We start from the raw sequence: 144,179 nt of genomic DNA on the forward strand, positions 1-144,179 counted from the left end.
GGAGACCATTAGCATTTGAACTCCTCGAGGTGATATTTAAAACTTATCTTTTTTTTTCTAAAGAAAAACAACTATGAAGACAGGTAGGGTTAGGTATTTATTCTTAGGGCCCAAGTGCCTGAGCCCTTGAAACACAAGCTTTCCTACTTTTTCTTGGGAACAGCATCTCTACACTGAATGCCAGCCACAAGGTTCATAATAATAGGCTGAAAGAGTTGAAAGTGACCCACAAATTCAGCTTGTCCAGACTCCTCACATTACAGAGGAAGAGATGGAAACCAGAACTACAAACGGTTGTGAGGGCAGGGATAGTCACCCTCTCCTTTTGCTCAGGGGTCCCTATCTTGACACCTCCCCAACCCAGAGTCTTCAGCAACTCGTGACAGAATTGGAGCTAGAATTTGTCTCCTGATTCAAGTTCAGTGCTTTATCCCTCCCCCTTCCCCCACCAAGGAATTCCATGCTTTCTCTGCAGCCTGTAGGCCAGGCCACAACTTAGTGGCAAGTGGAAGAATGAAATGAGTGTAATGATTTTAAAGAGGGCAGGATGACCTTCCACAAATCCTGTTCTGACCAGTCTGTCACTGATGCTTGACCTTCCACCATTAGAGATTCATTCTTTTGTAACTTGGAGGTAGACTTCCAGAGTCTCCTCTTGCAATGTAAATGCCTCTGGAAGGCCACCAACAGCTGATAGCTAATAAACTGCAAGGGCTGTTTCCCCAAGAGTGTTAATAACCAACGGTGTGGTGGTATGATGGAGGGGAAGCTGGGGCAGAGAGAGTTTGGAATTCATTGAAATAGGAGGACAAAGTTGGGGCTGATGTGAGAATGGGTCCACCCTGTTGTAGACATTTCATAAATGCTACTATCTACCCATCCAACTAAATATATAAGAATGACACGCTGGTGAGAAATTTCCTTGACAAGGCATGAACAAATGCTTGGCAGCCCAAAGGAAAAGACAGTGCTGCCCACACCCATCTCCCATCAGAAGATGCTCAGTCTACTGCATTCTGTGTAATGGGTATCCAGGCTTGGTTGGAGCCAGGTCCCTGCCCCTCCCCCAAGGCTTCATTTGCATGAGTCGACCATCATAGGCACTTCTGTTTATGGCTGAAGAATGGGGAAGTTTGTACTACTATCTTGTGTGTGGAATACAGGGGAGGAAGAAACTGAGCAATAGAAAGTATGGTGTGTCATCGGCATTCCACCCTGACACTGGGCTTTGTGCCCTTGCAGAACAATGGAAGAATTTGTACCAGAAGGAGAAGGGGCTGCTTCTCTAAGAGCCTTGAAGGGATTTGGAGTGCAAGGAATGAGCTTGGGGGCTCACCGAGTCTGCTCCTGCTTCTCATGACATCCGGAATTTGCTGAAAGTGCTGGAAGACCAGCCTTGGTACAGCTATCAGCATCCTCATGAGGGATGTTGTCAACTTGGGCAATGGCAAGGCTCCTAAAAGCAACCTCAAAGTCATTGGACATTGGCTATGGGAAGCCAGAGATGAAGAAGGAAGAGGAGGAGGAGGAGGAGGAGGAGGAGGGGGGAGAGACTCAATGTGAGTACATGTGATGTGGTCCTACAGAGTCTCCTAGAAACCCTTGGGAGGATCTTCATAAAGGGAGAGGGTGGTAAGGAGATTCTCTGTCAAAAGAGGGGCCAAGAGGAGCACCTGGGTGGCTCAGTCGGTTAAGTGTCCAACTTCAGCTCAGGCCATTATCTCATCGTCTGTGTGTTCAAGCCCTGCGTTGGGCTCTGTGCTGACAGCTGATCCTGGAGCCTGCTTCGGATTCTGTGTCTCCCTCTCTCTCTGCCCCTCCCATGGCTTGCGCTCATGCCCTCTCTCTCAAAAACAAACATTTAAAAAATTGAAAAGAGAGGTCAAGAATGGGAAGCTTGAGTAACTGTTATTTAGTGTGATGGGCTGGAGTGGCTTGGTTATACTGGAGTTCCTCTTACATCATTTGAATCCTGCCTGAGATGCCAATAGACAAAAATAAACTCTGATCCCACGACCAGGGAAAGGAGCCCTTGGCCCTGGTTAGAGAAAAGTCCAATAGCTCATTGGTCGAATTTCCCTCTTTCTTATCCACCCAAATTTAGGTCATGATTCTATAGGACCAGAAAATTTGTTCCAAACTCAGTCTGGGAAAGAGCAGCAAGAAAAACAATGTCAGGGACTCCGTTACCCAACCAGCAGGAAGAAGGAGGAAGCCCAATCTTGTATTAACTAGAGAAAAAATGAGGCAGAAGGAAGCAGGCATGATTTGTTCAGAGCCTCCCAGAAGGCATAACCTGAACCTTCCAGGGCCTTATGGATCCAGGGTTTATGGACAAAAAGGAAAAAAGAAATTACACACACACACACACACACACACACACACACATATATATATATATATAATTTTTCTTTCAAAAAAAGAAAAGGCCATCTTTGCTGGCTGGAAGAGAGTCAGAGCATATATACAAAGTTGTTTTGATATCATTCTCTTCCTTCTTAATCCACCATCCACCTGCTAAAGTGCCGGATCTTTCCTTCCTTCCTGCGATTAATCCCACATTCACTCAGGATGCAGTAACTAAGTCCTAACATAGTTATGTGGCAGATTTGCCCACTGCCGTGGCTGAGTTTTCCAGAAGTTAAAAAAAAATCAACATCCCCTATACCTGCAAATACGGTATGCCACCCAGAATGACACCACTTAGGGCAGTTACTAAGCAGATGTGACAGTAAGAACTGCAGCAAGAATACAGGTTGATAGCTGCCATTTAGATGGAGTTACCCTGTCTAGAGCCATTGCCAGGTTGACAGATACTCTGGCCTCTGGAGGTGGGGGGTACTTTTTATACTTGTACTTATGGCTGAGAGTAACATAGGAGCAGATGCAGTTTTGCTGAGTTAAGTCGGTCACATCCGGCCACATGCTGTATACCATCATGCCCATATTTTGAGGTCTACGGTCAGCCTGATTCTGGGTCAGTCACTACAACAACCCTGAAGTAGGTTTTACCAGATCCACTTTATTTATTTATTTATTTGCAGATAAGAAGTTTATGGCTGGATTGAAAACCAGGCATGTTCGCCTCTGAGGTCTGTGCTCCTTCCACTGGTGGAGTCAGGAAGACATGGACTCTGAGCATTGTTCAATCCCTTACCAAGGGTGTGACTTGAGTAAGCTCTTTAACTTTTCTGAGATGTCCTTTCCTGATCTATAAAATAGGGGTAACAATGCAACTAACATCTGGGGATGGTGTGAGAACTCAGTAGGGTACTTAGCACAGTGCCTGGCCTGGAGTGGACACTTGGCTTGAAGTCACTATTTTGAGGTCACTGGGCTTCTTCTCCCTTCCATGAGGGCCTAGGAGAAGAACAATATCCACAGGAAATAGCTCTTAGCTTTGCAAACAGTATTTCCGTCCCAGGAAAGGAGAAGCCCTTTCCTCTGGAAAGCCACAGTTGCATTTGAATTAAATGGATAGCTGGATAGTCCAAGAAATTGAAGTCACTCTTCTCTTGCAGTGTGATTTTAAAATGTTACCTAACCTTTATGTAGTTTTTTTCTGTGGAATAACTTGAACAATCCATGACCCAGACTGGTGTGTTAGGTGTGATAATTGATTTTTGTTCTTTCACAAGTGAAGTAGCCACAGAGTGGATTGTTTCTGGCAAGAAGAGGACTGTGACTGGCTTCTCCAGCAACACAACTGGCTGCTTTCTGGACCATCATCTTTGACTATTATTGTGTACTGTGGGACAGCACATTAATTTGAATATGTTTTGAAACCAAGAATCATTAGACAGGTAGAAATTCTATTTGTGTGTATCTGAGTATATAAAATGAGTCGAAAAAAAGCAATTTTTGGATCATCTGCTGATTTGCATTGTTTGGAAATTGATACAGATCACTGAGACTTCAATGAAGTTATGCTGACTACATCCAGGTAGTCTGTGTTGTCAAGAAATTCATTGGTTTCCCCACTGAACTCTGTCCCCTGACAAGTGTTGGAGATATGAAGTGGTGATGACCATTTATAATGACTGTTTGGTTGTAGTCATTGAGGCTGCTAGAATCAAGCAGGACTGTTTTAAAAAAATGAAACCCCTTTTGACCTCTGGAAAGCTCTAATGATAGCCCAGTACTGGAGTGAACATTGTAATGAGCATTACCTACAAGTATCCTTTGTAAATTCTTGGAATTAACAGAAATTAACTTTCTACTCAAGCTCTCTTACAAGTGGGAGGGAGAGGCTGTTCTACTCTTCAGCCTTTGTTTTGGCCACTAGAGTTGCATTTTGGTTTGAGATGTGTGTGACCAGTCTTTGTGGTGATTTTGGTGTGGTTAGAATCATAATTTGTACCATGGATAAAATGATAAAACATAAAGGGGAAGGAAATCCCTTCTTTTAAAGAAGAAGAAATGGGCTTAGAGAGGCAAAGTGGCTTTCTCAAGGCCACCATCCTACTTAATGATGGAGCTGGGACTAGGGCACAGTTCTGCTGACCCTTGCGTGACACTCTCCACATCACACCATATGTCTATCTCATGTAGGTAGACATGGTCTTATATGATGAGATGCTGGGAAAGAAACTGACTTTCATTAGAACACTATTTCCTGAGAACTATGCTAGGTGTTTCATCTGCATTGTCTCATTTTATTGTCACAACTTTTCTGCCAGAGAGAGATCACCATTAAGCCATTTTTACACAGATGGAGAGGTTAACCTACTGGTCTGTAAGACCACAAAGCCCATGCTCTTTCTTCTGGGAAGAGAAGAAAGAGATCAGGGTGGTTAAATGGTCCAGAAATGAAACTGACGGAATCAAGCACAGTTTTGTTTAACCATCTCCACTCACTGTGCATTTTCAGGTAGGGCTATCTATACCTGAGACACCAGAGATCAGACCTGCTCTAGGGCAGGTCATAATATGTTATGCTCTAAGTGATATCAATGTATATAAATAATGTGCCTGGCAGGGAGGCAAGGCTGAACATTTCTTATCCACAAAAGTTTTGGAAACACACAGAAACTTTGGAATATTGGTAGAAAATGTGTCCCCAGCCTTCCTTGAATGGAGGCTACTATGCTTCTTGTCCAGACCCTATAGCCTTGAGGGTCTCCCTGTCCATATCAATAGATTCTTTTATTGCAAGACCTATGTAACTATAAACCATTGATTATAGCCATATCTAACCTATTAGAACCAATCCATATGACCCCTGATAGGACCTGAATCCATAACCAACTCTTCCTGGAAGATGTGTCATTGGGGTAGGGATATGTCATTTAATCTTCTAGTCTAGCATGCCTAGCACAGTGTTTGGATCATAATACTTAATATAAGGGCTAATGGAAGTGAAAGTGTATTCAGGAGTGCCTGGGTGGCTCAGTTGGTTAGGTGTCCAACTTCAGCTCAGGTCATGATCTCTGGTCTGTGGGTTCAAGCCCCGCATTGGGCTCTGCGCTGACAGCTCAGAGCCTGGAGCCTGCTTTGGATTCTGTGTCTCCCTCTCTCTCTGCCCCTCCCCTGCTCATGTTCTGTCTCAAAAATAAATAAAAGTTAAAAAAATTTAAAAAGTGAAGGTGTATTGAGTTATTGCACTGGATAAACTGAATTGATTTCTAGTTAGCTTTGGAGGATTTAGGAGAGATTTTCCAGAAAAAGGTAAGCCTTTATGAAAGATTTGAAAAGGAAGAAAGGAGTGGGGTGTACAAGTTCTGCCAAGAAGAAAAAACTAATTTCTGTTGTGATAGCATTTTAGAAGGAATATTTCAGTACCTTTATGGTTCTACTGCTATCTCCCTCTTTCCCTTTCTCTGAAGAAGTTTGGGGTCCATCATAGGCCATTGAGAAAATCTAGATGTCTTTTAAGTCCTTCTTACCCTGAGACAAAGGCAGATAATGATGGTATTCAGTTTTTTAGAGGCACAAAACACCAAGGATTAAGCTATTAATGAAGAACTACTAAGAAAGTGCCCCTCAGATATTTTTAGAATAATCAAACCAAATGTTTTCATATCCAGCACAAAACAACAATGAACTGACTTACTCAGACATTATCAGAGTGAGAAAGAAATAACATTCTGGTTTTAACAGAAAAAGAAAAAACAAAAGAAACCCAGACTTTGAAGGTACTGGGGACACTCTTGCAAGTCCTTCTTTGAGATGTAGTTTAAGAAATAATTGGGCCTTGGATTAGGGAGAAATAGGACTGCACAGGTTTTTGTACAGGAAAGCTGCCCAGGTGTGGGGCTGCCTGGAGGCTCAGCCAGGTAGCTAGCTGGCTGCTGCAGCCTTGGCTGGGTTCCCATCTGGCCCAGAAGACATTAGGAACACTGCTGGGTTAGCTGCCATGAGGTAGTGATGGATCATGGCTATGGCCCGATTCTTGAGGAGCCAAGGATTCACTGCAGCGTGCCTTGGCCATATGTGAGCCCAGGCCACATGTGAGGTTCTCCTAGAAGGAAGAGGGGGGAAGACACAGGACATGTCTTATACATCTTTTATTGCAGCAACCACATTTGGATGAGCCAGAGTCCAGGCTTTCTCAGACAGAGAAATTGCATCCTGATTGCAGGGACACTGGATTTGGGGAAACAGCCAAGGCAGTGTTGACTACCTCCTGAACTTGAGCTACCATACAGTCTATACCTCCCGGAGGACTCAGAAATGAGAGGAGACCATTCAGGAGTCACAGAATGGAGTGGATGGAACCTCAGAGGCCTTGCTAAACCTTCTAGGGTTTGCAGTTCCACTGCAACAGCTATGCCAAATAATTAGTCTGACTGAACCCTTTCCAGTGGCAGGAAACTCACTTCTCTGTGGCATTTCACAAAGGCAGATGACTTTTCCAATTATACCCTTCCCAAGAATCTTATTCCAACCTTTGCATGCTGGCTAAAACATCAGCACATTTTCACTCTCAAGAACTTTGTGGCTCTCAAGAACTTCTGTGTTAGAGATGGAGCTTTCTATACTGTGGTGGTGGGGCTCCTATAGTTTTGGGGGGCCCTTTCTATAACTTAGAGACCTTCTTTCTCTGTGGATACTTTCATCTTTTCCACACATCCTTATCCAGTTGTCCTTGACCATGACTGCTCAATAGAATCAGCTAGAGAATTAAAAAAATTCTGACGCCCAGGCCTCACTAAATCATACTCTCTGGGGGTCAAAGAAATGCACTGGTATTTTTAAACCTCAGATGACTCCACCTTGCTGCCAAGTTTGAGAACCACTGCCTTGTTCACAGAATCTGGTTAACCTCATGAAGGTCATGCTATGGAATAAATCATACTAGATTTGAATCCTGACTTTACATAACACTTGGACAATTCTGTGTTTTTGTGTTCTCATCTGTTTTTGAGGGATAATAACAGTACTTTCCCAAAAGAGTTGTTGAAAGAACTGCATGAGGACACATTAAGTCTAGATGAGTCTCTGGCATGTAATAAGTGCTCTGTAATGTTTGACTCAGAGCCTAGCAGAGGGCCTAGCAAGCATTAACACAACGTTTGTGGTCTTCCCATGAGCCAGACACTATCCTAAGCACTTCACATGTCCTCTTCAATACATCTTGTTGCACCAAAGATGTAAGTAAAGTAAAATGTGTCTTCAGGACATCTCTACCTGGAAGGGCATTTTGTTCCAGAATATTTAACCTACTTCTTAGTGTATGTCTGGTCGTCCTATGTATCTTCTTGCCTCCCATTAAATCCCTTCAAAAGCTCTTCTATGAAAGTTCTATACACTTTCAAAGCATTCAAGGTAGCTAAATTGAGAGCTCCTCAATGATCAGTCCAATACCTTTTGTTGCCTGTTGTCAAGCCCAGTGCCTATTAATGAGCTAGGCATATAACAGATATCCAGTAAATTCTTTGTGGAATTCTTTTAATATTGTAAGAGCTGTGCTAACATACTTATGCAAAAGAGATGGAGAAAGACTGAACTCCTGTGAATGGTGGGGTAGTGGGGATGTCTACTATGTGCTAGGCACTTTTCACACATCATCAATTCTCACAACCCTAGGACATGAGTGTTCAGGTAATCTTTTGCTGTGTAACAAGGCATCCCAAAACTTAGTCTCTTAAAGTAACAATTCTTTTGCTTGTGAATTTGTAATTAGGTGGGAACACAGCAGGAACAACTCTCTGCTCCAAGGTGACTCAACAGAGGACTGGACTATTCACTTTCAAGACTTTTCACTCTAGCCATTGCGGAGCTACCATGGTGGCCTATGGTTCTCACTCACAGCCTCAGGCTGGGCCTGCATTGGATGGGTTGGAATAGAAAACTCTTGCCAGGAGAATGCAGCTCTCCATATCAGCCTCTCCACTCCTCATTCTAAGGGGAGCTGTGTCTGTGCTTGGGGAGAAGCCAAGCCAAGCAAAAGATTTCAACAGAGAACGGAGGAAACACACCCACTGAGGTTCTCATAGCAACATAATCACGCACAGGCAGCAGCCTATTTCGGTGGGAGCTTGTCTCCGCTCCCCTCCTCCCTGGTTAGTCACAGAATGGATGCACTGCACAGGCAGAAACAGGGTGGGAGAAAAGTGTAAAGCTGAAAGTCAGGAGGCTGGGGAGCTTCTCTCAGATGCTCCCTCAGCTGGCTGAAGGATCATGGACAAATGGCCTCCTTTTTCTGATCTCAGGGTACTTATTTGTAAAATGAGAGAACTGGACCAAAGAGCTGTGAGGATCCTTTCCTTTCTGATTTTCATTGATTGTAATAGTACTGAGACCCTCTTCGTAGAGGATGAGATGTCTCAAATCTGCTGTTTCTGAGAAAGCTGCTTAGAGAAAATGGGGGTCAAGAGGGTAAAAGTCATTCCTTAGATTCATCTCATTCACCCCCCTACAGCTTTCTGCATGTGTGAAAGGGAAGGAGGATGACCAAGTAGGTGTTGCCAAAGATTCTGCTTCCTCACCCCCAACACTAGTCAAGGTCTGTGGTCTGAGTAAGAAAAAGGTTAAGGAGTTAGGCTCATTCTTTCATTTACATTCGCTCTTTCCCAAACACATATAACATGCACACACATGCACACACGCCCAATAACTCAAGCCTGTTGCCCATTATCTTTTCACTCTTTTTTACTCTCCACTCCTCCTCCTCCTCTCCCTCCTCCAATTATTGCAATGCATCTTCTCTTTCCCCTAGGACCAGGTGATGGAGGCATTTTTAGATTCTGGTCCATTTCTTCAATGGACCCTGAGGTTAGCTGAGGACAACCAGGCTCACATTTCCTGGCTGTCAAAGGTGATAAAACAAATAGGGCATGCATGCGGAACTGATCTCCCTATGCAAGTACAGGGATGAAGTGAAGAGAGCCAGGGTGTTCAAGGAGCATGCATATTTTAGGTCCCTGTCCTTGACTTGTGGGTTGAAAGCTTGAAAGTGCAGCTGTCTTTGAAGGAGTCCAGCCTGAGTGGCCTGTTGCAAAGGGAGAGACAGAGTGCCCCCCCCGTTCTATTTCCCACCCGCCTGACAGATGGCCAGTAAGACAGAGAAAAAGAAGCTCTCAAAGTGAAGACAGGAATGCATTGTATAAAAATTCACACCCCCTGCTGCCGCCCAAACTCCCTTAAAAAAGGATCAAGAGAATCCTAATGGGTACGTGACATCCTCCCTCTCTCCCATAAAAGGGACTTCAAAATCTGGTGACCATGGGGGAGGGGTGAGGAGGGAGAAGAGAAATGTGTGGGCAGGGGGCTGCCGGGGAAGACTAGGGTAAGGGGAACAGGACTGTGGGCTCAGCCATTTGACTTTCTCCTATGGTCTCTTCCGAGCCACCTCTGGCTGAACCTTTGGCACAACCTCTCAACCTGAGAGAAGCTTGGAGCCCCAAGTGCCTGGACAGGGACAGTGGGAGAAAAGGAGAGATGATAGCACACTTAGCCTTAGAGTTGAAGGAGTTAAGGACCCTCCCTCATCCAGACACCCACCCCTTCGCTCCTGAAACCATAATTCGCCAAGGAAGGAACCAAGAATTGACAGAGGATCTGGGAAGTTGGGGGTGGGGTGGGATGGGGGCGAGGTAACTATGGCCCAATCTTGCCCAGAGCTTGTCCTCGGTGGGAGGACATACACCCGGGTCTAAGAACCTGCAAGAGCCCAGCTCCGGCGCCTGCTTTCATCGAGTCTCCAGCGTGGCCTTGCAGCGTTCGCGCCGCCCTTTGCCCCCGCGCAAGTTGTCCACGGCCCCTGGGGGTGGAGGCGGCCAAAAGACCCCTGGAGCCTGGAGGAGGCGGCGGGCCCGGGGGCGCTGGGGGCCCTCCGTCTGCGCCCAGCCGCCGCTCGCTCTACCGAACCTCCTACCCCGCCCCCACTCACCCGGCTCAGCCCCTAGGAGAGACGCGCAGGAAGCGTGTTGCTTCGCCCAGCCGATCGGCAGAAGTTGAGAGGAGTTGGTGGCTGCCTCCGGCCGGCCGGACTTTGCGAGCAGCCAGGAGAAGAGACGCCGCCGCTGCCGCGAAGCCTTCGGGGCTGCCTCCCTCCAGCCTAGCCCGCAGCGCGGGTGGAGAGGGGCGGGGAGGGGGTCGGGTGCGCGAGAAGAACTTGAAACTGTGTGAAGGAATCCGAAGCAGATGAGAAGGGAGGAAAATAAAACAAAGTGGAGACTGCAGAAAAGACTCAACCGTAGTTGATTGTATCGGCTGACGCTCCAGCAGAGGGGCTGGGTTGGTTTTTTTTTTTTTTCCTCCCATTCTCTCTCTCTCTCTCTCTCTCTCTCTCTCTCTCTCTTTTAAAGCTACACCAGCTCTCTCTTTCTCTACTATCTCTGTATCATCAAACCCTTGCTGGCTCTTATGGGCATGAAACACTCCTCCCGCTGCCTGCTCCTAAGGAGGAAAATGGCGGAGAACGCTGCCGAGAACACGGAGGTAAGGAGGCGAGAGGGCCGGGGCTCTCGGCGACCCCGGCAGCCCACCCCGGACCACCGCGCCGCCGCCGCTGTTGCTGCCGCCGCCGCCACCGCCGCCGCTGCTCAGCACCTAGTGCCAAACTTTCCCCGGCTCCATCCCGCTTGCTTCTGCCGGCCGTGTGTGTGTGTGTGTGTGTGTGTGTGTGTTGGGGGAAAAGCCAGTGCATGTCTCAGGTCCCCTCCCTTTTGAAAATGCAAAAGAATCGCTCTCACCCCATCTCCCTCTCCTGCCACCCGCTGCTCGCTTCTCTTTCCCCAAGTCCCAAACCCTGGGCAGCAGCGCTCCCCTGCTCTCTCCTCTGGGCTTCATTAGGGGTCCAGAGTCCCAGCTTTCTGCAAAGCTGGGGTGGGTGATCCTGGGACCAGGTCGGCTCCCTGCGGTGCCTTGACCATCTTCAGACGCTGCCTGAGCTTTACCCTTCAGGCTCAAGTCAGTTCCCCCAGCTCTCGGTCCCCGCAGCACCGCGGAGAGCTCCGGGCCGCGGTGGGGCCACACCGAGCGGGTGGTGGGACTTGGGCACCACCAAGAGACCCTCCCGCTCAGATCTGGGCCGGAGAGAGGTCTGCAACCCTGGAATGTTTGAGCCGCCTTGGGGCGCTAAACCCGGGGAGGGAGCTCTGGTCGCGGCCACCTTCAGAACCAGGGACAGCGCCCGCTCCTGCCGCAGCCAAGCCCGCGCCGGGTGGGGGCTGCGCGCCGCGGGCTGCAGGGGAGAAATGGGTCTACAGCCATTCGTCCTGCAGCGGCTTTGGAGGAGGCCACTCTAGCTCTTCAGATTGCGCTCTTGCCCCCCTCGCCTTCGGCAGCCCAATAGCTGCCCTTTCTCTACTCTCGAGTTGGCCCAGAGACGCAAAGAGCCCTGCTGGGTTTTGCGTCCCAAGACTGGAGGCTGTGTTCCCTGGCCTCGCAGTGACCCTGCTGTCGTTACAACTGGACTAGTCCGTAGGCTCTAGGCACCTGTAGTCACGAAGGGGATCAGCGTGGGCAGCCCCCTTACCTTCCTGGAGAAACGGTGCGCCGAGGTGGGGGCGGAGTGGGGTATGTGTGTGAAGATCATCCCTTACTCGGTGGCAGGAAAAAGACAGAGAGCAAACTCCCGGGCTCTATTAATAGCCGGGTGTCTGGTGGGGCTGCCGTACATTTCACATATGGTTACCCATATGCAGCGTGAGGCGGGGATGGAGGTGTGGCACGGGGATTGTCCCTCTGTCTTGCTGGAATGCAAAACGATGCAGAGACCCTTCCAATCTTCAGTAAGGTCTTAACTGCAGCTAACCTTTACCCCATAGCAATAGGCAGCAACGCTTTTAAAATCCCAATTCTCTGAGAGATTAGAAGCAGTATGCATCTGGCAATTGTCGATTTCGAAAAACAAACACGCTCAGGGGCTTGAAAGCAGTAGGGCATTCAGCAGCTAACGCTGTCTCCTTGAGTTAGGGCAAAGCCAGCATGCTTATCCCCTCGACACTTCCTCTTCTCCACCCGCAAAGGCGCCTAGCCTCACAGCAGAGAGCTAGCCTTCCCAATCCCCTCACACTCCTCCCTCTGATCGCCCACCCGCGGAAGAGGTTGCTAAAAATAGCTCCGAGTCAAGGCTGCACTTCTGTAAAGTGTTGGACCAGTGGGCACATAGCAGTCCCTGCAGCCAGGTGGCTGGAGTGCTAGAAGCAAGAAACAGCTTTCTCCTGCTCTTCCCTCCCCCCACTTCTGGGTTTCTAAAAAAAAAAGTTTTCACAGGTCTCTAAGCCCCCGCACCCCAGCTGTTGCACGGGGTCTGGATGCAGACCCCTGTCAGATTCAGCAGTGTGCTGTAGTGGCTGCTGAGCTCCCCACCTTGGCCAGGGTTAAAGGCGTCCAGAGCAGGCAGAGCGGTGCGCGCCAGGCTATTTTTACTTGCTTCCCCCGCGGCTCCACGCTCCCCCCCACCTTCTCAGCAGTTGCACATGCCAGGTCTGCTCAAGGCATCAATGAAAACAGCAGTAGAGGCGGCTGAGCTCCTGCAAAGAAAAAAAAAACACGTCGCATGCCTGGCACAAAGGTGGGAGGGGGTAAGGAAAGACCCAGCTGGGGCTCCTTGGAGGAGAGGGATTCTGGGGTTCAGTTCTTAGCAACTTCCCTTGAGAAGGGGAGGAATTCAGACTTGGTCAAACGTGCCCAGTGGAGGCATCCAGGAGCGTGACAATCACTTGGTTTTCCTCCAGGAACTTGCTGTTTTTGGAACACACCAGGACTAGAGCAGTAGTTCCAAAAGCGGAGGTATTATGGGTTTGCCTGCATTATGGTGGGAGAGAGAGGCAAGGACACCTGTGTGTGTGTGTGTGTGTGTGTGTGTGTGTGTGTGTGTGTTGGTGGTGGCAGTGGTCCTTGTCGTTAATTCAACATGTTTATCAAACACTGACTCTGTACTAGAAGTAATTAGGTACTCCAGATTGAAAGATGAAGGCAACCAGGCCCCTGCCCGTAAGCAACTCACCGTCTGGTGGTCAGTAGTGCCCAACAATCCAGATAATTCTGTAGCACTTTTCCTACTTTCTGTTGGTGTTGTTTGCAAGCACTTTATCTCTTTTCCTCTTATAATAATCCTGTGAAGTAAGCAAAGGTTAGTATTCATTTCATATCCCCATTTTATAACTGAGGACACTGTGGCTGAGAGATCAAGCAGTTTCTGAAAGTCACCTGGTCAGCTAGGACAGTCTTGGAACACAGACTGTCCTCACTTCTTTTTTTTTTTAATTTTTAATGTTTATTATTTTTGAGAGAGAGACAGAGAGACAGAGACAGAGACAGAGTGTGAGTAGCGAATGGGAAGAGAGAAAGGGAGACACAGAAAGCGAAGCAGGCTCCAGGCTCTGAGTTTTCAGCACAGAGCCCAACACAGGGCTTGAACTCACTATCTGGAGATCATGACCTGAGCCAAAGTCGAATGCTTAACCAACTGAGCCATCCAGGCACTCCAGATTGCCCTCACTTCTGATTCACTGCCCTTTGCCCCACACTTGCTACTTCTAAAAAGATGTCATGTGGGAATAGGAGTGGGTTAAAGGAATGGGGAGGATAGAGATACTTTGGAAGGGAGAGATACAATGTTGGGGGTAGGCAAGGATGATGGGAGAAGCTGTTTCTCACAAGGTAAAGACAGGGAAAGACATTTGAATTGTTAGACAGGAAGGAAAAAAGTGAAGAATAAAGCTATTTACGTTGTAAGCAAAGCCTCCCTCAATAAGTGAAGTTCAGAGCTAGGGCAGTGGGAACACTAGGGGCACAGGCTTAGTGGGCAGGGTACGTTCTGGGTGGCACTGAGTGCACTCTTTAACTACTTTGGCCTCAGTCCCCTTTAACTTGAGCCGATTTCCCTTATGGTGCAGGGTAGGCAGAGGATATAAGGAAATACTGTGACAGTCCCTGGAACGTAACATACATGAAGCGATATCCGTATCATTTACACTTTGTCCAGCTACTTGATAGGCTTCTCCTCCTCAACTAAACGCATCATCACCTCTGCTCCCCACCTATCATCAGAAACTTTCTGATATGGCCTTCTGAAATGTCTGCAAAGCCTTTAGTCGGACTGTTCCATCCCACTATCCTTTTCGGTTCTCTCCCAGTGCCTGAGGCAGGTCATCTTCACTTTTGCCCTCACTAAGGCAGTAGCCTCTCAACTGTTGGTCTCCTTCTCCAATCCATCCTCATTATCATTGCTCAGTGGGTTTTCAAAAGCACCAAACTGCTCATGCTCACACATCTCTTTAAAATCTTACCATGTTGCCCTACTGAATACAGGATACAAGATAAAGTCCAGTTCCCCTAGCATAGTACACAAAGTCCTTTAATGCCTGTCCTATGCAATTCTCTGTACAGATCACTTTCTGCCCGAATACTTTTGTGCATACTTGTCCCTCTGCCTGGGCTGCTCTTTTCCCTTCTTCTCTGGAAAAAAAAATCTTCCTTAACCTGCAAGATTCAACTCAAAGGTCATTTCCTCTGGGCAGCCTTCCCAGATCTGCATTGATCCTCCACCCTCTTGGGGAGTGAGTACTCATTCTCCGTCTTCTGTGTTCTTAACACACGTCTCACTTTTCTTATTACAAGATGATTGGCTTTTTATATGTCTGTCTCTTCAGAACTTTTCTTTGGTATACCTTGTTCTTAACACTGTGCCCGACACATAGCAGATAATAAATGTTGATAAATTGTTGAATGTGAGCTGATTCATGTGATTATGTACAAGCAAGCTCATGAGCTTTCTGGGTTTTAGCCACTCAGGATATTCTGAAAATTGGGCTTCCTATCTCTCACCTCTCTGCTAATGTTGCGGACCTTTAAAACTCAAAATGACTAAAGATTCTGGGAATCAAGTTGCCGCAGTAACTCAAAGCATGGGTACATTTTGGCTATTCATGTACCTATTCAATATTCTGTAATTACTGACTCTTACTATGGGGTGTTCATCTGAATAGCAGATAAATGGATTAATCACAATGCCCAATTACGAACCATGGGGGGATAATGGACTTTTCTGAGCTGCTCCTTGCTTTACTGACTCTTAGTGAAAGCCTGATGCATTATTTATGGTGATGACTCCCTGATTGGGGTTTTAGCACCTCAGAGGAGAGCCCGAGGGGTGAGAAAAGAGTTTTAGCAAAGGAGTCATTTTGGAGACTGTTTTGTTTTGTTTTTTTAAATGTTCTATTGACTTACTGACCCAGGGAGTGATAATAATTATGGGTTGGGAAAAATCCTGCAATGGGACAAGGGGGTTAGTGTTATAGAGAGCACAGAGCTGACTTCTGACATGGTGTATGTGGCTAAGGGATCCCTCTCCTCGGGAAGTTCCTTTCAGCTGAAGTGTGTGGTCCCATAGCACAAAAGTCAGGGAACTGAGGAGGAAGAGAAGAAGAGGAGGCAGTATCCAGCCCCACTTCTTTGAGGAAGGTCTGTATTCACATCTCCTTCCAAAGAGTGTGAAAGCTAACTTACCATGCCAGCTCTGGAACCAGACTGCTTGGCTTAAAATCCAGCTCTGAACTTAGTAGATGTGTTATGTTGAGTGTAACCTCTCTGGCCTCATCAAATTGTCGTGATAATTAAGTGAATTAATTTGCGCAAAGGGTTTAGAATGTAGTGAGCTCTGGATAGGTGTTTATGTTTATTAGCCTGCTAGCTTGTAGGAGTCTTGCTGAAAAAGTGCAAACTGGATGAGCTCTCCCACTTGCTTGCTTCTCCAGCTGAAGTGATCCATAAACCATAATCCACATTGATTTTTCCTCCCTCAGCAAACACCAATTTCAATCCTTAAGCAAGCTCAGGAGCATTAAGAAGATACCCATATCCCACCCCCTACCCCCGCCCCGTACTCCCCTCCCCCCAGGGAAATTCGGCTTTTCAGAGAGTCCTAAATTGGCTTTTGGCTGTCAACGAGGGTGAAACACAACACTCTTGTCTCCAATTCAGGAGTGGGTTTCATTTCCTCTTTGCTAACTGAAATGCAAAGTGATTATCACATACCAGTGTGGAACATGCAAACATCTGTAAAAACAGTACTTACACCTTGGAGTCTAGTGTGCCAGCAGGGGAAAAGTCGGCAGCATGACAACATGTGAACTGCCAAGGTAACTGGAAGCCGGATTGTGTTGTGTGAAATGCAGGCGTTATGTGCCATTGTGAACTGACTTGGAAAAAAGCATGGAGAGAACACAAGCAAAAAGTTCTCAAAGGGTCGCTCTGTCCTTGCTTCTGCTGCTGCACACACTTCACCCAGGACACAAAGTTGGCTGCTGGGTCTCTCATTGAAAAGTTTTAGGGGTGCCTGGGTGGTTCAGTCGGTTAAGCACCCGACTTTGGCTCAGGTCATGATCTCATGGTTCATGGGTTCAAGCCCCGTGTCGGGCTCTGTGCTGACAGCTCAGAGCCTGGAGCCTGCTTCAGATTCTGTGTGTGTCTCTCTCTGTCCCTCCCCTGCTCATGCTCTGTCACTCTGTCTCTCTCTCAAAAAAGAAATGAACATTAAAAAAATTTTTTTAGAAAAGTTTTAGAGAAGGTGATTTCTCCAAACTTATGTATCTCAGAAGGAAGTTCTTCCTTAAGTGGGGCTCAATGTCTTCTAGTGTAATCTGAGTCACCTTTGTTCATATTATTCTAAAAGGAGATAAAAGCTGGCTGGTTGTTTTTGCATTTTGGGCTGTATTAGGGCTGTCTCACCCTCTTTACTGGCTTTTGTTCCAAGGTATTCCAACCCAGTCTCTGATATTCTGACATTAGCCTTCTCATATGAATAACCAGGAGAGGATTGTTCAAGAAAACTTGCCTTTCCAGTGTTACCCAGCCCATTGGATATTTCACACATCGAATGGCTTTTCTGCTTCACTTGTTATTAGAATTCCCTCAAGCATCACAGCTTTCCCCAGATTTATAATGGGTGACCCATAAGTAAAGAGTTTTTTTAAAGTGTAATTTTATAAGAGCAAACAGCTTGATGTGTACTTTTTCATAAAGTCATAGAACCTTAGAGCTGGATGGAAACACAAATCATTTAAACTACAAGATGGAAAATCTTGTCCAGTATCACAGAGATCTTGAGTGCTGGTATTGAGACTGGTTTACTCCTAGGTCAAAGCCATTTATATGTTGGCATTTGTACACTGGCATTGGTCCTTTAAACATAGCATCTGATTTATTGTTTTTATATTTTTGTGCTAATTTTGTAGTATGTCCTGATACGTGATATCTGAAACCAGAGTTTCTGTACATAAGATCTAGGAACTGTGAATAATGAGATCTCTTTCCTTTTCACACGACATTTAAAATGCTTTGGCATATATCATCTTGGTCAATGTATACTATTGTGCATTACATACATACACACATGCATTATATAATGTATGTCAGATGTACATACATAACATATATGAGTTACATACTATCCCTATTGTACAGATGAAAAAGCCAAAGCACAGACACACAGACAGTTAGTGTTACTTGCCTAACATCCCACAAATAGTGAGTGGTAGAACTAAGATTCAAACTCTAGTTTTCTAGCCACCAAGACCTGTGCTTTCTCTTCTCCAGCCTACCAGGCTATGAAGGCACCTGAGGGACCAGAGTAGAAACTTAAACTATGAAGAGGAAGAATGGAGATATCAAAAGGAGATGTGAGGAATGGTGGGTTTGGAAGAAATTGAAAACAAGACTTCACCCCCACCTTTCGTTTTCCAGGGTTTCTTTTTCTGCCGCCACTACCACCCTGCAATCCTCACTTTTCACAGTCCTCAATGCGATGCCCTGTGGGTGGCAGGGACCTGATATGACTTGTGGCTGGGACAATCCTCATTCCACACCGCCTACTCCTGTAAGATATCCTTATGCACCAGCCTGGAGTCCTAATTAATGGGCCAGAGGAGAAGCTCTTGTTTAACAAAGTATGCCTCTTTGGAAGCCAGACCCAAGGCCATTGGATTAAACCTGGACTCTCATCCAGCCTCTTCTGGGGGTGAAATGAATAGCAAAGATTCCAGAACAAGAACTTTGTTTTTTAAATGTATCTTGGTAATTTTATCGCTTATGTTTATTTTCTAGGGCTGCTGTGACAAAGAACCACAAACAGGCTGGCTTAAAACAACAGAGGTGTACTCTCTGGCAGTTCTGGAGGCCACAAGTCTGAGATCCAGATGCTAACAGGGTCAGTTCCTTCTGAAGGCTCTTAGGGGGAGCTTGTTTCTTGATCCTTCCCCAGCTCCTAGCTGTTGCCAGCTATGTTCAATATTCCTTGGCTTGTAGACACATTGCTGCAGTCTCTGCCTTCATCTTCACATAGGTTTCTCCCCTGTGTGTGTGTCTGTATTTCTTCTTCTTAAAAGGACACCAGTCATACTGGACCAGAGCCCACCCTAATCTAGTAAGACCTCATTTGAACTTGATTACATCTGCAAAGAGCTTATTTCCAAGTAAGTCATATTCCTAGGCAACAGGGGTTAGGACTTTTTGGGGGAGGGGGACTTGATTCAGCTTGGTTCAACCCACCACGTCATCTGACACAGTGTCCACATACAGTAGGTCTGAGCTGAAATGGCTGACAAATGACTGAATTAATACATAAAGGCCTCAGAGTAGTTGCAAAGTCGATGAAGGTAGTCTCCCTCCTTCAAGTCTCTTTCCTCCCGCTCACTCAGCGGTCCACTTTGCCCATGGACTTCTCAGTGTCTTTATCAGGCTTTCCTTCCTTGTGTAGTAGCAATAATTAAAACAAGAGCCGCCATCTTAATGTCTGTACTGTGCGTTGGACAGTGTTAAGTACTTTGTAAGCATCACCGTATTTAATTTATACAACAAGATTACAATGCAACTCCTTCTATTTCTATTTTGCAGTTGAAGACATGGGAATCTGCGGTGGTCAGTTGTAGAGCCAGAAAGTAGCTGAGTTGGGGTATTCTCAGACTTGGAATGTGCTCTGCTGTTGACTCAGACCTCTCTCCTTTTTTTATCCATATCACCAACCTCAAGCTTATTCTCGTCTTTGCCCTACACCAGCTCCCACCCACTGAAGGTTTTGGGAATCTGGGAAGGAAGTGATACACTTCCATGCAGGAGAAAGGGACTATAGCTAATTGGAGCCTGTCAGTAGCAGGCTCCATGTATTAGATCCCCTCATCCTCCCAGGAGATTTGCTTTGTCGTTGCCAGAGGAATTATTTTGGGGGTAGAGTTGTGAGCCCATTACCAACTTATTTGAGGGGCAATTCTGGAGGGCAGGAGGGATAAGGATTTTCTTGGTGCCTTCCAAACAATTAAATCATGTGGGCCACTGACTTCTCCCCTGAGGCAGTTCTGTGTGACAGGAAGTGTGCAGCCCATGGGACTGGCACGCCTGGGGTCGGATCTCAGCTTATCAGCCTGCTGCGCAAGTTACCATCATCATCTGTGCCTTGGCCCATCATCTATGATATGGTAATAGCACTTTATCCCATTGAGTTATTATGAGGATTAAATGGGTTATTTCACGAAAAACATACGTCTGGCACATGGTAAATGCTCAAGAAAGATTAGCTGTTATTTGTAATCTGGGCTTATCTAGTGCCATCCCAAAGGGGGAGTGGATGAATAAAGGGTCTTTACCACCGATGTCAGGGAACCAGTTTCAGTAGAGCTGGATGGAGCACAGTGGCCAGGGGAGGTCGTCTTTGATTCAGATCATACAATCATTGAATCACCAATTCATTTTCAGGTCAGCCTGCCAGAGCCATGAAGACAACTGAAAACAAGGCTCTTTAGCAGCCCCCTCCCAGGGGCCACTAGTCCTCAAGTGAAGTGCTTCAGTTACAGGAGGGACCCACAGGCTGGCTTACCCCACTCCAAGCTCTAGGAAGCAGGTGTTTGGCAACATCTTAAGAATGAAATGGAAACCTCACTCGGTCCCTAACAATGTGAGAGAAATGGGGGATGGGAGAGTCTCAATCATGCTTGATTGCAGACCTTTTGAGGGAAGGCCCATTATCACAGACTTCTCTGTGCCCTTCACAAGCCTTGCGGCTAAGAAGAGAGAAACTCCTACCTGTTGGCTACTGGGTGGATTGATAACTCCCCCCGCCCCGTTCCCACCGAGAGAAACTGAGGCACAGGCAAAAGGAAGAGGGAGGATGGAGATATTTCCCAGGCTCATGTGGCAAATTGGATGTTTAATTACTGAGTTAAACTCCCTGTCCTCTTAGCCATAAATCTAGCAGAATATATCACTGTGTGTGAGGCCTCACCCGAGGGAGGTACAGCTAAGACCCAACTAGGCTAATGCCACTATAAAGGGAAGGCTATTAGCAAATTCATCAATTAGGCCCCCATTTGTAGCTCAGTTGTGAAAGGTAATCTCTTGTTAGCTGAAGTAAAGAACAGTGGTGGCCTTTCTGGAAAATGGAAGACTGTAATTCCCACAGAAGCCTTCAATTCAAGGACTTCATCTCTCTCTGACAAGCAGCTATGACAGCCCTTCTCTAAGGAGGCTCAATCAGACAGTCCCACAAAAATGATTACAGCCCATCATGAGTGTAAACAGGATCCTAATTAAGGAATGTCTATATTTACGTGCATTTGGTCGACTCTTGCCTCCAGGTACATAGTAGGACAGTGATGAATATTTCTTAAACGAATAAAGGAAGTCAACCTGTATATCATACATATGCCAAAGATTCTGTTAGAATCTTTTCCTACTCTCCCTTCTCCAGAATAAAAGCTATTGTCCCATGGAGGCACAGGAGAACATTTTGGTCTTCATCCCTTTGGGATTCTAAAACCCATTTTACAGGTTAGCCATGAGGATTAAATTTGATCATGGAATAAGACATAAAGAAGAATCTCTACAAACGTTTTATTCTTTTTCCTTCTGTTGTAACTGCTTATTAGGCCAGTGTTTTTTGTTTGTTTGTTTGTTTTTGTTTTTTTTTTAGGGGAAAACCTGTAGTTCAAAGTCACTTCTAATGTTCCATTTGAGTAGACATAAATGACCTAATCCAGACTGTAGGGTGTGTGGGTGTGTTTATGTGCAGGGATGTTTATGTACACCTAAGTTTGTGGGTCCCTGATGCAGAAGTACATCCTTGTACGCTTATGTACTTATCCTACGTGGTTTGCAGTTTGTAGTAGGAGATATATAAGGGACACATTTAATCACTAGCCTGGAGCTTCCGAGCTCAAGCCAGTGTCTGATGAGTCAACACGGAGAAGCGTGTCCTATGGGGGACCCATGTTGGGGTGAGGTTGAGTGTGGGAATCTGAGGGAGAGTCTTGTAGAGACAGACCTGAATTTCAGGGTCATGAAGATTAGGCAGTGCCGACTTTGCAGCTGATGCACGACATTTATTACGCAACTCGGACACTGTGGTTTTCCTCTGGGCTGGGCTCTGAGTCACCTTCTTCTCTACCTACCCATTCTGTCCAGGTCATCTTATCCCCTCTCTTAGCTTTATTACTAGTTTATGTGTTGATGATTCCCAGACTCCAAGCTGTAGCCCAGATCTGTCCTCTGAGCTTGGACACACATAGCTAACTGCCTATGGGACACCCCCACTCAGATGTCTTGCTGGCTCCCTTGCGAGATAGCATTTCTTCCCACCAACCTGCCTTTCCTCTGCTGACCCTCACCCTGCTTAGTAAGAATCTACCAGTCACAAGCCCTGACTCTCCTATCTCCTTTCTTCATGGTGAGTGATGATTCTACATCCTGCAAGTTTGTTTCTTTGTCCTGAACCTGTCCTCCCCTTCCTGACCCCACTTTTGTAATCCTGGTTCATGGCCCACTCTCGTTCCCCATCTCTTGCCTGATCTCCACAGTAACCTTCTGGACACTGTCCACACATCCTCCCTTCCTTGCTTAGATTTGTTCTCATAGAAGCATGAATGCATGTTCTGAAATGGAAATCTGATGATACTTCTCACCTCCTTAATCCCCTTCAGTGACTTTTCCATTTTCATTAGGAGAAAGGTCTCCTGCTTACCATAGCTCATAAGGCTCTGCTCGGTCATGCCCTAAGCACTTTTCCACCTTCCTTTCCTTAATTTCTTAGAAGTCTTTTGCTCCTATGCCAGCTATACTCAACTGCTTTCCTCCCTTTACTTCCTGGCAACCTACTACTCTCCCTTTAGATCTCTGCTTAGATGTCACCTCTTCTGGAAGCCTTCCCTGACACTACCCCCTTATCCAAGTCTGACTTTGTTCTCCCACCCATGTGATTCCATAGTACCTGTGCATCCTCTGTCATGGCACACATCACACTGTACTTGCTGATTTCCTTGTCTATAAGTCCACCATAAGTTTTGTGAGAGTAGGGGCTGTTCACAATTGAACAGCACCTACCACAGTGCTTAGTACCTATTAGAGGTTTAAAATCATTTGCTCAATGATCATTGCTACATGTACCTTTCCTGTACAGAAAATGTTCTACGGATGCTAGTGTTTAAACGGATATCTATCCATTCTCTCCCTTCCTAATGCAACTATGGTCAGTTACTTAGGATTCCACTATAGAAAGAAATCCTCCTGACCTGAAGCCAGGCTGTAGTTAAGCTGACACAGTTAGATGTTCACTGCTGATGGACAAAGCCAGAATTGCAAGGAGAAAGTTTATACTCAAGGAAAACTCGGTAAGGGGAGATTTTTGGATAAACAAGGGTCTAAGTTTAATGCCCTCCTGAACAGGTAAGGCGTAAGCCCCAGAAAGGGTAGGGGTCAGGGTTTTGCCTGAGAAATTGGGAACTACTGCACTTTAGCAGTGACAAGATGCAGCATAGAGACTATGGAGGCTCCCCTGAAAAACCTTGCTTGAGGCAGAGGAGTTCGGGGATTTGGATCAAACAATATATTTGTTCCCAACATCACTGACTGATGTGAGCAGGAGACTGAGTAGGGGATGTCCCAAGACAAGGGATCTGAACTGCCCTGAGGCTCTGGCTCCTAACTGCAGGCACTCCTAACTGACTTGGGCCCCAGCTGCTCTGCAGAGTGGACACAATTCCTGCCTAAAGCTTTGCAGAGGCTCCTTTATTCACCATTATCTTGGTCCATCACTGCTACTCACTCCTCTGTTTAAAGGTTAAAAATAAGATGCTCCATTTTCCAAGATGTGAAAAAAACTAAACCACTGGCTTGGGCTTCCAGTACTGCAGGGTCCTAGGATTTTGTCTACCAGGCCAGATCTGGTGGCTTTTCTTGGAGGCTTCACGGAAGCTCTGCCAAGCCCATGCCCACCTCTTTTTCTTCTTCCAGCTCTGCTTCAGCATCAAATATCCACAGTCTTAGAGCTCTTGAGATCCATGCCCTCACCTCTGGAGTGTACCCTGTATGATCTAGTCAAGACAGTCAGGCTCTGTCCTAAGCACTAAGGAGGAAATGCCTCAACTTTTGCTTATTCATTCCAGTTCCTCAAGCCCTTGGCTGATACTAGGTAGTGTAGAAGGAGTTAAAAGCCAACAGACAGAACCCATGGTTCTGACTCTGTTGCCATCTGCCTTCCATAACTCTCAGCGACCAAATGAAAAATGGATGAGTTGATCCTAATCTACCCTACTTGATAGGGATGCCCCTGAACTAAATGAGACAATGGGCATAAGGCCATTTGGGAAAGGGAGGAGGTATTGTGCAAGTCTTAAACTTTGTTGTGATTCACTTGCTATCTCAAGTGCCTTCCAGTGCAGCATTATGCCAATTTCCCCTTATTGAGTTGTCAGTGGAGTTGGAGACAAGCTCATCGCCATCCTCCACATGGCTTCCCCTTCCAGACATGCCCACGTGTGCTAAATTCGTGCTGTTCAAAATGGGAGATGTTTTCCCCCTCGGTGGCAAATGGCATAGAAAGTGGAGGTTTGGGGAAAAGCAAAAAGATGCTGTCAATCTGGGCTTTGGCTTGGTGAGAAGCAGACCTCTTTTAGGGTCCTGACTTGAACAAAGCATATAAGGGTAGGCTGTTTGCAGGCAGCTGTTTATCTGGGGAAAAGTGAATCTTCCCCCAGAAACCACTGCCTTCATTTTTGCTCTCCACCTGCTGGCTCAGTCTCTTCCATTCTCTCTCACTTCCCAGGCATGGGCTTCTAGGCTTCGAAGAGCAATGGCTCTTTCTTTTTCAGGCAGGAGAGACTGTGAAGGGATTACCATTCAGGTGGTAGGGGTAGACAGCCACAGATTCTTGGTTCTGGACTCTGGGGGCCTGGATGTTGGAGAGAATCCAGTCTTGGGCAGCAGATCCTTTAATATCCACTTGACTAGGCAACTGATGGATAACCTTACTTTGTGCCATGGGTCTAGCCTATTCTGATGTGTACAGGGCTAAAGGAAAAGAAAGAGAAGGGGCACCTGGTGGCTCAGTCAGTTAAGCGTCTGACTCTTGTTTTTGACTCAGGTCATGATCTTACGGTTCATGAGTTCAAGCCCTGTGTCGAGCCCCATGTCAGATTTTATGCGGCTGTTGGTGTGGAGCCTACTTGGGGTTCTCTCTCTCCCTCTTTTTCTGCCCCTCCCTCACTCTCACTTGCTCTCTCTCTCTCTTTCTCTCTCTCAAAATAAATAAATAAACTTAAAAAGGGGAATTATTTGAGCTTCAAATTTCTTAAAGCCATACTTATTTGTCTTCCCCAGTGTGTGGTGCTGGACCATCATTTCTAAAGTGTTGGGATCTGGCTTATGTCCCAGATCAGGCCCAAACTAGGATGCTACACTCCTTTAGGTACTATGGCTGGTGCCAAAAGCTGAGCTTCATACTGGAGGCCTGGGGGAGCAATAATCCTATTTTACCCTTCTCTGACATGATCTTACTACCAACGTTGGAGACCCCTTTGTTATCCAGTATTTTTATGGACTCTCATCACACATGACAAATCAATAACATTGGACACTGTTGGTTATTGTATTTTTCTTGATAGCTTCTCCTTTTTGGTGTCCTAAGCCCTACTTTCTCCTGCCTCTCCCACATCTCTGACTGTTCTATCTCAATCTTTCATGTGGATTCTTCTTCCTATTCACCTCTTAGTGAGGCTGTCCCCAGATTACTGTCCCTGGATGATGTCATCCTCTTCTACATCTTGTGACATCCAGACCTGGCTGGATTTCCCTTTCTCAATATTCTGTAGGCACTTCAAATTCAACATGACCCAAACTGAGCTCCTTATCTTTCCTCTGAATGTGCTCATCTCTGTCTCCGTTTGTATGCCTGTCTCCATGACGGGCATTGCCATTCTCTCCATTGTTCTATCCAGAAATTAGGAATCATACTAGAGTCTTCTCTTATTCTCACCTCCCCTATTCCGATCCCAGGTAATACATAACAAAATCCTTTTAATTTTACTTCCTTAATCCTATTTTGTTAACATCTCCTTTTCCTTAGCCCACTGCCTTAGATCAGACACTAATTATCTCTTGTCTGGGCCCAGCTTCTGCTCTTGCTCCTTTCCAGTCCATTGGCTACACTGAAACACAATGCCCAGACACAGAAGAACTCAATGAATGTTAGTTGAATGAATGAATGAGTGAATGAGTTATAGGTAGAGATTGCCTGCTCAGAGGAACAATGCAAGGTGATTGTTCTGCAGCTGGTAGGCATTGTGAGTTAACATCAGGGATCACCATTCTTTATCTCATTTGGCCTTGGTGGTGATACTTGGATGTTAAATAATATTAGAATGAGGTCCAAGGGATTCAGGAAACCTGGCGATAGTCCAGGCTCTGCAATTTGCTTGCTATGGGACAGGTCTTTTCTGATGCTGTCTTTGACCCTGAGAGTACTGCAAAACAAAGAATCAGGGAGTTTGAGGTTCTCGGTTTCTTTTCATTTACCATGCAAGCATCATCCTTTGGGAGGAAGAAGAACAAATATTATGATAGAGAGTGAACCTGGATAGGTGGTTGAAGCCATATGGAGGTATTCTGGGAGTTCCTTACGTGAAGCATTGTTCAACATCCCCAGAATCACTCAATTCTTTCAGAAAGCTCTAATGTGGGCTTCTATGTCCTCTTTCTTTTTCTTTCTTTTATGACAGGATGGGCTTGATCTTGGGGATTCTGGAAGTCTTTTTTGCAGAGCTCTTACTCTTAAACCAAATCTAGTTTGTGCCTATTTAACAGATAATTCCTATTTAAGTTTCCCTTGTATTTCAGCTTGAGCAGGGATTTTACATTTAGGTTGAGTAGCTGGCTGATGACCCCAGTAAGTCCCTTAGGCTATTTGGGTCTGGTTAATAACACCTTACCTGAATCCAGGGGACAGGGATACATCTCTCATTGAGGTCCCTTTCTGGCTTCCACCTGTTAATTCTACTTTTCCAATTGCAGATTTCAGTGAATATAATTGTGCTCTATACTTGTACATACTATCTTCTCTTACCATGGTAAACTCCCTGTGATATCTTCTATGCTTTGTTGTACCTGGATATTTTTGGAGAGCTGGCTACTTGCCTCTTCCAGGCTACTTTCTTCATCAGTGTCAGGGAAGTGCACAGCGTCAGTGCTGTTCAAGGATTCTGGAGATGAAAACCAGTATATGACTAAATAGAGCACCAAAAGTTACTGGTCTCAGGAAAACATTTAGTAGCAACTATTTTAATTCAGTCATTGCTTCAGCAGATTCCTTCCCTACAGTATATTATTTTGCAGTAGTTCATTCTGTCCGATTTTAGATAATGAGCAATTACAATTATATCAGGTATTGCTCTAGTGGTTTCCTCCAAGGAGCCTAAGGCAACTTAGCACATCTTAGAATTCTTTTCCAGGCCCTACCTCTTGAAGGATAAGGAGGAACAAGGTGGATGAAGAGGGCAGGAGTGAGAGTGACTGTCTTTCAGAGAGGGAGGCTCTCAGGAGAGATGCTTCATCAAGGTCAGAGAGTTGGCTTCAGGGCCAGAGCCAGGGCCTAGGCACTGCTGGTCCTATATATCAGGCCACTGTGCTTATTTTCAAGTTTCTGCTAAATTCATCCTGTTTTTTCTGCTTCCTCCAAGGTGGTCTCTTATCCCTTACAGAAAGCCAAAGAGTTCAGTTTTCTCCAAGCTTGGTGCCTAATGAGCTCACTGACAGAGCCTTGGCTAGGTCTCAAACCAGGATCTTCTGGCTCACCTTGCCAGGAATGCCAGTGACCAGATTGATGTTGATGTGCGACTAGCATTTCAGGATGTGGACCAAATCTATTAGCTCCTTCACTGGGGCTCACCAATATGAGTTGGGTTAGGGGTCACCTTACCTCAAGGTGGGGGTGTAGACAAAAATATCTGTAGGCCCTTTTCAAAGTGTGCTGGTGTCTTACATTTGTTCCTCCAGTTTTCTCTCCATCCTTCTCCATCCTTCTCTGTGCCCTGGAAGACTGAGCTATAATGGACTACATCAATAGGCTCCCTTTCCCAGCCCCTCCAAGCTTCTGGCTGGTTGAGTTCCACCAGTGGGGAGCATCAGCAGACTAAAGTAGGGAGAGAAGTGAAGTCAGAGTAATTATTCCTCCAGTTCCTTCCCTATGGGGTCACAGTTGACTCTTCCCCAGAACTGAAGTTTTCATGTAGTCCTTTCCATATAACCCTCACCATCTCTGGGTTCCAGTAACTTCTCTCCTCTTTCCTCATCATACAGCTCCTGTGTTACGAGTCCTGAGGTACTCCCACTTTAGCTTCCATTGAAATACTTTTACTAACAGAAATATTTGATGGCATTCACTGAGTATTTACTATACTCCAAGCACCTTTCAAAGCTCTTTATATAGACTGTCAAATTTAATTTTTAAACAATCTTTGGAGTAGATACTAATAATGCCCTCAATTTACAAAGGAAGGAACTGAGATACAGACAAATTTAGTGAATTTGCCAGTGTCTAGTAACCGATGGACCCTGATTCCAAACATAAACAGTCATACACCAGAACCCAAATTCCCACTGGTTACCAATGTGATTGCTGGACCAACCAAATCAGCACCATCAGGGAACTTATTAAAAATGCAATTCTCAGCCTTGCCTGAGACATACTGAATCAGAGACTCTAGAGATGGATGTTGCAATCTAGTCTTCAGGTGATTCTGATGCCCACTCAAGTTTGAGAACCATTGCTCTACACTGAACATGGAACATGAATCTAAACACTCACCACTCTCTTTGAGTGAAATTCACTCTCCCTGTACCTTCTGGACTTGTGTGGCTGAATTAGCATGGCTGACTCCATTCTCTAACCTATTCTAGGCTGTCTTAAATTCCATGCATTGCCCTTGGCTTTGGCAGTTTCTATCTTCTGTATTTTGGTTATTCTGATCAGCAGAAGCTCAGGTTCCCCTCATGGTTTGTTTCTCAGGGCTATCTATTTGCCCCAGCCTTTTTCTTTCACTGACCTTCTTCTTTTTGCAGACCTCAGCTCCCCAATTGGGAACACAATGGTGATAAATAATGGGAAGACATGAGACAAACTGCTCACGGTTTTTTTCATTTGGTCTCATAGAGGCCAGCATTTAAAAATAAAAATATTTCTGGGACACCTGGGTGGCTCAGTCAATGAAGTGTCTCTTAATTTCAGCTCAGACCGTGATCTCCTAGTTCATGAGATTGAGCCCTATATTGGGCTCTCTGCTGGCAGCACAGAGCCTGCTTGGGATATTATCTCTCTTCCTTTCTCTCTGCCCTTCTGCCCTCAAAATAAATAAATAAATAAACATCTTTTTAAAAATCAAGATATTTCTGATCAAAAGATGACATTATGGGACACCAGCCACCTCTTATAGAAGGTGCCCATCCTCTACCTGCTATAGCTCTCTGCTTACCCATGGTGGGTGTCATCACCTATATTCATGCACTCCACTGGTTCACATCACCAGTTTGGTCCCTGTGGACATGCTTTTTTGATTCTTGGGCCCCATGGTATTGAATCTAGTCCCTTTTCTTTCTGTAGTTGGGAATCCAAGGCCAGAGAGGGTAGAGGCTAACTCAAGGATGCACAGTGAATTAGTGGCAAGATGAGACTAGAAATAAGATATGTTGGATACAAGTATGACTTTGAATGGAAAATACTTTGGGCAGGGGCTGTCATTACTCATCCTACAGCTCAGGATCTTGACCTGGAGCAACACTGCTTCTCATAACTTTGTTAAAATTTGGGAGGCAGCTTCCTCTAGGCTTGATTCCATGTTCTGCCAATTTCTAACACAATGACCTTGAACTTACTTGTTTTCTCTGGGCCTCATTTTCCTTTCTGTAAAATAAGAATCATATATTCTTTCTTCAAAAGATTGTTGTAAGGTCAAGTGAAATGATAGTGAAAGTGCTCTTACCATAGTGCCTGACTAACAAGTGGTAGCTGTTGTTTGTGGTGGTCAGTGTTGGTCAGGATTGCTACATGCTCACCTGTTTTGGGTGGATTCAGAAAAGTAGGCCTGGTTTGCATGTCACAGTTAGGCCCCAAGGGAGATGAGGCCACATGTGGGCCCCATTCATCAGGAAAGATTCCTGGGGAATGGAAGGGGAAACTGGACCCAGAAATAACTGCCTACAGCCAATTCTGAAAGCATGGAGGCCTTGAGTTCTGTCATTTGTTGGCATCAGGGACCTGGCAGAAGCCGCTTAAACTCTTTGAGCCTCAGTCTTCTCTGCTGGACCATTTGCCCATCCATCCATCCATCCATCCATCCATTTAATTAGTCACTTCTTCAATAAGCATTTGCTGAGAATGTACTATGTGCCAACCCCATGTCATGCATTATGATAAGTCCTGGGGATGCAACCCAGTAAGAAACCATCCTTGTTTTTGAGGAGCTTATGCTTTAGTAGGGGAGTCAGACAGGATACCAGCCATTACAGGGGATTTGTAAAGACTGAAGGAGGGGTGCCAAGGGAACCTCTATAGAAGAGAGACATTGGGTGAAAAGGACAAGACTTGTAATTTAAAATAACACTTCACCATTTGCTAAGAACTGCAATGCAAGAAGAAAGGCAAAGGCATGCCCCCAAAAGGCCGCATGCTTCAGTGCCTTCCATTCCTTAACATTTCTTTTTTTAAATGTTTATTTATTTATTTTAAGGGAGAGAGAAAGAGAGAGAGAGAGAGAGAGAGAGAGAGAGAGAGAGATACAGAGAGAGAACACCAGCATGGGAGGGGCATAGAGGGGGGTGGAGAGAAAATCCCAAGCAGACTCCAAGCTGTTAGCACAGAGCTCAATGCTAGGCATGATCCCATGAACTGTGAGATCATGACCTGAGCTGAAACCAAGAGTTGGACGCTGAACTGACTGAGCCACCCAGGCATCCCCATTCCTTAATATTTCTTAGTACATCAAAACCATAAGCTTTCTTTTATACAGACATGAAGCCTAAGCTTTCCTCTGTCAACTGTCTTGTGGTTGCACAGGAGACAAATTTCATGACACTCACCTGGGGAATAAATCCCATGATTCTTTTTTATTTTTTAAAGTTTGTTTATTTATTTATTTATTTTGAGAGAGAGAGAGTCTGTGAGTGGGGGAGGGGCAAGAGAGAGAGGGAGAGAGAGAATCCCAAGCAGGCTTCATGCTGTCAGCACAGAGCTCCACTAGGGGGCTTGATCTCACCAACACTGAGATCATGACCTGAGCCAATATCAAGAGTTGGTCGCTCAATCAACTGAGCCACCCACGTGCCCCAGCAATCCCATTGTTCTTAATAAGAGATCTTGGGACCCTCCGATTAGTAACTTTGAAAAACTGTCCTTAGAAAGGATTCTTGCAAAGCATTAAGGACGTATCATTCTGTTGAGAATTACCTTTCTCTAACAGTCAGATTGAATGTTCTGTGACTGATTTCTTCTGGAGGGGGTTTAATATGGCAGGGAATAAGGTAGGGAGACTTGCTGTAGGAATGACATCTGAGTCTCCTTGAAGACTAATTGGAGTTGTCCAGATGTGGGTTGGACAAGTATGTGGCAGTTGATAGTGAGGAGCTGGTGATTCTAGAGAGAGGAATAGCAGGTACCAAGGCCAAGGGGCCTGGGCACAATGCATCAGGGGACACAGAGAAGGGCAGTGGGACTGGGGCAGCATTTGAAGATGAACCTGAGGAGTAGATGGGGCTCAGATCATGGCAGAGAGTAGAGTAGTGTAAAGTTTGGTAATAAATTTAGACTTTACCTGTGAGGACTTTGGTAGCTCAGCTTCTGCTTAGGCCTCATGGACAAAGGGTTTGCTAATAGCTAACCCAGTTTTCCTGGGCTCTGGAGTGTTCAGCATCCTTTGAAGTAAAGCAGGGCAGAGCAGGACATTCATAAGGGGGAGAATCTGAGAGCCAGCACAGTGTGGGGCCAGAGTCAAGCACAGACAGGTGGCAAAATGTGCATTGGGGGCTCTGTGAGTTAGAGCTGCCTGGTGTGGGGTGAGAGTGGGCCTCCAGGACTGACTTCCATCTGCTCCATCATGGCTGTTCAGCCCTTTTCTTTTCATAGCTCCCCCAGACACCTTGTCAAGAGAATCATTCATTCATGCCTTCAACAAATATTTGTTGAACACTCAGTGCCAGGCACAGTTCTATAAACTGGGATTACAGTAGTGCCTGATGGTAGCTACTGTAGCTCTTGTTGTGTGGGTAAGACAGACATAAACAAATATATGACCTATTATTAGGTAACAATACAAGTTCTGAAGAAAAATAAAGCAGATAAGGGAATAGAATGTGATGGAAGGGGGTGTTTGCAGAAAGAGTAGCCTGGAGAGACCACTCTCTGCAAAGGTGAGATTTGAATAAAAACCTGAATTAGGTGAAAGAGGGAACAATTCAAATATATGGGGGAAGCAGTTGGCACCAAGTTCCTAGGTGGAGCAAGTTTTGGATGCACAAGCAGTAGAATGAAGTCCAGACTGTCAGAGACTGAATAGCAGGAAGGGCTTTGAGAGGCTGCAGGGCCTTATAGGTATGAAGGAGGGTATGAAGTCTGGGGACAAAGTTTAGAACCTAGAACACTGAGGGGATGGCAGTTCGACTCTGTGCCTTCCTTCTTCTCCTTTAGCACATGGCCTCCTTTTGCTTCTAGATATTACATTTCTCAGGCTCCAGGACCCATAGGTATTCCTTGGGCAAATGGTCTTTGGGTCTTACCTTCTTCTTCTTTCATATCATTATTTCTTTTTCCTGCTTCAACTCTATTAGTAATGAAGGTGATATTTTGTTTTGCTCTCTCAATTTTTTCTTGTTCTTTTTTTCAAGTTGAAGTATAGTTGACACACAATGTCACATTATTTTCAGGTGTACAACATAGTAATTCAACTAGTCTATACATCATACTATGTTCACAAACGTAGTTACCATGGCATCATGCACTATTACAATACTATTGACTATATTCCTTTCTCTGTACCATTCATCCTTATGACTTATTCATTCCATAATTGGAAGCCTCTACTTCCCATGACCCTTCACCCATTTTGTCTATTCCCCCACCCTTCTTCCCTCTGGTAACTATCAGTTTGTTCTCTGTGTTTATGGATATGTTTCTATTTTTTTCCATATTTGTTCATTTATTTTTTATTCCACATATAAGTGAAATCATATAGTATTTATCTTTCTCTGTCTGACTTAATTTATGTAAGATAATGCCCTCTAGGTCCATTCATGTTGTCTCAAATGGCAAGATACCATTCTTTTTTATGGTTGAACAATATTCCATTGTATACCACATCTTCTTTATCCATCCTTGCATCTAGGCATGGACACTTGGGTTGCTTCTATAATTTGGCTATTGTAAATAATGCTGCAATAAACATAGGGGTGCACACAATTTTTCACATAGTGTTTTTGGTTTCTTTGGGTAAATACTCAGTAGTGGAATTGCTAGATCTTTTGGTATTTCTATTTTTAATTTTTTGAGGAGCTTCCATGATGTTTTCCACAGTATTTGGTCCAATTTACATCCCCACTAATAGCACATGAGGGTTATCTTTTCTGCACACTTCTCTTCAACATTTATTTCTTGCCTTTGATATTAGCCATTCTAACAAGTGTAAGGTGGTACCTCATTTGGTTTTAATTTGCATTTCCCTGATGATTAATGAGGCTGAACATCTCTTCATATGTCTATTGACCATCTATACACCTTCTTTGGAAAAATGTCTATTCAGGTTCTCTGCCCATTTTTAAATTGAATTATTTGTTGTTTGTTTTGATGTTGAGTTTTATAAATTCTTTATATATTTTGGATCTTTATATATTTTGGATCTTTATATATTTTGGATATAAGATCCAAAATATACTCATTTGTAAGTATATTCTTCATTCAGTAGATTGCCTTTTTGTTTTGTTGATGCTTTCCTTGACCATGCAAAAGCTTTTTATTTTGATGTAATACCAATAGTTTATTTTTGCTTTTGTTTCCTTTGCCTGAGAAGACGTATCTAGTAAAACATTGCTAAGGCTGATCTCAAAGATATTGTTTATTTTTTCTTCTATGAGTTTTATAATTTCAGGTCTCACATTTAGGTCTTTAATTCATTTTGAGTTTGTTTTCACCTGTGGTGTACGAAAGTGGTCCAGTTTAATTCTTTTGCATGCAGCTGACTAGTGTTCCCAGTACCATTTCTTGAACTGATTGTCTTTTCCTTATTGTATATTCTTGCCTCCTTTGTTGTAGATTAATTGATCATATAAGCACGGGTTTATTTCTGGGCTCTTTATTCTGCTCCATTGATCTACGTGTCTATTTTTTTGTGCCAGTACCACACTGTTTTGATTACTATAACTTTGTCTTCCTTATCATTATTAAAATGTACTTTCTTCCTCCTTTCAGGAACTAAGAGACCTGATGAATGAGTTTACACTAAGGTGTTAATTTGACGATTAAATGCTTATGTGTTGTATTAAACTCAATAGCACATAATATAAAACTTACTATAATAACCATTTTTAAGTGCATAGCTCAGTAGTATTAAGTAAATTCACACTGTTGTGCAAACATCAGTCCTATTCATCTTTAGAACTCTTTTCATCTTGCAAAACTGAAACTATACCCATGAAACAGTAACTCCCCATTTCCTCCTCCTCTCCTATCCCCTGGCAATCACCATCATACTTTCTGTGTCTATGATTTTGACTACTCTTAAGTACATTATATAGGTGGAGTCATACAGTATTTGTCTTTTTGTGACTGGCTCATTTTACTTAGCATAAAGTCCTCAAATTCATCTATGTTACAGTAACTGTCAGAGTTCCCTTTCTTTTTAAGGCTGAACAATATTCCATTTTATGTGTAGGTCACATTTTGCTTATTCATTCATTCGTTCATTGATGGACACTTGGGTTGCTTTTACATTTTCACTTTATGAATAATGTTTCTATGAATATGGATGTACAAATATGTCTTCAAGACCCTGCTCTCAATTCTTTTGAGTGTGTACTTAGAAGTGGAATAGCTGGATCATATGATAATCCTATTTTTAATTTTTTGAGGAAGTGCCATACTCTTTTCTCTTTTCCATAGTGACTACATCATTTTACATTCCCACTAACAGTGCACAAGGGTTCCAATTTCTTCACATCTTTGCCAACACTTTTTATTTTCATCTTCTTTCTTTCTTTTTAAAAACATATTAGCTCTCCTGGGGTGCCTGGGTGGCTCAGTTGGTTAAGCATACAACTCTTGATTTTGGCTCAAGTCATGATCTCACGGTTTATGAGCTTGAACCCTGCATTGGGCTCTGTGCTAGCAGTGTGGAGCTTGCTTGGGATTCTTTCTCTCCCTTCTGCCCCTCCCCCAATTTGTTCTCTCTTTCTCTCAAAATAAATAAATAAACTTTTAAATAAATAAAAAAATATTAGCCCTTCTAATGAATGCAAAGTAGTTTCTCATTGTAGTTTCAATTTCCATTTCATTAATAATTGGTTCTATTGGGTTTTGCTTCATACACTCTGCATATCTTTTATTAGATGAATATGCATTTGAAATTATGTCCTCTTTATGAATTGATCTTAATCATTATGAAAGTATCTTCTTTTTCCTGATATTATTTGCTTTTATTTCTATTTTGTCTTATATTAATATAGCTACTTTAGCTTTCCTTTCATTAGAATTAACATGGTATACCTTTTTTTATCCTTTTACTTTTTTTATGTTTAAAGTAAGTTTTGAATAGGGTGGCATATGGGTGTGCTTAAATCTAATACGACAATCTTTGATTTCTAATTGAGGTGTTTAGACCATTTATATTTAATGTAATTATTGATGCTATTGGGTTCAAACCTACCATCTTGCTATTTGTTTCTATATAGTTTATCTTTTCTTTGTTACCTTCATCCTTGTTTTAACATTTGGGGGAGGTAATACTTGAGTATGATTTCATTTTATACCCTTTGCTTTTTTTTTTTTTTTTGCCTATAACCTTTTGTGCTTTTATACAGTGGCTGCTTTAGAGTTTGTATTATACATATTTAATTTATCACAGTCTATCTTCAGGTAATATTATAGCACCTCACATATATTATAAGAATCTTATAAGAGAGCACTTCCATTCTTCCCCTTCTGGCCTTTGTGCTATTGCTATCATACATTTTATTTCTATGTATGTTATAAATATCACAAGACATTGTTTTTTTTAAACAGTCAATGATCTTTTTAAAAAATTTATTTACTTTATTTTAAAAATTTAAATGTTTATTTATTTTTGAGAGAGAGTGAGTGAGGGTGGGGGGAGGAGAGAGAGGGAGACACAGACCCTGAAGCAGACTCCAGGCTCTGAGCTGTCAGCACAGAGCCTGATGTGGGGCTTGAACCCATGGACTATGAGATCATGACCTCAGCCAAATGTTGGACACTTAGCCAACTGAGCCACCTGGGAGCCCCTTCAGTCAGTGATCTTTTAAGGACATTTAAAGAAAAAGAACAAAGTTCTTTTGTATTTACCCATTTTCAGAGCACTTCATTCTTGGCATGGATCCAAATTTCTATCTGATATCATTTTCCTGCCCAAAGAATATCCCTTTAACATTTCTTATAGTGTGGGCCTGAGGATGATGGAATCTTTCAGCTTTTGAAGTCTCAAAAAGTCTTTATGTTGCCTTTATTTTTAAAGATATTTTCCCTGGGTATAGAATTCTAAGTTGATAATTTTTCTTTTTTCTTTTCGGTACTTTAAAGATGTTGCTGTTCTGTCTTCTAGGCTGTGTTCTACTTATAAGTATTTATAAGTTGGCTGTCATTATTTTTTTTTGTTCTGTGTATAACATCTCTTTCCCTCTCTCTGACAGCTATTTTCTATTTATCAGTAGTTTTAAGCAATTTGATTATTATTACCTTGGTGTAGTTTTTCTGCCTCATATTCACTTTCTTCAGGGTTGGTTGAGGTTTTTGGACCTGAAAATTTATGGTTTTTATTATATGGAGAATTTCAGCCATCATTCCAATATTTCCTTAACTATTTTTCTGTTTCCCCTTTCTTTGGGTACTACAATCACATGTGTACTAGGACATCTGAAGTTGTCCCACAGCTCACTGATGCTCTGTTTAACTTTTTAAAAACTATTATTCAAGTATAATTAACACACAGTGTTATATTAGTTTCATGTGTACTGTATAATGGTACAATGGTTTCATACATTTCTCAGTGTTCACCAAGATAAGTGTACTCTTTGTCCCCCTCACTTACCTCCTCCACCTCCACCCACCTCCCCTCTGATAGCCACCAGTTTGTTCTCCATATGCAAGAATCTGGCTTTTGTTGTACTTTTTTCCCCTTTGTTTGTTCATTTGTTTTGTTTCTTAACTTCCACATATGAGTGAGATCATACGGTACTTGTCTTTCTCTGACTCTCTTATTCCACTCAGGATTATACCCTCTAGCTCCATCCATGTTGTTGCAAATGACAAGATTTCATTCTGTTTAACTTATTTTCAGTATTTTTTCTCTTTGTGTTTTATTTTGGATAGTTTTTATTGTCCTGTGTCAGGTTCACTAATATTTTCTTCTGTAATATCTAATCTGCTATTAATCTAATCCAGTGTATTTTTCATCACATATAATTTTTATGTCTAGAAGTTTAATTTGGGTCATTTTTCTATCTTTCATGTCTCTACTTATCAGGTTTAATTTTTCATCTAGTTTCTTGGACATATGAAATAGTTACAGTAACAATTTTAATGACATTGTCTACCAGTTCTGTCACCTGTGTCCTTTCTGGGCTGGTTTCACGTGATCAGTTTTTCTCCTCATTATAGGTAGTGTTTTCTCACTTCTTTGGCAAGTCTCTTAATTTTTGACTGAATACCAGACAGTATGTAATCCAGACCTTGAGACATTGTTGGGTGCTGAGTATTTTTTGATATATTGTACTTCTAGGCTTTGTTCTGGAATATGGTTAAATTACTTAAAGAGTTTAACCCTTTCAGGTCTTGCTTTTAAGTTTTGTTTGGGGGAATTAAAGCAGTCTTTAGTCTAGGGCTAACATCCACCACTAAGGGAAAAATAACCTCTTCTGCATATTCATGAATTATGAAGTTTTCCACTCTGGCTTGGGTGGACAAGAAGTATTCCTGCCCCTGTGTGAGAAACATAAATCAGTACCTCTGTCTTCTCAGTACTTTTTTCCCCTAGCATCAGGTAGTTTCCTCACATGCATGGTTTAACCCATCTCAGCTTAAGGCTTGAGGGGGATTCTGTCCAAATCACCAAGGCCCCTCCTCCCTTAGTCTTCTACCCTCCAGTATTTTGCCTTGTAAACCTTCACTACCCTGCTGTCTTCAGAGTCCTGACTCTGTCTCTTTCACTAACACAGATTTCTAGCAGGTTTCCTACTGCCTACTCTGTAGCTTGGATACTCACACTAGGTCATCATAGGATTCACTTTTTTTGTTTGCCACCTCAGGGATACAGTTTTTCATTGCCTGATGTTCAAAGGCTTAAAAACTGTTATTTCTTACGTTTTATCTGGCTTTTTAACTGATCATGGGCATTGCCTGGGAATGCTTTTAAAAATCCATATTCCTGGAATCTGTCATTGGCTAATTTCAGCCACCTTTCGAGGAGTGGTCAAATATATACTGGATGGTTCATATTGTTCTGTTTCTAGCTGGAATGCCAGTATTTTCAGTGCAAACTTGCATCAGAATCTCTGATTAAAGGAGTCAGTTATTTATGCTAAGGATCTGGGTGGAAATACATTTATTTGAAGTAAATGGGTTTTCTAGAACTAGATGGAAAGTGTCTGGGGGGGTCCACGGAAACAAGATGAGGATCTAGATGGTGTGTCTGTGGTCTTGACAAACAACTTGTGATTTTCTTTCTGACATGTGTGTCTGTAGCGCACTTTTCTTCAGCCATCAGCTTAATGGCCAGATGATGGGGCCTGAGGCTCTGTGAGGGTCAGCTCTGGGGTTTAGACCAGCTATGCTGTATGGGCTGAATCTGTCAGTCAGCTTCCCTGAGCCACAGTATCATTAGCTGCAATTCTGGCCTTGAACTACTTGGTGTGAAGAGATTGTTGGGAAAATGTCTAACAAATACGCTTGAATCTGTACTTGAATGCACTTATAGTCTGTACAGATGGAATTACGGGTGCTTAGTAAATTCATTCTGTATTTGCAAGATATATTCTTCTAGAAATCTCAGGAGACACTTCTTGACAAAGACATTTGGAGTACCATTGAACCTTCCAAGGAGTGTTGAGTATTATTAAGATCCTGATAATTATTTTTCTCAGTTTTGTCTTTCTTCCTGCCATCTCTCCACCCTTTCAAGGGGAATGAAAGGTCTCTGATTACACAGTGGGAAGAAGCCTCCTTCACTCCACTTTCATAATATATTTATGAAGGGCAACATTGACCCAATTGAAGTGTATAAGGATACTGTAACCAACACATCTTTATTGAGCCCCAGCTCTGTGCCAGGTATTAAAGGAGAAACAATAACACATCAGCTATGGTCACTGGCCCGGGGGAATTTACTTCTTGGTTGTAGAAGCAACACCTACAATTATGAGACCATTTGTCAACAAAATAAGACAAAATGTAACCAGTAGCTTCATCAACAGATGCCATATGAGTTCAGAATAGGAGTAGAAGAGACCAGGTGTCAGGGACTGGAAAAAATGACTGATTTTCCACGACGGCCTTGTTCCTAAAGATAGCAATTGCATAATACTCAGAAAGCTCCAAGGAAGGGGGGTAGAACAGAGCCTAGTGAGTGGACAGTATGGAGGGGGAGGACAAGAGTCAGGCAGGCAGAAGAACAGAATGCTAAGGGTAGCCAAAGCCACTGTGTCTAGTGCCAGAGCAGAGCCCAGAGAACATCCAAAAATAGCACAAGGGCATAGATTCAGATTGCCACAGATGGAAGTGTCACATACTCTTTCACTGCACATTAGAATTTCCTCCGGATATTTATACACTCAGCATCTTTCAATCATTATAGTAGGTTTGTGAAGGAAGCAGGACACATAACTATTGTCATTTGACAGAAAAGGAAACTGAGAGTAGGAAAGATTAAATTGTTTTTGCATAGTGACCCAAATAGGGCAAGAAAGAACCAAGACCAGAATCCACAGATGCACTATCTGTACAACTTCTGCCTGATACTCTTTGCCTCTATAGATGACTCAGCCTAGAGTGCGGACCCACAAACCATCTCATGTCCAACAGGGACAATTTGACCCAAATATGAGACTAAAGCTTAGTCCAACTCTGGGAGAGGTTAGGGTGTGAGGACATTGGCTATGTCTTTCTGCACATTTGCCTGTACAGGAAAGTGGAGAGAGAAGCCAAGTGCTTGGCGATCTCTTTCAAGTCAAAGGAGAGAAAAAGGCTCCTGTTGCCTTGGGGAGGGAAAAGGGAGGAAGTGGAGGGGAAGTCTGCTTTTTAAGCCCATTAAGGAGGAAGAGCCAGGAGCCAAGCATCCAATTAACCTGACATCTCTTGCAGCCAAAATATCTGAGGATATAAGAAGAGAATTTAATATGTGGAGGCTTGGGAGAAAAGTGACTAATAGCTGGAAAACAGCCCCAGTTTATTTAAAAAATAGGTCAGGCCCAACAAATCCAATAGATTCCTTCCCAGCAGTTACTGATCCAGGCGACAGAGGGAGTGCCGTGTGGGTGCAATGCCATTTTGATTTGAAGCAAGCACTGCTATTGTACCACAGACAGCCAGGGGCTGATGGGAAGCATGCAGACAGTGTGCACAGCTGCCGAGGACTGCCCTTTGAGTTGAGCCACATCATGACCCTGGCAATGCCAGCAAGGTAGGGACTGGTCCAAGGTCACCTAGACTGAAGGTGAGAGAGCTCACACCCAATTCCAGCCCTTTTGCTGTGGGAGCTAAGGCAGCCTTTCTTTCAGGTGTCCTTGGCCTGGCTCTGACATTGGGGATCACAGTGGCACAAAGAGTATGCCAGGCTGGCCTCTGGGGGCTGCATTAGGGGTCAGAGAGTAATGGAGAAGGCAAGTAACTGTCCTCAGCTCTGTCTGGACCAGGATTTCATAGGCATCACCGGGGGAACTTGTTAAATGTGCAGCTTGTTGTGTTTTATCCCCACAGGCTCTGAGGTCAGACCCAACAAATCCAATAGATTCCTTCCCAGCAGTTACTGATCCAGGAGACGGAGCAAAGCCATTTTGATGGCATGGGTCTGGGGTCGGGCCTGAGACCCATCCCAAGGTGGTTGATACATATTTTAACAGAGAAACACTGTCCTAAATCAGAGCCACCCAGATGGTTTCCTCAGAACATTAATTTCCAGAGATGTTTATAGATGTCTCAGAAAAAAAAAGATGTCACAAATAAATTTAGGAGCAAAAGACACCCTAACTCCCTCTTGGAGATTCACAATTCATTTTAGCAAATTAATGATTTAAAAGTACTGCAATTAAGAAATCTCTTTCAATTTTTCATATATACATATATTGAATCATTATGGTGTACCTTAAACTTACACATTATATGTCAATTATATCTCAGTAAAGCTGGAGAACAAAAAGAAAAAAAAATCTCTTTAGCTTGTTTGTCCAAACTTATTTGACCATGGAATCCCTTTTCTAGGAGTATCTATTCTGTGGAATACAATGTGGGAAAATGCAACTCTAGACCAGTGGAGCTCAAACTCTGTGATACATCAGAATCACATGGAGGCTTGTTGGAACAGATTGCTAAACCCTACCACAGAGATTATGATTCAGTGGTTTCTGGTAAGGGCTGAGAATTTGCATTTCTTACAAGTTCCCAGGAGATGCTGTTGCTAGTGGTCTGGGGACTAGACATTGAGAACCACTGCCCTAGACCCCTCTGTAAGTCCTGGCTCATTCAAGCGTCCTGCCAGGCCTCCTGGCAACGTTCCTCAGTACAAGGCATCCCCCCAGTGAGAGAATGGGGACTGAGAATAGTGGGTGACAGGACCCGAGGGAAGGCGAATCCAGAGAGAACAGTCTCAGAGGGAACTTGAATCTAAAGGAATAAAGCATGTGAAGATGGGCTCTACCAAGTTATAGTCAGGGACACTTTAAAACAGGAAGGTCCCAGTGGGTGACAGCAGCTGATACTCTGTGACGTGCATCAGTGCCTGACCTTGCCCCAGGGGGGTCTAGAGAAAGTATATGCCTTTAAAGAGAAAACTCTAGTGAGGGACATGAAGGTGACTGTTGACAAATATACAGACCAAGGCACCCTGGAGGGCCAGGAACAAGAAGACAACACTGTCTTGTAGGACCAGCAGCATCTAGATGTTTCTTCCCATCTCCCAGACTCACAAGTTTATGATTCCTAGGATGAGAAACCATGATCTGGGGCTATGTACTCTAGCATAGCACTTCCTTCTGGGGAGGCTCACTTTGACATTGCTTCGCTTCAGCCCAGATGATAGGGAACATGGGTAGATATGAGGGTGGAACCAGGATTGTTTTTGGCCAAAGGCAGACACGAGAGCTATACATTTTTGGTGTGATCTTTGGTATGAATAGGAGAGGTCCACATGCCCACCAGAGCCCTTTCTGGCCTTGCTGCTGCCGGACTTTCTACCATTAGAATGTTCTCCTTTCAGTTAAATCTCTGGTCCCTATCTAAAGGCAGACACAGTGCTAGAAGAGCTCACTCTAGGCGATTACCTCATAGTCTTGTGAGTAAACATCGGGATGGAGAAAGAGTGTGAGGGTCTGAGGGTGACCCTGGGATAGCAGCCAGATGTGAGCATGGGCTAAAAGAAGCTGGGAGGGAGACAAAGGCATCTGGGAAGAAGGATGTAGTGTGACCTGGCCAGGGAGTCACCCCACCTCCCACACCATCTTCTACCTACCCTGCAGTGACCCACCCTTTGCAGTCTGTCCACCACTCCCCCCCCCATCCCGCCCCCATGGGACTTCAGGCCAGGCAGGCTGCTGCTAAGGACAGACGACTCAGGTTAGAAAAAGCTCTCTTGACATTTGGAAACAGAGCAGGATTTGGCTCCTCCAGTGGAGCCTCTTGTTCTCAGGAAAATCGTTTTTACAGCTTGGGCTGGTGCCAGTAAGAGCCATTTATAGCCCAATGGGCTTGGGTTAGCTTCAGCTGCCTGGTGCAGAAAGTGCTGGTTTCTCTCTGCCCCCTGCTGTCTAGCTTCCCCCTCCATATTCCTTCACCTCCATTCTCCTTCCTTAAGACCTCTTTCTCTTACCCCCTCTTTACCCTTTTTCTATTTTCTTGGAGATTCCAGTTCTGGGTTTACCTGTGTGACCCTAGACATATTCCTTTGCTTATGTGGACTTCAGCTTCTCCTTCTCTAAAATAGAACTTACTATTGGCTGCCTTTTGAATTCAGTTACCTTGGAGAGGTACCTACCTATGCCTACCTTCACGGAACATTTTCTTCTTTTTAGTCATTGCCTTGTTGACCTTCTTTCTCTCCCCAGAACTGGGCGTGCTGTTTGGGCCAGCTTTGCCACCCATTTCTGAGGACAGAGCTCCTAGCAGTAGCTCAGTTAAGCTTGGTGTGACTGAACTGAGCTAACCACAGCATCGGTGTCAAAAGCATCAACTCTGGTGTCCAACAGATAATGGTTCATATCTTGGCTCTGTTACACCCCAGCCCTGGGCTCAGGCAATTGACTGAATTTTTTGAGTATCAGTTTCTTTGTAAATTTCAGTTATTCATTCAGTTATTATGAGGATTTTAAGATGTGGTATTTGTAAAGTGCTTAGCACACTGCCTGGTTCACACTGAGCCCTCAATCTATGTTAAGGATCATCATCATTATCATCACCTATCACTCACCCTTACTTTCAGATGGAAGTCGAGTTAGGTTAAGAAAAATAAAGGAAAAATAAAATCTCTCACTGAATCCCTACCCCTGCCTGTGGAAATCTTAGCCACCCTTTGAGGACCAGTTCAAATGCCACTTCTTCAGGAAACTATCCTTCTTTTAAAAAAAATTTTTTTTTAAATGTTTATTTTTGAGAGAGAGAGAGAGAGAGAGAGAGAGCACAAACGGGGCAGGGACAGAGCAAGAGGGGTACAGAAGTTCCAATGCAGGCTCCGCGTGCTGACAGCAGACAGCCTGATGCGGGGCTTGAACCCACAAACAGGGATATCATGACCTGAGCTGAAGTCAGACGCTTAAGTGACTGAGCCACCCAGGTGCACCAACTATCCTCCTTTTGATATACAGCTTTGGTGTTTCCTCCAGCTTTGGTGCTTCCACAACACTTTATCTTTTTTTTTTAAAGTTTATTTATTTTTTTTTGAGAGAGAGAGAGAGAGAGAGAGAAAGCACAAGTCAGGGAGGGGCAGAGAGAGAGGGAGAGAGAGAATCCCAAGCAGGTTCTGCACTGTCAGCACAGAGCCTGATGTGGGGCTCAAACTCATGAACCATGAGATCATGACAGGAGCCAAAGTGGGACATTTATCTGAGCCACCCAGGCACCCCAACCCTACATCTTATCTCAGCATTTAGTGGGGCCTGGACCCATTCATCCCAGTGGAATGGGGTGGACTAGGAAGATCATACTGGGGAGAAAAACTGCTGAAAACGCCCTAGGAAAGACCAGGCCTGGAGGCAGATCACAGTGTCTGAAGAGTCCCAATCAGCAGTTAGCACTAAGAGTACAAGGCAAAGTCACAAATCCTGATGGTGACAGGTGACTCTCAGCAGATTGGGAGAGCAGTTGGCATTAGGAAGCCTTCTGCAAAAGCAGTGCCCTGAGCCTAAGGCCCTTGGGAGGAGGTGGGAGAGCAAGGCAGGGCTTGCTGTATGCATTGCAGCACCAAACATCCCACTGCATCAAGGATAGAGACAGTGGTGCAGGAATGGTTACCAGCACCAGACATCAGGTCGGAGAAGGCAGGGCTGAAGCATAAGCCTCACACTGCAGGGCTAGAGGGGTTAAGATGTCTAGTGGGAAGGAACTTGGGCACAGGGAGAAAAATGGAGCTGTGACAGTCACAGCTGCAGAGAGACTGATATGCTGAGGCTGGGAGTCAGTCTGGCCACTGTCTCCTACTGTGATTCCCAACCCTAGTTTGCCCTCTCAGCCAGTATATACAAGATGATTTGAAGTTTGAAGGCTGCCTTCACCCAGAGCCTCTGGTTGGCCTATGGAGGAGTCAGGGCTTCTGACTTCCCAAATGAGCTCACCATGGTCCCCCAAGGCCCACCCCCTACATTACTCAATTCTTTCCAGGACACTGGAAGGTAGGCAGATGTGCCAAAGGCTGGGTTTTCTGAGCCCTTCCAAAGGACCTTTCTTTGTGGTGTAACCAACTTTAATAGCTTCCACAGACACACCTGGCTTCCTATGCTGGCTCCTATATGCCCATATGGGGACCTAGAGGGTTTGTATGCATCTCTGTTCTTTCACAAGACCTGCACAGTGCCTTGTTACAGCAGATGTTTGGTCAGTATTTATGGGATGTAAAACAACACCCCCATGTAGCTGAATGCCTAGAGATCATGGGCCACTGCTGTTTCCCACTCTTGGGACAGGGCACACCTATCAGATAATGGGATAGTGCAAGTCCCATATGCGAGGGGCTGAGCTAGGCTGACAGCCTTTGGGACTAGGGACTGGTCCGTGGTGACCTCTTTGTCTTCATTGTTTGACCTGTGGTTATCGAGGTAAATGGCCCCCCAAATCCATTCACCACCTTGCTTCATGAATGCAATGCATGGTGCATGGTAGACACTTTTTGTAGGTTGGCAGATGAGAAAAAGGTTTTAGGAATCTTGTAGAAAAGGAAACCTTGGAGTCAGAGCTAGGAGTGCAGAAGGATCTTATCCTGATCATGTATGATGCCTGTACCAGCTAGGATTTTTTCTCTTCTTAATACCTTTACATAAAGATTGGGGTCAGCTTCATGCATGGAGCTTTCTTCAGCTTTAGAAGTGACTGCACAGCTTCCTAGGCATGGTGTCCTTCTGGGTAAGTGAGGCTAGATAGAGGTCATCTTTGCTTTGGTACCATTGACTGGTCACTGGAGTGTAATACTTGGATCGCACATCCTCAGATGAGGGCCAGTCACAGAAGTAACTCCTCCCTAAGCCTCTCTCCCCAGGTCCCCTGGTGCCTCCAAGGTCCTCAGAGAAGGAGGCTTCCAGCTTCTCTCCCCGAACTAACCTCATTCCCCTCTACCACCTTCCCTGGGGGCTTTCTCAAGTGAACCCTTTAGCCTTTCTCTGAGCAGATGGTTTCCACCCAGAGTGTCAGCCTCAGCTTCTTTCCAGAGGTCTGGGATATTTTTTTTTTTTACCAATATTATTACATTTTGCTGTTTTCAAAATAGTACATGTCAATGGCATACATTTTTGAAAGTATAAACAAGTACAAGAAAGGAAAGAATTAACTGTTTGTAATCCAGCGCCCTGTCATAATTGCCGCCAATTCTGGTGCCTTCCTTGAATCTCCCCTCTTAACACACAGGCATGAATAAGTTTTAATTTTAAAAATGTGATCACACTATTCTTCTCCCACTTGTTCTTCTCAGCCCACGGTTTATCGTGATCACATTTCTCTTATTAACCACTCTTCCACAATATTATAAGCAGCTGTATAGCATTCTGTTGTGTGGATGTACCACAGTTTATGTAAGCAGTTTTGTTTTGTGGAACCTCTAGATTGACTCCTATTTTTGTGTTGTCTGCCATGATTCTTTCCTTAGGATGAATTCCAAAAAAAGTAATTACTGGGTTTAAGGATTTGTGGCTTTTAAAGACTTTTAATGCATTTTTATCAAACTGCCTTCCAAAAAAAAATCCTCTCTAGAACTGTATGAAAGTACCTATTTTTCTGCAGCCCTTAAAAATGCAGTGTTTTAATAGTTTCTGGAGGAGTCAAGCTTATTTGGTAATTAAAAGTTTTAACTTTTTGTTTTAATTTGAAGCTGCCTGATTTCTAGAGAGATTGAGGCAGAGAGAGGGAGACAGAATCCCAAGCAGGCTCTGTGCCATCAGCACAGAGTCCGATGCAGGGCTTGAACTCACGAATGTGGGATCATGACCTGAGCTGAAGTCAAAAGTTAGATGCTTAGCCGACGGATACACCCAGGTGCCCCTTCTTTTCTTTTTAAAAATTTTATTTGAGAGAGAGAGAGAGAGAGAGAGAGAATCCCAAGCAGACTTCAAACTCAGTGAAGAGTCTGATGTGGGGCTCGATTCCACAACCCTGGGATCATGACCTGAGCTGAAATCAGCCATTGGACACCCAACTGACTGAGCCACCCACGCACCCCTTGTGTTTATTTTCATTTGAATTGACTGGAAGATCCTTTGTCCAATGCTAAATGGAAGATGTTTGCCTTTCTCTTATAGGTTTATAAGAGCTCTCTGCATATTAAGGATATTCACTTTTGTCCATATATGTTAGACATGTACTTCTCAGCTTATCATTTGCCTTTCTATTTTACTTATATTTATTAACTGGAACTGCACTACTCTCTGCTTGCCTGACATCTTTTCTTAGATGACTCAATGATATTTCAAATTTCACAAATCCAAATGGAAACTCATTATCCCCCCCCATCCCACCTGCTCTTCCTGCTGACTTGCTTATTCCTGTTAATGTCGCCACCATTTTGCTAGTCACCCAGGCTTGAAATGTTGAAGCCATCTTGGGTTCCAACGTTTCTCTTTCCCCCATATCTCATCAGCTACCAACTCCTGTGGATTCTATTTCTGCAATTTCTCTGGCAGGCAGGCCCTCTAATACAACAGTGTTCAGGTTATCATTATTTCTTGACTGGACTTTGAAAATGGCCTCATAATATCATATGCCTCCCCAATCCCCAGATCCTTGATGTGACATTTCTCCTCCTTGCCCCGCCTGTACACTGCCACCACATTAATCTTCCTAAAGTAGAGCTCAAACATAGAACTCTCTGGTTACACACCACCAACAGCTCCCCATTGTCTTGTATTTAATTACAACCTCTTAGTCTGGCCTTAATTTCCTTTCAATGGAATCTCCCACTATTTTGGCCAAGTTGCTCCTCAAACAAGCATGCTGCTTTCCCACCCCTTTACATTTTTTTCAAGCTATCCCCTTCTCTCAGAATTCCCTCCCACCAGCTCCACCTACCAAAATCCATTCAGAAAGCACTCCACCTACCCCACTGCCTATCCCAAGCGCTTCTGATTTTTAAAATGGAAGTGAATTCTCTCTCTTTGAAACCCCTACGACAATTTGCTCAAGCTTCCCTTATAAAGCAAATCCTATTCTATCATCTAGTGGAGCCCTCAAAGGTCTTATATTCCTACCAGAAATCAGAGACCTTTGAGGGCACTCTTCTTATATGTCTGTTCTTCCACAGGACCTGCACAGTGCCTTGCTGCAGTCAATGCTCAGTAGGTATTTATGGAATGAAAAGCAACATCCCCAGGTAGCTGAATGCCTAGGGATTATGGGCCACTGCTGTTTCCCACCCCACTCCCAGCCTCCTGGGACAGGGTACACCTATCAGCTATGGGCAGAGTGCCAAGTCCCCTCTGCCAGAGGCTGAGCTACGCTGACAGTCTTTGGGACCAAGGACTGGGCCACAGTCACCTCTTTGTCCTCATGATCTGTAGTCATTGAGGTGAAAGGCCATCAGATCCACTCATTCCTTTGCTTCATGAATGCAACGCATGGTGCGTGGTAGACTGTAAATTGGCAGCTGGGAAAAGAAATCTCACAGACCTCATGGAAAAGGGAAACTTCAAATCAGAGTTGAATGGCAGCTAAGGGGTGCCGGAGGCTCCTGGGACCCTGACCATGCATGCTGCCTGGACCAGCTAGGACTTTTTCTCTCTTTAATATATTTAAATAGAGTCAAGATTGGGGTCAGCTTCATGCACAGAGCCTTCTTTAGCTTTAGAGGTGACTCTGCAGCCAGCACGGGAGTATGCAATTGACACAGTCTATTTTTAGCCTCCCAGAGACCGTGACCAACATCCCAAGCTGAGGGTGGGCACACCTGCTGCATTCTAATGAAGCAGCCCCGATTGCCTCTGCCAGCCAGCCGGGATCTCGGCGACCTCAAATCTGATGTTGCTAAACTGGGAAGTCTGCTTATTTCCCAGAGGCTGTAGCCTAGATACACCAGGAAAATGGGACCATTACACTCCCCTGAGCTCACTGCCTTCCAGCCCAGGGCACAGGGAAGTCTTGGGGCTGTATGAACAGCATAATGAAGAGATGGAATCCCTTGGGTTTCTTGATCTTGCTCTGTCCTAGGGTCTCCCTATTTCCCTTGATGGGAAGAAGATTAGTAAGTCTGAGCTGATTCAGCTCACAAATGAGAAAATTGAGGCACAAAGCAGGGAAGTGTTTATGTAATCTGAATAATAATTATAATGGTAACAATAATAATAATAACAACAACAATAGAGCTTACTATTGCAAGGCAGTGTTCTAATGCTTCATGTACATGAACTCACTCAAACTTCTTGACCACTCTCTCAGATGGGTTTTGTCATGATCTCTATTTTATGGAGGAGGAGACTGAGGCCCAGTGATGACAAATGACTTCTAAAGGTCATTTGTCACCCACCAAACAGCAGGGCTGTGTTTCAAAGCCAGGCAGTGAGGCCCCAGGATTTACCGTGACACCTGCCTCTCAAAATCTATTTTTAATTTTACTAGAGGCAGGATTGGGATCCAGGAGTCCCAGAAGACCAACTACTGGATAGTACTCCTTCTCTATTTTTAATTTTTATTTATTTTTAAATTAAATAAAGTTATTTTATTTTTGAGAGAGACGGCAGCGGGGGGGAGGGGCAGAGAGAGGGAGACACAGAATCCCAAGAAGCTAACAGCTGCTAACAGCATGGAGCCTGATATGGGGCTCGAACCCAAGACACTGTGAGATCATGACCTGAGCCGAAATCAAGAGTCGGACGTTCAACCGACTGAGCCACCCAGGTACCCCACTATTTTTTAAACTTCTGTCCTGCTTTGAAACCTTTGCTGTGCTGCTCACACACCTGGATTCCTACACTCCAGGGAGAGAAGGTTCTTCTCCTGGGATGACTACCCATCTGCAGTCAAGCTGAAATTTTGGGCCCCAAAGCTCCCTGAACTTCTTCTCTTTCTCCCCTTAGCCTATAGAGGAAGAGGGCCTGGCTGGTGATTGGCAGCTGCAATGGGGTATAGAGCCAGGCTGCATGGTGGGGCTGGGAACCCAGAAAGAACAGTGATTGGTTGTGTGCAGGCAAGAGGCCACCATCAGTGTGGGTATTCAAGCTCAGAGTAAACTTCTGCCAAAGTTCAGAATAAAGTTTACAGAAGCCAGGAGGGAAGACAAGAGGTGTGAGACCCCAGAACCTAAGATACCTGCCTCTGTTGGTGGGGAGGGAGGGCAAGTGCTGCCTGCTGGGGGAGAAGCCCAGAGACTCATCTAAGCATGCAGGTGGGACTCAGTTTAACAAACACCTATTATGTGCTAAGCCTTTTTATAAGCCCTTCACAAATACAACTATTTAATCCTCAGGATGATTCTAGGAGATGGGGATCATTTTATTTCTCTTTGAGAGATGGGGAAACCAAGCCACTGAGAGGTTAATAATTTTGCCTAAGATTGCATAGCTCAGAAGTGGCAGAGCTGGATTCAAGTTTCAGCAGACTGGCTCTGGAATCTACACTGCAGCCACCATGCTATGTGACGCTATACATCTTGCCCTTTAGTGAGTGTTCGCTATTCGCCTATTGTTGTCCTCATTTAGCAGATATGAAAACTAAGATCTGGGTCGGCTCAGGTCGCCTATTAAGAGATGGAATTAGGTTAAATGGACGTCTTTTTTTGGCTCCTCAGTAGCATGGCACCTCTCCATAAATCATGGCCCTCAGTGGGCCTTCCAGAAGGGTCCATTCGTCCCTTAGGAGTGGCTGCTGTGGCAGACTGGAACCCCTGGGCTCAGAGAGGGGAGGGAAGCAGGGGTGACATCTCAGAGGGCAAGAGCTGGTCTCCACTGCTGATGCCAGACCCTTTATTTTCCCCCTCAGGTGAGCAGTGCCCCCCCGCAGCCCCCTCAGCCCGTCGCCCCACCCAAGCCTGTGCAATGCGTCCATCATGTCTCCACGCAACCCAGCTGCCCAGGACGGGGCAAGATGTCCAAGCTGCTGAACCCAGAGGAGATGACCTCGAGAGATTATTACTTCGACTCCTACGCTCACTTTGGGATCCACGAGGTAAACCGTGAGGAGCTGGTGGCAGAACAGGGCAGCTCAGCCCTGCTGTTTCTTCATTGTCCTCTGAGGCAGCCTAATGTGTTCATCTGTCTACTGTCTTAAAGTGGGTTTTCCTAGTGGCTCAAGGCCCCTGGCCCTCCTTCCCTCCTGTGAGCCTCTCTGGGAGAGGGTCAGGGCCAGGCCCAGAGCAGGTGAGTAGCTGAAAGCATGTGTCTGTGTGTTTCTCAGCCAGAGAGCAAGGGGTGCTTAGGGTTTCTTTGTTTTATGGTCCAGCGCCTGTGTCTCTTCTTGACCCTAAGCTCAGGTGATCCAGGCGGACCGATGTCCTTGTTGTAAGTCCTGGCTCTGCAGGAGATGCTCTGCAGCTCGAGTCCTAGAGGCTGAGAGGACCTCCTGGAGACCATGACATCAGTCTTTAGGCAGGCCTGAACATGAACCCTTAGGCCCTAGACCAATGAGCACCCCCAGGGGAAGAAATGCAGGAAGCTTCCTTGAAGACCTGGCCCAGGTCTGTTACCCTGATTGATTCTCAGGAAATTCTTGTGTCTAAATGCTTGCTTATACCACAACAGGGAAGATTTATGTTAGCTGTAGAACAGAGCAGAGCTTCCTAACCAGAAACTTCCTGGCTGGGGTTGGGCCCCTGCCCCCATCACCTCCAGCATTTTCCTAAGCCAGTCAGGTTGCAGAGTGCTTACTCATTAACTGGGTGTTTATTCAGTGCCAGGCATTGTTCTAAGCACATTATACGTATCATTTCATTTAGTCCTCCTAAGAACCCTATGAAGAAAATATTTCTATTATCCCCTTACAGTATGAAGAAATAGTGAAAAAGGAATGAAGCCTTGCTTCCTTTGTAAATGCATTTTCAAATAAGTCTCAAAGTTTCTGTTTCAATCAGATGCTTCTGTAAGCCCTCCCTATATCAAAATGTCATTGCGAGACGAGTGTTTAAAAATAATAGCCAGCACTTTTTTCTTTTTTTTTTTTTTTGAGTGCTTACAACATGCTGGGTGTTGTTCTGAGATTTTACATTATTGGCTCATTTATTCCTCAGGTCAGCCCTATGAAGTTGGTATTATTATTTGCCCCCAAATTATTTGTAATTATTTGTTTTTTAATAAGCAAAATCTTTATTATTTAGTATTTACCCCTTTTGTTTATGTTTTAACATCATATATTCCTTTAAAAAAAAAGCACATTGTTCTATATGCCACCCAGCCATCTACTTATAGAAGTAATACAAGTTCATTATAATGAACTTGAGGAATACAAGAAGATTATTAGTCCCCAGTTTATACATGAGGATGTGAGACCTTAAGAATCCAGATCAACTTACATTCCTGACTTCATTTGCTTACAAGGTCACAAGCTAATAAATGGGAGAGCTAGAAATGAAACCTTCACATTTGGGGCCCAGGGCCTTCATTCAGAACTTCCATGCCATACAGACTTTAAAACAGGTCTTTCGTTCTTCCTGGAAATTTTGATTTTTTTCCTGCTGGTTCCTTTGCAATTCCATGTGGAGATAGAGAGTGAAGGAAGTGTTCCTCAGTGAAACCTAGACTCAGGGACCTGGCCCATTCACCCGAGAGAGACTCAGGGTTTGGTCTCCCAGGAACTGCTGTCCACATAAAAGTGTTAGGCCTGGGGCCTGCAGGGGAGGAAGACTGGGTCCTGTGTGTGTTCTGGGAGTCCTGGCCCAGAAAGGCCTGGGCCAGCTGAGCCTGCCATTCTTGGTGGCTAAGATGTCATCTTTGGGCAGATAAGTGAGCTGCTGTACATTCCCTGATCCTGTTCTCCATGCTGGTGGGGGTTGGGGTGAGGTGGTGCACTGAGCCCTGTCCTAGGCCTGTGAGAAGTTTTGGGAGGCAGAAAGGGGGCATCTTCAAGAGTTCATCCTGTCCCTAATTCATGTGACAAATTCTAACAGGCGTGTGGCTCTGGATACCTATTTCAAGGCAGATTCCTAGGAAGAGATGCTAGTTCCCCAAAATGCCTCCCCTTGGGCTTGCCTGGAACTCCCCCCCACCCCATGAGAAACCAGCTAATTATGACATGTACCTGGTGCCTGTCCTTCCCCATCTTCAGGAGCCATTCCTCCAATGGAGCCTCCTGTGACTGACTTCTGGGACACCTCCATCTGAATGGCTGCATTCTTGCTGGGCCACAACTTTGGCTCCTAGGATGTGCTCTCCTGTGCTATGATTAATCTCTGTAATTCCTTCAGGAATTGCTTCCCCTGCCTCTAACCCAGGGCTTGATGCACTGTCTGATTTTGCTAATCTGATCACTCAGGTGATGTCTGGTTAGCACATCAATGGGCATACCAGAAAGTATGATATCCAGCAGGAGAAGACACCAAGGGTCATCGAATAAATACTATACCAGCTTTCCTTAATTTCATGTATTGATAGAAAAACCTAGTACATGAAACATTGGTAGAAAATTAGTACATGAACATATATAAGCATTGTCCAGATTGAGTTAATAAACATGGAGTAAATGACCTTCAGGTCATATATAACATTTCTTTCCTTAGTAACCTGACCTGGAATAGTTTTAGCAACACTTTGCATCTGGAAGTACTTCTGATGCTTAGCTCAACTGACACTACTAGATTAAATCCCTCCTACTGCTGCCATAGGCCATCTCTAGATCTGGCTTCTGGGGAAATGCAGAGGTCTTCAGTGTCAGGGTGGCTACCTAGGCTTCCTTCAACCTTGAGGCTTCCCTCCACCCTATTTGGTCTCCAAGATCATCTGGTATAAAAAAAAAAGTAGGGGGGGCATGTGGACGGACTCTTAACATTGTTCTTTGCAGAGACAGGGCCTGCTTGTTTCTCATTATCAAGCACCAGGGATCTCCGTTCTGTGCCAGACAGCTCGCGGTGATGCCTTTGCCTCCTCAGTCTGGACAAGACCCATACCTCACCATCCGGAGCCGAGCTGGCCGTTTGGCAGTCTTCTCCCATCATTAACAAGATGCTCACAGGGGCGGGCAGCAGCACCGCCAGCTTGCTGATTAATAGTGATCAGTGAGTGTTCAGGAAACATGGTGTGGGATGGATTGGGTTTGATTAGTCTGTGAATATGAACAAGAGGTGTCAAGTTTGGGAGAGGGCACTGCTTGGGGCTGGAGAGCACAGCAAGAGGTGATTCTGGATATTTCTATACTTCCATTCCATGGCCCCATCCAGCGATGACTCTGTACTCAGCCTCCAGAAGGAAGACTGTGGCATTCTGTCACAGGGTGTCTCTGAGAGGAATGGAATCTTGAACAGGAGAGGAAGTGACAAATGTGTGCCTACTGAGGCTTCTGTTCAGACGGGAGGAGGCCAGGACCATGACCTCCCAAATCTCAGCTCTGAATTCCCAGCATCTTTGGCAGTTGGTCCTGGGCTTGGTTTCTCAGCAGCCAGAAGACTCCCTGCCAGTGGGGCTGTGTTCCCAACCCCCAGCTCTGGATGCCCATCCCACTCCTGGCCAGCTCTCTTCTTTTGACAATCTTGCTGCAGGTTCTTTTGAAATAGATTCTTCAGGGCCTCATTTCCCAGCAATTAGTCAATGTGCTGTCATGTGTTTAATAGGCAGGAAACTGGGAGACAAAGGCATCCACAGCTGGGGGCTGGGAATTGTTTTCAACAAAGAGTGACATGCTCTTGTCTGAAATGTCTGGAGACTTCTTTGGGCTATTCTCTCCTAGGGATGATTAAAGCAGGGGTGGAGAAAAGGGAGAGAGTTTCCCTTTTGATGGGTCAATCAGGGGAAGCCTTGCTAAGTCACAACTCGTCTCCCAGGACTTGTACCTTTGGACCTAACTCCTGTGGTCTGGAGCCTTAGAGGGAAGAAGGGGTCAAAGAAGTGATGGAAGGCATTGAATCAAAGGTGGGATGCTGGGAACCTCTTCTTTAGCAACAACAGAATCTGCCGAAGTACTGGACCAATCTAATTCCAGCAGGGCAAGCACTAAGGACTTCCAGCTATGGCCATGATGACAAACCTCCAAAAACTTTGCCATTATTTTGCTTCCAATCCTCAACTACTGCTCACCCTCAACTGTTTCCTTGCATGGATAAAAATGGTGACAGCTGTCACAAACAGCCAGAACTAACACTTTTGTAACACTTACTACATTTATTTAATCATCACAACAACCCAATGAAGTAGGTACTGTTATCATTCCACCTTCAGCAGGGGAAATTGAGACAGGCTAAATGATGTTCTGGGTTAGGGAGCTCAAAAGCATGGGAGCTATGAGTTGAAGAAATAGATGTGAATCAATTTCTAAGACTGATGAAAACAACAACGAACCAGCAACCCTCGGTATTGATTTTCCCAAGCAATAAAACCACATCTGGAACAGCTACTGCAATTGGAATCTCCAGCTGATGATGTTTATGATAATCTACAGTCACTCTCCAAGATCTGCCTCTGTCTTCTGCACAGGCAAACAGGTCACTTAATTGGGATGTGGGTCTCCTGGAATTGGTGTCCTGAACTAATGGGTCTCATGGAATTAGTGTCAGTTCAGAGCCAGGGTCCAATGATCCTCCAAAATTTGTTTATTTTCCTTTCTCCAATGCAGTCACACTGTACTGTGGTAATGGCTGCAGATCCTCTTGGTGAAGACTTGAAGAAAGATTAACAATATCCATTTTTGGCAATGTAACAAGGGTTTTCTTCATGGAACGTGGCCTTTCCTTCATTCAAGGGGTTCTGGTTCTGTTAACTGGCTCAAGTCTGGGAATCAATTGAGGGGCATGACTCTAGATTTTGGCAATTCAAAACAGACCTCTGTTCACTGGACCTATAATTTTTCTGCTTACACAGATCAAGTAAGAATTCAGTATGCTTCCCATTTATTTATTTTCTAGAGACACTATGATCTCTTTTCTAGAGACCTATGGCCAACACCACATATCTCTGAAATCAGACTGTTATGAATACTGCTTTGGCTCCAACCCCTTTGCTGTAACCACACCCACATAGTATATGAAGTTAAGTGCTGTGGTTTGACCCGAGCCTCCCCAGAATCCCAGGTTGATATTATTCTTGTTGCATTTAGGGATTTAAGTTTGATGGTAGCAGTTCCCATTGTAATTTATGACCTATAGGAAAGAGAAATCACAGAGGTCTTTAAGGTTGCTGGACTCCCTTTACAAACTTATTTTTCATAGCTGTGATGAAAGGTCTGTTCTTTGGCTTTGGTGAGTAGGCCTCACATGACAAATACAGTCTAACATTCCAATCTTCTAAGCCTTTGGATACCTTCCTCTTCAACATATCAACGAAGTTCAGCATTTCAAATTTCATTTAGAGAAGGGTAACCTTAGGTCCGTGTTTCAACTACCCAACTAAATCAACTGTTAGAGACATTCTAAGCCCCTCAAGCTAAAACAGTGAATACACAATTTCTGCTTAATGATCCTGTATCGATAAACTTGGCCCCATCCAACTTTATCCCTCCATGTTGATCCCACAGCCTTCATACACATCCCCATACATATTCCCCAGGATTCAATCTATATAAATGGGAAATATAATGTAGCTCTTTTGGTGTATATCATACCTCCTCATGAGTCACATTTTATACCTCACGCTTTGGGGTTTGCTTAGAGTTGAATCTTGTTATATGGTTAGCAGCAAAGAGGGCAGGGGTAGGTCCTGAGGAGAATCAGTAGTACCTTGTAAGCAACTACCTCAAGGTAGGCCAATATGGTTCTTCAGGGAAAGGAAAACTAAATCCCTCAGACAGGGTTGGAAGATACTTCTATTGGCAAAGAAGATTCTGTAATTTAGGAACTTCAGGCCCCGCTTTCATCATATGTTGTCTATGTGTTCCAATTCCAATTTTCAAGATCCTGTTCCTTCCCAACAGATGCCTCACTTTAACAAAAGAGGCCTTGCAAAGATGGGAATGCAATTTGTGTTGTAATCAGGTACTTGCAGGATTAGACTTTGGATTTAGGTTTTAGAAATCTTGGCTCTGGCAGGGGGCCTGGATGGCTCAGTTGGTTGAGCATCTGACTCTGATTCTCAGTTCAAATCTTGATCTCAGGGTCTTGAGTTTGAGCCCCATGTTGGGCTCCATGCTGGGCATGGAGCCTACTTAAAAAAAAAAAAGAAGAAGAAATCTTGATCCTGAACCTACATGAAATGTTTTTGTTTGTGTGTTTGTTTTTCCCAGAGAGGTCATAGAACCTTTCAGGTGCTATACTCAGACCCTGAGCTGTGAATTTAAACCTCTGAGGTCATTTTCTTTCTCCCAGTTTTTTAGAACAGTTAGTAACAACCAACCAACTAACTCACCCATTATACTTCTCATGTTAACTAAAATGTTCTAAGGAAGCAAATACTTGGTCAACCAGAATCTGGTTTCCATAGGTACTTTATTAGAGATATGTAAGTAAAATTTAAGTAACTCCTTTGCCATTTCATGTTATTGATGACAAGTGCCCTCCTTATCAATGGCAATAGGGTCATTAGTGCCTCTCTAACAGTTTCCAGAAAACTCAAAACCTATTCAGAGCACACATCCTTATATTCAGGAGATATTCTTGGTACCATATTCTGTATCAGTCAGAGTTCAACTATGGAAGTAGATCCAGTAGGAGATTATATATATATATATATATATATATATATATATATATCTGTATACATATATGTACATATACGTATGGCTCATGTAATTGTGTAAGGCTATTGTCTCCATGTCTGATATGATGCTTGAGCTTGAAGTCCATAGGGCAGCTAGTCAGAAAGGAATATGAATGTAAAATAGGGGGAAATCAGGAGTAGCTAGAACCAATATTCACAAGCTTGAACCCTATGAGGACAGACCAAAAGACATGTCCATTCTATTGCCTTTGACTTCTGTGGTGGGCATATCCTACCGAGGCTGGGCATTTTATCATGAAGCTAAACACACACACCTGTCCCAGGAGACAAAGAAACTGAAGAAGGCCCAGCTTCTGCTTCATGCCAACAAAGCGAGTCAACACATCATCATTGACAAGTGTGCACTACAAAATGATTTCTGCCCCCTTCTACCTTCCAAATCTCATAAGAATCTTCTTTGGGACTCACTTTAGCTGGTGACATAGTAGAAAGAGAATTATGGAAATTCAGAGTAGCCTGGCCAAGGTGACACATTACAAAATTGTCATATACGTGTGCACAGAGCATTAAAAGCATCAGGCAAAATCTATAGGACTAGAGGGAGAAAAATACAAATCCCTAACCATGGTTAAAGATTTTTCTAAACACTTCTCTCTTGATAATTGATAGAACAAATAACCACACACAAAATTAGTAAGATGTAGAAATCTGAACAATTCAATCAAATAACTTGACCTACTTGGCTTTTGTAGATCATTGCATTCTCAAGGTAAAGAATACACACTTCTTTTAAATATACATTGAAACATTCACTAAGATAGATCCTATGCCAGGCAATAAACAAATCTTAACACATTACAAAAGATTGAAATCATGTAGAGTATGTTATTTTGATCATAATGAAATTGGAAACCAAAAACAATAAATTATCTAGAAAATCTCTAAATATTTGGAAATTAAGCAGCACTGAAAATAGGACCAGAGAAGAAATAACAAGAGAAATTAAGAAATAATTAAACTGGGGGCTTAGTGGTTTAAGTGTCCAACTTCAGCTCAGGTTATGATCTCATGGTTCGTGAGTTCAAGCCCTGCATCGGGCTCTGTGCTGACAGCTCAGAACCTGGAGCCTGTTTCAGATTCTGTGTCTCCCTTTCCCTCTGCCTCTCCCCCTCTCATGCTCTGTCTCTTTCTCAAAAATAAATAAACCTTATAAAAAATTTAAAAAAGAAAATAATGAAACTGAATGATAATGAAAATACAATGCCATGGACTGAATGTGTCCCTCAGTATTCATATGTTGAAATCTTAATCCCCAAGATATTGGTATTAGGAGGTAGGGCCTTTAGGAGGTAAGTAGGTCATGAAAGCGAAAGTGGAGCCCTCATGAATGGGATTAGTGTCCCTATAAGAGGAGACACGACACAAGAGTCCCAATAAGTTAAAGAAGAAGGCAGAAGAGTAAGGTCAGAGTTAGAGAATGAGATATGATGACAATGGAGGCAGAGGTTACACTGATGCAGTTGCTGGCTCTGAAGGTGCAAGGAACCATGAACCAAGGAATGCAGAGAGCTTCTAGAAGCTATGAAAGGCAAGGGGATGGATTCTTTCCTAGATCTTCCAGAAGGAACACAGCCCTGCCAGTACCTGACAAGTCCATGAGACCTGTATGAAACTTCTGACCTCCAGACTGTGTGATAACAAATCTGTGTTGTTTTAAATCACTAAGTTTTTGGTAATTTGTTACAGCAGCAATAGAAAACTAATACAGTCTCCTAAAAGTTCTGCTAAGGTTATTTTTTTGTTTGTCTGTTTTTTCCTCCATATTTAAATATTTAATCTTTAAGTAATGTTTTAAATCCTGTGAGGTTATGGTCCAGCCTTATTGTCTTACAGATAGTTAGGCACTGCAGCATCATTTGTTAGATGATCTATCCTTCTCTCACCAAAATAAATTTACAAAGTATTCTTTGAAAAATACAAAGATATAGGAGGGCTTGCTTTTTCACTCTGCTCTCCACCATGTGAGGACACAAGGTAAAGATGGTCATCTGCAAACCATGAAGCAGGTCCTCACCAGACAATGGATCTGCTGCCTCCTTGACCTTGGACTTACTAGTCTCCAGAACTGTGAGAAATAAATGTTTGTTTTCTAAGCCACCCAGTCTATGGTATTTTGTTATAGCTAGAAACAGACACATGAAAATTTGTGGAATGTAATTAAAGCAAAACCTAGAGGGAAATTTATAACTTTAAATGCTTTCATTAGACAAAAATAAAGTGCAAAATCAATGGTCAAATCTTCCACTTTATGAAGCAGAGAAAACAAATAAAACCCAAGTAAGTTGAAAAAAAGCAAATAATAAAGATGAAAGCAGAAATCAGTGAGGTAGAAATAAAGCAATACAGGAAATCAACAAAGCTAAAAGTTAGTTTTTGAGAAGACTAATTAAGTCAACAAGCTCTATTTAGACTAATCAAGAAAAAGATGAAATACAAATTATAATATAAATGAAGAAAAGGACATCATTATAGATCATATAGACACTCGACTGGTAATTTGAGAATATTATGACAATGTTATGCCCATAAATTTGATATCTTAGTTGAAATGGATACATTCATTAGAAAAACACTTTGTCAAAACTGATCTAAGAATGCATGGAAAACTAAAACTGTCCTGCATCTATTAAAAAATTGAATCTTCTGGGAAGCCTGGGTGGCTCAGTCAGTTAAGTGTCTGACTCTTGATTTTCGCTCAGGTCATGATCTTGCAGTTCATGTGATTGAGCCCCACATTGGACTACTCTGCACTGAGCTTGGAGCCTACTTGGGATTCTCTCTCTCTCTCTCTCTCTCTCTCTCTGTCTCTCCCCCTTTCTCCCTCTCTCTCTCCCTCTCTCTGTCCCTCCCCCACACATATGCTTGTGCTCTCTCTCTCTCTCTCAAAAATAAATAAACATTAAAAAAAATGGGATCTTCCTACAAAAATGGCTCTAGGCTCAGATGGTTTTACTAGTGAATTATATGTCAAATATTTAAAGAAGAAAAATACCAATCTCACACAAGCTTTTTCAGAAAATACGTGAGGAGAGGACACTTTCTAACTTGTGTCATAAGCTCAGTCAGCATTCCTGATTACCAGAGAAGGTAAGAGAAAATTACAGATTAACATGTCTCATAAATATAATAGAAAAATCTGCAACAGAATATTAGTGAATAAAACCTAGCAATATTTAAAACCGATAATACATTATGACAAGATGTTGGTTCAACATTTGAAGACAATCTATGGAGGTCAATGCATTATCTGAATGAAGGAGAAAGGTCACATATCATTTTAATAAATGTAGAAAAAGCACGTGACAAAATTCAGTGCCAATCATGATAAAAGCTCTTAGCAAATTATAAATAGAACTTCTTCATCTGAAAAAAGACACTCATAGAAAGCTGACAGCTGACATTATACTCAGTGGTGACATTTATATATTATTGGAACAAAGATGCCGGCCTTCTATTTTATTGAATGTTTTACTTCATGGCAGTCTTTGCCAGTGCAGTAAAATAAGTAAAAAAAAAAAAAAAAAAAAAAAAAAGACATATAGATAGGAAAAAAAGTAAAATTGTCTTCATTCAAAAGTGACAAGATTTTTTTACATGGGAAAACAAAGGAATCTATGGAAAATCACACTAGAATTAGTATATGAAGGGAGCAAGTCTGCAAAATGCAAGGTCATATGTAGAGTGACATAAAACAATCAGAAAATAAAATTTTAGAAAATCATATACAGTACCATAAAATAAAAATAGTTGAGAATAAATTTAATGAAAGAAATACAAGACTTCTAAAATCTGTAAAACATTGCAGAGAGAAATTAAAGAAGACCTAAATAAATGGAAGGCTGTATCAGTGTTCTTGGATTGTAAAACTCAATATTGCTAAGATATCAATTCTCTCCAAATTCATCTATAGATTCAATGCAATTCCAATCAACTCCAGGAGGCTGTGCTGTGTGAATTAATAAGCAGATTCTAAAATGTATATGGAAATGCATAAGATCTAAAAAAAAAAAAAAACAGAATAACCTTGTAAAATAACTAGGGCTCACACTACTTTATTTCTTTTTTTTTTAATTAAACATTTTTTTAAGGTTTATTTTTGAGAGAGAGAGACAGAGTGTGAGCGAGGGAGGGGCAGAGAGAGAGGGAGACACAGAATCCGAAGCAGGGTCCAGGTTCTGAGCTGTCAGCACAGAGCCCAACATGGGACTCAAACTCATGAACCATGGGATCATGACCTGAGCTGAAGTAGGACACTTAACCGACTGAGCCACCAGGTGCCCCACTACTTAATTTCAAAGTTAATATTAAGTTACAGAAATTGAGTTAGTTTTGAAATGGCTTATTAATGGAACAGATTAGAGAATGCACCAATATATAGTTAATTAAACTTTGACAAAGTTGGCAAGGTAATTCAATGGTGGAAATGATAGTCTATTCTATAAATGGTGCTTGCACCATCTATGTTGTGTAAAAAATGAACTCACACCCCTAATTTACACCACATAAAAAATTAATTTGACATGAATCATAGACCTAAAGGTAAAAGCCATAACTATAAAACTTCTGGAGGAAAACATAGGAGAATATTTTTGTGACCTTGGGATAGACAAAGATTAGACAAGACACAAATAATTCTAATCATTAAAAATTTAAAAAACACCTAAAACCTTAAAAATGTTTTAAAAAATAAAGAGGAGCACCTGGGTGGGTTTGTGGGTTCGAGCCCCGCGTCAGGCTCTGTGCTGATAGCTCAGAGCCTGGAGCCTGTTTTGGATTTTGTGTCTCCCTCTCTCTCTGCCCCTCCCCTGTTCACGCTCTGTCTCTGTCTCTCTCAAAAATAAATAAACATTAAAAAAATAAAAACAAAGCAACCTAAAAAGTTGGCTGTTGTCAAAACTAAAAACTGCTTTTCAAAGACAACATTAAGAAAACAAAAAACCCATCACAGATTGGAAGAAGATATTAACAACATGTATATCTGAAAAAAGATTTGTTTCCAGAATTATATAAATTCCTACAATTCAATAAGGAAAAGACAAATAGCTCTAGAAAAAAAAGTGGACAAAAGACTCAAATAGACACATCATAGAAGATCTATATGAATAGCCAATAAGCATATGAAAATTTACCTACATCAATAGGTATCAGGGAAATGCAATTAAAACTACAATGAGATACCAGTTCATATCTACAAGAATGAATACAATTTCAAAAAGGGATAATGCTAAGTTATTGGCATATAGAACAGCTCGAGTGCTCATACATTGTTGGTGGGATCATGAACCGGAGCAACTATTTTGGAAAGCTGTTTGGCACTTTCTTATGAAATTAAACACCTACTAGTAAGCCCACTTCTAGGTATTTACTGAAGGAAAATGAATATATATCCTCAAAAATACTTATACAAGAATGTTTGTATCAGCCTTATTTGCAACTGTCCAAATAGTCATCAACAAATGAATGGATGTCCGTATAATGGAATGCTAGTCAATAACAAGAACAAGAAAAAAGAAACAAACCTTGGATATGTGCACTAAAGTCAATGAATATCAAAAACCTTATGTTGAGCAAAGGAAGCCATACATACCATATGATTCAATTTATATGAAGGCAGAAGGAAGCTTTAGTGATAGAAGTTGGATGATTAGTCATCTGGATGGGGGTGGGGATTGACTGTCAAGGGGGATCAAGGACTTCCTAAGGGGAGGAAAATGTTCTATATCTTGATTATGGTAGCTGTCCCACAGGTGTATGTGAGTCAAAACTCTTACACCTAACCACGCATTTAAAATATGTGCTTTTTGGGGTGCCTGGGTGACTCAGTCGGTTAAGTGTCTGACTCTTGGTTTCAGCTCAGGTCATGAAGTCATGGTTAGTGAGTTCAAACCCTGTGTCAAGCTCCATGCTGCCAGTGCAGAGCCCGCTTGGGATTCTCTCTCTCTCCCTCTCTCTCTGCCCTTTCCATGCACTCTCCTCCCCCTCCTCCCAATAAATAAATAAACTTAAAAATAAAATAAAATAAAATAAAATAAAATATGTAGTATATGCAAGTTATACTAAAATTATACTATAATCCCAATATTACTGGTGATGAGTTAGTCAGAAGTGTTTGCTGATAGCTTGAACGGACAAAGATCCCGGCCTCACCACCATACACAGATGAATTATGTTCTCCTTAGGTTGGAGATAGTTGTAAAGGGTAACCTACTTTCTCTTTTACCACAAAATACTAGAATAATGGTAGATTAAGAAACACTTTCTATTCTTAAAAAAAATCAAACAAAGAAGTATGCACCTCCCACACACAAACCACAAAAACACGCAAAACACAAACCTCCTCCAATAACCTGTTCAATGACAATTTTCTCACTGTGGCAGAACATTCTGCTTCAGGTTTAACTTAAATCCCTCAAGTTGCATTGCACTAATTTCTACTTTTGTTCTTTGGTAAATGGAAGCTTTCCCAGGGCTGGCCAGGAATTTCTTCTCTTACAGTACAAAATTATCTTTCTTGGGTAGTGTTTTAAGGCTGGAGACGTTTGTAATTGTGCAGGTAGCCCCTGGCCCAGCTGCCTTACAATACTCTCCTGCGACTCAGCTTAATTATGTCTTTGAGATTTTCATTTTTAAAGATTTTATTTTTAAGTAATCTCTACACCCAAAATGGGGCTCAAACTCACAACCCTGAGACCAAGAGTCGCATGCTCCGTTGACTGAGCCAGGCAGGCACCCCCAGCATTGAGATTCCTGAAAAATTGGCAGGACAGTCTTGGGGTCGATGACCTTGGTGTACTCCCAGGTGCCTTGAATACATTGACATTGCCTTTTCTTTCCTTCCATAACAGGAAATGCTGAAGGATGAGGTGCGGACACTCACCTACCGGAACTCCATGTATCACAACAAGCATGTGTTCAAGGACAAAGTGGTGCTGGACGTTGGGAGTGGTACCGGGATCCTTTCCATGTTTGCTGCCAAAGCAGGGGCCAAGAAGGTGTTTGGGGTGAGCATGCCACACCCTCTCTCCTGTTGGCTTCTGTAGAGATAGCCCTTGCCTCCCACCTTCTCCTGTCCTCCCTACAAGTACAAGCCCAGGTCCACCCCTTGTTGGGGCCACATCCTTGAAGAGGAGTAGAGAAAAATCAAGTGTGACTCTCAGGAGGTGTGGCAAGATCCCACGACTCCCTATCATCCAGGCATTGCTCCTGGCCCCTTGCCCTGACAAATGCTGACATTTACAGAGGATTTTTGACTTTCTGAAAATCATTCTGGTGTTATCATTACCTTAGAGAACTTAGTCCTAGCATCAGCTTGAAAAGCAGTGCAGTGTGATTATACACGTGAGCTTTGCCTTGAATCTCTGCCTTTACAGTCATGAGATGTGTGACCATGGACAATTCACTTCTGTACCTCAGTTTCCCCATCTATTAAATGGTCATAATAACAACACCTTGCTCATGGGGTGATTGTGAAGAAGAAGTTGAGTTTAATACATATGTAAAGTGCTTTAGAACAGGGCTTAGCATATGACCAACACTCAATGTTTGATATTAATATAGTTAGGATAAGGCCCTAGCGGATAACAAGACAATCTCCTTTCTTTGTTCTTTGAAGGGCAAGTTGGTAGGTTTAAATTCTGCTCTGGCCACTGAGGTCTTCCAGATAGAAATGGAGGCTGACCCTCTGGAAGCTTCCCAGCCTTCCTCTGGCTGCCACCACACAGTTGCACACGGACTGATGACAGGGAGGCTGAGGGTCTGGACCTGGGAAGAAACTGTGAAAAAGAAGAGCTCTGCACAGCTGGCTGATGTGTGAAAAATGCAGTGGGTCCAAGGCTGGAATATGAAAATTAATCTTGGTCCAAATTAAAGACACGCTACAGTCAAACTCCCAGCACGTGCACAAGATAGCTGTTTGCAGAGGCCTGTGGGAGCTGAGCAGCTTTTAGTACGGCTTTGTTCTCTGTGTTTTTAGCTGGTTGTCCTGCAGCCTGTGCTGACAACTCCAGGCCCCCAGGTTGACCAGAGCCCTCCAAAACCCCTTGCCACCCACCCCTACTTGGCCTCAGAGGCCGGCCCCTGAGTCCCCCAGCAGGGACAGCATTCCCCCTCGGCACCTGACTTGGACAGTGCCTGGGCTGCAGAGGGTCTTCTAGAAACCTGGGACATCCTCAAGGCATCTCTGCCACAGACCGAACTGGAAAAGCCATGATGTATTCAGCTGAGACACTTGTGATGAGGTGGGCCAATCCGGGTGCCTCAGGTCAAGTGCTGCCCTTCCCTACCTTCCAGCTTTCCTTCACTGGGCTGTCCTCACCAGGAAGGAGGCTTTCCAGAAAGGGACAGACTCCACTTCCTGTGATCACACAGCCTGGGGGTGGGACTTGATTCACCTAGCCATGCTACTGCTTTCCCTGCTAACCCTGTCTCTGAGGCCTCGTCCTGGTCTGGGACACGGGTAGCCGAGGGCTGAGCAGGGAAAGGGTAGGGCTGCCCCTCACTGGCTTCCAAGTGGCCAGAGGCTCCAGCTAAGGAGCTGTCAGGAGACATCCACTCAGCGCTTTCCAGCTGTGGTGACTATCCCAACTGTCCCAGTCCGTCTGCCTCCTGATCTGTTGCTGTCACAGCCTTTATAAACAACTCCCACATGTAGCTGGACCTCTTTCCTGATGGCTCATTTCACAGTCTCTCCTGATCCAGGCTCCCCCTCTGCCCACTGCTCTTCTCCAGAGAGAGGGAGAGAAGGAGAGAGGGAGAAGGAGAGAGAAATAAGAGGGAGAGGGAGAGAGAGAAGGAGAGAAAGATGGAGAGGGGGCAGGAAAAGGGGGAGGGGGAGGGGGGAAGAGAGGGAGAGAGAAATAGGAGGGAGAGGGAAAGAGAGGAGAGAAAGAGGTAGGGGGGAGGAGGGAGAGAGAGAGAGAGAGAAAGAGAGAGAGAGAGAGGAGAGAGAGAGAGAGAGAAAGAGAAGAACAGGGGAAAGGAAAGCAGGGGGCAGAAGACAGGAAAAGAGGAAGGAGGACTGTGAAGCTGCCAAGGTCCTGGGGCCTGGGGCCATCAGTGCTCTCAATTGTTCGCATGCTTTGGCTTATTTAATCCTCATGATGACCACATTAAACAGGGACTGTTTCCTCACTTATGAGGGAACTGAGGCATAGTTAGAGAGTGGCCAAGGCCTGATGTGAATCTAGGCCTCCTGCCTCCAGAACATGTGTTCTTCACCACGAAACCACGCAGTCTCTTGCAGATGGGTGCCAACGTGGCAAGGAGGGGGAAAGAATTGGAGGAGAGAAACACAGTCCCACAGAAAGTGGGATCAAAGGCCACAGGACCTCTTAATCCAGGAAAGGGCCCATCCTCTTGGGCTCTGAGCCTGGCCTAGCTCTATCTTCTCTGACAAAGCAACCCCTATCTGATCCTGCAGGTGCCTTCATCCATCCCCAAGGCTTTTATGGAAGCTGTGGGCCCTCCCCTCAGTCCTCCTATGCAAATACTCTCCCCTCTGGTTCCAGCATCCCCTGGCTGTCTCCTGACACATGCCCCAGGTGTGGACTCGATCTCCCGCTCTTCCCATAAGGTCCTGCTCTCAGCTGATGCTTGGCTAATTTTTCACATACCTTGGCCCTTTACTTAGGAGATTTGGGGAGCCTGGAAATACTTGTAGATTAAAAGGAATTAACCATCTCAAAGGTGAACACTGCAGAAAGGGTAAGAATTGACTTGTGCATGACATGTGTGGCAGGACGGATCTCAAGACTGGTCCTGAGGCCCTGACGTGGCATTTTCCTGATGGTCCCTATCCTGGAATATGCCCAGTTCAGCAGGGAGATTGGGAGGGAGTGGGTAGAGTACAGCAGCTAAGCAACCTCATCCCATTCTCCTCTGGCTAGGAGGAGACCTGCCAGGTCTTACTGAATCTCTCAAGTTGGACACCAGGTCTTCCATTGTGGAGCAGCGGATTGAAGTCAGCCTCCTTACAGCAAAGGCAGCCAAATTCAATGCAAGAGCCACTGGCCTGCAAATTGGGAGGGATGCACTGTAGTTTTCAGTCTGCTGTATGAAAAAATAGCTGTATGACTGTGGGAGGGTCACTGTACCCATCTAGGCTCAGCTTATTTGTCTGTTAAATAGGAGCTAGACAGGCTGTGATCTTTTTTACACCTTTCTCCTTTGTTCTGTGCCCTTTCTAGATTGAATGTTCCAGTATTTCTGACTACTCAGAGAAGATCATTAAGGCCAACCACTTGGACAACAGTAAGATATACCTCTGTGTGTTTTCCCATGGACAGAGGGAGTGAGGGGGTTTAACACTTTCTTGTTTGGGTGGTATAGACTGATGTAAGAGGGAAAAGTACAGAGCACTTGGCCTTGGGAAGGTGGAGCCTGGTGGAGGCTCTATTAGCAGGACTGTACCCACAGGATTCTGAGGTTCCCAATCCCAGCCATGTCAGCCAAGGGCACGTTATTCCCAGCGCAGCTTTCATGGCTTAGCTGCCATGCCTTCTGCTTGGCCCCAGCTGTAGGCATTCTATTGAGTTTTGCAAAATGGCAGCTATTCCTCCTCTTCTTTGCTCTCCACAACCCCATCCCTACCTCTCCCTTTCAGCAAACCAGTGGCATCCTAGCAGACCCAAGCTCTGCCTTTGGAGAAATGTGGTCCCCTACTGCCCATGGGCTGTCTTGCTGATAGTGCTGTCTTGGCAATTAGGCTGCCTTTGGGAGTGGGACCTTCTCCAAGCTGGTGTCTGATTATAAATAGAGGTGCCTTCCCTTCCCTTCCTCCCTTCACTCCTTACCCATGCATTGCAACCTTTCCCAGGCCCCTCCTCCTGGAAAACTATTTTGAACACACTCACACCCACAAGTGTCCCCAATCCAAAGAACTCCTTGCATCTTTTATTAGTCAACTGGATGAGATTTAGCCTCTAGGCCCTGTGCTGAGCTGGGCCATACATAGGGTTTGTAAACTAGGAAAACAAGGTTGACTTTTTTTCCCTAAGGGTGATAGAGGCATTTTGGAGACTATTATGCAAAGAAAAGTATTTCCTATGGGGTATGGATTAGAATGTGTTGTCGGCATCAAGAGTGTAAGCAGAGACACATTAGGAGGCTGTTTCAGTGCTCAGGGGACATGCTATGGCATGGACCAGGGTGGTGGCAGTGGAGGTGGAGAAAAGTGACCACTTTGGGCTAGAGGTAAGGGGGTCTACTGATGAGATGCATGTGGAAATGATAAAAAAGATATGAGCAAGAGCTATTTTGTTGCCTTGAGTAACTGGGTGGATGGTGGAAGACAGAAAGTAGAGAACTTCTGGGGATGACGGGAGGGAGAAAGAAATCAAGAGTTCTCTTTTGCACATGTCAGGTTTGAGATGGACATCCAGTGGACTTGTTAAGCAAGAGTAAATTTATGAGTTTATGTTTCAGGGAGATCCAGCACATGGGATTTGGGAGTCTTCAGCATATGGATGTTATTTGAAGCCACAGGATGATGTCACTTAGGCTTAAAGTATAGCTGGAGGAAGAAATGGACCAAAGATAGGGCTCTGGGGCATTTCAATGTTTGGAAGTCAGTCAGAGGAGAAAGGGCCAGTAAAAGGCAGAGAAGATACACCCAGTGAGGCTGATGGACATTCAAGATAGAGAGATGCACCATGAAGCCAAGGGAAGGAGGAAGGGGCGACTATAGGGAATGCTCAGAGATCAAGTAAGGGAAGAACAGAGAAGTGACTATTGCATTTGGCCACATGGAGGCCATAGGTGTTCTAAACAAGAGCAGACTCAATGCTAGCGTGGGGACTGAAGTTCAGTTAGAGTAGGATAAATTGTGGAGGGAGGGCTATAAATAAGTCTTCTTGCTGTGCGGGGGAACAGGAGAATGGAACTGTAGCTACAGGTGAATGTGGGGCCAAGGCAGGGAGTTGTTTTTAAGGGCAGGAGATATGAAAACATGTGTGTCTGATTCAGTTGTCCAGTAGACAGGCACATACAGGAAAAAGAAAAGTCAGTCATGAGGCCCTTGGGTCCAGAACACAGGTATAGGGGTTGGTCTTTCCCTTGGAGTAGGGACAGTTTAACCACAGAAACAGATGGAGACTGAGGAGTATGGCTCCAGATAGAGGTGGGCTGCTGGTGGAAAGCCCCCAGTTTGTTGCTTCCATTTTCTTTTCAAAGAATGAGACAGTGATTGGCAGAGAAGAGGGGGATGAGAAAAGATGTGGGAAATGATGCAATGGTCTTTCAGAAGGAGGGAGGGAGGCAAATATGCTGGACTGGTGGGGATTGCTGGAGATGAGTCAGCATAGATATGCAATAAGCTCAGTCCTTGTGTGAGTTTCTCCTTACCACGCTCACCAGCTTGGGTGTGAGGAGGGCCACCTGGGTGGGGGCTTTGATAGTGGGTGGGGGCACACAAGTTCGTTTCAATAATGGATCATGGAATTTAAGCTGGGTAAGGCAGGAAGTGAAGAAGGGATGGGGGGTGGTAGGTGAGTGACAATGAAAAAGGTTAGCGGTATTGGGGAGGCCATGAGCAGAGGTCCAGAGGCCTTTTTCCAGCTTGAGTAGAGGACATGTTGCCCTGACCTCTGACTTTGGTGTCCAGTCTCTCCTGGTTCACTTTGGGCAGCCAGCTATCCTGCACACTCCTCAGAACAGTCCCTGACATGGGCAGAAGGGAAAGAGAGGTGAGCTCTCTACTTGCCTACTAAAGATAGGAAAAGAAAACTGGCCAATTCCTTCTCTGCAAGGGTGCAATAGCCTGACATCCGTGTGTTTTCATCTGACATCCCTTTCTCCAACTCTGTGACATAGGGCAAGAGGTTCCCCCCATTTAACAGATGGGGAAACTGAGGTAGGAGAGGTAGGGCAGAAATTTGGTCTTGGTTCTTGCTCCTGTACTCTCTCCTAAAGTGTGTTTACATTGATGTGGAATCCCCAGGAGTGGCTGCCAATCCTGAAAATGAAAATTAAAACCTGTTAGGAGAAGAGGGTGGGGACAAATTGATGTCTGATCAGACACCCTCCCAGTACCACCCCTGGTCTCCAAGGGGCCTTCAAAGGACATTTAGACCATTCCCTGCCTCTGTACATGTTCAGTTGCGCAGTGACGCCTGACCTTGGAGGGACGGTCTGCCTTCCCCGTCCCCCTGACTCTTCATCTGTCTCTTGCTACCAATTCTCTTGGGATCTGGAACTATAGCCCCCGAAGCTTGCAAAGGGCAGCTGCTTGCAGCCATTGGTAGCAGCGTGTAGAGTGGACCTGAGTGAGAGTGGGGGAGAATAGTCCCTGTGAGGAGTGCCTGACTTTGGGAGAAGGGCGGTTTGGGTCTGAAAGTATGCTAGGAAAAAGAAGCCAATAACCCCTCATCATGCCCTCTAATTCACACCTCGAGAGCTTTCCCTCTCTGCCTCTCTTCTGCTTCAGTTTCTTGTAATTTTTTTTAATGTTTGTTTATTTTTGAGAGAGACAGAGACAGAGTGTGAGCGGGGGAGGAGCAGAGAGAGAGGGAGACACAGAATCTGAAGCAGGGTCCAGGCTCTGAGCTGTCAGCACAGAGCTCGACACGGGGCTTGAACCCACGAATGGTGAGATCATGACCTGAGCCAAAGTGGGACACTTAACTGACTAAGCCACCCAGGCACCCTCTGTAATTTGGTTTATTTCCCTTCCTATCTTTATCACTTCTTTCCTTTAACCTTCAAAACATTCCAATATATAGACAAGGTACAACTTTTTTTTTTCCTGAACACTTTGAGAGCAAGTTGTTGACATGATGCCCCATCAGCCCCAAATACATGCATATGCGTGTCATACAAACAGGGACATTTCCCTGCATAGCCACACTGTGACCATCAAAATCAGGAGACTAACGTTCTTCCATGATCATTAGCTAGCGCTCAGATCCCGCTTATGTCTGCCACTTGTTGAAATAACATCCCTTAGAGTAAAAGGAATCACCTTCTTAAAAAATTTTTTTTAATGTTTATTTTTGTGAGAGAGAGAGAGAGAGAGAGAGAGGAAGAGAGAGAGAGAAAGAAAGTGAACAGGGGAGGGACAGAGAGAGGGAGGCACAGAATTTGAAGCAGGCTCCAGGCTCCAAGCTGTCAGCACAGAGTCTGACGCGGGGCTCGAACTCATGAACCGTGAGATCATGTCTTGAGCTGAAGTCAGACACTCAACTAACTGAGCCACCCAGGCGTTCCTAAAAGGACTCAGTTTCAAACCACATGTTGCATTTAGTTGCCACATCTCTGGTTTCCTTCAGGCTGGAGTGGCCAGATGCTCCTCAACTCTTGCCTTGACGCTTGACAACTGCAGACCAGAGTTCTGTAGAATCTCTCTCAGTTGGGGGCATGTGATGCTTCTGCAAGATTGGGTTCAGATCGTGCCTCCTGGCAGGAGTTCGCGGAAATGCTGTGTCCTTTTTCCTGCATGCTCTTGGGGACATGCAGTTTTGATTTGTCCTGTTACCGACAGCATTTGCTTTGATCACTGCTTCTGGTGATGTCTGCCAGGCTTCTCCATGGTCAAGTTGCTCTTTCTCCCTTTGTAATTAGTAAGATTTTCTGGGGGAAGTGGTTTGAAACCATGTAAATATTTCATTCCTCATCATTAATTTCCTATTTTATTCAATAGGTTACATCTATTATTAAAGGTACTTATTTTGATACACGAATTGTTCCTAATTTGGTCATGGGAGCACCTTTAAGCTGGCTTCTGTGTCCTTTTGACATTCCTTCTTCATTTTTTGTGGGCTTTCTTACTTTCTGGCACTAACGTTCCAGGCTCATCTTGTGCTTTCCACGGCTTTGTTTTAGAATCAGCTGTTTCTCCAAGGAGTCATGAGTCCATTTACTGGACAATGGCATTTAGAAACTAGAATCTGGGGCTAAATGTGTTCATTGATTTTAGGGTGTTGAGGCCCTCAGGCTGCTTCAGTAGAAAGAACTAGAGAATGTGTGTGTGTGTGTGTGTGTGTGTTTACATACACATTTACATAACGTGTACTTCTGAATCTATCTATACATACTGTCAAGTGTAAGTCCACGTGCTACCCCACCTCCTGCTCTAACCAGCACTGCAGGGTCCTCTAACTTTCTCTCTTCCCATGTTTACAATTCATTTCTCTGACAGTGAAAAACCTGGCTCCTACTATTCTTCATTTTTTTTAAGGTTTATGTATTTTTGAGATAGAGATAGAGATAGAGAGCAAGCATGCAAGCAGGGGAGGTGCAGAGAGAGAGGAACAGAGGATCCAAAGTGGGCTTGGAGTTGACAGGCTGACAGAAGCCAGCCTGATGCGGGGCTCAAACTCATGAACCACGAGATCATGACCTGAGCCAAAGTCGGCTGCCCAACCTACTGAGCCACCCAGGCTGCCCTGGCTCCCAGTATTCTTATTATGTTTACTTATTGAAACCATCCCCCCTGATGTACACCATCTCCCATTGTCACCACCTCCTGCCCTATGCAGACGTGTCTGTCACCCCGTGTTGGGCTCTGACACTGGCATGGGTACTCTCCTCTCCCTGCTTAGACTCCAGCTTGCAGAGCCAGGCTGCTTCCCATGCAGCAGCCCTCTCGGCCCCTTGGACTTTACTCTCCCATCCCAGGCCACCTCTTCATGCCCTGCTTACCACACTGCCCCCACACTGCTCAAGCTTCAACACCCCATGCTGGACTGTTGTGGCAGGTACACACACCCCCTTTCTGGGCTGCCTAGACATCTAGTTTGCTCAGCCGCATTCTTAGCATGCAATCATCCCAGGCGCTGTACTTTGATGGCTCACACTTGATTCTCTACTAGTGAGCAAAGGCCCAAGAGGGACAAACCCTTATCCCCAAGTAAATAGCCAACCCCATGCCTCATTCTTACCCCTCACATACAGTGTACCGAGGAGGAGGGAACACCAGGCCCAGGGGCCTTTACAAGGCAAAGTTGTTTCCACTTCTTCCTTCCTGGGCTTAGCAACAGGTGGGTGGAGCCGGTGAGACCGCCCAGGGCCCTGTCTGCTGCACCCGCTCGCTCAGCCTTGGCATGTGTACTGGAAAGAGGACAGCTTGACTGTACAAATGCTTCCATGGAAATGCTTTTGAAATGTTGCAACAGCCAATTGTGTGGGGCTTAGGAGCGTAGGTGTACAGACATAAATAACAACACAGGACATAAAATACCTGCTACCCAGAATCAATCAATCTCTCTCCCCCTCCACCTCCATACAGCTCCTGGGGCTGGATTTATTCACGTGTATACACACACCTCCACGAAGCCACCTGCAGTGGTCATGCAGCCTTCACATGGCTTCTTCCACATGCATGGCCCACTCACGTGCTCAGAGACTTCTGTTTGACTTTGACTTCCTCCTTTTCCCTGCTGCGGAGCTGAGTGTGCTACCAAGATGCTTAGAAAGGTAGATTTGTTTGTGAAGATTGACATAGGACCTCAGGGATGGGTAAAATTTTTATAGCTCTAGAAACAAAAAAGTTATAACCCATTTACTTCTCAGGAAGCTCAAGGGAGAAAGTGTATCCCTCCTTTCCTTTCTCTTTTCCTGCCTGTGCACGTCCTAAAGTATTAAGTGTCACAGACGAAGAAGCCTGAGCACACAGCAGAATGGCAATGGACAGAGCATGCTCCACAACGTAACAGTAGAGATGGCTCTGTCCCATCGCTTGGACTTTCTGATCCACCACCTGCTGCCCAGAGAGGGCTATTCGGGGGTGAGAGACAGTGTTCAGAGTGACTAATGCCAGGCTTCGTGTGTGGTAGGTGCTCAAACGTTAAGTGTAGGTCCTTTCAGTCTTCATGTTCTACACGTTGCTCTTTCTTGGCCGCACACGCACCCTGAGACTTTTGGAGATGACGCTTCAATCCTCTGCTGCGGCAGGTTTCCTCCGCGCCCTGGGGCATGCAGCCTTGGGATGGTTCGCCTGATAGGAACCCTGCCACCAGTCACTTGGGATCCGTGGTTGTGAGGAGCACTTGTTTCCGGGGGTGGGGGAATCCTCCTCCCTGCAGCCTTGCCGAGGCTCCCTTCCTTTCCTCCGGGCCATGCAGAGTAGGAGCCTCCTGTCATGTGGCAGCCCTTTGTCCACATCCCCCGATGATGATGACACCCTCCCAGATCCTACACTCTTTGCTTGGTTTGAGCCACTGTCTCCCCCTCACCCTTGGAGTTCTGCTAAGAAATAAGCCCAACCCGGAGACAGGAGGGACCCAGATGCTGTACTCCTGACACCATGGCTCCAACTTCCTTCCATTAGCGATTGTGGAAAATGCAATGTCACCTGGTGCTGAGATGGAATCAGCTACAGCCTGTCGTCTGTCCGTATCCATATCTGTTGACTATCAGAATTACTGCCCAGCTGGAGCTCCTAACCTATGTCTTGAATCCAAACCGAGAATCACACTTCTTATTCATATTAGACTTCCTGTTGGTAGATTTGGTCCTTCCTTACAACTACTCAGGCTTTCGAGAGAGCATGGCTCTTCCAGGGTCATTGTTTTCTGCTTGCTGTTCCCACATTTTTGATGGGTGCCCTGGGGTGAGTGTGGAAGCTCTCGTAGGCTGGTCTGTGTTCAGCTCTTGATCAGTGCCTTTGAATACAGCCAAATAGCCAGTGGCAAATCCATATGATAAGGATGCTGTGGGGGCAAGGACTTGTCAGAGCTCCTGTTGGAGGTCCCCACATGGTACACTGCAGGCAGGGGGGTGAAGAGCACTTACTCTGGAACCGGACTTCCTGGTTCACGCTCAGTGCTGCCCGATTAGCTTGTGATCTTGGATACCTTATTTTGTGTGCCTTAGTTCCCCCATCTGTGAAATGGGAGCAACAACACGTCATAGGGTCATTGTGACGATTCCATGTTACTGCACGTAAAACTGTGGCATGCTGAGACAGGCTCCTACAGGCTCCTGAGGGCCAACTGTCAAATTTTCAGTGTATTTGTAGAACAGATGAAGTCACTTTGGTGGCTTGAAATTGGCCACAGTGGGAATATTTACACCACAGAAACCAGCAAATGCTACAAATCAGGGCTACTTTCCCCGGAGACCCAGTTGTTAAGTATCTACCAGCACACCACTGTTAAAACACAATGGTGTCCCATAGGCAGTAAGCAGCCAAGAAATTTTAGCTACGGTTATTATTATTTCATTTGTTAACTTGACTAATAACTCTGTCAAAAGAAAAAATGAGATTAATCAGATATAATTTTTTTTAATGAACCTGTACTAGTGACTCCTGGCAATTGCTGCTTCCTTTCCTAACTGCTCGTGAAGAAGCCTATTAATAATCTTAGGGCTGGGTTTCACGCCCTTGTTTCTTCAGGCATTGTTGTGCCACACTCCATGCCCTGTACCAGGTGCTGGGAGCCAATGGTGAACCTGACAGACAAGCTTTTTGTTCAGGTGAAGCTCACTTATCTCATGGAGAAGACAGACATAAGCGCAAGTGAACAGACATCATGATAAAATTACAAATGGTGAAAGGTCTTAGAAAGAAACATGATGGAGTCATTGAGAAAAGTGGGGTGCCCACTTCTGACTGGGGGATCGCAATGGCATGATGGAACTGGCTCACAGTTCACACCCCCTTGTGAGAGCTGATCCTGCACTTTTCTTCCCAACTGTGCACGGGTGACATCCCAGCGTGAACAACAGAAATCAGCCATGGTGGAAATGTTTACACCACCGACACCAGCAGGTGCCTTTTTTAGACACTGACCAGCACAGCCAGTTTTAGACACTGACCTGCACAGCATTGGAAGTGCGGAAGCTTCTGGATCGAGGGCACTGAGGCACAGACTTGACTAGTGAAGAAGCCACCTGCTGAGTAGACAGACATGTATCACACAGAGGGACCACTGGTGCCAGCTCCCTGAGATGGAAGACATTTTGTGCCTGTAAACTCTAAGTATTGGGTGACAGTGATACCTGGAATGATTTCAGAGTCCCAGAGCCTAGGGAAGGCTTTGCTGCCTTCTACATTCACAATGATTCAAAAACCCTGTCCAGTACCCCTGCCTTCCTAATCCCTACCCTACTTGGCTAAGCCCCCACAATCCTCTGCCTGTGGCCAATGTGTGGGGTATGTACTCAGGCTGTGCCATGCTAGGGATTCTAAGTGGTGGGTGATAGGTTGGGGTGGGGTGAGTCCCAGGATGGTTTTGATTGCCCAAGTATTAGTCCAGCCAGTGCAGGGTGTCTGGGAAGGGAAGGGCTCGGGCCAAAGCTAGCAGGACTTCAGAGCTCTAGCTAAGCAGAGTAGGCCCTCAGTCCTCAAGGGAGCCAGAGCAGGTCAGGACATGAAGCCAGGCAGATTATGCACTAGGGGCAAGGCAGAAGCTCAAACCCTATGTTCTTGGGTGAATGGGGGGTTATGGAAAAAAGAGAGGTACCATACTGAAGGTTCTACTATACGGAGGCTACATAGCACGCATGGCTCATCTATGCCAGCTCCAGTTATGGGATCTGTTTGCTGCAGGGTATTTTCCAAGTTCCACCAGATATTGGGGGTAAAGTTATTGGTGTCTTCTTTCTCCCACCACCACTGGCCCAAGAATGGGGCTTACACTGACTGACCTTGTAAGAGAGGTTTATCCATGCATCTGGACCTTGGAGAAGATGAGGGCAGAAAGCTGAGGCAAGGCTGATACCAGGGAGGTGTCTCAGTTCCACCTCCACCACCCTGATGGCTCAAGATGGTTCTACCTCTCCTCACCCTACTAACCAACCTGACTGGCCTTCAGGAGAAGGATAGGTTAATCCTTGGCCTTCTCAGGTTTCTTTTCTCCCATCATTCCCAAGCAGCTGCTTGGTGGCCACAACAATCCCATGATTGTTGTGGGTAAGTCAAGTATTATATCCACTGGCAGACAAAGGAGGGGAATCTCAGGGAGACTGGTGACTTGTACCAGGGTTACACAATTGGCCTAGCCTTTGGCTCTGCCTTTTGATTTCTCTAAACTCCAGTTCTCTCATTTAGGCAGATGGAATAATAAAACCAACCACACAGGTTCCTGTGAGGGTTATAGAGATAATGTAAGTGAAATCACTCTGCAAGCTGCTATTCAAACGCCAGCAATTTTTTACTATCATAATTAGGACTAGTTTGAGGATCTTTTGTCTTTGAACCCAAATACCCTTTTTTCAAAATTGCTTATTCATCCATTCATTCATTCAGTAATGATTTTTGAATGTTTGTGAGGGGTCAAGTGCTCTGCTAGGTCCTAGAAATAGGAAACTGAAATAGACAATTAAGAAGAGGAGATCGTAGCCTGGAGGTGAATCAGGCCCCCAGAAGTTGTTTGGCAGCTGGCATGGGTGTCGCCAAAATAGGCCTGTGAACAACATGGAAAAGGAGCTGAGGGGCAGCTGGTGTCCATGCTGTGGTGGGGGTGGCATCAGAGAGGCTCTACCACCTCAGAGCATGCTCCCTGCCTCACATTCATGACCCTCATGCCCACTCCTCTATTACACAAGATCTGCTCTGGGGAACAGAGGAGTGTAAACTGGGGAGACTACTAACTCCAGACCTGTAGGGTCACCTGACTCTGATGGACATGTGGGAGGCCCAAATGAGATCAGGCTGGCCCAATTTGTTTTTTGGTTTTTGGTTTTAGGTTTAATTTTTTAAATTTATTTTTAGTTTTTATTTGAGAGAGAGAGAGAAAGAGAGAGACAGAGAGAGAGAGAGAGAGAGAGAATCTTAAGCAGGCTCCACTCTTAGCATGGAGCCCAACATGGGGCTCGATCTCATGACCCTGGGACCATGACCCGAGCTGAAATCAAGAATTGGACACTCAACTGACTGAGCCACCCAGTCACCCCATTTTTTTTAAGTCAAACCAATGACCATGAGTCAGAATGGCTAGATTTCTATAATGAACAGTGAAGATGAAAAGAAAACAAATCCAAAAAAAGAAAAAAATCTGGATGTCTCATTTGCATACTTGAAATTACAGGGGAAGAATCTCCCAATTTAGAGTTTAGAGTTTATTGCTCCCTGTTGTGCACTTAGTTATGATTAATCATTCCAAAATTCACAAGCCATGGTCCTCTTATTTGAACAAACTTTTGATCATCTTTATGGAATAAAAACATAGCTCCAAAGAGTGACCTTAATGCAACCTTGAGTTAACACAGTGTTAGTGATGTGGGGATCAGATTGAGAGCAGAGTTCTACAGCCCATAGCTGCTCAGAACATGAGGATCAGTGGCTAAGATCCCCTTGAAAAAGCTTGACGTGTAGAAGGGTTGGATGCCTGCACACTTCTTGGAGCCAACCTGCTGCCATGCACTGGCCAATAGTCCCTGGTTAGGTGCCATAAAGCCTACCATAAGAGGTAGCATTTTGAAGACTAGGAAATTGAATCTGGGAGTTTAAGTGGTTGCCAGTGGTGACTATAGAAAACAGGAAGAATATCCCTGATGATTCAGCTGGGCAATTATATTTGGGTCCATGGAAACAATGTGGCCTCTTTCTTTAAAAATTGGTCCTAAGGAATTTGTATAAATTCGAGTCAAGCTGGAGGTTGGAGGTACATCTTCTTTATTGGTGTCAGCTACCAGTAAACTTTGCACAATGCCTTTTACACGCTCATATATACTTGAACAATCAAAGCATTTTGGCACTGCAGAGCATCTTGGGGAATTTTAGGTTCAATCCCCCTCTTTTTTCTTCCTCCAATAAGGAAATCGAGGCCCCAAAGGAGAGGAACTGTTTGATCAAGGTTTGTTTGCTGTCGGCTGGAACAAAAATGAAGTTGTCTGTCTCCAGGGTGCCAACATGAGGTTGTGAAAATTGAGCACTCTACAGAAGCACCTGGGCAAGGGCATGAATGGGGTCTGGAATCCAGTCCACAACTGGCTGAGGGGAAGCCTGCCTTTTTCCTTTCACATAAGGCCCATCTACTCACCAAGCCAAAGTAGGGGCTACATCTGCTCTGAGAAATGTTTGGATGCAGAAGGGTGATGTTAAATGAACAGAGATGCAGACTGTTGATTTTTTAATAGGGTTAATTGATTCCTTCTGCCTTTCTGTGACCCACTCTCATTCTCTCTCCCTCTCCCTCTCTCTCTCTCTCTCCCTCTCCCTCTCTCTCTGTCTCTCTCTCTCATCTGTCTATCTGTCTTCCTACCTATCATCTGCTGTACCCATAGTGATCAAGATATAGCAACTCATGGATAGAGCGCTACTGCAGAGAACAGGGACAGCATTCACTCATGCTGGGGGACACCCAAGGAATATTGGGTACATACCAATGTGTCAGACTGGACTATAAGTTCTTGTCCATCTCTGCTTCTTGCCATCCTACTAGAGTCCTGTTCATGGAATCATTCTCAGTGAACCATATACTAGGCACTGAGAGTGGAGGCTGTGGTGCAACCACAGGCAGGAGAACACATCTTCCTGAGATACAAGGAGGTCACGATCTAATGTAAGAGATGGAGCAGACCTATAGCCCCATAGACACATGCAGGCATTAGGGAAGAGCCTGCAAGAAATGTGCAAAGAGAGAAGAAAGGGAAGCCACCTTGAGGGCATCACAGTAAGTGAAATAAGTCAGATAGAGAAAGATAAATACTGTATGATTTCACTAGTAAGTGGAATTTAAAAAACAAAACAAAACCCAGACTCATAGATACAAAGAACAGATTGGTGGTTGCCAGAGGTACGGTAGGGGGTGGTGGGGGAATGGGTGACGGGGATTAAGAGGTACAAACTTCAGTTATAAAATAAATAAGTCATGGAGATGTAATGTACTGTATGAGGAAAATAGACAATAATCTGTATCAACTTTGTATGGTGACAGATAGTAACTACACTTATGGTGGTGATCAGTTCGCAATGTCAAATCATGGTGCTGTGTGCATGAAATTAATATCATATGATATGTCAGCTATTCTTCAACAAAAACAAATTTGCAAAAGTAAGACAAACCAGGCTTTGCACTCAAATAATGAGGCAGGTGGGTCAGGCATGTATTTGTCAGTTCTTTTTCAGAATGAGAAATAAGTTAGGCACTCCATTTGCATTTTCAAAAATCCCTTACTTTGTCCCTGTGTGAATCCTCTTGGTTCATCCTGCATCCTGCTTTTGCTTGAGCTCCTGCTCTTAAGTTGTGGAGCCCCCAGAGAAACAGAGCTTTGATATCTCCTCTTCCTACGCCTTCTGAACATTTTGGAAGTGACTAGGCTTTCCTTAGGGGTAGGGCTCATGAGTAGCAGCCAAGAAAGCCACACAAGCTGGGGGCCTCACTCTAGAGTGATCAGGGCCAATATGCTTCTGCAAAGTGTCTGACTCCTTACAGAGGAGGCCTTATCTGATTAAGCCTTGATTAAATGCCAGATATCAAAGAGCAAATCATCATTAGAGGCTACTAATGGGCATTCCATCACCTGTGTTTTCAATGTGAAGACATGAAGCAAAACCAGTGACCTGTGTGCCCTTTGTCATGCAGCAACCTCTAATCCAAATTAATTTTAATGAAGCTTAGATTCAGGACAGATATGTTCTCTTTGTGTGTATGTATGTGTTTTTTTCCACTCCTGAGTACAAGCTATTGTTCAATTTTCCCAGCAAAGCTCAGGCATGGTGTGATTTTTCAGAAGATGGTGCAGAAAGAGAATTTCAGAGCATGAATATGTGTATCCTTTCAGAGGAAATGTTCAGATGGAATCAGCCAACAATACATCACCCTGTCAATTTCACAGCAACATCTAAGATAGTATTTGCTATGATCTTTACAGCAACAAATGTAAAAAGAGACTCCAAAATTATGTGTACGACTGTGTCAAATGATCAAAACCCCAAATAAGAAGTTTCCCCTGCCACAGAAGGATAGAAAGGTCTTGGAAGTGACTTATGAGCAGAGGCCACTAAGAGCAGGAGAGTGTTCCCAACCTTATCCCATTCACTTCTCTATCAGCTGGTTAGCAAGGCGGGGGAATGTCAGATGATGTCTACCTTCTGTTGAGCCCCAGCTAAGAACCTGGCACTTCACATTTGCTGTTTCATCACATCAGTTCAACTACCCACTCAGTAGATACTATTCTCCCTGCTTATTCTCTGGGGAATCAGAGTTCAGTTAGGTCAAGTAACCTTTGGAAAGTCCTATAGTTAATAATGAGAAGATCAGGATTTAAACTCCCGACTACAGAGCCCATGCTCTTGTCAAGGCACAAAGTTGCCTTCCTCATGAACCCACTGGGAGATGAGCCCTGGATGTGAACAGATGCAAGAGCAATAGGTATCCTTGCCCTTTGGATTTGAACCGTCATGGCAGCCTAAAATGGGATGGGCACCATGATCAGAGTGTTAGAGTCATAGCATATCAGACCTGGTCTCTACTTCCACAGCCACCATTTAACCTCTCTAAGCTTCAGTTCTGAATGAGAATAATAATAATGCATTTACTTCATAGAGGTGCTGGGAAGACCACATTATAGGGTGTATATCACAAGCTTGGCACAGGGCCAGACGCATAGTGACTGCTCAGTAGATTTTAGGAAGAAAACACACAAGTAGTTTGCAGTTCTTTTTGTATAACTAGCTTGGAGAGGGATGAGGTACGTCACATCTTAAAAGCAGAATCAGAACAGGGATAAAACCTGTAGGTCTGGCCCTGATGTGGGATGCTCATGGTTCCAGGCTAGGGTCCCTGCAAAGTGTGGCCGTGGGGTTCATATTTTCCAGTCATCACCATATTTAAGGGTAAAGTGGAAGAGGTGGAGCTGCCTGTGGAGAAGGTAGACATCATCATCAGCGAGTGGATGGGCTACTGTCTGTTCTATGAGTCAATGCTCAACACGGTGATCTTTGCCAGGGACAAGTGGCTGGTAAGTGTCCTGCATGCTGTCCCCTTGTTGGTCTGCTGGCTGTCCTGCTGCTCTACCCTTGGCCGACAGTCTAGGAAGAACATGAGTACTCCAGAGAGAGGTTGAGCTAAAAGGTCACCTCCTCCAGAACCCTCTCTTTAAACCAGATCTGCTTTAGAGGACAGAATGATGGTACCTGGGTCCAACATATCTATCACATTATTCTGTAGGTCTATCCTTGGCCTCTTTGGTCATAAACAACACCCATTCTCTGTTGTCAAGACAAAAATCTATTCTGATCAACAGGTACTTAGGACTTATTTGGCTGCCAGGGAGCTGAGCATGCTTATGACCTTGGCTTCTCTGGGCTAAAGGTTATAACATCTTTTGCTGTTCCTCATAGACTAACATTTTCCCCAGTTCATTTGTTCTATTAACTCTACCTAAGTCCCTCAAATTCTCCTAATTCCCAAAGAAAAACTGAGCATTGCCATCCTAACCCTAACCCTGGCCAAGGTGACAGTCTGCTGAATGAGAAATGCTGGCAAGGGGGTGCCTGTCTGGTGACTCTATGTGCAGTTCAAAATGTGATGTCTTTGTCAGGTGAATAGATTACGAGACCCATTTCCCCACAATTCATCAACAGAAACCTGGAGGGCTTATGTTTCCAGACCGGGCAGCATTGTACGTGGTAGCAATTGAAGACCGACAGTACAAGGACTTCAAAATCCACTGTAAGTCACCTTTTAAGTTTTCATTGGATATATTTTTTTATACATTTGGGGTTGGAGACACTTCATTGGCCCTGAGATGAGCATCTGATCTCATGAATATAGCTGCTATGCTTATGGAGAAGTTTACCTGTGACTTATTCTGGATTCTTCTCTCTAAATGTTTTCTTCTAGTCCCAAGGGTGGGAGGTCTACAGAGAGAAAATAAGCAATACAGCTCGTATAAGATACATATCCTGGACTGAGAGAATGAATGCAATGTGAATGAAAAATGAATCGAAGCAGCTGAAGCTGATTTTTGCAGAGCACATCAGGCCAGCTGGCTGGGATCCTGTGGAGGTTCAATTATCTCAAAAGTCCACCACAGAGGGTCAGAAATGACAGATTCCTAGCCAGGTTGACCATTCTCAATCCTGTCTCCATGCTACTCAAATTCTTCTTTGAGGTTCTTTTGGGGGAATGGACACCAGTGGGGGTGGGGAGAGATGGAGACTGTGTGTGTGCACATGGGTACATGCATATGTGTGTGTGCATGTTGGGCGTCTCATATCCAAACCTATATTTATACTGCTTTATCACCCGAAAACTTGTTCTCTTAGGGAAAAAAAGCAAGCAAACAAAAAACAAACAACCTCTCCAATGTTTTATCTGGTCCAAAAGGGATGCTTTGTTCTTTTCAATTTAGAGGGTAGCATTTCTTGGTGACACAAGTTAGGTCTTCAAGCTTATTCCAAATGTGTTTTTGTAAGTTAGAAATGGCCATGTCTCCTCAACCAGAGCTAAACATGACAAAGGAGTAAAGAACCCCTCACACAGGCAAGCACGTGCATGATCCAACCCCAAGCATGAGGCAGAAACTCCACACAGAGTGATGGAGTCAGTAGACCTGCGGTTCCTACCCCTGCAGTGGACAAACCCTCCTTGGCAAGATTACCATGGAGGGGTTCACAGACTGAACATATGCTCAACGCCTTCTGCCCTGGGAAACAGAGACTCCAGAGTTTGACAGAGTACTGCTCCATTGATTCACACAATTGCCATCTAAGTATTGCCAGTGCCCGACAATACCTCAGCTGGACTGTGCTATGGAATGTGAATATTTGTGTGTGTATGTTCAAACCCTTCTGGAAATATAACATCAAAGCACAGCTCACATTTGATAATAATATAACATCAGAGCCAGATCCAGGAGAAGACAGTAATGGGACAGTTATTTGAAGCTCTATGGCCTCTGCCTTCAGCCAGTCTGGTGTCATTTCTAACATTTGATGAGCAATGAGAGGGAGGGTGGCCTAGGTTAGATGATCATGATTCAAAGACTGCCAACCCTGGGTTCAAATCCTACCTGGATGACTGGAAACAAATTCTCTAACCCCTTTGACCTCAGAGATTATATTGCCAATCCCATACACTAGCACCATGAGGATTAAGTGAGATGATGTATATCAAAGGATGTGACAGTTCTTTGTGGTATATGGCACCAGACTGGACCTAGGCTCTGAACATGTCACTAAGCCCCTTCTTGTTTGTAGCTCTGGCAAGTGAGACTGACTGCCAAGCTTGTTGGCCTCTGGTGGCTCAGAATGTAGGACAGGTGTGCTCTCACAGTAGATTGCAGAAACAACTCAACAGTGAACATTGATCAAATGCATGTAAAATAGGGCATATTTTGCCCTGGAGCTGCATTGTAATGCAGCTTTTGGAGTTCTTGCTGTGTAACTATACTGAATAGTGTTTTGAGGAGAAACTTCAGGTGCATTCTTCATTCTTATGTGTAAATATTTATTGAGTCCTGACCCAGAGCACAGCTCTTTAAGGAACTTTTTCATGGTTTAAAAGCAAACATACCTTGCCCTCTTCCTTCCCCTGGATTGTGTTTGGGAACCTGTGGCATATGCATGTTGTAATGAGCCAGCTGGAGCTGGAGAGGACCCTGGGCAGACCCTGGGAGGTGCAAGAGGGCAATTGCTGTCACTCAGATGCTAGTCCAGGACTGGAGATCATGTGATTTAATCTCACACTGCTCACTTCAATTTTCAAAGCTTCTGGGAATGGAAAAAAAAATTACATCAGCCTCCTTTTTTCCCATAAAATGTTTGCTCTGGAGTCTTCTATCCAACCTCTGCCCCTCCAAAAAACCTCAACCCCCCCCCCCAAATAAAAATCATACATACATTTAAAATTGAAAACACTGTGAAGTTTTCCATTTAAAAATTTTTTAATGATATGTTTTTGTTTTTAGTAAAGGAAGTGAGCCCGTTTAGAAATCTGTTTCAAATAAACAGAGATTTTGGTTACTCTGAGTTCTAAATCAAAAGTAAAGCATAAAGGTTGCTGGTTGCTAAGGGAACAATTGTAAGCAAATTTCAAGAACCAGCTAAAAAAGAAAAATCTTAAAGTGGGGCAGGAGAATGAGACCAGCCTAGACCCTTTCATAAAGTAAATTGTTACAAAACAGCTTCCTCCTTGCCCCTCCCTTTCCCTTCTCCCCTCTTCCCCTCCTTCCCTCCCCTATCCCCTATTCCCTCCCCTCTCCTTTCTTCTCTCCTTTCCTTTCTCAACCACATGCAACATGGAAACACAAGAATGAGTGAAACACAGAAGTTGCCTTCAATATGCTCATCAACTGCTAGAGAACACACAAAAAGAGAAGTGAATGATTGGCATGTACTAGACTCACAGTACATATTTTGTTGAGTGAATGAATGAACAAATAAAGGAATGAAAATAAATAGTAAAGGAATGTTCAAGATATAGTGTTTAACCCCAAGAGAGGAGCAACCTTTATTTATTTATTTTTACATTTCTGCTATCGAGATTTATAGAATCTTAAAACTGGACGGAAATGTGGTCAGTGTTGTATTTGATTTCTTAACCAATACATGAACCTCACCCAATACGTGAATCTACAACCTACTGAGAGTCAGAGACATGGGGACCAGCTTTCTGGCTCATGAGAAGATGAAAAGGAAGGCCTCCTATGGAGTCAGTGGTGCCTGCTACTGGAGGGTTGAAAGGCAGGACCACTTGGAGGACTCAGTTGCTTTCCATGGGGTTCTTTTCCAACTTCACCCCCAACATCCAGAGTTCTATCCTCTGGCTGTCTCTGATTTTATAGAAGGAGTTGATTCCATTCTTGAGAGACTGAAATGTATGAAAGTTTTCCCTTCTGTCTAGAAGAGAAACTGTAATTAGCACCTCGTGGCACTTGCTCTATTTTTTTTTTTTTTTATCTCTGAGCACATTCTGAGGCAGCCCCATTAGCTCTAGCAGAGAAACTCAAGTCATGGGGCCAGGGTGGGAAAGGAGGATGTAGCTACAGCTCTCTCCAATGAAATGTAAAATGTGTTCTCTAGTGCTTCATATTTCTTTTTCTGCAAATTGCTTTTGAGATTTTCTCTTTATTTTGATACTCATCAGGTTGACTCTGATGTGTCTATGTGAGTTTTCTTTGTATTTATCCCACTTGGGATTCTATAGCATTCTTGGATTGGTGGGCTGATGATTTCATTCATTTAGGAAAATTTTCAGTCATTATCTCTTCAAATATTTTTTTCTGCCTGATTTCTCTTTCTCTTCTTCGGGGAGTCCAATTACACATATATTAGATACTGTTTGATATTGCCCCATGGATCTTGGGTGTTATATACGTTTTTTTTCTTTTATTTTTCTCTTTGTATTTAAGTTTGGGTAATTTTTATTGACCTATTTTGAGGTTTATTCATTATTTCCTCTGATGTATGCATTCTGTTAGTAAGCACATTGAAAGAATTCTTCTCTGATATGTGATTTTCATTTCTAACATTTCCATCAGCTCATTTTTAGTTTCTGTCTCACCAGTGAAACTCTCCATCTGTTCATGCATGTTTTTCCATTAGATCCTTTAACATACTTATTATAGGTACTTTAAAGTCTCCATTGGATAATTCCAATATCTGGGCTGTCTCTAAGTCTGGTTCTGTTGACTGTTATTTTCTTCTGATTATGGGTCATATTTTTTTCCTTTATCATTCACCTTGTAATTTTTTCTTAATGCTGGGCATTGTCAGTAAAGGCACAATAGAGACAGATGCACAGCATTTATGCCCAGAAAAGAGTATGCTTTTTCCTCTGTCAGGCTGTTAAAGTGGAAATTTGAGTCAATCTAGTCTGTAATGATGATAGGTCTGGGCTTTGTTGTTGCCTTAGTTGCATTCATTATACCACAGGGCAGTCCTTTTCAAGAGTTTGGTTTTTAATCCATTAACAAAAGTTCACAGGTCTTTCTGATGTTATTTTTTTCAATTTAACTAAGAAAATTATTAACAATATTTTTGGGTAGACAATAGCCCTCACTCCACATACACTCAGGCAATAGACAAGAAATTGCAGCAAAAAACAAACCTATTTGATTTGTTGTTGTCCCATCCCTGAGCGACATATATTAAAGGAGCTAGTGGGAAATGAACGGTTAGCAGAAAGAAGAGAAAACTAATCTAATGTCCTGGGTGAACTTTCTCCTGAATAATTGAAGACAGGGTAGTTTAGCTGGGGAGAAAAATAGGAATTAACCTCTGAAAAAGTAACTAAAACACTGGGCATTGCAAAGCAATGTAGACATTAAATATTTGGGAATTTAATTTAAAAAGCATTATCTGTGCACTTGTATTGTGCTAGATGCTGGCCTATAGGTGTTGAGAATATAGAAGTAGTCCCATTGTTGGGAGTGGTTAGGAAAGGTTTCACAAAAGCATAAGACATTAAGCTCATCATTTCACAACTGCATGGGCCTTTAAAGATCATCTAACACAAAGTTTTTCACACTCTGGTTGGAATTACCTATATAGATTTGTAAAATCCCAGCTTCCTCGATGCCAAATCTGGAGATTCTGATTCAGTAGGTCTGGTTTGGGCCCAGGAATTTGTATTTTTAAAAAGTGTACCAGATGATTTTGGAGCACAGAAGCACTGAACCAAACTCCTCACTTTTACAAGCAAGCCTAGATAAAAGGATTGTTCTGTCCATGGTCACACAGCTGAGATGGTGGCAAAGCCCAGAGCTCAAGCCACATAATGATAACAACTATTATGTATCAGCAGCTTTCTATGTGCCAGACATTGTCTTATGCACTTTGCATATATTATCACATTTAAACCTCATAACAACCAAATACAATCATTGTAATTATATAATAATCTCTATTTTAAAGAAGAAACCAACTCTTTGAGAGGTAAATTTTCGCTGAGATTACATAGCAAATATATGGCAGAGCCTCAATTTGAACTCTGAAGCCTAGGCCTTTAACCATTATGCACAGAGACTTCTTGGATATTTGCCCAACAGTTGACCTACACCTCAGCTTAAGGCAGGGCTGAGAGAGGAAGGAGCAGGAACATGGCAGCAGGTTCCTTAAGGAAGGATTTTACATGAAGGCAGCGTGTTTAGTGTAAATGTTTTGTCTGGAGAGAAGACAGATAGCTATTTCCAGAATCTAGAAGGGGGTCTTCTCTGAAACATGTCCCATTGCCAACCAAACAATTTCCTTCTCCAAAAGTAAATTTCAACTGGGAATCTGGCACCAACCTTAGGTGATTTAATGGTATATGACTGACATCTTATCCTCAAGCCAGAATTCACAAGGGCTTGTCCTCTGGGAGATGATTATTTTCTCTGCCTCTTCTCCCTGAGGAAGGTCTTTGTGTTCCTTAGAAAAGAGTCAAAGAGGCACAGCTGACCATCCCCACCTCCCTCTTCACACACCTCCTCTCTTAAACATACAGAAACATAGTTCCCTAAGGTAACATTTATTTGATGCACATTTTAAAAGGAAACTTAATCCTGTAAGATTTTGAGAAAAGCATCTTTACTTTGATGCATTTCTAGACTCATCTGAATAAACAGACAAATGAAATTCAGCTGCTCAGTAACTAAAATCTCTGCTTAGGCCACCCTCCGCAGTACAAGGAAAGGAAATTGCATTCCTGGTTGCTGTCACAACTGGGTCATTGCAGCTGAAGAGTCAGGAGAGAAGCTGGGGTGAGCCTTAGCTCCACCATCTCTCTGAGTGTGATCTTGGCCCAGATAAGGTGTGTGAGCTAGATGCCAACTTCTCCCAGCCTGTTTCCTTGACTGTCAGATAGAAGCATCCCCTTGAGGTTGCTGGGTATATTAAATGAAGAGTCTAGGGGTACCTGGGTGATTCAGTCAGTTAAGTGTCTGACTCTTGATTTTGCCTCAGGTCATGATCTCAGGGTTCATGAGATGGAGCCCCACTTCAGGCTCTGCACTGACAATGTGGAGCCTGCTTGGGATTTCTTTCTCTCTCCCCCTCTGCCCTCTTGCATTTTCTCTCTCAAAATAAGTAAATAAACATAAAAAAATGAAGAGTCTAGCCTGAGCTAGGTGGCCAATCAATGGTAGCAATGATTATCACCATTTAAGGATGATCTTAGGCCATTAGATGTGCATTCATTTACTCACCAACCCTGCACCCTACATCTTTCTCCCTCTCAAAGCACCTTATGAGCAGCTACAAGGGGCCAATGAGCACCACTGGGATGGTTGTGCACTACTTGGGACTTATTTCTTATGGGATGGATTCCTAGTGAGTGCATCATGGCATATGAGAAAGGCAAAGACGTTCATGGACCCACTCTCCCCTTTCATTTTTCAGTTGGGAAAACTGAGGTTCAGAGAGGTTAGGGAATTAGCCCAAGGCCCTGGCCAGTAAGTGGTGGTGCTGGGATTCAAACTAGTCTATACCATTTTAGGAGTCCATGTTTCTTCCTGCTTTGTTAAAGGTTCGGTGGGTGAGGTCAGGAGAAGGGACAAAGATGGGTCTTCTAAGTATGCAGAACAGCTTGAACAAAGGCACCAAGATAGAAACGTCAATGGCAGATAAGACTTTGTAGGAGACTCTTTTGGCTCAGAGGGAGGGACAGGAAAGTAGACACAGGAAGAGTCAGGCAATTTGGATTCTGGTCTTGGCCTGTGAAAGACTAGCTTCCTGTGATATTCTAGCTGTGTGGCCGTAGAGAAGTTTCTCAGCCCCTCTGATCTTTAGTTTTCCTAACCATCAAGTGAGATCTGTACATACTGCCAAGCTCTCCACCCAGACAAGCAATTTTTCTATTCTGATGCAAGGAACATGAGCTGTCCCTTGCTCTCTTGGGCATGCTGTGCTCTAGTATTCAGGAGAGCTGGGAATACTTCTGGAGGTCCTGCTGCTGGCCCTCATGTCTCACTCTGTTTTCACAGGGTGGGAGAATGTCTATGGCTTTGATATGACCTGTATCCGGGATGTTGCCATGAAGGAGCCCCTGGTGGACATCGTGGATCCAAAGCAAGTGGTGACCAATGCCTGTTTAATAAAGGTCTGCAGACTCATTCTGCCTGGGCCCAAGCATGCTGGGAATCCAGCTGTGCCACCCTGGAAAGCTGTGGGCCTTAAGTAAAGGCAATACCAGCTCCTGCACACCCCCTGCCTGGTGAGGCAAGGCCACCTTGGCCAGAGCCTCTGGCATCCCAACGTTACTGCCTGTCACAAGAAGGTGCTCACACTGAGCAGAGCCAGAGAGAGAGCCACTGGACTCCACGGTGGCACAGCTGAGGGGAAGGAATCAGTTTATATCCCTTTGTGATGCAAGTGGAAGGGTGTGGGGGAGGGGGCATCAAAGGAGAGGCAGGAGGGTATGCTCAGGTTTGGGGAAGCTACTCCATTCACAGGTGGATGGCCCTCTTAGGAAAGAAATCCAATACCTCAATCTGCTGTATAATCTTCATTATACTCCCACTCCAAGTCTACATGAGACCCAGACAGACAGAGCTACTCAACCTCCTTCCTGAGTGGTCTTGTTTGTACAGGCTCTAATGGCTTTTCTTACAAGGCTTTCTTCAGTGCATATGATGAGCAGCTGGTCAGCATCCTCAGCACACCGATCCTTAGTGCATTCTTATGATTAAATATTCAAACGTATCAAACTTGATAGAGTAAAACCAAAAGCTCCCCTTGACCTCTCCTCCCTTTCAACCCCATGCACTTCTTGGAGGTAATATTGTTTACACATTGTATTGACATTTCCAGCCCCTTTTCTAAGTATTTGCATTTATATATGCTAATATATTATGTTGAACCATATAAATGACTGATATTTGTTTTTTAAAATATAGAAAGACATCACTTTCATATGGTTGAAGTTAACTTTTTAGTGTAAAAATCTGGGTTCGTTCTGTAAGTATTCATTGGCCCATGCAGCCCTCATCTTGCTAAAACATACTTGCCTGCTCTGGTCCTGTACATGTCACTTCCTGTCTGAGAGTACTCAGCTGGAGACCTGCAGAATTTTCAATGGATAAAGGGGAAGAGCATAGGGCCACTGGGGATGAGGAGAGGTTTCTGAAGTTCTGATGTAAACCACTGCTTTGCCAAGGGAGAACTGTCCTTTGTGCCTGGGCACAGTCTTCCTAAGAAGAACCATAACTCTTGGTCCATAGTGTCACTGTGGCATTTAGAAGGGACCTCTGAGGACAAATAAAACTAGATGAACCTCACACAGATGAGACTCATCAGATGTTTCCTCCCTCTTGTAACATCCTGCCTAGGAGGTATGGCTGGGAGCTAAGTCTTGGGCCCTCTGTTGATGGTGTTCTCACTACTTCTTAACTTGGTCCGTTCCAAGTCCAGGCAGGGTTGATTGCAAGCAAACGTGTTCTTGTAGTTATTTCCTACCAGCCCCTCTGTCCCTGAAGCCTCTCCCTCTCCCTGCCCCAATGAAGAAGCAGGAAAGTGCACCCCCAAATAAGCCCACCCATAGCACAAAACATTTTTGTAAGTACTGTAGAATAGATAGAAATCTACTGGTGCAACTGAATTTGCCCAAATGACATGTAGCAGCTATATGTAACCATTAGGCACCTGCATGTAATGGAATCAGCTTGAAGACATAATTCCTTTACTGTGCTTGGGCCCCAGGTTGCTTTCTGCCTTTGGTGGGGTGGAGTGGGTGTGGACACTGTGCTTCTGTAGGTCACAGGCACATGATGGACTGGCCTGCTTCACCCCCAGCCCCCTCCAAGGCCACTCTGCCTTCCCACCACCTTCTCCCCTCTCCTAGCAAGACTCTTTCACCTGGTTATACCTGAGTGCAGCCACAGACAAAGTAAACAAACCCAGTGAGGGCATTATACACACTCCTGTAAACTCCTTGTGGCTATGAGTGTGTGTCAAGCCTGTAGCTCTGTGCTGAAGTCCTGCCCCATCCCCATGCAGTAACCTTCCTTCCTCTCTTTTCTGAGAAGGATAAGAGTTGTCTGTGTTTTCTTCTGCAACCAAGAGAGCCCCTCTGTCAGCTTTCTTGCTAATGTGCTAAGCAACATTTTGTCAAGCCTGTTGGGAAAACACTTGCCCTTCTTCACACACTTAATTGCTGTTTTCATCGCTATTAACGTTTTAGAGTGTAACACTTTATTATAATTAAGACTCTGTTTTGACCAGACCTCTGCTCTGAGACATCCATTTGTAACATTATTTAGTGGTGGGGATAATGGCGGCCAGGGGCTCTTCTCAGTAGTTGGTACCTATGGAGCTTTCATGGGGGTTGCTGGAGGCCAAGTCCTCCTGGGGTGTCAGAGATACTGCTGCAGCAGGAAGACAGAAACCTTCCAGCATGGGGCTCTGGGATCTAGGAAGCCAGAGTAACCGGGTTTGGCTCTGTAGGCTTTGGTTCTGACAGGAGGGTGGGCCGGAGCCCAGAGGGGCCTCTGTGCCTCCAAAGCCCAGAGCAGCTGGCCACCTTTGCAGATGGCCCTGCCCCCATTCCAAAAGACCAACTGCCTCCATTGTCTCCATTTTAATGTATAGCTTCATTACTTCTGTCTTGAAGGCTTTTGTTCCTTCAGAAGCCCCTATTAAGATGCAAACGTCTGTAGGACCTAGTGAACACTGTCAGCTAACACAGGATAGCTGACAGTGGTTGATGCATATCTGAGAGCAGGACCCTGTGGAGGTGGAATTCCTGATCCACGGGTGTGGTGTGTGTGTGTGTGTGTGTGTGTGTGCCCCGAAAGTGGTGAAGAAGTGAGAGAGTTGACAAGAGAAAGGAGCCTGGTCCAAATGTGTCACAGAGCCTACTTCCCAGGTCTTCCCATAAAAAGTCATGGAAGGTTTTGGATTCAGGGAGCAGCAGAGTCTGAATGGATCTGAGAGATTAGTGGGTTGCTTTAGAGGAAAGGCCTGGGGTGGGGTTTGGGGGAGGTAGGCAGGAACATTGTCAAGCAGGGAGACCTGTAAGGAGAAGACTGAGAGGTGTCAGGTGCTAGGTTACATAGCATGGGTACACAGACCAATAATGGGCATCCCCTGCTCTGGCTCCAGTCTCATGGTGGGGGCCAGGCTGCTGAGATGAGCCAGAAGTACGGCGGAAGGCCAGGCTAGGCTGGAGGCAGGGGACCAAGAGAGAAAGATAACAAGAACCTTGGAAAGAGCCTGGAGCCTGGCTGTCTGGCCCTGGCTAAGAAAGAGATGGTAGTCCATGAGTGCAGGTACCATGAGCCTGGTGGACTGTGCTGATGCCAGTAACAAAGATACAGTTAATCACGTTTTGCTCTGAGTTGTTGAGCTGGAAAGAACTGTGGATAATACGTGACCAGAGGGATAATGAATGTCATGACTAACAGGTGCTGGGTTTAAAAAGGAGCAATGACCCAAACTTAACAGGATGACATATGATGGATGACCCTACACTCGGTTCCCAGGACAAAAGGAAAAACGAACATGAGCAGGATGCGGTGGGGGGAGGCGGGTTGGCCAGAGTGAAGTCTGAGCCAGCAGTGTGGTCTTTGAGATCAGAGGCTGCTAGAAGTATGTCCCAAACAAGAAAGGTGACAGAGTCAGAAATCATGACTCATGCAAAGTGAATAAAAAAGTAGACACAGTTTATGCTGGAGAAGAAAATGTTCAGGGGGCCCATGTGAGCTAGAATAGACATTTGACTTATTCCATGGGTGGAATTTACAGAGACTGGTGTGTACTCTCCTTACTCATTTAGAAGAGGGACCTGTGCATTGGAGGTGTCAGGAAATGGAATCAGCTGCCTGGCAGGTAGTGAATACATCATCCATGAAGGTGTCCAAGCAAGCATCAGAGGGCCACTTCCCAGGAATGCTACCAAAGAGGCTCTTGCATTGAATGAAGGGAGACTGGCTTTCTAATCCCATCAAATTCTACATGCTCAACCCAGGGCTTCCCATCCCATTAATTCTTGTTCCCCATCCTTGGTTCCAGAAGCACAGCAAAACTGATGAGGTGACATCACTGAGGAGCTCCCCATCCCCCTAAATTTGCATTCCACTCTCTTCCCAACTAATAGGTCAGAACTTCAGCTTCCCTCAGAGGATGTGATGGCTGCACACCCCAGACCACAATAGGACTCTTATCTGACCTTCTCCCTTGACTGCACCTCTTCCTTTGTCCACCCCCATGGAGGCAGGACTTCTCTTTGAGGGCCTTGGGATGCTTTGCATCTGCCTTTCCTTTATTTATCCTAGAAATATGTAGAGATAAAAACCATTTCTGCTACATCACTCTGTGTCTTCCCTGCTCTTGTTTCCCCACCTTCAGACCCCTCTTCTAATTATCCCCAATGTATTCTATCATCTGGGTCTCAGGAGAGCCCCTTGGAACCAGTCCAGGCACACAGATATCTGTCTGGTTCTTACAAAGTCTTCAGGACAGAGGTCCTTGCTACACACCCCCGACAATGGGAAGCTTCCTTAGACCTCTGAAAGCTGTCTGGATGCCTCTAGGGCCCTTGGAAGGTTGGCCCTGTCTCATCGGAGCCAGCAAATAGCAGGTCAGCATCCTTCACACAGAAAAGAACAGCATATTGCAAACTGTCTTTCATTATACTTGCTCCCCACGCAACATTGATTTTCAGCCACTTCCCAGCTGAAATTGTTAGAATTATTAGTTCTTTGTGCTCTCCATTTCCTGTACAGAACTGAAAAATTCTTACCTCTTATTGTTCCCTTTTCTTTCTTCCTTCTTCTCCCTCCCTCTCTCTCCTTCTCTCTTTCTTTCTTCCTTCCTTTCCTTCCTTCCTACCATCCTTCCTACATTCCTTCCTTCCTTCTTTCCTTCCTTCCTGCCTCCCTCCTTCCCCCTCCCTCTCTCCTTCTCTCTTTCCCTTTCTTTCTCTCTACCTCCCTCCCTCCCTTCCTTCTTGCTTTCCTTCCTTCCTCCCTCCCTCTCCCCTTCCTTCCTTCCTTCCTTCCTTCCTTCCTTCCTTCCAGGTTTCCTTTCAGGTAGATGGTCAGCAGGGCTCCCCTTAGTTTAGTCTGTGACAGTGGGTGGGCTCAGTTCGTCACTTCTAATACTTGGTGTCTCCTGTTGCTGGGAACTTGAATATCAAAAAATTGGGAAATGACTAATCTGGTTCACTGATATCACTGGGAGGGTTTGGTAAAGTACAAATTGCTGTTTTGATCCCATAGGTTTGAGATGCTCTCCCGACCCCACCCATACAGAATTTGCACCCAGGTGATGCTAATGCCCATCATCTGGGACCGCACTTTGAGAACAACTAGATGAGCAGAGCAGTGCTGAGGTGGACTGCTCTGAGGCTGTTCAGATTGGGTTCAGAAATGTTCTGTCTCATTAATCCTCTCCCTTTTCCACCCTCTGCTCCATAAGCCCCCATCCCCAGCAGATTTACCTTCCTAATTCTGTTGCCCTCACATTCTGATTCAAATGTGTTTGCACCATTGCCTGAGCATACCCCACCCTAAGAAAGGATGGATGAGGTCATTGGGAGGTGGTGGGTGGGCCTGGGGATCCATCCCAAGAGTAAATGGTAGCCCCAGAGCAGTGGTCTTCCACGGGAATGTAGCTGCTGACCAGGACCCAGACCTAGTGAAGATGCTAAGTGTCTGGCATTCTCTTTTCTCTGGGCCACAGGAAGTGGACATTTACACGGTGAAGACGGAAGAGCTGTCATTCACATCTGCCTTCTGCCTGCAGATACAGCGAAATGACTACATCCACGCCCTGGTCACCTATTTTAATATTGAATTTACCAAGTGCCACAAGAAAATGGGGTTTTCCACAGGTGAGCCTTTTGTTGGCACTCCAGACCCTCCCCACCCTCCATGCTGAGGCTTTGTGGAAGTGACCAGGGCTGGCCTGACCTGGGGAAAGGACCTGGGGCATAAGCCCTTGCTTAGCATCTCGTAAGCCTTCTCCAGCACTTCCCCACACTTTTGACTGACAAAAGGAGAAGGTAAATGAAAGTGTATATTGTATGATCAGAGCTGAGAGTATGTGTTCGGTGGAGAGAAGCAGGGGGGAAGCCCAATTTCAGGGGCACATTTGTTCATTGAACATTTTCTAGGCATATTCTGTGTGAGAGGTAAGGATACAGAGTGTGATAAGATTTCCCCATCTTCACCACTGTGCCCTACTTCAGGATTCAATGAATCTCTCGGTAGGCTGCAGACTATGTCTCTCTGTCTCCTTCCGCCCCAATCCATCCTTCCTGACACTGTTTCCCAAAGACCACCTGAGATCCCCTCCCAGCCCCCCTTCAGAGGTGCCTCATTGCCTGAAGCAGGTAAACCCACATGTCTTTGCCCTGTAAGTGGGGGTTCCACCATACCTAGCCCCCTACCAACTTCTCCCAACTCATTTCTCACTGCCCTTCCTTTGCTTTGCCTTCCTCCCCTGTCTCATTGTTGCACCACACACAGGGTCCAGTCACACTGAGCACCTCACAGTCCCCTGAACTTAGAAAAGCTTCCTAAATCTCTAGGCTATTGCCTCTGCACATGCCAACCCTTTGTCCACCCAGGTGTTTCACGGGGACAAGAGGGTCTTTTGTCAGAGGCTCTTGTCATCTCCTTTCTCCCTGCAGTAGTCTGCTAGGACTGCCATAACAAAGTATGACAGGCTAGTGATTTAAACGACAGAAATTTACTTCTCACAGTTCTGAAAGATCAAGGTGCCAGCAAGTTTGCTTTCTCCTGAGGCTCTCTCCTTGGCTTGCAGGTGGCCTCCTTCTCTCTCTGTCCTCACAGGGCATGTACTCCTGGTGTCTCTCTGGTGTCCTGAGAGATTAGGACATTTATGTATTTGTATGAGGAGACTCTAAAAGGACACAAGCCAGATTGGATTAGGGCCCACCCAAAGACCTTATTGTAAAGGCTTCTGTAAATGCTCTATCTCCAAATATAGCCATATTCTGAGGTGCAGGGGGATTAGGGCCTCAGCACATGAATTTCAGGGAACACAATTCAGCCCCAAACACCTCCCCTATGCCCACTCCTCACCTGGACAATCCCAGCACAGGCCTCATCTCTCAGCTCAGATATTACTTGATCCCTTCCTTCACTCCTGGTTAAGTTTAGGAGTTCTTCTTGGGGCTTCCTGACATCCTGTGCTTATGTTTGTCATGGAAATGTAAAAAAAAGGGTATAAAAAAGTCAAGAAGGGCAGCTGGGTGGCTCAGTCGGTTAAGCGTCCGACTTCGGCTCAGGTCATGATCTCACGGTCCTCGAGTCCAAGCCCCGCGTTGGGCTCTGTGCTAACAGCTCAGAGCCTGGATCCTGCTTTGGATTCTGTGTCTCCCTCTCTTTGTGACCCTCCACTGTTCATGCTCTGTCTCTCTCTGTCTCAAAAATAAATAAATGTTAAAAATTTTTTTTTAAAAAAAGTCAAGGAAAAAGTCCTCTTCCCACTCCAGCCCAGTTCTGTGCCCCAGAGGCATATGTTAACCACTTTTTATTTTTTGCTTTTTATTTGAAATACTTCTCATATGAAGTTGCCAAAATAGTACATAGAGTCCTGTGAACCCTTTACCCAGCTCCCCCCAACTATGGTATCACATCTAAACTACACTTTTCTTAAAACATGGGTTGACTTATACCAAACACACGGCCCTCTGCTACCTTGTCTTTATTTAACAATAAACCTTAGAAGGCAAACCTAAGCAAGCAACTCATGATCTCAGATCTCACGACCTTGCTCTCAGGGTCGTGAGTTTAAGTCCCATGTTGGGCACCATGCTGGGCTTGAAGCCTACTTAAAAAACAAAACAAACAAACAGAAAAACAATATACCTTGGAGACACTTTCACAGCCTCATTGACATAACTACTTTATTTTATTTTATTTTTATTTTTTGTTTTTGAAATAACTACACAGGATTTCAATGTCAGATGTAGCTTATTCAACATTTTTCACTCTGTTTGCAATTCTCAGTCTCCCCATGGGCTGGGATGACATCTCATGAATCTCTGCACTCTGGGCTTCTAGAGCAGTGTTTGGCTTGTAGTGGCTTCTAAACAGATCACTGTTAAATGAGTATATGAAGATCTGAGTCCTGCTCTTGGGAACATGTTCCTATTGGCCACGCATGTGAAGTCTTCTTGGGAAGCAGGAGCACGTCGTTAGGGGCAAGCCAGCATGCATGTGCCAAGGGTAGGTGAGCTCTACCAGAGTCCAAGGACATGATTCTTCACTTCCTGAAGCCTTGGTGACAATGATTGATCCTCTTTGACCTATTAACAGAGAGGGCAAGAGGTTTATCCAGCCCCTCCAAGAAAAAAAGGTTTTTTTCCAGAACTGGTGTCTCCTGACCACCAAGATCATGATCTTCTGGTCTCCAACATCTGGCCCAGTGCTGGTGCACCCTGTCCTGGGGAAAACCAGAGGCTCCCAACCTTGGTCATTTTTAGCTATTCCCCTTCTTAGAGTGGCAGCAGGAGAGATTGTCTTCCTGGTAGGCAGGGATGGCTAGGAGGGAGAAGGGAGGTTTTACCTGGACCTTGAAGGGTAAGACTCAACCTCACAGTGGTGGGGTGTGGCAGTGGTGGGAGGGTGGAACAGGAGCCTGCTTGAGGACCATTACTGTGATTGGAAGCCAGGGATGGAGCCACAGAAGCTGGCCCTGCCTCTACCATCTCCAGGATGATGTTTCTACCGGGGTCTGCCCTGCTACAGGTAATGAGAAAGGGTGGCAGGGATACTCTGGGAAATATTGTGTGTTTGTAAAGCCTAGGATCTAGCCCATAGCTTTCAGCTGGGGTTTCCCTTCCCTGAGTTTATTTCCATTCCTTGAGGTCAAGCAGACAGGCTGTCCCACCCCTGCCCAGAGGTGGTTCTCTGGCACTGTGATGGCGGGAACAACATTCCTGATGCCCCACAGGAAGGAGTCCTGGTTAACCTTAAGTTCAGAATCGAAGGACTCAGCCCCTGGCTGCCTGAGGGATGATGAGGATTTGCCCTTCGTATTAAAGTCTCCAACCCACTGGGGCAGTTTCTTCCTGTTCTCTGGTCATACTCCCACTGTAGTTCGTCACAAGTCCCTGTGAGAAACAATGAGGACTATATTTCAGAGGCTCAAAGACCATGGGTATAGATCAAGGTCTGAGCTCATTTGTCTTTTTGTTTTTTTTTTAAGATTTTATTTTTTTTGAAGTAACCTCTACATCCAATGTGAGGCTTGAACTCTCAACCCCAAGATCAAGATTTTCACGCTCTACTGACTGAGCCAGCCAAGAACCCCTTGTCTGTCTTTTTACAGCTATAGTATTATATCACCTCCTCTTTGCACAGAACCCCAGAAACGTAGGTCTGAAAGGTCATCCAGAGGTTCTGCACTGTCTGTTTCCATGCCTTGGTGCAGAGGTTCTCATCGTGTAGTCCACGGCCAGCAGCATCAGCATGACCTGGGAACCTGTTAGAAATGCGAATTGTCAAGACTTGCCCCAGATCTTCTGAATCAGAAACTCTGGGGTGGGGTCCAGAAATCTGTGTCTTACCAAGCCCTCCAGGTGACTGTAATGCACAAATCAGTTTGAGAACCACTGCCTCTGTGCTAGGCTGCCTGAACAAGAAGATTGTAAATTTGGCCAATGTTGATGCTTTTCACATCAACTGGAAAGCTAACTCCATCCGCTTACTACCTTTTCTCATCAAGGCCTATGCCTTCTGGCTGACATAGGTCCTTCTCACAGCAGCATTCCCATATAGAGATCAGGATTGGGGGGATACTTTGTTTCACTGTTTCCTCAGCCACCTGGGGAATGTCCACATAGGATTTTGCTTCCAGCAGGTAGCAAACATCTTTACCAGGTAGTGTGGGTTTGTCAGTGGGCTTTTCTGATCCTCTATACTTTGACCATCTAGAAAAGAGTATTTGCTTTTTGTTTTCAAGGACCTCAGATGCTCAGAATTGAATTAATCCTAATTCTTGGTACATGACATCATTGAATCAGGCACAGTTCACTTTTGTTTATTTATAACGAACACTTGTGAACTCACCACTGCCTCAGTAATTAGGACATAAATAGTTATTAACTAGCACACATTAGTAACTAGAAAAAAATGCATTATTGTTCTTAGAATGTAAATACATTAGTTGATATCAAGAAATAAACTGCTACTAATTAGAATATAAATATTAACCAGAGTACATTATTAATAAATATAATACTATTTATAATTAATAGGTAAATTAATTCACAGTCACATAATTAATCCTTGTGCGCTCACCACCTAACTAAATGGAGGCTCCACACCAGCCCATCACCCCCCATGTTGCCTCTAGATGAACACTATTCTGAATTCTGTGTTCTTTATCCCCTTGCTATTTTAAAAAAAGTTTTATCACATCTATGTGTATGTCTGTACACTGTATTGTTTGGGCTCAGCTATTTTTGAACTGCATGCAGCATGTAACCTGCCATATGTGCCCCCATCCCTTTGACTGACTGCCAGCTGAGCTTTCTATCTCAGCCCAGCCACAGCTGGCTCTGGAGGGGCCAACTCATAAGCACATCACGTATTGTGCTGCTTGAAAACAATCCCTGTTAATGGTTCTGGCATCTCCTCTCTGCAGCTCCAGGCAGAAGCTGTCGCAAATGGGCACAGGAACCTAGGGTTCCAGGCTGTGCCAGCCAGTGGGCATAGCTGCCCCTCCCCTTGGACACATCCTCAGTGGATGGGGGCAGGGACACTTGGGGGTGCACGGAGGGACAGTGGCTTGAGTAGAATCAGACCTGGGGTAGAGTCTTAGTCTTTCCAGGAGTCAGCCAGGTAGGGCAGCCAGACAAAGGTGATAGGTCTTAAGTAAGTTACTTTCTGGGCCTCAAGCTCATTATGGATGATGTAGTTGGACCTAGATGCCTAGCAGCCCCTTCCTGCTTTGCCATCTGGTGACAGTGAGTCATTGTCTCAGGTCAGAGAAGCTTCTTGGTGCATAGTCTTTCATTCTCTAAAAAGCTTCTGATCTCCCTGGGCAATATAAATTACACATTTATAGCTAGAAAAAGTTTTAAATTTTAGACAAAGCTACCAGCCACTTAGCCACTATGAAGTGAAACAAGAAGCAGGATTCCACTCCCTTTCCAGAAGCACCAGGAAAAATCTTCTTATGAAAGCCCCTGCCATTTGTTCCCACAGCCCCCTGAGCTCTGCATCCCCATCCTTGGTCACAAGGATGACCTCGCTGCCTGAGAGTCTTCTCATTTAGGCTATAGGATGTGAGGGGGAGGCAAGGCTGTATAGGTCGCTGTTTTCCAAATTTAGGACCATATCTGGGAACTGATAGGCATCCTGAATTGATGTCTGTTGAATGAAGGAATGCATGCATGAATAAATGCATATGTACTTGGAATGTTGGGGGCAGTACTGGTTATACTCACTGTAAAATATAGAACAAAAGCTGTCCATAACCCACAACCCAGAGAGACTGTGAAGGGGAGGGAGAAAACGGGAGGTTAGCATGTGGGGTCAGGATATTAAGAGGATAAATATATCTTCATAATAGGGAATGCTGAAAGTTACATGATCTAGAAGGTTATAGCTGGGGCAGGGTAGGGTGGGAAAGACTTATTTACTGATGAGAATTCTAGATGTCATCCACAGCCTTGTTCTGGGTGCTCACCCTTGCACCTAGCACCTTTCTGGATGCTTCCCCAGGACATTCTAGACCACTAGAGTGATGTAGAACATCTTTGAAGGTCAGAGCCATAGATTATGGATAAATAAAATGATATGCCACCTCCCATAATGATTATAACCACATAATTCAATGGCTTAGCAATACCCTAACATGGGGTTAATGTGTTATGGTAGGGAGACCATATTTATCTTTCAATTAAAGACACTTCTGATAGTGAAAAGGAAAGCTATTAATAGTTATGCTAGGAAGACAAGTAAACTGGAGTTGTCTTGGGCACAGCAGGAGATTTGGTCATATACTTTGCCCCTTCTCATCCCATCTGATTCTCAAAGTACTTGGGGAGATAGATATCGTGCCCCACATTCTGCAGGTGTATAAAATGAGCCCCAGGGTCATATTTCAAACACAAGGCAACATGGAGGCATGAAACTGGGACTATTGTTGCCTAATTAAATGTTCTTTCCACTCTTGCCCACCAAAGAGATGTTATTAGATATGAAAGAGTGGGTTTGTAAAGGGATTTCAGCCATGCTCTGTGCCTACAACACATGTGGGGGATTTTTAAGTCTTGGCAACTCTGCTCCCTTCACATCCCCCAGAATGACTGAATTCAAGTCTCTAGGAGTAGTGTTGAGAAATCTGAATTTTAATCAGTTTCTCCTGGACACCTTGATGGAGAATTAGTATTGTGAAAAGTGGTCTAGATGATTAGTTCATGGCTGATGGACCCCATGACAGAAATGTTTGGGGAGGTTCTCAAACTTTTGATGTTGTCAAGGGGAAAAAACCCACTTTTCTCCAACCCAAGGCTGGTGTATTTTTTGGACCACCACCAGACACACCTAGGCTTGATGGCTGCCAAACCTGAGCCAGTGAATCTCTGGGACTCTCATAAGGCATCTGATTAGGTGACAGAAGGAAGTTGCTTGAATCCCCTTGCCTGAAGGTCTTTAAGAACAGGAGAGACACCTGTCTGAACTGGTGTAGGAGGAAGTGGGGGCGAGAGTGCTGTCAGTCATACGCTGCCATTCTCTGTATACACCAGAGACTATCTTTTGACAATTTATTTAGATGTAGTTGGCAGGGAAGTGGCTGGGACAGGTGGACTTTGTCTGTAGACAGCAATATGCTTTAGAGGCCATGAAGACTGGATATGTTTGGGTATCTAGGATCTAAAAGCCACAGACTGCACGTTCATGATCCTCCTTCAAGCCTTTCCAAACTCTCAGGCGGCTTTTCCCTGCCATGACCTTGAGTTTGCACTGATTTCCCAAATGCATACATTGAAGGCTACCCAAGTCTTTAACCAGATCACTGACATTTGATCAAGCCAGTTCATTGCAAAGGGCAAAGAAAGACTCTTCACTACCTTTTTAAATAGATCCTGGGGTTTATAAGATCTTAGAGGCGATCTGATCAGACTCAGTGCATGATAAATCCCCAGTGTTTGTTATAGAAACACCTCAAAGTTGGACCTCAGGTAGCTCAGATGATTGCAGAACAGCCCTAATTATTCCTGGTGAATTAAAAATCTGCCTTCTAGTAACTCCCAGTGACTAGCCTTTGTTCTGCCTCCAATGCCATATATAAGGCCACATATGTCTTTCTATGTGACAGTTTTTGAAGTATTGAAAGGCACTTATTATTCTCCCCGAGTCTTCTCATTTTTAGCTCTGGTCCCAAGCAAAGAGGAAATCAGTATTAATGAGTCCTACATCCAGGTGGAGGAAGGTTAGAGACTGAAGGGCCAAGAGGATCTTACTATAATGGGTTCTTCTACTATCTATAGTTTTCAAAGTCTCCAATGTAATTGAACATCTATGGGTACCTTGAGGCATAACAAAGTGTCTACTATTTGGGTTTTGCCATCTATAAGTGTAGTAGTTACAATCTACCAAGTGTGGTGGTAGGCACTGAGGATATAACAGTGAACAAGTCTGGCATGGTGCCTGCCTTCATGGAAATTGCAGTCTTGTGGAGGAAGCACACAGCTGAAAAAAGACAAAGGCATTTATGCTGCAGTATGATAGACATTGTGGTAACCAAAGCTCAGGGTGGGCGGCCAAACTAGGCTTCCCAAAGGAAGTGACTTTGAAGGATGAGGAAGGGAGAGACTGGTGGACTAGGAGGGAAAAGTATTCCAAAGATAGTTGGTGCTGAGGAAGATGGCCCATAAGCAGGCCCCCTCTTCTTGTTGTAGAGTATGTAGTGTGCCGAGAGAGGATGGATGGGATTTAATGGCAAATACAGGGAGTTGCTAGGATTGGTGTACCTTTGGATCATGCAGGAAGAGTGAGCTGTGGACCAGTGGTGGGGCTGTGGGATGAGAAATATCCCTTACTTCTTTTGGATCCAGTTAGGAGGACACAGCTGAAACCCCACAACAGATGTGGGCCAAGGGTACCAGGTTCAGTTCTAGGGCAGAGAAATGGCAGGGAAGCCTATGTGTAGGATTGGGGTGTTGGTGGGACACGGGTTTAGTTAAGAAATTTGCACACCTGATGTCATTTAAGGGGAGACAGGATGGTCTACTCTACAAATCTCCCTCTTATGCTGTCTGAACGTCTTCACTCTGTTGAACTAATTAAAAACAGTAGCCTTTTGAGATTCCTTTATGTTAATGAGCTTAGTTGGTGAGAGGGTATTCATCCCACCCCTTGGAAGGAACTTGTAATACCTGCTTCTTTCTCTTCTGATTCCTAGCTAAGATCGGCAGCCTGGAGGATCTGGGAACTTGATGGAAGGAGGAGCCCTGGGGCTGAGTGAGGATTTCTGGGGTTGGAGGCAGGCTCCAGGGGCTGGGTGCCTTGACCCACACAAGTGCTGGGAGTTGGTTTGGTGAATCCCAAAAGAAGCCCAGCAACTTCTAGGCAAGGTCTCAGCCTCAGTCCTTCTGGAGACATCTTCTCTGACTCTTCCTTCCCACCTCCCTTTTCTTCTCCCCTCAGCCCCCGATGCCCCCTACACCCACTGGAAGCAGACTGTCTTCTACTTGGAAGATTACCTCACTGTCCGGAGAGGGGAAGAAATCTATGGGACCATATCCATGAAGCCAAATGCCAAAAATGTGGTGAGTGCTGAGGCAGTCTCTGTCTGGGACAGGGTCAGAGGGAAGAAGGGACCCGTGGAGCTGGTTCCCTGGAGCTCCCAGGACCTCCTCACCCTGGTGCCCCAAGTGCCTTGTGCACAACCAGACAAGGTACTGGGGGAAGGGCAGTAGAAAGCTGGGTTTAGATCTGACTACGTATAACTGAAGGCCTCCAACCATGGCCCCTTAAAACTCAAGGGTGATAGATTTTCTCGAGGACCCACTCTGGACTCTCAGCCTTCCTTGCATTTAGCCTCCAGTTCTGCATCCGAGGGGCTTTGGGCACAGAGGCTGTTGCCATGGGTTTCAGCTCATTTAGAACAAGCCAACCCAGGAAATAACAGCTTCTGGTGGCTGGGAAGATGTTTGGTTCACGTTTCTTCAGCAAGCCTGGTGGGTCAGGGATCGTGCGATTCTTTCTGAGCAACCGCGGATGCAAGCGTGTGTATTAAAAGCATCTAGAGAATGCTTTGAAGGTTGTGCCACAGAACACTCAACCACCCCACTCTGTTTTCTCTCAGGATGAAATCAGAGGGAACATTTCTATATTATAACAGGAAGGCTTTAGGTTAGGAATCAAAGAACTTCCTGTGTGGATAATGAGGCACTAGAATAGATTCCCGAGGGCTGTTTGTGGGAACCCCTTAGCTAGAAAACCTTAGAAACACTGTAGTTACCCATCCCTCTGCCTGCGGGAGGGGGTGGTGCTTGCCTTTGCTACCACACTAATGCTGGGACCCTTTGCTCTTCCTTTGTAGCGAGACCTCGATTTCACGGTAGATTTGGATTTTAAGGGACAGCTGTGTGAAACATCTGTATCTAATGACTACAAAATGCGTTAGCATACGTGGGAGGCTGCAGACAGCGAGCAAGAAGAGAAACTCTTACCTCGATCTGCGGCTCTGTAACAAGGAACACCATTTGCAGGACTACACTCTCGAAAACCAGAGTTTTTAAATTCTGCCTTGAAGATTGGTGAACTCACCAGGGCTCCCGTGGGCCACTGGACAGAGAGCTTCCAGTTCCTCGGCTCTGCTCTGGGAGCCCTTCACAGAGGCTTTGCTGTCGCCGACAAAGAGCAACCTCCCGTGCTGTGGCTGGGGCCCCCAAGGATGGAAAAGTATACACGTATACCCATTTGTCCTCCTTAACTGTGAATCTCTGGAACTTCCAAGTTTTGCATGCTGCAGGCATCTAGGACAGATTGCTTCACTAGAACCTGGAGACATAGTGTCTTTGATAGCATAAGCCAGATTACCTGTCTGTGCGGTGGTGTGCGTGTGTGCGTGTGTGTGCGTGTGCGTGTACAGCATATACATTAGTTTATTTACCCACACCTGTATATGCATGCATATACAACCACGTGGGTATATTTCTGTGTTCATTCTGGGTGTGTGTGTGTGTGTATGTGTGTGTGTGTGTGTGTGTGTGTGTGCGCGTAGACTATATATTACTCTCAGAGGAGATTCTGTTGCTTTCGAATAGGAATTTGTTTTGTGATTAGTTCTCCCCACTTCCCATCCCTTACAGATGTTAAGCAGCTATGAAACGTTCTCTGTACTAGCTCTGGTCTTCTTTTGACTAGACTGTGGCTCTGAACCCTGAGCACAGTACCACGCACTCTGTTGGCACTCAATAAATGCACATGAGAGCGAAGCGATGGCCTGGTTGTGTTCCTGGTGCTCTGGGGTGGGAGGGTTTGGGAGGAGGTCAGAGGCCACACTGGAATGGAAGATCACAGGAGCAACAGATGCTGTTCCCAGCTCCCAGAAGGTAGTGTCTTGGTAGAAGCAGTCAGGACTGGTCCAACAGCATGTCCCCTGCAAACTCTCACAGGGTGGGGAGAGGGACTTAGGGGTGAAGTTGGGTGGGGGGGAGGACAGGAGCTAACCAAGAGTGCTCTAGAATGGAAGGCTACATGTAGCCTGGAGGAAGGCCAACCTCAGGAATAGGAGAATCTAGGGTGTGCATCCCACTGGGAGGGCCTGGAGAAAGCAGGAGATGGTGGTCCTGGATCCCTGGGGAGAGACTGGGGCAGGGTCTGAGTGAAAGACTAGGGTGCTGAGAGTTTGCTGTACTGCACAGTGTCTCGTCCCTGGTCCCTCACCCCTGGCTAGTGTTTGGCCTGGGCTGCCACCCTTTGCACCGACAGGAGCTCACCCACCTTGAGTAGAGCTTTCCCACCCAGCACAGGTGAAAAATACGTGGGTCCTAGGATGGTGCCCCAGGTTCCCAAGGCAGCCCCCTTCCCCAGCATGGCTGGTAAATCTCTAGCGCCCCCAACTTCTTTGGCCCTGCCTAAGCTGGCCTCTGCCTTCAGTGCACCATGGACCTTGGGCAAGTCATGTCACTTTCCTGAGCCTCAGCCTTTTCACCACTCATCTGGACTAGCTGATGTTCCACGCTGTGTCTTCGGGAGCCCTGGGGCTTGTGGGAGGTGCCAGGATCAAGGTGGGCAGAGTTCTGGGTTCCCTTCTCCCCAGGTTTAAAAAAAAATTCTGGGACGCCTGAGTGGCTCAGTCAGTTAGGCATCTGACTTCGGCTCAGGTCATGATTTCACAGTTTGTGAGTTCAAGCCCCTTGTTGGGCTCTGTGCTGATAGCTCAGAGCCTGGAGCCTGCTTTGGATTCTGTGTCTCCCCCTCTCTGACCCTCCCCTGCTCATGCTCTGTCTCTGTCTCTCTCTCTCAAAAATAAATAAACATTAAAAAATAAATTAAAAAAACCCCAATTCTTCCCTGGCCGGTCTTTATTTTCCTTGGGAAAAAGATTCTACTAAAAAATAAAAATAAAATAAAGACATGAAAAGGAACCAAGACCAAAAGCAAATACCTCTGAAAATGATGTATCTAGGTGACGCCAGAATCCTCCTGACCTTAATATTCTGAGGTCAGTGGTATCTTGGATCCTCTCACGTTCTCTCTCTCCTGCTGCTAGTCCTGTGCATTTTCACCTAAAGCTGCCCAGAGCAGCATTTGGGTCTTGGCTGGGTGCCCACCCCTTGGCCCAGAACCCCATTTTCACTCACCTACATCTTTATGCTATTTCTTGCCCCCATCAGCTCTGAAATATTCTCTCTGGAGCCATCATCACTCAGAAAGGAGAGCAAGCTCTATGGGCAGATATGGGGCCTTTGCCTGAATTTTAAAAGGGGCCTCCTGAAGGCACACACACACAGTTCTGTGGAGACTCTGCTTGGCATGAAATGTGAACTTCAGTCCCCACTTGCCCCCTGGTCTGGTGATAGGTACAGTGCAGAAACTGCACAATAGGACACAGAGGCCCTGAGAAAAGCTGTGCTGAGCCTCTTGGAGCCCATGTTGGTTTCCCTCTAGCTTGTAAAAGGCTGTCCTGCATTTCAATTGTCAGTCAATCATGCTTTCCATTAGAGACCTGTTGGCAAAACTTCTAGCTTTGGTCCAAGTGTGGTAACCAAATCTCCATAGGATGGAAACACAATGTACTTTGCCAGAGTGGTGAAGTGTTTGGATGTGGTTTGGTTTCTGGTTATTCTTTAGCTTCTGAGACAGGTAATGTCATCTGTGTTATCTCCCCTGGGGGAGATTTCCCAGATGCTGGGAAGGAAGAGGGCCATTTACAGGTAGTGGGTAGAGGTGGGGAGGACGCAGAGGAGGCCTGGGCTCAGCTGTGGGTGGGGTGTCCTGAGGCTGGTGGTGTCCTTGAAAATGATCAGTGACTCCAGCAGCAGTGGCCCCTACCCTTTTGTAACCCTGTGGCATCTGTATGCTTGTTGGCTTCTCCAGAATCCTGGAAGTTAGGTGCAGAAGCACCCCCACCTGTTCTGTGGTGGAGGCCCCCTGAGGACCCAGAAGGAGGAATGGAATTGTAGCAGAGCTAGGCTGTGACCTCAGTCCTGCCCAGTGGTCCTTTTGCTGCCCGTGCTGATCCCTCTGAGCCCAGGCCTGGAGGCCTCTCCTTGTACCTGGACACAAGTACAGTGAACATCATGTAGTACTTTCCATCTCCATGTGTTAGATAAGGAAAGAAAAGGACAAGCTCAAGAAGACAGCAGTGAATGTCTCAGGAGAGGGAAGGGAGGTGAAGAAGGACATGGAGGTGGGAGGTCCCCCAGAGGGCATTAGAGAGAAACTCATTAGTGGGTTTTCATGGTGGTGGCAATTGGGGAACCCTTACATTCTGCCTTTCCCTGGGCAGGGAGCCCAGCCAACTTTGTGGAGGATTCCATCCATGTCAACAGAGTAGAATCCTATGTGGCCAGGAACCAACTAGGAGGATGACCCCCTAGGAGCTCTAGGCATTTGGGGCCTACAGGCATCCCTTCATCCCTGGAAGACAGGGGAGGACTGAGCTGAACAGAGGCCCAGAGGTCTCTCAGGCCTCTCCAGCCACCAGAGGAGAAGGTCACCCCTGCAGCCTGCGCCAGGCCCTGGGTCTTCAGCCCTTGCCCTGCCATTTCCCATCTCTGCCCCTGGGTTGCAGGGGTGAAGCTGGGCAAGGCATGAGGAGCACTTCCACAGCAGCCCCTTTCTCCTGTCCACAAGAATGCTCTAGAGGGAATGTAATTTCTCTCTAATTCAGTGGAAAATAAGCAATATCTGCTTGGAGCACGTTCTGAATAGAAGTGGGTGTGTGAGATGAGGTCTTGGCATGACAGTAGAGACCCTATAAAGATGACTTCACTTATGAAATCTGTTCTGTCCCTGACTCTGCTTTTTTTTTTTTTTTTTTTTTTTTGAGACTGTACAATACTTACTAGTGGCTCTCACTCCTGTCTCTCTTCTTTCTTTCTTTGTCTTTGGGGGAAACTTCCCCCTTCCATTCCCAGCCTACTTCTACCCAGACCCACAGCCCTGGGGCCTCATTGGTGGTCTTATTTGGGCCTGTCTACCTGAGTCTTTCTGAAGGCCATTGCATGCATGGTCTCTCTTCCCCATTAGAGCACAGGCTCCAAGGGCAGAAACCTGCCTTTCTCTGTTCATCCTCTTGAACAACATGGGGGTGCAGGTGGGAGGTGACAGGGTGACACCTGACCAACTTGACTTCATGGAATGTGCTCAGGATCCATTTTAGGACTATCAGGCTCCTGTCCCTTCTATCTGTGCCCCTGGGGAGATATTGGAATTTTTGTTACTCTCACAAAAGCCACCTATGGAGGCTGTCTCCCCTTTGTTAGGCCCTCTCTGCTCCCCTGTCTCTACAGCCTTCCTCCCCTCTTGGCACTACAGCTGGCACCCCACCTTGAGGCCCAGCCTGAATCCAGACCTCTGTAACAAAATGAAATTAAGTGAGACATCTCAGCCCATTCCTGCGCTTTGGGTCAGTCACCCAGATAGGAGTCTGTCCTTGGCCTAGTGGCCAGTAGTGATCATGGAGTGATCTCCTATCCTTTTTTTTAAAATTTAATTTTAATTTTAATTTTTAATTTATTATTTATTTTTTTAATTAACATCCAAGTTAGTTAGCATATAGTACAATAATGATTTCAGGAGTAGATTCCAGTGATTCATCCCCTATGTATAACACCCAGTGCTCATCTCAACAAGTATCTTCCTTAATGTCCCTTGCCCATTTAGCCAATCCCCCCACCCATGGTTTGTTCTCTGTATTTAAGAGTGTCTTATGTTTTGTCCCCCTCCTTGTTTTTATATCATTTTTGCTTCCCTTCCTTTATGCTCATCTGTTTTGTATCTTAAATTCCACATATGAATGAAGCCATATGATATTTGTCTTTCTCTGACTGACTTATTTCGCTTAGCATAATACCTTCTACTTCCATCCACGTAGTTGAAAATGGCAATGTTTCATTCTTTTTGATCGCTGAGTAATACTCCACTGCATAATATACCACATCTTTATCAATTCGTGTATCAATGGACATTTGGGCTCTTTCGATACTTTGGCTATTGTCAATAGTGCTGCTATAAACATTGGGGTGCCTGTGCCCCTTAGAAACAGCGCACCTGTATCCCTTGGATAAATACCTAGTAGTGCAATTGCTGGCTTGTATGGTAGTTCTATTTTTAACTTTTTGCGGAACCTCCATACTGTTTCCCAGAGTGGCTGCGCCAGTTTGCATTCCCACCACTAGTGCAAAAGAGATCCTCTTTCTCTGCATCTTGGCCAACATAAGTGATCTCCTACCCTTAATCTTTGGGTATCACACACTAGGGGAGTTCTGTCTGTTCTTGCACCCCACCCCACCCTTGCCACTACACAGAGGTCCTGGGTTCTGGAACCCTCTTCCTGAAGACAGATTTTATTTGGTTGCTGTCTTGAGTCTTGCAAAGCACCTCGTTATATACCTGGTTTCTGACTGTAACCCCACCTGTGTGGCAGTCTAGCTTGTCTCAGACCCTTGCCCTGTGGTCTTGAGACTGTTGGGATAAACCTGCTTGAGGATGGGTGATCTCACACCTGTCTATGCATGATGAGTGTGCCTGGCTCCACATCTAAAGCCTCCCAGGCTGCCTTGAGCTCATCCCATTGGAAGCAATTGGCTCATATTCAGCTAAGGCTCAGACACAACATGTTCGATGATCAGAAATTTGACCAACAAACATTTATTAGATACTTAATGGGCTCTAGGCCCTGAAGTAGGCAATGGCACGTAGCAGAGTCACAGGCACTATCCCTGTACTTATGGCCTGCACTGTCTGGTTGTCAATCTCTGGGCAGGCTGAACTTGCTCCTGCCCCAACACTGAGAAATGAGGTCCCTCAGTCATCCTCCCTAACCTGGCTGCTCTACCCACCCCCCCACATCTGCAGTGTGAGCCCAGCTCGGTGATGCAAGCTGTATCAGGGTGAGTGGTGAGGATTTTGCCTCCTTAGTGTCCCTCAGTCATTAAGCTTTTGAAATAGAAGGAAAATATGCCTGAATTGCCCAGCTACCTGTTAATGCCACAGGAAGACCCGGTCTATCATTTTCAGAGAATGACAGCACTCAAGGAGGCCCAGAACCCTTCCTGATCCTAACCATAGGTCATTTCTCACAGTAGAAGTGAAAAGGGTCTTTACCAAAGGGTCTGTAGCTAGCACCTCACCCTCAAGGGCAGACAGAGCAAACTGGCAGAGGAAACCCCTAGGATGCTGGGTCACTTGGCCCAGGCCCTGCTGTCCCCACCCCCAAAGGCAAGCATCAGTCACTGGACAACTCTGCCACATGCCTTGGGGATTGGAGCCAAAGACTGAGACAAACCCCAGTGGGGCTGATTACTCACTATGTGACTTTGGGTCAGTTACTGCATGTCCACGAGACCCTTTAGAGATGATCTGGATGAAAGGAGATAAATGTAAAGCATGTTAGGAACCTGTGAAGCACAATAGCAATTCCAGGTATGATTGTTATTTTAATAATGTTTCTGCCCTGCATTCCAGCTCTGTTACTGAGAAACCTACCTGGGTGCCAGTGCCTGAGCCTATGCACCTCTGAAGGTGCTGGATGGCAGCAGGCTTTGTCATCAGAGCCACAGTCAGCAGCTGGCAAGGCCCCAGGGCTGCAAGCTTTGGTGAGTTTGGGGGGCAGCCTTGTAAGTAACACACATGTAGAGTTTTTGCCAAAAGCCTTGGGCAGAGGTGGCCTGCTTGTTGGCTCCTGTTCATTAGCTCTCTAAAGGCCTCACAGGTGGCTTGCAGAGATCTTTTTTTTAATGTTTATTTATTCTGAGAAAGAGAGAGAGAGAGAAAGAGAGTTGGGGAGGGGCAGAGAGGGAGCGAGAGAATCCTAAGCAGGCTCCTCGTTGCCAGCATAGAGCCTGACGTGGGATCTCAATCTCATGAACAATGAGATCATGACTTGAGCTGAAGTCAAGAGTCAGATCCTTAACCGACTGAGCCACCCAGGTGCCCCACTTGCAGAGATCTCAGAGTCCATCTCCCAGCCCTCCAGCAGACAGTGGCTGACACCACCTGATATGTGTCCTTCCATTAGAGCTAAAAGATCCTCAGTTCTTGGTTGATGGGGGGTGGGAGGGAGGGCAGGGTGGGTGATGGGTATTGAGGAGGGCACCTTTTGGGATGAGCACTGGGTGTTGTATGGAAACCAATTTGACAGTAAATTTCATATATTAAAAAAAAAAAAAAAAAAAAAAAAAGATCCTCAGTTCTTGAGATGCCATAGTCCCACCTGGGACTCTCTGGGAAGGTCCTCACCTTCTGTCTCTCTCCACCTGCATCTCCAAACACAAGGACTTCCCGGTGACCTTGAGACAGCCTAGTGTCTACATCTAGTATCTGGTTTGCATCCCGTGGAGAGGATCTGTAATAATCCAAAATGTCCACTTTACCCTGGAATCCAACACACGCTGCTTTCCCCAGGAGAATTTTCTTCTAGTCATATTTGGTTTTGATTAGTAATTTACTGAGTTTGTGTACTTAGAGCACCTATTTTCTTGATGGCTGGAGTTAGCAACTCGGCAGCACCTTCTGGGCCTGGCAAGAGGGATGAGGTGGGGATCAGGCTGGGAACCTCATATTGACTGCAGGAACAACCACATAAATGCTTACATAAGAGTTATTTGGCTACACTTAATAGGAAATAACCAGCCACTTCCCCACTGTCATAAATTGTCATTAATGTGACTGAGGCATGTGCCACTGTGGCATTGTGAGTCAGAGGGCATTAGAAGAACAGAACGATAGGGATCCTCCTCTGAGCCCAGGGCAAGGATTGAGCCTCCTGAGAGAACATCTGTGCAGGGAGGAAGAAGCAAAACTTAGAGATGCAGAAATTTTCTGTTGCACACATAGCTACACAGTCCAAGATTATCATGTCACCATGAAACATGGAAGATCTATATGGGGGCAGGAGGGAGATATGCTCACTACATGTTATCTGGAGGTGGGGCATGGTTTTCAGATCAAGCACGGGTGTTATTTCATTTGCTCCATGAAGGCTCCGGTTCCAGTCCTGGATGGAACCAGAAGGACTAAGCGAGCAGTCTTTCTTAACTTCCTGCATTCCAGAGATATTTCTCGAGTCCCTCCCAGGAACATAGGAGTGAACAAAATGGATGCATCTGCCCTCCTGGAATTTACAGGCTGCTGAAAGAGCAAAGCCTAAGGAAGAATGACAAATATGATAAAAGAGGAAAGGCAGAGGCTGAAGGAGTAAGACACTGCTAAGAGATCAAGAGAGCCTCTCTGAAGATACGACCTTAAACAGGAACTTGCAGAGGCACCTGGGTGGCTCAGTCAGTTGAGCGTCCAACTCTTGACTTCAGCCCAGGTCATGATCTCACAGTTTCTGAGATCGAGCCCTGTGTTGGGCTCTGCGCTGACAGCACAGAGACTGCTTGGGATTCTCTCTCTGTCTCCCTCTGTCCCTCCCCCACTCGTGCATCCTCTCTCTCTCTCTCAAAATAAATAAACATAAAAAAACTAAACAGAAACTTTCAGAAGTGGAGGGGCAAGACAAGGGAGATGGGCATAGGGAGGCATCTGGCAGGAAGGCCACGTGGCAAGGGCCAGCCCAAAGGCATCGAGAGAGTGTGGCACATTTGGAAAAGAAGATCAGAGAAGAGCAAAGGCTAGGGGCAGGGGAGAGCAGTGAGAAGATATAGCCAGGGCCCACAGTCAAGAGCCTGGGGAGCCACCATGTCAGGGAGACATTTGCCTTGGACACTGAGAAGGTACAGAAGAGTTTCATCAGGAAAGTGACAGGACAAGATTTGCATGCCACCCATGCTCGCAATCTAATTACTTAAGTTGGCAGTCCTTTCCCTTGGAATCTGGTAATAGACTTACTCCATTGCCTACTTCAGAAAACCACAGATGACCACAGAAAAGGTCAATGTAAAATGGGCAGAGCCCGCAGGAGCCACGAGGGGAGGGTGGAGACTGAGGCTTCTGTGGGTTGCTGTTGTGGAAAATGGCTTGAATACAAATTGCTTCATTGTAGGATTACTTGTTCACCAATCGGGGATCCACAAAGGGGCTATTTGTGCAACTCTGATATCATTTGCATTATCCTGTATGGTGTCGTGTCATGCTGTTCTCCCCACAAGGACGACTTCCCCTTAGCTCAGAGGATGTAATTGTCTGGGAGGCAAGAGGTGGTCGGCAGGGTCTGTATGAGTCTGGATCTGCATCTTGGGATTTCTCTGCTGTCTTCAAGCCCCAGGCAGCTGTTTCCAGGGGAGCATAATGCTCGGCGTCACTTTCAACTCACAGATGTATTCTTGAAGTGTCTTTCAGAGGCTTCGTGGGTCATAATGGGTTTCTGATATTATGACAATTGCTTTCTGGCCACGGTTGGTTAGCTCAGTTGGATATAGCATTGTGCTTGAAGCCAAAGATGCAGGCTTCACAGATTCACCAGTCAGGCTCATGGTCATGGATGAAGCGGTAAACACCAGCCAGTCTTGGAGATGAATAGACCTGGGGTTGAAGCCTGACTCCTGCAGCCAATGGCTATGAGACCTGCAGGGAATTACTGGCAGTCTTTCTTCCTGTGTGAATTCTTCTTCCGTTAAATGGGGATGATACTAACCTTTCTTCCAGGATTATTGCAAATGTTGGATGAGATAGTCTGAGGTGGCCTGCTGACTCCCCCCATGCAGCATGCAGCATGCGACAGCTGCTTATAAATGATAGCTCCCTGTTCTTGGAACCAAGGGCCCCAGACAAGAACATGCAGGTGACTCCGGGCTGTCTTAGGGAGAAAGGGAGAAACAACTCCGGGTAGAGTCTCTGCCCACAGTAGGTGGGAATGCTTGTTTTGTGGGGCCAAAGAGAAAAGGCACCTGGTTCCGTTGCTTGGAAACTATTCTGAAGGTGGTTTTGCAAATGCCTGGATTAGAGAAGCCATGGGAGGTCAGAGAAGGGCCAGGGCTTAGGGAACCTGAGTTCATTAAATGTGACTCAAGTCCAAGGCTACTGGCTGCCTGGTGTATGGCTGGATGGAGGGCTCATACCTGGCCATAGTGGCAGGCGGCCACATGTGGTGTCCTGAGGACCTGTAGTTATCTTGGAGCAGAGGAACACGGGCCATGCTGGCATGTAGTCTCTGAAGCTAAGACCTCAGTTCTCCCTCTCCTGGCTGGGTAACCTCAAGCAAGGAAGCTAGCCTCTCTCTGCCTCAGTTTTCTTGACCTCTGAACTGGCAGTACTATCTTCCTTAGAGGAAGGCGGTAGGGATTAGATGAGAACTGTGCCTGGGACGTGGTAAACATTGTGTCCATTCACTATGATTGCTATGAGTATAGGCTATGGCTCATGCCAGGCTTTGAGTGCCTCCAGGACTCAGACACATGGGCCTCTGTGACCCTCTTTGCTGGGCTCCCTGCATCTCTGGGCAGCTCTCCGTGCCCACACCTCCCACGCTGTACTACCCCTATCTGTTTTTGTGTCTGCTCTCCCTGCCCTGAGACTACAGTCTCCTGGAGGGAAGGTTCTATAGCTCACTTATGTTTGTGTTTCAGTGTTGCGTACAGCCCCATGGCCCACCAGAGACATCCGATCTGATAAATACTTGCTGAAAGAGCAGATGCTGACCTGCTGCCATGCTGTTCCTGTTGGTTGCTAGGATGCCTGTAGCCGTCCTGGTTGGCTCCTTCTAGGCCTCAGGGTTCTCATCTGTGAAATAAAGGTGCTCACTTGGAATGAAATCCAGGCACCGTCCCCCTTCCCTCCCCCGATGGCCAGTCCGAAGGATCTGAGATTTGTTCTGTAACTCTGTGGTGCTTATTTCGTGCCCCTGGGCACAGAGTTTTCCTAAAAGATCCTACGCCTGAGTTTTTAGTGGGAGACAGGAGAATGGCTGCCGGGCTTTGTGAAGGGTCCGGGGTCAAAGTGAGAAATAAAGGCTCAAGGAGGAAATGAAGGTCCACCAGTATTGCAGAAAGATACCACAGAGGCTTTGCCAGTGAGCAGCCAAAGGAAATGGGAGGGTAGGCCTGGATGTGGGATTTCTCCGGACGCTCGACTGCACTTTATTAGTCTGTGACTTTCCTGAGATGGGACTATCTCTTGTAAAATCATTTTAATAACTGAGAGGAAATGGAGTTAGGGATACTGGCTGCTTGTTGGCTGGGGCTAGGTGACTCTCATCCAGGCAGGGACTTCATTTGGTTCTGCTAATATTGCCTATTGATTACCTCTGATTAGATTCTCTTTCACACATCACTCTTCAGAGTGTCCCCAAACCAGGGGGCCTGTGGAGAGGATGGCTTCTGAGCAAAGGGAGGGGAGGGGCTGGGGGGGGGGTGAGTAGGACTGCCTAAGTGTACAGGATCCGGGGAGGCCTGGGGTTGACAAGCAGTAGATGGAAACGGAGGGCAAACAATGTGATTATGTCTAAGCACAGTGAGTCTGGTCCCAGTCTTGAGGGTTCAGGGGCTGGATAAGTCCCAGCTCTAGTGCTCACCAGCCTTGCTCTGGAGGAGGTGCTCATTTTCACTGAGTCTCCCATTCTACAGAGGGAAGATGACCCACAGAGGGTGTAGTGGAAGAAACTGGTAAACTCTAAAGTGTTGTCTACTCATGGGTTCTCTGTTACTTCTGCCCAGTCCACAAACCACAGCCATAGCTTTGACTATTTACGTGCCTGGAAGAAATTTGGGCCTGGAAAATTCCAAGTAGAGGAGGATACAATATCTAATTTTATTTGCCTTGAGGTTTGTAGTGTATATCTCCTAAGACCCCACCTCATTCGGAGAAAGCACCTTTTCTAAAGCTCAATGGATTTAATTGGAAAAGAGCAGTGGTTGAGATGTAATGACTTACAGTATGGAATTGATGCTGGCTGGCTGGGTCCAAGGACACAGAGGGGGTCCCACAGGACCAGCCAAGAGGGTCCTTGGCTACTCGCAGGACAGAAATCAAATGCAAGCCAGCAGAAAGTAAGAGCAGAGTTTACTGAAGATACAGAGAGAGAGCGCAGAAGCAGACAGAGCATCTGGGAAACACAGAAAAGAAAAGGAGAGAGAGTCTCATCTTTGCTTGGGGTCTGGGGGTCACTCCTCAGTGAGGAGTGTGGTCTGGTGCACATGTCCCCTCAGACATCGAGGAACCAGTTAGAACGAGGATAAGGGTCCATAAGTCACCCATTCCTTGGAGTCAGGGGGTCTTGGTGCAAAGATGTGTAGCACCCGTGGTATGGAATGCACTCATGATGGCTTCGTGGGCTCGTTCTCACCAGGTCCTTCCTTGGATGTTATCTGTTGTGCTGATGATTTCTAGAGAAATCATTGACCCCTTGTCCCTCACAAAGAGGACACACACTATCTGCACTATGAGGCATGTGGAAAGTGGGGGTGCAGGTCCTAGCGAGAATAGAAGCAGGAAAAGGAGCAAAAAACCACATTTATATGGAGTCCTTCAGTTTCCCAGTCTCTGAATGAGGAAGTATTGGCCAGCTGGGAAACCCACTGGGCTGGGGGAAGGCAGAGAGGGAAGGCCAACGTTTGACATGTGGCCTGGTTCACAGACAAACATGGGTCACATTCAAAGTTGAGGTTGGTGGGTTATGAGGCTCCTTCTCCTTCCCCACCACACCCTGGGCCTCTCAGTGTGGGGTCCTGGGACTGGGGTGATCAATCCTCATCTGTCTCCCTGTCCTCAGGCTCATCCCCATCCTTCCTCTCCTCTTTCTTCTAGCACAGGCACAGACCTGACCCTGTCACCTTCCTGTTCAAAACCCTCCAGTGGTTCCTTGTCACCTACGGGATGGTATTTAAACTCCTCTGGTGCAGGCAGGCTCTCCAGGTTTGGCCTCATCTGCTTACATTCCCCAATTCATCCTCCATAATTTCCCCGCACTGGCCCACCAGCCTTGCTGATGACACCATTGGACCCCCAAACCCGCTCCCTCCCTTATCACCCTTCTCTCCATTGGTGTTCCCCACCAAGACTGCTCCCCTCTGTCTTTGCCTGAGGGCACCCCCTTACCTTCCTGCTCTCAGAGCACCATTCAATCCTTTGTTAAAACCACCCTCCCCAACAGGGAGAGCTTAGTCTCACTAACATCCACTTCCCAGGGCATTCAGCACAGTCCCTCTCATTTCCGGTCTCTTTGCTAGTAAAACTCTTCCACTCACTTTGAACTCTTTGGGTTTTTTCTCCATTTTTGTGTTCCAAGGGCATAGTATCTTGTGTGGCACCATGGCACATAGTCAAACTTACATGGAAAGTAGTTCAAGCCATCAGTGGTGGGACTACTGGGGAAGGAGTGGGGATGAAATTGGAATGGGTAGAGTGTGCACTTCCATCAGTGTGTGTGTGTATGTGTGTGTGTGTATGTGTGACACATGCATGAGTGTGTGATGTCTGACTGTATGGTGTGTGTGGTATGTGTGGTATGGTGTGTGTTTGGTGAATGTGTGTATGTGAGTATGAGAGTGTGGTGTGTGTGTGTTGTGTCTGAATGTGTGTGTCTGACTTCTCTAAAGAAGACATCCAGATGGCCAACAGGCACATGAAAAGATGCTCAACATCGCTCCTCATCAGGGAAATACAAATCAAAACCACACACAGATATCACCTCACTCCAGTCAGAGTGGCTAAAATGAACAAATCAGGAGACTATAGATGCTGGAGACTATGTGGAGAAACGGGAACCGTCTCGCACTGTTAGTGGGAATGCAAACTGGTGCAGCCGCTCTGGAAAACAGTGTGGAGGTTCCACAAAAAATTAAAAATAAATCTACCCTATGACCCAGCAATAGCACTGCTAGGAATTTACCCAAGGGATACAGGAGTGCTGATGCATAGGGGCACTTGTACCCCAATGTTTATAGCAGCAATCTCAACAATAGCCACATTATGGAAAGAGCCTAAATGTCCATCAACTGACAAATGGATAAAGAAATTGTGGTTTATATACACAATGGAATACTACATGGCAATGAGAAAGAATGGAATATGGCCCTTTGTAGCAACGTGGATGGAATTGGAAAAGTGTTATGTTAAGTGAAATAAATCATACAGAGAAAGACAGATACCATATGTTTTCACTCTTATGTGGATCCTGAGAAACTTAACAGAAGACCGTGGGGGAGGGGAAGGAAAAAAAAAGTTAGAGAGAGAGGGAGCCAAACCATAAGAGACTCTTAAAAACTGAGAATAAACTGAGGGTTGATGGGGGGTGGGAGGGAGAGTGGGGTGGGTGATGGGTATCAAGAGGGCACCTTTTGGGATAAGCACTGGGTGTTGTATGGAAACCAATTTGACAATAAATTTCATATTAAAAAAATTTTAAAAAATTAAAAAAAAAGGGAAGATTGGGATCACCTTCAGAAGTTGTAACCATGGCCTGTCACTTGGGAGCTGGAACAAATGCTGGAAAAGTTGATGAGGGAGATGGACATATATGTGTGTGTGAGTGTGTGTGTTTGCATTTTTCTTTATTTTTTTAATCTATATTTTATCTACTTATCCATCAGTGAGCACTTAAATTGTTTCAATGTCTTGTCTATTGTAAATAATGCTGCAATAAATGGGGTTGTAGATACCTTTTTGAAAAAAAAATGAATGTGTGTGTCTGAGCGTGTGGTGTGTTTTTATGTGCATGTGTGTGGTATGTGTGTGGTATGTGAATTTGTGTATGTGAGTGTGTGTGGTGTGTGATGTGTCTGAGTGTGTGGTGTGTGTGGTCCATGTGTGAGTGTGTGGTATCTGAATGTGTGGTGTGTGTGTGTGTGGTATGTGTAAGTATGTGAGTGTGGCGTGTGTGCATATGGTGTATATGTGTATGTACTCTATATCCACAGACACACGATGATCCGGTGTGGCATCTGAGCCCCAACTGTCCCTCCCACGTGTGGAGCACCAGGACGCGGCTGTTCTCTAAGGCCTGCTGGTTGACAGGGTGTGGAATCCCAGGCAGGCCTCAGAACCCCGCCAGGCCATCTGATGGCTTGCTGCATGGCCACAAGCAAGCCCTTGAAATTCTCTTAAAGAATCCAGCCAGAGGGAACAGCATGGGCAAAGACACAGGCACACAAGAGCAGATCCCAAGTCAAGAAAATGTTCACACACAAGCAGAACATTTTTCCATTCCGCTATTTTTATTGCTGATAGTGGTAATATTAAACAAAATTTTTAAAAGCTCTGTTAACTTTTACTTAAATCAGAAATTCTGGTGTGTTGGGGGGAATGAGAATCGGTATTATTCTTAAAAAAAATAAAGCAAAACAAGGGGAACAGAATAAATACCAATAAACTAGTAAAGACAAAGGAAAACTGCCCAGGTGATTCCCGTGGCATCCAAAGCTGAGAACCGCGAGCCGCAGCCATCACCTCCGCCTGTGCCCTGCAGAGCAGCAGAGCACTTTCAGGTGACACAGCCATCCTGATGGTGCCATTGGAACTCCTGCCACGCACCCACAGCCCGAGGACATGCCTGGGGCCCACATATCAAGCCTCAAAGAGATGACACCCAGGGCTTACAGGGAACATGATTAAATTGTAGCTGGAGAAAGTGGGGTTGGGTCAACCAATGTGGGCCAAGGTCCCAAAAAGGGTCCATTCCTAGGGACAGACAGAGAACCCCTGCTGTGACCAGAGCCCGAGAGGCCCTCACAGATGGATTACTGGGAGCGGTGGGGCTCTGGGGCTAGCAAATAGCCTGCCCTGAAAACTGAACACATCTGCTTTGGAAGGCTGGCTGTGGACTGCCAGGGCAGTGGGTGGGGAGCCAGGATCGCTGCTCACTGACCTCTGAACCCCGCAAGTTACCCCTCCTGCCTGGGCCACAGCCTCTTCATCTGTGACAGAGCCCACGTTGGGTTCAGGCTGGAGCTCCATTTGCACACAATAGGGCAGAAGACCCCACTGACCACACTGGGTGGCCTTACTTGCGTCCTGCAGAGTTGAGCAGGGAACCTAGACCCCGGGCTCCCCGCCACGGATCAGGCTGAAGACTGCCACACCATCTAGAGAAGGGGAGGGATGGGGGTTCGGGGGGGCAGTCGGGTGGGTGGGGAGATGGGCCTCGTGAATGAAAACTGCTTTGGGAGGGGGTAGGAGAGAGTGGGAGGAAGGGAAGAGGGTGGAGTGGGCACAGAGGGAGGAAAATGCAACCTCATCTGCTTGTTTGTGTTTCTTGTATTTAAGATGCTGACTTCTAGCATATTTTTAAATCCATCAGACATGAAAGGCTGATTTAAATAGACCCGCAGTGTGAAGCTGGTAATTTCACTTGCTACAATAGAGGAGCTGGCAGGCCGCTGGCAAAGACGCAGCACCTCTCTCCATGCCAGGCAAGCTGCAGAAGCATCATGAGACTCTCAGGCCAGGTGCTTTCTACTCCCTGGCAGGGGGAGCGGGCTGTGGGAGGGGGTGGTGGATAGAGAATCAGAAAGATAAAAGGTGAAAGGGAAGGAGAAGTGGGGCAGATGCGGAGCAGGGGATAAACTGGAGAAGGGTGAATGGGAGGATGAACAAGAGAAATAGACTGGCTCAGCATTCTCTTCGTCCAGGGGTGCTTCCTGGTTAGCTGATCCAGACTCCTGGGCACGCCTTGTACTATAAACTTCTGCTTCAGTCTCAGTTCAAAACAATTCCAGACTCTCAGGGTTGGGCAGATCGAGGTAGAGGCATTCTCAAGAGCAGAATGTTCAACATCTGCTTGAATACCTCTAGTATCAGGGAGCTCACTATCTGGTGAGGCAGCCTATTCTACTGTCAGACAGTGCTCACTGGGACACACTTCCTTATGATAGGTCACAATCCCCATGCTCTGTGCTGGCTGATTCTAATCTGGCCCTGCTGAGTTGTGCAGAGCAAGTGTAACGCCCAAGTCAGTCCTTCATCATGGAACACAGTATTCGGGTCCTCTCCTGCTCCTGTCCTTCTTTGTTAGTTTCTAGTCTTCTTACCATAAATGATTACAGCATAAATCTTGCCGAGCTGAAGTATTTCTGGATGCTAATGAGTGTATTTCCCACTGTAGTCAATGCAATAGAATTTCAGGAATAACAAAAGACTCATTCAACACGCCTTTATTGAGGCCACACTCTGAGACCCGGTGAAGCACTCTTGTTGGCATGTAAGATATGGAGGTCCCATCCCCAGGAGCTTATCTAGAAGGACTGTGGCCAAACTCCTAAAAAGAAGAGTGTGCAGGGGGCAGAAGTGCCAGGAGCCCTGAGGGTCCTTCCCCAGCAGAATCTAGGGTTGGGTGGGGCTGGTTGACGCCCTGAAAGAAAGAGGACCCTGGGGATTACGGTCAAGGCATTTTAATGGAATGTTAGTGTACACCTGTGGGTTTCTAGGTGTTTCCTCCCTTGAGTACACTGAAGCATCAAGGGCATTAAGTAAGCTAAGTGTGTCTTCCTTTCTTGCTCCCTCATCTCTGATATTACCTGAGACAAACACTCAGTACCTTAGACTGTCAGTTGTTGGACACTGAAGAGAGTCAATCCTTCATTCATTCATGCAACATAAATGTGTGTGAAAGTGTTTTCTGAAAAAAATTGTATTGTGGCAAAATACACAAAACATAAAATTTACTATTTAACCATTTACAAACGTACAATTCAGTGACACTGAACACAGTCACAGTTTTGTGTGCAACCGCACTCCCCTCCAACTCCAGAGCTTTTTACTGTCCCAAAGGGAAAGTGTCTACAAACCATATATTTAAAGGTGGTTCAATTAGGAGTACACGATCTGAAGTCTTGACTCAGCAACAAATCTACACATCCACACCTAGTGTCTATTAGGTAATAAAAACATTGGATGAGACCAGAACCCTGCCAGTGAGGACCTTGTAGCCTGGATGCTGGGCCCCCGTCCCACCACAAAGCAGAATGGAAAGATACAAAACATTCTTAGAGGTCTGTACCTTGAAGGAATGCAAGTTTTCCTTATTCTACTAGCCCAGGGAAATAGGAGATGCTCTAACCTGAGGTCTCAGCTTCTCCCAGTTACCAAGAAGTGTGGCTTTCTTTCTTATTTTGTTTTGTTTTGGACTCTTGCACAGGCAGATAGATGATGATGTAATAACTAACATTTGTCTAGAGCCTTTCAGTTGACTAAACCCTTTTCCCAGAGTTCTCATTTGACCTTCACACTAGCAGACAGTAAGACAGAGAACACTACTTTACAGATGTGGAAGCTGGGGCTCAGAGCACCACACAGTTCCAGGTTTTGCCTAAGGCCACACAACTTGTGTACGGGTTCTTATTCTGAGCAGGTCTTCAGGGGTTAAACATTTGGGAGAGGCACAGCCTGGGTAAAGATGGCCCATTCCATACCAGGAAGGAAGAGAGCCAGGCAGGGAAGCATCTTTTATGCACAGAGGCATGGAGCCCAAGTCAAATTGAGTTGTTGAGCTGCCTGAGGGTAATGGATTGCTACTAGCAACAGCTGGGGAGGCTGCAGGGTGATGAGAGGGAATGCTTTGATGGGCATCACACTGTCTGAAATGCAACTGAATCACAGCAGCTGGAATACTTCTCAGCACTGTTTTGAGTGCCAGAAGCAGCAGCTCATTTGAACCAGTAAGGCAACCCCATGGGTCTACAGACCACAGGGACCCAGTCACCCAGCTTCTGGGAACTGGGGCTCCAGTGGAGTGGCTCACCAAGTGGTGGGCCTTGTTCTTGATAAATGATGCTCTGTTCTCAACTGCTCCTATAAGGCAAACACTGTTTGCCAGACACTGTGCCAAGCATGAGGCAGAGATTAATGCCTCTGCCCTCGGGAGCTCAGTCCAGCACATTTCACTTATCAGAGCCCTGTGGGTAGTGTGTATAAATAAACACAACACAGTATCATTACAGAATGGCCTGGGGGTGCCTATGGACTGGATGTTAAATCACACCCTGACACTCTGTCCTTGACCTGGCGCTACACATGCTCAGTGAATTCTAGTTCCACAGTCATGTTACTCAAATTCATTATGAGGTTCCTTGAGCTCTACATGTTTCAATTCCAAGTTAAAAAAAATCCCATTCCTTCTGCCCCTGTTCTTTGGGGATTTTTGCTGAGTAATGCAGTGTTTTTATGGGTAGTATTTATTTTTATAGGTCAGATGGATCCAGTCATAATTCATTATGATCGCACAGACCTCCATGGCCCGAAGAGTCCTCATTTGCTGGGAGTCTCCTACTGCTATGTCAACAGAGTGCAAGTACCACTTCTGAATCAGACCCAAAGTGCTGATGAAGTTCCAGCCCTGAGAGAGGGTCAGTTCTTGGACTTGACTCAGTCCTACTCCAGGATGATAAATGACACAGCCTTACCAATGCTTCTCAGCTTCTACATTGATTTCAGGTCCTCTGCCAAGCACCATATGGTTTCCCAACCCCCATCATTTCCAGGAAGGTTCTTCCTAAGTAGGCCACTTCACTGAAACTGGCTCCACTGAATTGTGTGAAAGTTGGAGCTATGATGTTTGTTACTGTGGATAATTAACATAGTTATTAATAGAAACATTAATAAAGTTAGGAAGTGGGGAGGGTTTAGAAAGATCCTACATCCTGGCAACCCTACCCCTACCCCTCATCATCCCTACCCCTCACCCTGACACACACACACACACACACACACACACACACACACACACCAGATAAGAAGGGAAGAAATAACTAATAAAGTAAAATCCTATAGATTTTTGACTAAACTTGGCTGGGCTTTGTAATAATGGGAGGAGAGGTGACAGTGCTCCTAAGCCCAGTCACCAAGAAGTTGCTTAAATCTTTGTTTCTGTATGCTTATGTACTGTGATTTCATTATTTTGAAGTAATTAAACACTTCTGATCTGTAGTTCCTCCCTTCCCACCCCCCATCCCTTCTGAGTGAAGCTTTATGGAATGTCTGGATTCCTGGCAGGAAAGAAAACACTGCCTGAGGATTTCTGGCCTCCCGTCACTTCCTCCAGGAGCTGGACACTTCCTTGGGCAGTACATCTCCAGCAGGACATGAAGGAGCTCAAGGTGGAGGGGACAATTCTCAGATCTGAAAGACTTTTGAGTGTCATATCCCTCCTCCAATCCTGAAGTCAGGTAAGGCTGTAGGTAGGAGGTTTGAGGTTGGGTTAAGGAATGAGACAAGTTCTGGCTATGTTGTGTGAAGTATGAGGAAGGAAGCAACGACTGCCAAGCAGAACTTGATTTGTACACAGTGCAGGTGGCTACTAATGTGAGGTCTTTGAAATTTTAAGCGAGTTACTTAAATATGTTCAAAGACCTAAAGGAAACCATGTCTAAAGAACTAAAGGAAATCATGAGAACAAAATCCCACCAAATAGAGAGAATCAATAAAGATATACAAATTATAAAAAGGACCAAATAGAAATCCTGAAGTTGAAAAGTACAATGGAAAAAAAAAATTCACTAGAGGGTCCCAATAGCATATTTCAGCATGCAGAAGAAAGAATCAGTGAACTTGAATATAGGGCAAGTGAGATTATGCAGTCTGAAGAACACAAAAAACAATGAAGAAAAGAATGAACAAAACCTCTGAAACCTGTGGGACACCATCGAGCATGCCAACATATGCATTACAGGAGAAGGAAAGGAGAAGGAGAAAAGGGTATAAAGAATACTTAAGGAAATAATGACCAAAAACTCCCCAAATTTGATGGAAACCAACCAAGATGGTACACAAACTCCAAGTAGGATAAACTCAAAAAGACCTACAGCTAGACACATCAAAATCAAATTGTTGAAAGCCAAAAAAATAAGAATTTTGAAAGCAGCAAAACAAAAGCAATTCAACATACACAAAAGAGCTTCAATAAGATTAACAGGTAATTTCTCATTAGAAACCATGGGGGCCAGAAACTAGGAATGGTATATTTAAAGTAGCAAAGGGGCAAAAACGCTGTCAACCAGAAGTTCAAAATCGGACAAAACTATCCTTCAAAACTGAAGGATAAATCAACATTTTCATGTAAACAAAACTGAGAGGGATTTTTTCTATAAGAAATATTGGTGAAGTGAAAAGGCTCTAGATAGTAACTTGAATCAACGTGAAGAAAAAAAGAGCACTAGTAGAAATAATTATGTAATTAAATACAGAAAATGGTATGAATGTATTTTTTGTTTATAACTCCTTTTAAAATCTGATTTAAAAGAGAACTGCATAAATCAGTAACAATAAATCTACGTTGATGGGAACAAAATGTATAAAGATATAATTTGTGACAATAACAACATATGAGAGGGGGGCATGGAACTATAGAGGAGCATAGTTTTGTGTAGTATTGAAATTAAGTTGGTATTAATCCAAACTAGATTGCTATAAATTGAGATATTAATGGTTACTTACAGGACAGTCATCAAGAAAATAAGTTACAATATATATAGTGAATGAAATGGTAATTAAAATAGTGCACTAGAAATTAATTATTTAACACAAGAGAAAGTAGTAATGGAGAAACAGAAGAACAAAGAATATAAAATATAGAAAAGAACTAGCAAAATGGTAGACACTAAATCTTACTTTACCCATTATATTAAATGTAAACATAGCAAACTCTCCAATTAAAGGGCAGAGATTGGAAGAATAGATTAAAAAACATAATCGAGGGGCATCTGGGTGGCTCAGTTGATTGAGCATCTCACTCTTCATTTTGGCCCAGGTCATGATCCCAGGATCATGGGATTGAGCCCTGTGTCTTTCTCTTTCCCTCTGCTTCTCTCTCTCATGTGCTCTCTCTCTCTCTCTTTCTAAAATAAAAAACAAAACAAAAAGCAATCCCCCCCCCCAAAAAAAAACCACAATCCAACTACATGCTGTCTACAAGAGCCTTAGTTTAGATTTAAAAGCATAAATAGGCAGAAAGTGAGAGCTGGTGTGGCTATACTGATATTAGACAAAATAGACTTTAAGACAAAAATTGTTACTAAAGGCAAGAAAGATACCTTATAATGATAAAGGGTCAATTCATAAAGAAGATGTAACAATTATAAACCTATTTGAACCTAGAAATAGGTTGAAGCAAACTGTGTTAGAAGGCAGTTCTGTCTTAAATCTTTGACCCCCATGACCATTAGGAATTTATTCCCTTGAGATAAAGTTTTGTCTCCTTTAACTTTTTGTTAAAGTATATACACAGCCCTTAAACCACCAATTGCATTAATATCTTAGCTGAAATTGGTTTAAGCTCCTTTAGAGCATTGACTGCTAGTGACAGAGACAAAAGGTTGAGCTATTTTTGATAGAACATACAGTTATGGCCTGGAGTGGGCCCAGGGTGTGGAGAGTAGGGAAAAGGGGAGTCCAAGATTGGGTGGAAGTGTTAAGAACAGAGGAAAAGTACAGGATGGGGAGAGGTGGAAGAAAGCTAGTGTATCACGGAGGATCAGAAAAGACTTCTGGGACTGTCAAGAAAGACAAATGCTAGACAAGCAGCAAAATAACTAGGGCTTTGGTTTGGTGCTGAAGTTCTTGGTTTGGCAACTTGGGGCTGAGGGCAGCAGCAAGTACCAGAAGGAGCACAAGAAGTCAGAACAGGGGAGAAAAATGTGGGGCCAAGGATTGTGATGACCACAGGTCATTCTTAGGTACACACCCTGGCACCAGGTCTGAGCTGCTGTCTGAGTCCTGGAGAACCACAGGGAGGGAAGCAGAATGGACTGTGGGTTGAAACCAGACCACAGACACTGGTAAGATATGGGTGTTTGGAAAGCCAGGAAACCCACAGGAACAATAAAGACCAGGGCCAAGAGGCAATACTGAAAACAAGCTCATAAGCCAGGCAAATGAGCAGGGCAATTGGGTACTCAAATGAGGTAGTATTTGTGAAAGCCCTCACTTATGGGTACATGACTAGTGTTAGCTGGTTCTAAGTCTGAAATTAAGGCAAGACTAATGATGGCCTGGGCAGTGACTCAATGTTGACAACAATAATAGCCCGTACTTGTTAGTACCTATTATGTGCTGGGCACTGCGTTAAGTATTTCACATTCATTGCCTCATTTAATACTTAAAATATCCATGGAAAGTAGACATTGAAACCTCCAACCTACAGCTAAACATGAAACCCGTTCAGGTGACTTGCTCAAGGCCATTTTAGCAATGTAAATGGGATGGAATCAGAGGTTTCCCCAACAGCACTCTGCCAGGCCCTGGGACAAGCTCACAGCCACTGGGGTGTCTTTGATCACCATGATAGCTTAAAAGGAATGGGGAGAGGGGGGGTGCTCTGATCTGGGGACACAGAATTTCTCAGAGTCTCTCTGAGGTGCCATCATGCATAGTTGTCTCAAGTGGAGTTGGAAAAAGAAGCAGCACGGGCCTAAAGACCTTTCCTACTCTCTTCTTTCTGCCTGGACCTTTGAGGATTTGTGGGGGTTTACCTGGTGGGTCAGCACTAGGATCACTCCACCTTGCTGTAACCCCTAGATGCACTTTTCTGAAGTGGACAAATGCAGCCCTAAACCAGGGACTAGGTATAGGGGATAAAAGCATATGTGGGCTGGGCAACTCCAGGTATAGCCTGCCTGACCCACAAATTCCAGTTGCCATCTCTGCTTTTTTGTTTTCAGAAGCAGGAGAGTTGGTTTGCTTTCTTTATGGCTATCCCTACCCTCTTTCTGCACCCTCCCCATAACATATAATCACACAGCAACACACACCCACACAGATATTGGAGGGCTACTTCTGGGTGATCCCCTGCATCCCACTAATGAGACCATCACCAGTGCCCTCTCTTAGAGAAAGGAATTTCCTGTGAGTTCCCTTCAAATTTGGACTAGGGGCCAGAGCCCCTACTGTCATCATAAGCATTCTGAGCAGGAAGAGCCAGAAGTGTTGAATAGCCCACGCTTCATTTTACTGATGGGAAGGGGGCCCAGGCAGGGAGCTGACTTGCCCAAGACCATGGGGCACCTCCTGGTACTTAGTGCTGGCTTTTGTTCTACACCCTCCGTGGGCTCCCTGGTGCCTCCAAGCACTAAATGGGGGAAAGAAAAGCCTACGAAAAGGAGGCAGGCACTTGCCTGGTGACCCACAGGGCACTGATGCTTTTAGGAGTCTGGGGTGGAGGCTACAGGGAACTCTGACCAGAGGATTCTCTTCTGCCTGGCTGGCTGTGCACAGTTGTCTTGAATCTTCTTGGAGGCCTGTGGACACTTTCTGCTCCTCTCTATTCTTACATGTCCTGATTGGGTGTGGGTTCCACTCACTTCCCTGTGGGTCTGGGCCTGCAGCCCTAGAGCAGTAATATGCAGTGATCTTTATGATCTTTTCACCCAAGCTCCCCACCCAGGGCGAGAATGCCTTTACCAGCACCCTCCACCCCAGTGATGCTGGAGCACTGCTGGGGCTGGGAACTCACCACTACCCAGACAAAGGAACCACACATGGGCCCAGATCATTCCCCTCAATGTGAGTGCCCTGTGCTGGTAGAGTCACAGGGATGCTGAAGCCTATAGCTATACTCTGCTTACTTCTTAAACACCAGCTATATGTCAACACCACAGCCTCACTTTCTTTTTTGTAATACAGTCCTCTGGAAAAATAAAATAAAATAAAATGAAGTCAGTAACTGTGGACCTGGTGCTGGGTCTCACTGCCTGCATGTCAATCTATCCCATTAATCATCATGTACAATTTTCCGAAGAGCTATTTTGAGAAACATTGGAAAATGGCTTTCACAGAGCTATGTATACCTTATTTATACTCCAGCAATGGTCGCTCTGTTTAGCAGCAGATGGGTTTTCCCCCCTAATTTTCTTTTCATCTCTTAGTGAAAGTTAAGTAGGAAGGAAGCCCTCTCCCTAATCATGGGCACACACTTAATACTTAAATCACCCGCAGTCCACCCTGGAGTCAGGGTCATGGGTGGGTGGTTGAGAGAAAAGGCTGTGGGTTTCTTGTAAGGCACTGTTCCCGAGACCCCAAGGGAACAAATACAGTAGACATGCTGGCTGCTTAGAGGCTGGGTTCTGCAGCCTGGCAAGAAGCAGGGCCCCTGGAGGTGGGGTGTGGAATAGAATGTGGGTGCCCTGGCTTGCTTTTCTCAACCTGTGTGGGCATCTCAAGGTCCACGAAGCATATGCCAAGAGCATCCCATTGATGTCCCGAGGAGCCAAGGGAAGACCAACCACCCTGGCCCTGCCCAAGTGCTTTATCTTTGGCCTACAGGAAGCAGCAAGTCTGCCCTGCACAGTTGCCATGGCAACCACAGTGCTGCAGCTCCAAAGGGCAAGGGGAGCAGAAGGGAGGTGGAGAAGGCATGTGGTGATTTTTCTGGAAAATCCCATCTGTTTCTTTTCCCCACAAATCCAAGCTGGGGGGAAAATGGGCATCTGGGGTCTAGAGAGAGAAGAGAGAGAAGATTTCAAAATGCTCCAAGAGCAGCTTTCCTGACTAGATGTGCTTCCCTTCCTGTTGGTGGAGGCAAGTCACTGACACAGACAAAGGTTTGGGCGGGTTATGGTGGAGGCATCCAAGTGGGAGCCTATGTGCAGGATTCAGGGTAGCTCCTAGGACCCCAGGCCTGGGTGGAACAGTCCTAGGAGGACTCCTATCAGCCACAGCAGGATTTCTTTTTGGCAGAGCGGTCAACCTGTATGGTGTCCTCTCTTGCTGTATCTTCTTGTTTCTTGAGGATCCTGGGAGAGGGGAAGGTATAGTGTCAGTAGAGGAGAGCTGCTAGGCCATTGGGTTATATATAGGCCATCTGGATGATAAGGAGGGAACCCAACATCACCAGAGCATCAGAGTTTTCAAAGTCTCCTCCTGAGAAGTGCAGGTACATAACCATAATTTGTAAAGACAAAGTTTAGCCAATATGGATCCTTCATGACACCTCCTCAAAGAAGCCTCCCCAGATTTTCCAGGTGATGTAAGTGCCCCTGACAGCATTTTGACCATTCCTCTGTAAAAACCCCATCACTCCATGTCATAATGCACTGCTTCCTTGGTTGGCTCCCTGAGGTGAGAAAGCTGCTTGAAGGCAGAGACTATATACTTTGTCTCTGTGTCTCTGTAGCCTATCGGAGTACCTGGCACACAGTAGAGACTCAAAGAAGATACTTTTTGGTTATTAACTCTATAGAAGGTCTGTCCCATGTTGCCACAGTTGCAGATTAAATGTAGGAGGTGAAGAATTAAAAATAGTGGTAAGTATCTTATCCCTGCTTTATACTCTCAATGTGCTTTCACCTTAAGCATCCCTTTTGATTTTACAACAGTCTGAGTAGGCAGGGAGGGTATGATTGATGTTCCTATGCTGGGGGCAAATCTCAGAGAGGTAGACTTACTTTACCCCAGAATCAGTGGCAGAAAAAAGCCTAGAACTTTCCTCATGGTCTTCCATAACTCCACAGTGTCTCCAATGCATAGAAAATGTTATTCTGGGTTCTTAATTAATCAAATGAAAATATTTACAAAATTCCCCAGAATGAGCGCTGAACCCCAAATGGGCACTATTAAGTATTTGTTGGATGGATGGATGGATGGATGCATTGGTGAATTAATGGATACATGTAGGGATGCATAAATGGATGTGTGAATGGGTGGATGGATGGGTGGATAGACTGGAGGAATAGGTGGATAGATGGATAGATGGATGGGTGGATGGATGAATAGGTAGATGGGTGGATAGGTGAATGGGTGTATGGATGGTTAGGTCGGTGGACAGATAGAATGAAATGAATGCCAAGATGGGTAAATGAGTGAATTTCCAAGTATTGAAAATGGGGCCCTGTATGGTTCTTTTTTTTTTTTTTTTTTTTTTTTTTTTTAATTTTGGTATAGGCGGAGGCTTATGAAACCAGTCTTTTGATGGAACTAACCCTTTGAGAGCTGTCACCTTAGATGCCTCTCCTTCCCCCAAATAGCCCCTCCTCTCCCTGGCTTCTCCTCACCCTCCCCCGTGCCCATATTATAACTGTTCTTGTTCCTTGCTGGCTGCCAGCTAATCCCTGCTAAGATATTAGCCAGTGTTCAGGGACCTATGATAAGACCTTTCTTGGAAGCATTTGCATTTAAAAAGAGGATCCCTGGGAAAAGGGCAGCTTTTAAGACCCAGAAGAAGAAGACTGGGGGGGGGGGGCAAGAGGCAAGGGGCTTTCTTTTTTGTCCCTATTGTGTTTCAGAGGGCTGTTTCTGAATCCCATACAAAGCCCTAGGCCTCCAACCCCTTTACCCAGAAGGCTCAGGCAGACAGAGGAATGGCCTCTCAGGGGTGAGTGCAGTGCTTCCTACCAGACCCTGTTTGCTGGGATGTGCCTCCTTCCTTACCTGGCTAGATGAAGTAGGGACTCTTTGGTGTTGTGACCGGAATAGGCACTGCATTCATAGAAGATCAGATTGTTCTCCTAGAACCATAAAGCAGAGGGGACAAAAAGAGAGTACTGGGGGAGCTCGAGGGACCCATGGGAGGAGAACACCCCATCTGCATCGGCCCGCCTGCCTCACTTCCTCTCACAGTCCCCTTTAATTCCTCTCCCCATCCCTGCTCTCTTCAAGGTTGATTTCAGTCTCCTCAGGCTCCCTGCCTAATGCAAGTTCTGTAAGCATCTCCCAGGTGAGCTATAACAATTGTAAAACACAAAACAGTATGCTGCCTTAGTGCTTCACGCTTTCACAAAATGCTCTCAGGTATGTAGATGCCCATTTCCTTTTCACACCAGCCTGTGGTGCAGGCAGAGGAACAAAGGCCAGGATGCACCACATTCTCCACAATGCACAGGCAGGGAAACCAAGGGCATAGTATAAAGGGCGGGTCAGTTCATTCAGTGACTTATTGAGTTAATGGCAGGCTTCCCAGCAGCTTGTTTTGCCCAGGACACCGGCATTCCGCGAACTTTGGGGCAGATGTCACTGAGGTACACCAGTAGGAATTCTCCTTCACACCAGTTAATTACTATTCCAGATGCCTAGGCTGTCAGCATTCGTGTCACAGGACAGTTGTCGATCACTTCAGGACGCAGAGGCTGTGCTGCCTGCGTGGTGGGGGCTCTTGGCTAAGCCTCATCATTATATCCATTTATCACTCCTGTTAATAGATTTCCTGCTTCCTTAGGACATTGCTATTGGCATGAAACTCTGGAGGCTGATGCCCTGTGGGGATGCAGCCACTGAATGAGGACACTTCTGTGGCTTGCAGATCAGGAGGCTCTAGACACTGGCCCCCAGTTCAGCTTTCCTGGTTCACACCCCAGAGGCCCATATCCTACCCCTGTCCACACTTGTGCCACAGCCAGACTCTGGGTCAGTCTTTGGAAGAATGAAGACTTCACGGTGGGAGGAGGGAGAGTACATAGGATCTAGAATTGGAAAGCATGACCCACCTTTCAGCTTCAAGTCTTGACTCCACCCCTGAGGACCTGTACGATCACTTGAATTAATCACTTAACTGCTCTGAGCCTCATTTGTTTGTATGTTTGTTTTTTAACTGACCAAAAAAAAAAAAAAAAAAAAGAATAAAAAAGGGAAAAAATGGGATGATAAAAATACAGGCCTGCAGTTCATTAATCAAACTCCTTGGATATAGATGTACTTTGGAATCCAGAGACTCTGAGTTTCACAAAAATAACAGATGTATATACTATATACTACCCTGAGTTGGTCTGGGATAGCACCCTATGATCAAACATATTAATATTTCTTGAAACATAGGAAAATTCATCCAAGTGAGGTAAACAAAAAGACCATAAATGGCTTCATGTCAGTCCTGGTCAGATTTTTCTGCCAGACAAAACACTAGAAACCTTTCTGTTTCAGTATTGTGAGCATTGTGGGTAAGGGACTGCAGACATGTGGCTACCCTCTGACCCTTCGCAGGAACACCTGCCAAACCCTTCCTGCTCCTTTTTTACTTGACTCTTACCATCTGTGCCCATTTTCCTGACCTCTGGGGTCACAAGTCCCTGTTTGTTTATTTATTTATTTATTAGTATTTTTCAATGTTTATTTCTTTATTTTGAGAGAGAGTGAGAAAGCATGCGAGCAGGGGAGGGGCAGAGAGAGAGAGAGGGAGAGAGAGAACTCCAAGCAGGTTTCCTACTGTCAGTGTGGAGCCCAATGTGGGGCTCGAACTCACAACTGTGAGATCATGACCTGAGCCGGAAACAAGAGTTGGATATTTAACTGACTGAGCCACCCAGGCACCCCTATTATTATTATTTTTTTTAATTTGAGAGAAAGAGAGAGAAAGAGAAGGGGTGGAGGGAGAAAGGGAAAGAACCTCAAGCCAACTCCATGCTTAGCACAGAGCCCAACGTGGGGATTGACCCCATGACCTTGGGATAATGCCCTGGCCGAAATCAAAAGCCGAATGCTTAACCAACTGAGCCACCCAGGTGTCCCATGAGTGCCTGTTTAGAGCAAGCACACTAAGAGATATGGAATCCTAGGGCTGGAAAGCACCCCCACCTTCTCAGACATACAGGTTCCTGAAAAGCACTCGGAGGCAGTAGAAACAGCCAAGGAGTGCCACTGTTTGTGCCTGATTTCCAACAAGCCTTATTGGCCCCCAGCTTGGGCAAGAGGGATGATGCTTATTTTAATGGTAAAGTTTTGAGGGCATGCTCTGAGTTTATCTTGGGTTCACCGCTTTTGGACTCAATATTGATCAGAATGGATAAACTCGTGAACAGAGCTGTTCAAAGAACAGTCTGCCTTACAGAGAGTGAGTGCTTCATCCCTGAAGGTGATCAAGTGGAAACACAGAGGAAGGCATTCAAAGATCAGATAGGGGATTTAAAGAAGTAACCTCCTAGTATCTAAGAATCTATCATTCTGAGTTCCAGGGAAAAGTGTTTGGGAAAATTCCCCATACGCTAGTCATTCCTAGCCAGCTCTATCTTGCAATGTGTGACTTTCTATAGAAAGTTCCACATGCACGGGCATCCACATGCCATTCCCACGATGCCAGGACACCCATCTTGCCCACTTGCTTCCTTCCCAGGGGGCTTCCAGGAAAGGCTCCCACCAAGGCTCTTGGGCACTTGCCTGACTGTCCTCGGGCTCATACCCTGTCCAGAGAGATGGAAAGTTTGCTCTTTACCTTGGCAAGCTTCTCTCCAAGGCCTCGGGGAACTTCCCGCTCTTTCTCATTGTCAATTTTATTGCCCAGCAGAAGAACAGGAATGCGGTCTCCCACAGCTTCCTGCAAAACAGATAATCCCCCAACTGAGAGAAGCATCCAGAAGGAAAACCCAGAAGGGCAGGCTTAAAATGCTGGCAGTAAGGATACAATCTGGCTTGCGAATCCCCTGCTGCCACAGCAGGCCAGGCGATAAGAGTCATCCCAAAAGCTGAGAGCCTCAGTTTCTGAGGCTTCTGTGAGGTGTCTGAGGCCTCCCTCCCTTCCCACTCATCCTTGCTGGATGGGCCATGCAGGCTCCTCAGGTGTGCTGTGGGTAGCAGCATGAGGGGACAGAAGACATTCATGAACTATGTGTCCTTTTCTAGCACTTACGGTATCCCCGAAAACATTCCTAAGTGACCAGACTTCGTCTAAATGAACCAGAACGAACCAAAGGAATTAATGCAATGTGGTTTGGAGCATTTCTAGGGACTGTCTTGATTAGACGTGGCATCTCCAGGGGCCTCATATTGGGCACATAAGCTCCCTGAGGCGTGGGGCCACAGTGCCTATGAAAGGATTGTTGTGCACCTAACTGGAGGTCACCACGTGGGGCAGTACAGATAGATCACTATTATTGGGTGCTCTAGCTCTGACCAAAGGCCCACATGGGGAAGAAGCATGTGGCCACAGAAGCTGCACTTCTTGGGCCAGAAGTAACACGTTTGTTCAAGGGGTCAACCTTCTTTACTCCTCCAGTGACTGTGGCATATCAGCCAAAGACCTGCACCCTAGAGTCTCTGCACCCCAGGGCTTCCTCCCTTGTGAAATGCGTGTACCTTTTGTGCCCCTCAGGAGGGCAAGCCAAGGGCCCAGGATGCACAGCTATTAAGTGAGTAAATATGGTAATATTCACATTTAAGCAGGCTGTGATTTTTACTTCGTGAGATATTTAATTAGGGGCTTTTAATAATAATTTGGTAAACAATAGTTATTCATCACAGAGAAATGTTTTACGAAATAGAGAGGGTTAGGGGATAACACAAGCTAGTAATCACTTACAGTGTTGTCAATGACTCAGCTGCTTTATCTCACCATTTCAAAAAAATGTCCAAAGTCCACCCAATAGGTACATGTATTTTAAGTTTGAATGCAATTATATTTGAAATTAAGCCTCAATGGTTCCTTAATCTACACATTCATTTTTATCGCAGTTTGGTAGTGAAAAAAATTCTCATTTCCTAAATGAGAACGTTAAGGCTCAGAGAATCCCAAAGAACATTCAATAACAAAGTCACTGAGTTATGAGGACCCTTTAGTATATTGGTCCACAATTCTCTAATGTTTTTCTCTAAATTCTGATTTCCAGTGAACTCTCTGCTATTTAGTGTCTTATTAACTAGAACTCTCTAAAAGTGGTATTTCCACTTATCCATGGTAAGATGGTAATTAATGTTGATAATGATGACTCAAAGGCACTACATGATCTTTACAGTGTCTTCTGATCCATCAGAAATAGATTAAATTACGTGTACTGTAATTGACGTGCTAAGTAGATTGCGCCACATTTCAATTGTTTGCACATGAGAAACCACTAATGGCATGCAGACAATGCTGTGGCTCCCTATTACCAGAGTGTTGGGTAATGGGAATACCCCCATTTTCTGACTCTGTTGTGCCACAGAAACTTGTGTGAAGACTTTTTCACAGAAAAGGGAAAAAAGAGAAGGAAGCAGGGAAATGGGCCAAAAGGCTTGCTGTTTGGAGCACATGAGAGATATTTGTAGATTTATGTGTGAGGAATGACTAAGGCTTGTGGGATTTCTTGACATGGAAATGCTGAAAATATGAGCATCAGACTTGAAGTCCCAGGCAGAATTCGAACCCGGATTCTGGTATGCTGGAATGGGTGACGGCTTCAGTTTCATCACTTGCAAAGGGGATAGTGGGTACTGAATGACTAAGCATCAGGTAAGGGATAGTCACAAGCCCAATATTGGAGCCCCATGTACCACAAAGAGCAGGGCTGCCTCTGGGTGGGGAAGGGAAGCAGTCTTCTTTTTTAAAGCAATTCTTGGGTATAAAAATAAAACATCTTAGAAGGAGCTGATAAAAGCCAAGCCCCCAGCTGGAGCTGTGGCTTCTGTTCTTTGCATTGTTCCTCTCTTACACAAACACTCTGGACACCTCACTTCCCCTCTGTGGACCCTGGCCTGCCACTGATAAAGAATCAGGCCTATCTCCAAAGTCAAGGCAAAAACAAGTGAGAACACATGGAAGGCCGGAAGGTGTGCTATTCACCATGGGCAGTCAGCCATCATCACCCTGGCCCAAGACTAGTCTCTGACACAGGGCCATGGGGAGGGCAGGGCTTAGGGTGGGTGTCTCATGGTCCTCTCTGACTTTAACATCAAGTCTTGAGCTATCTGCCCAAACCTGACACCTTTCACATACCCAACCCGTTGTTCAGCCTGGATACTGCTTTGCACAAAGAGGCTCATCATTACCTATCAGATGAAGCAACACTTCCTTTTAAAAGTCGAAAGCACACGTCCTTTGGCAAACAAGTCTAAGCCCCACCTGATTTCTGTTGAAATTTCTATAGATGTTTGGTAGAACTCTGTAGGCATGGCAGGTCAGAGGGAAGGAATTGAACGTACTTCGTTGGGCATACAGTCTCTGTCTGTGTGGGACCTGTCAGAATCACCACTTTTCACAGAGTCTATTCTGTGAGCTATGAGATGGCCCCAAAAAGCTGATTCCTATCCTCTGACACTGACACAGAAGCCTCTCCATACCTTCAACCATTTTAGTTGCCTTTCTTTGAACTTGAGCTTGTTGGAAGACAGACGTGCTAAAATTCAAAAGATTACCCACCTCTGACTTTAAATAACATGAGCTGTCAGCTTGGAGCAGAGGACTGGCATTCAGCTCAGAACGTGCAGCTGCTGGGTTTGGTTGGTTGGTTGTAGTGTGTGTGTGTGTGTGTGTGTGTGTGTGTGTGTGTGTTAATATCCATTTGCTGGGAGGCAAGAAAAAGCACTTAGCCAGGATAGTGCTGCTACTTCTCTGGAGCCAGAACAAAAAATTTCTCAGCACATTAAAGCATGTAGTTATGTTAAGAAAAAAATGACTGCAAAATTATATCTTGGGGGTTTCCATATTTATCCACCCCCTGGACTATGAGTCAAAACAAGATTTATTTGTGTAGTTCGTTTTAAACTGCCAGCACTTCAAGCTCAACTTGGAACAGGGGGAAAAAATCAAACTGCTATTTTTTGCTCTGTGCTGTACATTGTCACCAATGACCAAGATCACAGAATGAGAATTAGCTGGTGGTCCACAAAGTGAGAGGAGAGTGAGCCTGGCCCCTTTGAGCTAAAGGACTGTTCTGCTTTGGGACGGAAGTGGGAAGGACTGAAAAAAGAAACGAACACCTATTTTTCAGAAGCAGATTTCAACCATGGGCCATGTGACGCTCTTGTCACATAATGCATAATGCAGCATAATGCAGTGGCAGAGCCCTAGATTCCAGTTCTGGCTGGGCGTCTGGCAAGCTGTGGGTACTTTTGGACAAGTCACTTCCTCTCTCTGGATCGCAGGACTTTTCATCTATAAAACAAGAAGCTGCATTAGATTAATCTCCAAGTTTTGTTTTGTTTTGTTTTGTTTTCGGAGACACTGCTCGTGTTGGCTTAATGACTTCAGTCATTTTCCACTTCCTTGACTTATAGGCCTAACAACACAGGGCTATCAGAATGACAAAAGATCGAGACAAGAAATTCAACATACCCGGGGTGCAGACATTGGGGACCAACAAACTGGAAATGGATCAACGAACGGCCCGTTCAGGCTTGTACCAAATCCCATTTTCCCTATCTGATACAGGCCCCAAAGTCTCCAGATGTCCAATCTGTTCCATGGTCTAACCATGGGACCCTTAGAGCCCAACCAGTTTCTTCTCTAGATTAGACTGGTTGAACCGGTCCTCCGAAGCAGAGATGAGAAGGAGGTAGGGGAGGGTTTGGAATACTGCATTGGCAGGAATGGCTACCTGCTTTGATTTGCTATCACGTACATAGGAAATGTAAAATGGCACAATAACGGGCACAGTGTTGGGCCCCTTCTGCAGAAGGCCTGAAGACAAGGTAAAGTTGCCTGGACTTGGGGGGTGAAAACTACGGTGGGTGGGGTGGGAGAACAGCCATGGGGGCAGGGCTCTCCCACCTCATAAAGCAGGGCATGCTTTCATTCTCTTTCAATCTCAAAGGATTTGGGTTCCCTCGGGGCTGGAAGGATCCTCTAGGGTCCTCTCATCTGCACACACTCCTCCATCCTGGATCCCCCCTCCCTCCCTCAGAGGACCAAAATGCTGTAGCCTGTCAGCATGTGGGGGCCAGGAGGAGCCCTTCAGAGCCTCTGGCCCATTCTGTCATTAGGTGATTGGCCAGTTTCGTGGCCAGGAAGTGCCAAGCTGGGGTGGCGAGAACTTCCTTTTCAGGGAAGTCCATACCTCCCCCAAGCATCTGTTCCCACCCCACACAACCTCTTCCAACAGCGAGTCTTTGCCACGTGTAATCTGTGGCAATTTAAGTCCTCTCTTTTTACACTGCTTTTCAGGTTGCGGGAGGAAGGGGCACTGAGAACAGCTGGCCAGCATTCACTTAATAATAAGGCTTCGGAACCCAAAGCCTGTTATTAAAGCTCCCCCTCCACCCTCCCTTCTCTAGGCGAGGGAGTTGGCAAAGTGCTTGGAGCTCTGTGGAAAAATAAGGTACTCCACAAATATAAAGTTCTTATTATTTTCAGTTCCCTCTGATCAAATTAGGTGTCAGGTTTTAATCTGTCACCTGACACCCCTGATTGCTGGTTGCCAAGGCAGAGTGACTTAGCTTTTCAAGACTCTTGCGAATAATTGCATTCATGATCCCACTGTTCCACACCTTCAACACAGACTCCACCATCTGACACTTGTTCAGATGTTCACACCACGGCCCCCTGCACTTGTTCTCGAAATCCTGGGCCATCAGACTGGGTCCCCACACCGAGTCAGTCCCCCAGAGAGCCTCGCAAGTGCAAGACATGTGGATGATGCTCAGCAAATTCTTGTTGAAGAAGCACGGACATCTTTGAAACTGATTTAGAACCTTGCTTCTCAGAGTGTGGTCCCTGGACTGGCAGCATTGCCTTCACCCGAGAACTTGTTAGAAATGCAGAATCTCAGGGGCTACCTAAGACTCTGAATCTGCTGAGTCAAATTCTGTATTTCCACAAGGTCCCCAGGAGATTCCTATGCATATAAGACTTTGAGAAGCACTTCCCAGGTTGGGGGAACCATGGCAGCTGAGAATCAGAATCACCTGGGGGAACTGTTGCTTTTTTTTTTTTTTTTTTCTTTGTATTTCCAGGCTCTGAATCATTCTATTTGGGAGAGAAGGCTTGTGGCATCTGTTTTACTTGAAAGCACTGATGGTGATCCTGATTATCCAGGTTTGGAATCATCATTTAGAGTTTACCTATACCTTCTGCTAAAATTTTTAAGAAGGAAAACTCAAGCTCTGAACTATACAGAAAAGCCCCATCCACACATAGATAATTCTGAGTTAACTGCATATGGAATTGCCCCTTTGGTGTGGCTTTCTGGGCCTACAGATGCACGAGGGCTTCCCTGGGTGCATGCTGATGCTTTTCAGCCCTACCCCGCTCGGGAACATGCCTGGTTTTCCAGAGAATGACGGAACATTCTGGTGCTTGGCCTGGTTTTCCAGAGAATGACAGAACATTCTGGTGCTTGGCCTGGTTTTCTAGAGAATGATGGAACTTGTTCTTCTACCTGCCATGATGGCCCTCTGATATTCCTTCACCCCACCACCACCGCCAAATTCAGCGTGACATGCCACCTCTCTGGCTAGATCCTGGGCTCTTGGTCCAAAACAAGGGCCTCAGAAACTACACCCCCTCCTGACAGCAGACAGCATGTTTCTATAAGTTTGCTTCTATCCATCCCTATTGATCCCAGACTATTTGAACAGCCTCTGCCTGCTTTAGTATATATCAAGATTTAGGGATGTCTGGGTGGCTCAGCCGGTTGAGCATCCGACTCATGATTTTGGCTTAGGTCACGATCTCGCTGTTCGTGGGATCGAGCCCCACACTGGGCTCTGTGCTGACCTCATGGAGTCTGCTTGGGGTTCTCTCTCTCTCTGTCTCTCTCTCTCTCTGCCCCTCCCCTGCTCATGTTGTCTCTCTCTTTCAAAATAAATAAACATTAAAAAAAACTTTTAAAAAGATTTAGATATTAGGAGACAAATTAGGGATTAAATGTCTGTGGCTGGGAAAAGAACGGGTGATGCAAAAGAAGGCATGGCCTCTATTTCTCCATTTGATAATGAGATGGCTGTATTAGATCAGTGATTTTCAAAGGGAAATCCTCTTGTCTAACAAAATTGTACCTGGGCCTCCAATGTAGAAAACTGAATGAAGAGTGGCTCTGACCAACATGGGAGGTGAAGGACCCAGAACTGTGACCATGGCTCCTTTTCCTGCACTCCCCAGTTCCTGGGGGACATCATTATCTTCCCAGGGCTCCAAGGAAGAAAGGTTGAGAACCACTGGGTTAGGTAATCCCTAATGTTTCTCCTGGTGCTTAATTTCTGCAAGGAAGATAAATCTGTAGCTGTATCAAAAAAAATCATGTCATGAATTCTAAAGTTTTAACAGGAATCACTTCCAGATTACCCATACAATTTATTTCCCTTATTAGCTTGGTATAGAGCCATTCACTAAATTTCAAAACTTACATTTTTTCTACTGTAAGTTTTTTAAGCCCAATACTTTGAGAAATAATTTGTATTAAGCAAATCTCAGAGAAACCTTTGAATTTAGTTTCCATTCTTGTTCCTTATTTTTCCTGGAAATGAGAGGGATGTGGATTAACAGCAGAGAAAGGAATGGCCCAGCCAACCTAAACTAGAAGAGAAACAGATTTTGGTGGGAGGAATCACAGATCTTAGGGCCAAAAGGATGAAGAAATGAACAACTCCAGTATTCTGCCCGCGTAAGGATTCCGTATCCAGTATTCTGCCCGCGTAAGGATTCCGTATCCATTCATGCCTCCCACATGTGCTGAGCACTAGTTCTGGGGGGGCCCCATGCCAAGCACCAGTTACACAGTGACAAACATAGTGTCAGTTCTTAGGAGTGACCTTCACAGCAGTGTTACAGTGTGGTCAGGAGGTAAGGGCTATGGCAGGTTCTAGGGGCTTGAGCAGGGATAAACCCCATGAGGACAGAAAACTTGTCTCTTATCTGCTGTTAGAATTCCCAGTGCCTGGCAGTGGTTTCAACAAATAAATGAACAAAGCATGGATCCCGCCAGTGGAAGGAGTTGGGACATCCTCTCTGACTGTTTGGTTAAATACTCAGCTGAGGCCCTGTAAAACACATATGTGGCTTGTCCACACTGACTTTGGCCTTGTGAAGGCTACATGTGAGGGGTAGAGGAAGAACATGCAGATGGTCAGAAAGTAAAAAGCACTTATAAGCGACTTACTGTTGGGGTGCCTGGGTGGCTCAGTTGGTTAAATGTCTGACTTCAGCTCAGGTCATGATCTCATGGCTTGTGAGTTAGAGCCCTGATGGCCCCGCGTCGGGCTCTGTGCTGACAGCTCAGAGCCTGGAGCCTGCTTCAGATTCTGTGTCCCTCTCTTGCTCTGCCCCTCCCCTGCTCATGCTCTCTCTCTCTCTCTCTCTCTCAAGAATAAATAAACATTAAAAAAATTTTTTTAAAGTGACTTATTACAAGTATAAATCAAGAGAGTAGAGTCCCACAGATAACCCAGAATTCACAGAAGAGTACTGTTCCCTGTGTGCCCTGCCCAGGGTAACTTTGGGGTGAGCCAGGGGCCCTCACATTGTGAAGGGATGTGACAGAGGCCCCAAAACACTGCGTGGTGCTTCTCCTAGGCTAGGCACAGCTGGGCTCCCTGCAGCTGGAACAGTGCGGGGATGAAAAGGGGGAAGAACACGGTGGAACTCA

General features: G+C 45.2%; 2 protein-coding genes and 1 long non-coding RNA gene across 11 annotated transcripts in view; 1 reads left to right on the plus strand and 2 right to left on the minus strand.

The window, feature by feature from the left end:
• Positions 1 to 12,479: 12,479 nt before the first annotated feature.
• Positions 12,480 to 31,950, minus strand: LOC125918736 (uncharacterized). Its single transcript, XR_007456567.1, has 3 exons — positions 31,515 to 31,950; positions 13,400 to 13,508; positions 12,480 to 12,923 (listed from the first exon to the last, which is right to left on the minus strand). It is a non-coding gene; the product is annotated as an uncharacterized LOC125918736 (long non-coding RNA).
• Positions 31,951 to 41,406: 9,456 nt separating this feature from the next.
• On the plus strand, positions 41,407 to 106,880 carry PRMT8 (protein arginine methyltransferase 8). The gene is made up of 11 exons (XM_049624912.1): positions 41,407 to 41,538; positions 50,789 to 50,974; positions 64,503 to 64,658; positions 67,842 to 67,905; positions 82,355 to 82,497; positions 83,123 to 83,210; positions 90,445 to 90,560; positions 96,140 to 96,290; positions 103,799 to 103,873; positions 105,091 to 105,212; positions 105,989 to 106,880. Exons 1-11 carry the CDS (start codon positions 41,416 to 41,418, stop codon positions 106,070 to 106,072), a joined length of 1,308 nt encoding a protein of 435 aa, XP_049480869.1. The 5' UTR covers positions 41,407 to 41,415; the 3' UTR covers positions 106,073 to 106,880.
• A 22,397-nt stretch (positions 106,881 to 129,277) lies between these two features.
• Positions 129,278 to 144,179, minus strand: part of CRACR2A (calcium release activated channel regulator 2A) — a 132,570-nt gene continuing 117,668 nt past the window's right edge. For 7 of the 9 annotated variants that reach the window (XM_049624919.1, XM_049624918.1, XM_049624914.1 and 4 more), the window contains 3 exons: positions 136,121 to 136,222; positions 133,351 to 133,427; positions 129,278 to 131,717 (listed from right to left, as the gene is read on the minus strand). In XM_049624919.1, coding sequence (XP_049480876.1) covers positions 131,633 to 131,717; positions 133,351 to 133,427; positions 136,121 to 136,222 — 264 coding nt within the window. In that variant the 3' untranslated portion in view covers positions 129,278 to 131,632. Of the gene's footprint in view, positions 131,718 to 133,350; positions 133,428 to 136,120; positions 136,223 to 139,018; positions 139,754 to 144,179 lie in introns of those variants that run through there. The other 2 variants (XM_049624920.1, XR_007456570.1) reach the window with 2 other exon arrangements.

The sequence above is a fragment of the Panthera uncia genome, chromosome B4 (genome assembly GCF_023721935.1).
Source record: "Panthera uncia isolate 11264 chromosome B4, Puncia_PCG_1.0, whole genome shotgun sequence".
In the NCBI taxonomy this organism is placed as follows: Eukaryota; Metazoa; Chordata; class Mammalia; order Carnivora; family Felidae; genus Panthera; species Panthera uncia.

Bases quoted from the DNA above. Each gene is read 5' to 3' on its own strand.
- PRMT8 (XM_049624912.1), top strand. From the start codon at position 41,416: ATGTGGGAAAATGCAACTCTAGACCAGTGGAGCTCAAACTCTGTGATA. The intron at 67,906-82,354 runs GTAAGATATACC...CATATTTTCCAG, and splicing joins GGCCAACCACTTGGACAACA to TCATCACCATATTTAAGGGT. The intron at 105,213-105,988 runs GTGAGTGCTGAG...CTTCCTTTGTAG, and splicing joins AGCCAAATGCCAAAAATGTG to CGAGACCTCGATTTCACGGT.